The sequence below is a fragment of the Gymnogyps californianus genome, chromosome 14 (assembly GCF_018139145.2).
Source record: "Gymnogyps californianus isolate 813 chromosome 14, ASM1813914v2, whole genome shotgun sequence".
Lineage (NCBI taxonomy): Eukaryota > Metazoa > Chordata > Aves > Accipitriformes > Cathartidae > Gymnogyps > Gymnogyps californianus.
Genome location: NC_059484.1, coordinates 2,018,309 through 2,131,364, shown reverse-complemented (window position 1 = coordinate 2,131,364; position 113,056 = coordinate 2,018,309). Strand labels below are relative to the sequence as shown.

General features: G+C 49.7%; 1 protein-coding gene across 1 annotated transcript; it reads right to left on the bottom strand.

Annotated features, from left to right (window-relative positions):
* Nucleotides 1-8,349: 8,349 nt before the first annotated feature.
* SIL1 (SIL1 nucleotide exchange factor) lies at nucleotides 8,350-85,426 on the bottom strand. The gene is given in 11 exon segments (XM_050905209.1): nucleotides 8,350-8,987; nucleotides 11,317-11,481; nucleotides 13,763-13,821; nucleotides 13,824-13,858; nucleotides 45,375-45,496; nucleotides 50,223-50,414; nucleotides 53,023-53,119; nucleotides 54,380-54,500; nucleotides 81,925-82,060; nucleotides 85,323-85,396; nucleotides 85,399-85,426. Coding segments are annotated over 11 exon segments (1,380 nt in total). The 3' UTR covers nucleotides 8,350-8,636.
* Nucleotides 85,427-113,056: the final 27,630 nt, after the last annotated feature.

Below are 113,056 nucleotides of genomic sequence, written 5' to 3'. Positions count from 1 at the left end.
TACCAATAAAGTCCAGTATTCGAGAAGAAGCGCTTGCGCAGGTCAAAGTTGCGTTTGCTGTTTCTGTAAAGCATCCATTAAAATGGAAAGCGGCCTGTTCCGAAGTTAAATGTTTTAAACTGCATCTAAATTTTAGTGCCGAGCCTTGGCAGTGTTGTAATTTTATTTATCTTGATCAGCTTATAATTTACTATATGAAGGTTATTGCTGTCATGTTACCAAAATGCTGATCAGAATTAAGCTAAATAGTTCTTGGGATATTTTTGCCAACTTTATTATGTTTTCAAGCATTTTAGCCTCCTTAGTACAGAATGAATTATGAGTGCAGCTGAATTATATACTAGTTTTCATACACCTTTAACATCTAAACAGGCATCTGCCTGGAGGGTAAGCTAACGTGCTCCTCCCGCTGACATTCAAGGGTTAATGAAATAGATAAGCTGTAGATCTTGGTTTGTATCTAATTATTAACTGCTTTTATACAACATGATTTTTTTCTCTCCTGGTATTAATATAATTGTCTTAAAGGCTACATTCCCTGGGGCTGTTCAGTGGCTCTCTTCAGAATACAGACGTTACTCCCCCCACAACGCAATCTATTAATGAGCTTTTAAAAACAGCCCATATATTAAGATGTACAGACAAATTTCTATGTATTTAGCTTTTAAATATATGTTAGTTTATTTTATGCTACAAACTTTGAGCATCAGGTCGGCAACAAACTAAAATATGGTTCCGCCTGCTGAAAGCTGGTCTGAAAGCGCAGCCGGGAAGCAGGAGGCCGGGGGACGCTGGTGCCTCTTCGCTTCGAGAGGCAGCGACGGGGCACGGGGGAGGCCAGCAGCCCCAGCTCACCCCTCTCGCTGGGTTTTTTATCCAGGAATTGCTCCTCTGAGAATGGAGTTCAGGTTTGTAGCGGAGAGGCCCATCAAGGGAAATCATTAATGGCTGTAACTTAATTGCTCTGTTTGGGAACGCGTCAGCAGTGGCCGGGGGGAAAGGAAACCCCCCCGTCGCCCCAGAGCGGCGGGAGGATTCAGTGCCGTATTAAATCCAATTTTCAATTTCCATGCTGCAGTGTAAGTGGCTGGGTGCGTGGTTATCGATACTCGCGCTTCTGCTGCTCACCAGGGCGAGCCTTGTCTGCGCGCGGGTGCTGTGGCCGCTGGCGTAGCAAAGGTCTGCTCTTAAACCCAGGGTGAACTCCTGCCTTGCCTCCATGAACGGGCTCCACCAGTCACGCGGGTGAACTTCGTTACATGGATGGAGTGGCCTCCTGCGAGGAGGTTTTAATTGTGTGCATCAGAGGAGGGATGGTGCTTTTTACAGCTGTGCGTGTGAGCAGAAGAAAGCCTGACCTTGCGGGCCTGGAGGAGGGCTGGTAGGCGGCAGTGCCTTACTTCAGAGCAAACCCAAACCCCCGGTAGCTCAGGAGCCCGACACAGAGCAGCACCGGCTCTTACTCCTGTCGCCCCAAGCGAAGCAGCAACGGGGCCTCCAGCTTGTTCAGCGCCGGACCCAAGACCCTGCAAGCGGGTGGCTCAGTAGTTAAAAGAAAATGTAAATACGCTGATCCTGATGTGTCGGATAATTTCAGTCTTCATCGAAACCTCCCGTGTGAAACCGGCAGCGGCACTTCAGGGCAGTGGTGCTGCGCTGCACAGCGAGGGGGGTCCGGATGCGAGCGAAGCTGTAACTTTTATTAGAAAGCCAATTGAAAAGAATTACAGTAATTACTGCTTGATGTAATTAAGCGCTGGGGAAGGGCTTGTGCAGTTGGTCTCTGCTGCGGCTGCTGGAGGGGAACGCTCTCCTCTACCAGGAGGGAGCGAGCGTGACCGTGTCAGGTTGTAAAAGCTGTTGTGGGTACGAGGTGGGAAAGCTTTTTGGCCGCGTTCCCTGATGGTGCGCAGTGAGCGGAGCCTCTCCCTCCCTTCCCCTGCTGCTCAGCGTCGCTCTCCAATTCACAGGAGAAGAAATGACGGGGCTCCAGGGGCTGGGGACAGAGGGGACCCGCGGCGGCTTTGGGCAGGGAAGGGCTGTGGGACCTCCCTGCCCACCAGCGTGCGTGGGTGGGAGCCGGGCATGGCTGCTCCCCCGTCGCTGCGTGAAACGCACCGAAATATTTGTCGAACAGGAAGGATTTGGGGGTTTTTTTGCACTGCTGTGGGATGGTGGCACCCAGTGAGGCTGTGCCGGAGCCCACCAGCCCCGCAGCCCTCCTGCCCGCCCCGGGAGCGGGGACCTGGCTGCACAGGGACGCTCAGGAAGATGAGCCCGCATTATCTTTTAAAGTGTATTAGTGAAACCACATTAAATCCCCAGGAGATTCCTTATTCCAAATTTCAAGTGCTCTTAATTCAATTCAGCGGTGAATCAAGCCACGTTGAGTTTATGCCACTTTAATTGTGTGTGAAGGCTTCGCACCGAGGTTTAATGCCGTTTAACAAATGCCTTTTCCGTTCAGCGCTCTCCCTTCGCTCGGACCAGCTTTGCTGCTGCCCAGCTCCGAGACCAGCCCTGGGGCAGGGGCAGCCGTGGGCTGGGGGCTCTCCTGGCTGGCAGGGGGACCCTGGTGGGTAGGATGGGATGGGTGCAGAGAGGGGAGCAAAGCACCCTAACAAACAGTAGGACGGGCAGCAGCAAGCGCGGGTTCAAAACAAGCCCAGGCGGCCAAACCTCAACTATGCAATTACCCGGGAGGGCAGAGTGGGTGGTGAGGGGCGTGTGGGTTCAAAACCCCCAACAAATGGGTAAGGAAAAATCCATTAAGGCACATCGGATGCTCAGAACTTCCCTGTGCTGCGGATTTTGGAGGCTGGTGAGCATCCCAGGGAAGCACAGCCGGTGGGCTTTGCTCTGAGCCCCCTCGCTGCTCACCACGCTGGATTTGGGTTTGGCGGAGCTGAGCCAGCAGGACCCTGCTGATGCTCTTGTGGGTGCAAGGGGAAATAACGCTGTTGCTGGCGTGGCTGCGGGCGTGATGCCAGCCCAGCCAGACTGCTACTTACTGCCTTACCCACCGTGGGGATGGGGGGTGTGGAGGGACCCTGTTACCTCCAAAATCAAGGACAAAAGTGCCTATCCCACCTCCTCTCCCCCAGCCCCACAGAGGTGCATGGTCCAGTGAGCCAGACCTGGGGTCTCCATCTGCCCCAGGACCCCTCCAGCCCTGGGACCCCTCCAGTCCCTGCTTGCTCCAGGCTGGGACCATGGTCCCGGTGCAGAGGAGCTGCTGTGGAGGGCATGGCAGTGGGCGAAGGTGCGGTGCCACGCTGTGGGAGGCTGCGGGAATTTGGGTCAGTGGGACCTGAGTCACCACAGCGGGATGCGCCCACGACGCCCCGCGGTGCCACTCCCTGTGCCGCCGGCAACAGCCCCGGCAGCGCGGCTGGGCCAGCTGCACACAGCAACTGGGGCAGGATGGGCTTGTCCCTGTCCCTGTCCTGCTGACAGCCGCCGAGGGAGAGGCAGGCAGCAGGGCAGCAGCCCTGTCATTACCCTGGGGTGCGGACCGGCAACGCCATTTTGGGAACAAGCCTGTCATTAGTGGAGACACCAACCTGGGCCGGCATTTATGGATGGGGAATCAGCCCAGTGCCCAGACGCTGCTGCATCACCCTCCGGGGACACGCGGGACACACGGGGCTGTGCACACTGGGACAGGGCGGGCAGCCTGCCCCTGTTTTGAGCTGCAGCCACCAAGGCTGAACCTTGGCCGTGGCTGCCTTATGGCACAGCCCTCGGTGCCTCCGAGACTCCATGGCTGCCACCGCCTCCCCCTGCCACCGCCCTGGCAGCGCTCCCATCGCTTCCCCACGGGGACAGAGCCCAACAGCCTGGATGTGGGGGGGCCCCTAAGACCCACAGCAGCTTCAGCTGTGGGCAGAGGGGTGTTACGGCCCAGGGGGACCCCCATGGCCACCCCCTACATGGAGCAGGGCGACCTGTAGTGCCTGTCACCTCCAGCTCTGCTGCTCCTGCCCACATCATGCCCATCCCCATGGTGTCCAGGCACTGGAGGGAGGAAAGGCTTTCTCTGCCTTGACTTTGGTAAAGGGGGAGCTGCTTTGGTAAAGGGTGGGGGTGGCTCAGCAGGTCAGGCCCAAGAGGGAGAGTGTCTGGCTGCCTGGCTGGGAGGGCCCTGCCAGAGCTGAACTGCCTGGGTCATTGTCTGCGTTTTATTTAACACAGTGCTCAATATTTCCAGGTAATTTGTGTTAATTTGTTGTCTTCAACCACCGAAGGGAGCTGCACTGGGAGCAGTTAGTGCCTGGCAGCTCGGGGAGCTGCAGCGGCACAGCACGGCCCTGGGCAGCACCCCACAGCCGGGACCCCCCTGGCTGCAGGAGCTGCCCCCCCACAGCCGGGAGGAGGCAAGGGCTGGAGGCATGGAGGCGGGGAGGGCTCTCACTCCTAATAATACAACAAGCAGCCGGGGCCATGGGGGCCCTGCGCCCGGCAGCCTGGCCCCCGCCAAAAGCAACGGCTCTGGGCAAGAGCTGAAATGGCCTTTGGCAGCTACAGCCCCCGATGCAACAGTCCTGCCAGGGCTGGCTGTGGTACCCCCAGCTCTCGGGGGTGTCAGGCAGAGACACTAACCAACTAGCACTGGTAACTAACTAGCAGTGCAGCCGGGGGGGAGGAATCAAGGGCTGCAAAACCCCCCAACACTCCCCCCCCCCAAAGTGCATCTGCCTCCCCAGAACACCTCAGCCCCCAGGGTCAAGGGGCTGCTGTGCTCCGTGGGAGCTGGGGGCGGCTCCAGCAAACCCCAGCACCGTTGCGGGGGTGCCCCGGGCAGTGAGGGGCTCCCGTCCCCCCCCAGCGCAGAGCCCGGAGCCCTGTGGGCAGGGAGGACGCAGGGTTTGGGCACAGCTGCTGGATGCAAAGGTGACTGAGCAGCAGCGTTGTCCAAGGACCTCAAAAAGCTTTTGCACCGCCAGTATCTTCAGCGAGCTTCCGAATGGCTTGTGATAAGCAATGTAGGAACAACTTATACCTTTTTTTTTGCTTCCTTTTAATGTTATGCACTTCCCTGGCTGCGTTACTCTGCGAGTGTGAAGGAGATGGCCGGTGGGTGCAATGATTCCTCAGCCGCTCAGCTGGAGCCTGCCCTGGCGCAGCGCTTCGCTGCCGCAGAGCAAGACCCAGACATGCCACCCCTGCGCTCAGCGCTGCGGCCGGGCCCGAGCCAGGGAGCGCCTCACCCGCGGGCGCGTCGGGAAGCTGCACGCGGAGGGGGAATCGGAGAAGCCACCACCAGAAGCAATCGCAGGCGATTGTCCCTGCCCGCGCCAGCCCTCGCTGCGAGACCCCCGCGGCGGGTGGGAACAAAGCCGGCGGCAAAGCACGTGGTGGCCCCTGGGCAGCCGAGCCACGTCCCCAGGGCACCAGCAGCTTCGGCCAGCACAGGCGTCACAGCACCCACGCCAAAGGAGATGCTGCGCAGAAACTTTGCAGTTTTAAGACTTTTAGGATTAGGGAGTGGGGTTTTGACTTTGGGGGTTGAACAGGGAGGGTTGGTCCAGCTGGGTCGCTGCTGCCGCTGGTGTTCTCCCTGCTCAGCCCCTAAAGAGGCGTTAAACCTGCCCTACCTCATTAAATCTGGCTGTGAAACAGCGACAAGGCCAGGCAGGGCTGAAGAAATCCGTGCTGTGACATCCCGTGCACCAGCTCCGCTCCCCGGACAGAGACCTGCTTCCCCATGGCATCGCCCTGGGGGCTCAGGCTTCGCACAGAAAAGCCCCTTCCCAAGCGCGCCCTGGCCATTGCCATCAGATATGTATATTTTCTTTTTTTTTTTAACCTACAAAGCAAAACCCTGGCAGGACTGGCTGGGAAACGCATTTCAGAAAAGAAAAAAATCATTTTTAATCCCAGCAAAACAGCCTGAATCAAAACCCAAAAAGAGAAGGACCAAAAAAAAAAAATCAATATTTATAATTGGCCCTGCTACTTACCAGTAACAACTGACACGCTGTAAACTCTAGCCAGAAATATTTTAGCATCAAGACGGGCTAATAGCCTTGAAATAGCCCGATCAATGCGCCTGCCGGCCGCACTGGCTGCAGGGAGGTGCCTGGCTGGGTTAGCAGCGGCGGGGGGAATCACACAGCCCCTTGCACAGCCCTGGCGGTGTTCGCTGCGTGGGCACGTCACCGGCGGTGGCAAAGCCCCGCGAGGCTGCGCTGGCTCGGGGCCAGGGGGAACCAGCCGGGCTTTTTCTCTTAATTTATTTTTCTGCACTTGTGTTGGTAACGTTGGTGCTGCAGCCCCCAGGTCCCATTAAGCCGGCGGCAGGAGTAGCGGTGATTGAAATACCTGTTACCGCCAGAAAGCAATTCTGAAAGTGAATACAGGAATTATAACTAATCGCCGCCTCGGCGCGCCGGGAGCAGGGCGTGCTCAGCGTGAGCCGACGGCAGCCCTCGCCGGCTGGCGCAGGGGCGGCCGCAGCATCGCTCTGCGGCCGAGAGCTTTGCAGCCCGGCGCTGGGACGCCCCAACGCTCGCTCTGCCCTCGCCTCTCGTCACACTGCTGGGCAAAGCCTGCGGAGAAAAAGCTGCTGTCGTCCTCCCCCAAAAGCCGCCCTCGAAGAGGGGTCGGCAGGAAAACTGCTGGAAGCCGCCCAAGCCAGCGGCCAGCACCTGGTTGCCGCCAAATTTCAGAGCTGCGCCGGCGTCCCGCTGTAGGAAAACAATGGCTGCAGGGTGGGAGGGAGACAAGCACGACCCCCAAACCGGCATGCTGCTTGCTCCGTTTTTGCAGACCCCAAATCCCAGCGGGTTTGACCTCTGCTGCCGGCTGCCCCGAGGACGCGGGGTGTGGGGGCTTCCCCCCCATAGAGGAACGGCACCTGCAGCCCCAGCTGGGGACGGTCCCCATGCAGGGCACCGCTCACCCCGGCTGTGTGAGCCAAGAGAAGATAAAAGCCTGGTGTGAAAGGGTCCTCCCATGCACATGGCACCAGGAGAGGACAGCAGGGTGGAGCTGCTCTTTCTCTTCTCCCTTTCCTCTTCTCTTCTTCTCCTCCTCCTCCTCTTTCTCTTTCTCTTCTCTTCCTCTTGTCTTCTCTCGAATCAGTGGCCACCACCCAGCCTTTAGTGCCCATTTCTCCGCAACGCCAAAGCCCCAGCGCTGGCCCAGGTGAGCCTGTCCTTGCGGAGGGGACAGCCCCAGGCAGGGCGGCCGGGGGCCACATGCCTGTCCCCAGGCCCAGGGCAGCACCGTGGAGCTCGCTGGGCTCACCGCAGCGTCCCACCCTGCATGTTTCTCACGGGGGGACTTGTGAGAAATGGAATTGATCTCTCTTTACCCTCTCCAAAAAGGGTTCAGGACAAGGAGGGGGTTTGGACTGAAATTAAACAGACAAAATAATGAATAAATTTAGTTTTTATAATCTTCTTTGCTGATGGCGGGGGAGGTGGCAGTCATCTCCAGGCCAGGGGCTGGGCAGCCAGAGGCTTGGGCAAGACTTTGGTTTCTTCCTCGCCTGAGGAAGGATGACGTGGGGAGACAGAATCAGCCCGACGGGGGAGAGAGCAGAACATCTTCCCCAATGGACCATCCAGCGTGAGGAGGACCTCAAAGGAGGTTCATGGCGAAAGGGGACCTGAGCCTAGAGGGAAGAGAGGAGAAGCTGCAACTGGAAGAGGTGTGTGAAGGGCGATGCCCAGCCCAGCAAGGAGAGCGTGCTGTACATCACGGCTGAAAAATCCTTGGCTGGCCACCCTCAATCCCTAGAGATCGTCTTGGAAGCCATCTCCGAAGACAAGAACAATGCAAGTGGAAAAACTCAATGGTTTGTTGGAGGGCAAAGTGTGCTTCACCAGCTGGGTAGTCCCTGCAGTGGCAGGAGCGGTTCCATGGCTGTACCACACCAGGGCTTGGATAGATGTTTTGACCCCCAGACCACTGGGACGTGGCTGGCCTCCAAGCAGCGAGGGGCTGCAGGAGAGCTGCCACGGTGGAGCTACACGACCTACGCAGAGGGGGTGGTGGGGCTGGGCTTCTTGGAGGCGGTCACGGCCACGCTGACTTGACTGAGGGATAGTCCTGCTCCGAGCGAAGGCTGGATTAGAGACCTCCGGAGAGCCCCTCCAACCAACGTTTCAAGGAAATGACACTCCGTCCTCCTGTACAAGCACAAAACATTCCAGAGGCAAACGGTGCTGTCTGAGTGCCGAGGCGCATTATACAGAAGCAAATAAAAGATCACAGACACGGCGGGTCATCGCCAGGCAAGAACAAAGGCAGATCAGGGCTGCGGGAACAAACGCTTCCCTTTGTGCAGCAGAGTTGCCTAACAAGGACAGTCCCACATCCCTCAGTCCTTCCCACCCCAAAAAATCCTGCAGACGGATTGAGAACACTCATAAGGTACCATGGTTGGAGGCAACGGAAGCTGAGACTCTACCTCGTTCCCTCTAACGTATATACCTCTATTTTTCCAGCAGTACCCATGCAAAAGACGACACTCCCCCAGACGCCTGTGTTTTGATAATGCAGCTGTTGGCACACTTGCCCAGTGGTGGGATCTCATTTAGTCCAGCAGTTTATTCAAAAGTGCATTTACACTGGTGCCATCAAAACTCACTGAATTATATGGAATTGAACTGAATCTACAGCTATTTTCATCTTAATTCCTGAATGATGGTATTGACAGAGCCAAGGAGTTCCTTGAAATAGCCGTCTTTGTCACCTTCCCTCTGCTCTTCTGCCGCCAGCTCCTCGTACTCGCTGCGCAGGAGGCTGAGGGTGGTGCCGAGGGCCTGGTCCCCGCGGTAGCGCTCCTTGCAGAAGGCCATCAGCACGCCAACCATCTTGAGAACCTTCTCCCGAGTGTCGTGCTCCGGCACGGCCAGCAGATTGGAAACGACCACGCACCAGTCCTGCTCCACCACCGCCGGCACCAGCTTGACTTGCCGGTACTGCTGGATTTTCTCTTCCACTTGATCTCCGTGCTGTGAGTCCTCAAGCAGCATCTGTGGGAAGCGGTGGAACGTGGATTAACATCCCTATCAGAGAGCAACTGCTCCCAGGAGGTGACACATCACGGGAGAGGAGGATGCACGCCCCGTAACACCTGCCTTGGAAGGTGACTTGCAACAGAAAACCAAGACGAGGTTGTGTCCTGGCTCCCTGTTGCCCGTGCATGAAGTTGGCCACAGGGGCTGGTTGCCCACCCTGGAAAACTCTCAGTGACCAGGAGTTTCAGTATCACACGGCCCTGAAAGGGGACTCAAGGGGAAGGAAGTTCAGCAGAAGACCTGTAAAGTCTCTGGGTCTGCTGCTTTGGGCTGCTGGACAGGCTCCTTCAGCACCCAACAACCACCGCTTGGCTTCGTGCTGCTCTTACGAAAGAGATGGAGATCTCTGTCTCCTCCAGCCACAGCCAGACCTTCCCCTCCCAGCCTCATCCAGAAAACCCCGAATACTGAAATTCTGCAGGGACGGTGCTGAAGGCAGAAAGGTGCCCACAGGGACGGGGGCAGGCAGGGCTGCCGGCTCCCTTCTCAGCGAGGGAGACCTGCCCTGAGCAGTGCTGCGGCCGGGGGGAGAAAGGGAAACCTCCCACCACCACCCCGACACCCTTCGGGGCTTGGGTGGTGGAGCGGCTGTGGATAGCGTGAAATTCCCCAAACAGGCTCCATTCCCCCAGTGGATCCTCCTGGCTTGGCTGGTGGCCCCCTGTGATAATGACTACGTCTGCGCTTCATTAATTCGTTCTACGTAACGCAGGGCTGCTCGTCTCGGACTGCTGAAGGCAGATGAGGGCTTCTGCGAGGTTGCTGAGCAGAAATCCAGCCCTGGGGAAGGGAGAGGGCAGCCAGCGTTCCCAGGAGCTGCCGCGAGAAGCGATCGGACAACCCCATCCCCAGGGGCTGCTTGGGTCCCCCGAGGGCGCCCGTAACATTTTCTCTGACCATCAGCTTGGCAGCGGACTCCTGCCGTGCCCTGGGCGGCTGCTGCGGGGAGCTTGGTCGTGCTGTTTTATCCCACTGATTTGCGGGACATGGCGGGGACAAGGAGGGACAACGCCGAGGAGACCTCCCCTCTCCCAGTCACCCGAGAAGGGCTGCCTGCTAAACCCCCGCTGGCCACGCAGGATTTGGGGTGAAAAGGAAAGAAGGCAGCAGGAAAAGCCCTTCAGAGCCCTGGCAATTCGTGCTTCAGCGCAGAGAGCTGCCGATGGCAGTTTACGATTTTCAAACCAACCTATTCGACCGTCACCCAGCCCACCCCAAATCTGCCACCTCCGCTCGGACCAGCCCTGCTCCCCACCGGGCACCAAGGGCTCTCCCATCTCTTCCATGAAGGGGCTGGGATTGATACACAGCATTCCCAGTCCGAAGGGCAGCGAAAACTCATTGTTTTAACATAAACCCAAAGATTTGCCGGGCCTGCGGACTGCCCCCAGCCACAGCGGAGCTGGGAACAGATGGGGCTGCCGGAGGGGCGGCTGTAAAACGTGCAGCAGGAGCGAACGGGAACGGTTTGGGTAAAATGCCCCACGTACGCTCCCTTTCCATGCGAGCAGACAGACAGGATCGCTGTGCGTTAGAGCCAGCGCCTGATAAGATTTCAGACCTGCTAAAATAATTTGCACCTTTACAAAGTCTCCTGGAAAACAACTGTTTTGAAACGCAGACATTGCTCTGCGGTGCCTGAAACCCAAGTATTACAGCAGTAATAATCTGCAGGGCAAATTGGCTATAAACTGAGCGAAAGTGGATTTAATTTCCATTCTCTGGAGTAAGAGAAACACACAGACTAAACAACAAGCGATGGCAAGGAAAGACGGGTTTTAAACTGACATTTACAGCAATAATCCAAGGTATTTGAAAATAAAACACTTAACGTTGCGGGCTTAGCTCCAGCGAGGGACGTGCAGGCAGGCAAGGGCCTCTCCAGCAGGCAGGGGCACAGCAGCGGCGGCTGGTCCCCGGGCACTCGCCTGGCAGCGGGTGGCTGGACGCCGCAGCCGAGCCCGCTGCAGTCCAGCGCCTATTTTCCCTACTCAGGTCCTTGCCATTTTGTTATTTAAACGCCCTTGGGTGGAAACAGCGATGGCGATTTAATGAAAAATAAAGATTTAAGCTCGCTCTGGGCTCTCCCAGGCACTCCTCCCCCGCAGCAGTGGCCCGTGGGCTGGAGGGAATTCACCCCAACAGCACGGACCAGCACCGATGCTGGATCAGCCCCTCCTCACCCTCGTCCTGCGAGGATGATCGATGGCCCCTTTGGCTCGGTGAGGGGGTGAAGGTGGGGAGTGCCTGGCTGGGTCCCGTCCCCTCCCGCCCGGCTCCTCACCTTCTCCATGATGAGGTCGTACAGGAGCGTCACTACACGGACGTGGAGGGTCTCCATCCCCTTCTGCCTGAAGAGGCTCCTGAGGACCTGGAGGCCGCCCATCTTGAGGAACTGCTGCTGGGCGTAGGGGAAGTGTCTCAGCATGGAGGACAGCGCGAAGAGAGCCTGGCGGGGAGAGAGGTCCATCAGCACAGTGGCCACGGCCACCGCATTTGGCGCAGCCTCTCCATGGCATCCCATGGGGACAGGAGAAACACGCTCCAACCCATTTGTGCGGAGCTCCCCAGCAGATGCATTCAAACCTCTCCTTGCTGAGGTGCATCTCCAAGAGTCCCCTTTTGTCCTGATCCCAACCCTCTCCGGCACTGCGAGGCTGCCCGAACTTGGGTGACTTCCACCCAAACTCCAGCCTGGACTGTCACCGCGTTTACTAGAACGATAACCCAGAGGGACCTGAGGCCAGCACCTGAACAGACCCAATGCCATCACTTCTCCTCACAGTTCACCCCCACCGGTCCTCGGTACAGAGCCCAGCTATGGGCTAAGGACAGGGCGAAGGCGGGCCAGCACCACTCAGCAGAGCCTGATCCCCTCGAGATGATTTGGACGCCTGGGGAACGTCATCTCCCTTGCACCCACGCGGCCAGAGGACAAGACCATGATGTTTTCCCAGGACATAGCCCCAAAACAGGGTCTGTTCATGGTGCAGCACCACGCACCGCCAGCGAGAGACACCAGCACGCCCGCACTTGCCTCCTGGGCCTTGAGTGGCACAGGATTAACACCGAGGAGGCAATTAGGGGCCAACCGGCTGAATCTTACACTCGTCTGGTTTTGACAACTGCGGTTTGCAGAGGGGACGGCTGACACTGCCCGGGGCAGGGCTGCTGCCCGAGCGGGGACGGGGATGCTCATCTGGGTGCCTGCCAGTGAGCAGAGCTGGCTCCTCCACACACCGAGGTGGACCATGCATCCCCGCTCTCCACGGACAGATCCGAGCTGACAGCCACGTCTTCCCCAGTCCCATTGGTTTCTATTTTCCATCTTCCGAGTTGCCGCTGGTGAATTGGAGGATGTTTCCGTCTCCTTTTCTAACCATAGGCCAAAGGACAGGGGAGGGAAGAAATGCACTTTTGGCCTCGCTGCTGCACACCGCTGCGAGAGCCAGGGCGGAAAACCCACCGGAGCTGCTGCCCTGTGCGGAAGGGGCTGGGGCACTGACCTGTCCTTGGGATCCTGGCCTGGAGAGGGATGGGAGACCATACACAGCATGGGAACTGGAAATTAAAAGCCTCTGTCCTCCTGGAAAAGGGGGTTCAACCCTCGGAGGCTCTTGTAAGGCCGCATGTGAATGTGGACAATACTGAGCTCATCCCTCTTGTTCTTCTCCAGGGGTTGCCGGCAGGATGCGTTCAGGCTCACTGGAAAGAACTGTCCTGCACCCACCACCCAGGGGTTCAAGCAATGCTAGTGAGGGTCTCTGCACGCCCACCCCAAAATGAGCTTCGGATTGAGCCTTGGGCACTCCTGGGAGGAGTTTCTGAGAATGGAGCATCCTGTGGTGCACTTCTCCAGCCAGCATCTCCTCACACCCGGGGCCAAAAGCAAAGGGGTTCCCCAGCCTCTCCCATGCCTTTCACTCACTCGAGGACTCTTACCATGGACTAAAGGGGAACGTGTTTGTGGGAGCTTGTTAAAACACTGGCAGCACACCGCTGTTTGCACAACAGCAGGTCCGTTAAAGACGAATGAGAGAGCTGGTGGTTCCCTCACCCTGCCGAACCCCCTCTCACAGGAGGTCACCATGTTAAACGGTGGGGCTGGGTTTTCGGGAGCAGCTAGATAATTTTACGGCCCGTAAACAGAGGCGGCATCACACGCTAAAGCGAGGGTAATGAGATCTCATGCTTCAGGGAGTACGGCGAGGAGAGAGGGAGGGAGGGAGGCGGCGAGGAAGCCCCCACCCCGACAGACAGCGCTGCACATTTGGCTGGGGGCTCTCGGCGCTGCTCGGCTGGCTTCAAAGCCACTGCCAAAGGCAGGACACGGGGCTCCAGCAATTAGCTCCTTCCAAACGTCAGCTCCCATGTTTGTTAGCCTCTGATCGTTACGCCTGCCATGGGGACCCTCGCCTTTCCTCCCAGAGGAGCCGCAGCACCGAGCCCTGTCCCCGGCGTGGCTGGCAGAGCTGCCGTGCGTGCCGCTGCTGGCAGCGGGGGTGAGACCCACAGCGCCGGGAGGCCAGCGGGCACCGGCCAGCCAGGGCTGCTGGGGTGGTCTGGCACCCATGGCCACTCTCCTGCACCCCTGGGGAGCAAAGCCCACCCAGCGTGGGGAGCAGCGCAGGATCCCACACTCTCACGATGTCAGCGATGTCCCGAGAAGCGTTTACATCGAGCTCAGCACAAAAACGGCTTTACCCAGAGGTGCATCCCCACTCGCTCACCTTCTTCTTGACAGCCAGGGGTTGTTCCGTAGCCAGAATAACCAGGAGCTTCTGCAGTGCCCCCCCTCGATTGCTTCTATCTGGACTTTGGGGTTGCTGCAGGGCAAAAAGCAAAAGGCAGGTCACCAACAGAGTGGGGCATGGCAGGGTGGGACAGACTCCGGGTCTGTCTGAGGCAGCACCCTGCAGCGGACACAAACGAGGGTCAGTCGAGCCTGATGCCAGAGCAAACCCCCCCGGCTCCCACCGACTGCCGTTCGTGGTTACGGAGAAGGTGCGAAGCCCTGCAGGCCACCTCAAACACAGCACATGACCGATGCAGCCTGAAGCAATGGCAACGGGCCTGGGGAAGGGCACGCCGGGCCGTCCACATCACCCCACCATGTGCCCACATCCTAACCATCTTCCCCTGGCAAGCAGCCCTCCCCTGTGTTTCTCTCGCAGCTATTAATCCTCTCGCTTTGCATCGCATCTATTCCTTAAGAGCCTTTTATTTTGGCTCTCGCTTTCCCCCTCTCACCCACTCCTTGCTTGCTGTTAACATGCTGATTTATTTAAACACTCCTGTGCTGCAGCACCAGCCCTCCAGCTCACCTGGAGGAAGGTCCTGCTTGTCCCCAGCGCCTCTGAATCACAAATTATGCCTGGGCTCAACACCCACACACCTCTTGCTTGAAATGCTTTTCTCCAAGGACTATAAATGGCTAAATGCATCCTTCTGTCTGCAAGAGCCAGGCTAAACTTTCAGGTCTGGATGTGAACAGCTATCCTAGGTGCAGGCAGACGAAGACAAGCCTTGCCTGCCATCCGCGCTGCCCCTGTGTACTGGCTGCCCGGGCAGGGGCACCTCGGCCACGCAGACGCTTTGCAAACCCACTTCTAGTACATCTTTGAAGCTGGTGGAGAGGTTAGATGCTACAGGCTCTCTCTTTGGCAGGGCTTTCACAGTCGGAGCACGACGTACCGGCTGTCTACGTCCCTGATCCCAGGTCTCTCGCGCTCCGAGGAAGAGCTCCAGCACTTCACAGCCTTTGCTCAACTTTGAACCAGCAATTGCACTGCGGCCAGACAAAGGTCACGCGTCCCTGCTACAGCAAAACACTCACAGCTCTTACTGCTACCAGAAAGCTGCTGGAGCAGCCAGTGCCAAGCATCATCCAAGAAATAAGAGAGACAGAGGCAGACAGGGTTATAAAAAAACAAAAACAGAAGACAAATAGACTTGGGCAGGGAGCAGCTTTGAATTAAACCTATGGGTCCCAGCAATACAGCAAAACACTAAGCTCCTCTCTGTCAACCAAGGTGCCAGGCAATCTTTCCAACCCTCCCTGCTCCATCCAGGCTTTGCTTCTCACACCATTAGGAGTCATCCACGGCTCAGAGGCAGCAGATCTGGTGTGCAGGTTCCCGACTGCGATTACCAGGCTGACCTCAAGGCAGGAAAAGGGGGTTTGTTGAAAGCCACCTTTGATTTCTCCTTCCTCCCCACTTGCTGCGGCAGGCACCCAGGCAGAGCCATGGCGCAGGCACCCTGCCGAGGAGGGGGACATCTGCAACCTGCCCGCACAGGGCAGGAAGGAGAAAGAACAAACCCAGAAGCTTCAGGATCCTCCTGCAGAAGAGATTTTCGCAGCATGGTCTGCACATGTGCCCACAGACCCCCGTGTGCCAGCACTGTGGCAGCCCCAGCATCCCTGGGAGCAAACCAGCTTCTGGTAGTGCCTGGGTCCAGGTGGGACCTGATGCACCTACCAAGATGTGTTTATCCCCCATCCTCACCATGTCAACAAGCGCAACAGTCTCTCCTCCTGCAGTAACAGGGTTTTATTTTCCACCTCGACATGGTGGAAAATGACCCAAGTGGCCAACTCCCTCTTCCTGCAGAGCAGTGATGGCATCTCTGATGGCCTGGCCTGGGCTCTGATTTTGGAGAGTGAGGAGTCAACGCAAGCAAACAGCATCAGCCCCAAAACCTTCAGCTGCCCCCAGGCAAGCCCTGGACCCAAGGCAATTTTCCCCCAGACGACAACCACTGCTCTCATCTCCAGCCCTACCTGCAGTCACACGGACAGCCACGGCCCCTCCAGCACAGGGACGGTGCTGCAGCCCTGCAGCATCACGGCACCCCATCCAGCCTCAGCAACTTCTTCCAGGGCAAAGATGGGAAGAGTACAACGGTGGGATGGAGGACAAACAGCTCCCAGAGCACCCAGGGGTTGGCTGAAGACCCGTCTAACATACCTCAGCAGGAGGAAAGGTGCTAAGTGTGACCCTCGCCTGAAAAGAGCCAGAGATAAGGAACATCTACCCTACAGAAGTGAACAAATCCTGCACCTCCTTTCGGTCCAGATGGATGTATAAGCCAGACATATCCAGGGCTTGTGATTAGACTCCTTTGGGAGTCCAGAGACGCAACACCCAGAAGGCAGCAAGGAAACACAGCAGCGAGAAGCAATACGTCCCAAGGTCACTGAAGGTGCCCTCCGCAGTGAGCTGGGCACAGCCGGTGCTCAAGCTGGGATGGCTGTGCACAGCCGCGCTCACCACAACAGCACAAAACCTTCTCCTGCAGAGGCAGGCAACACGAGCAGAGCCACTGGGGCTGTGATCAGAGCCCTGCGCATCTCCAAAACCCACCCAGCCACTACAGGAGATGCAGAGCCATAGCCCTCCTGCTGTGACAAGCTCCGCTGCAAACCAGGCAGGAGGGGGAAGAAGAGTTTTTCTCTAGCTCTGTTTTTCCAGATGACAGCTTTGGTCTCTGCCTTTGTCTGTGTACAGTTGGGTTGTGCTTGTTTCTGCTTCGAGCTTTTCTGGGGGAAGTCACGGCACAGAGGTTCAGCTTTGCCTGGCACATCATCAGCCACGCTGTCAGGCATGTTTTCAATGCCGGGGCTCCGTGATCGGTGTGAATGAGAGGCAAAGAAACCCCAGCTGCATTTCCAGACCCCAAGTAGGAGCTGGCAACTCTGACACTCAGAAAATACAACTTCTGATCTGAAAACCTGACCAAACTTTACATGCAAGTCACTCTGGGCAAGGGAAACCAGAGTAAGTAAAGAACAAGCTTGCAGGCAGGCACTTTTCTGAGTATAACTGCACTGAAAGGAGAATCTCCTATGCCAGAGGCCTCTTAGTGCCATTCAAGAAAAACGTTAAGTTTGGGATATCCAAGTCCTTTTGTCACATTTATCTAAAATAAATAATAAAAACTCTGCAGCAAGGGACGCAACTGAAAAATTGGTATGCCTTTTAATGCTTGACTGGTCACCTGGCGGATTAGATGTAATTAAAATCTCTGAAGCATGGAGTTTTTGCCAAGGAGCACCTCTAGAGGTTACGAAGCCTTCCTGGATGGTAGGTGTGCTGCTCACTTCTCAATGTTTCTGTTGTTTAATGTCTCTACTATCAATAGTCTGGGCTTCACACTAACAAACAAGCTCATTTGAAGGTTTGGAAAACTCAGCACAGATCTGTACAAATTACACTGTCAAGCCCAGGGAAAAGCAGCCTGAACAAAATAAATACAATGAGACAGACTGTGGAGCGCTCGCATGGGAAATTCAACCCGTGCTAATCTGCTAATGGATAAAGGGATGGTGGCACCAGCAACGAAATTCGCTGAAATGAAACTCCGAGGCTGGGACAGGAATGGAATACAGCCTACGGTGACATCCCGTGATACTACAGTGATGGCAGAGATTTGGGTGCACTCAACGGATGAGATTAACCAGCCTCAAACCTGGGTGAGGAACAGCCACAAGGCTATGGGGACTCGACATAAGCGCTGTGCTCGGGTTCAAGCAGCTTCCCAAGAAAGACCCCCCTGTGCTAAACAGCCCCAGTTTGCCCTGGGAGGACCCACCCCAACTGCGGGGTCACACCACATCCCCTCCAGATGTGGCCCTCACCGCACTTCTGAGGTCCTCGTGCCGCCCAGCCACGTTGCCCGCGTCCATCACATCCATCTCTCTCTCATTCTGTTCCTGAAGAGTAGAAAACAAGGCTGGGTACAGGCTCATCGTGTTTGATCCATGCCAGAAACTGCCTGGGCGCTGGGACAGGTTGGGGTTAACGTGCAAGCTGCTGGTGTTCATGCTGGCCAAGATGCGTTGAGCAGGGGTGAAAAGCTTGGGGAGACCGGCAGGAATCTCTACTGCCCGCAGGTGCCCATGCTATCGTCTCTGAGGAGCTCCTGAGAAAGCTCTGTCCCTTGCAAGGTGGGCTTTGTTCTTCAGCAGAAGTTCCTGAACTTCTTGAGACCTGGGCCATCCATCCCAGATTGTGAGAGAACCTCTGAACAGCTCTGGGCACGGGCCACCAGACCCTCTCGATACAGATCCTGGAGACAATACCCTCTTTCCCAGCGTGTAGACTATGGTCTACTCTCTGTGCTTTCAAATCCCAACTCAGGCTGATCCTCCATCCAACTCAAGACGTCCCTGCTGCCTGCAGACCTCCTTGCTTCTCCCCACCTCTCCCAGGGACCTCCGCAGACGGGCTCACCTAGCAGTGATGGGGCTGCCACCCACACCGTCACAAGCACACTGCAGCACTAAAGACGCACCATTTTGACCACAAGACAAACAACATTTATGTTTCCCACTGCTGCCTCCTTCCGAAGCTCCTGGAGTTGTGACTTTGCTGAGCACAAACGTAATGTGCCGTTTCATCAGCCCAGCACGTTTCCCTTTCAGTGGCTGGAGGAGGGTGCCCATGCCGTTCGGCAGAGAGGGGAAAACACAAAAGCAGGGGAGGGAAAGCCAACAGAAAACCTCCATTTGAGCCTGCCTGCTGCAGCTCGCAACGGCAGAAAGAAACAGTCCATTTTCTGCCAGTTTATATTTCACTGCGTTGGAGTTACAACTTCCCACGAGGGGCCAGAAATTATTACAGCCAAGGCTTGTTTGCTAGAACACCACAGGCCTCAATGGCGCACGGAGAGGGGAACAAAAGTAATAAAAACAAGGGCTGACATGCTGTGATCAGTGCTATCGGAGTAAAATTGAAATGAAGTTGCCGCAGCGCGCCAGTGACCGGTGGCAGGTCCTGCCTTGGGCGGGTGGTGAAGGCAGAGATGGGACCCAGCATCTTCTACAAGCTGCCAGGTCAGGATGTTTGCGCCCTTCCTTTTTTTCCTTCCGTTAAAGCTCTTTGTGGAAGCAGCAAGACCTTAGGATGGGGATGACCGGCTAGAGAACCCACCAGCATGATGGAGGCTTCCTGGAGGAGACGTGGTCTCACAAGCTGGGATCAGAGCCCTCCAAACAGCCTCCCCACGCGCTATAGCTTGCAGTCCCCCACATGCTGCAATTCCCCCGCACCTTGCCGTTGGGCTGTTAGGGACCCACTCGTGGGACGGCTGCCGTTTCTCCCTGGACATTGTTTTGGGCATGCTAAGGAGCAGCACCGGCACAGGGGATGAAGCTGTTGCTCCTGAAAATCCAGCACGGGCTTCTCCTTTGCCATTTTCACTGACAAACTCTTTACATGGAAGCAGCTCCCATTTTGCTGAAGGGATTTTTTTTAAGAGTACTATCCATTAAGAGAGATACCCTTACCCTGTTCCTCCTAGGATGACCCCAAATACACATGCACAAATTTAGGAGAGACTTTTCAAAGTTTTTCCAGACTGCACACGCGAGGGGCGTGGGAAGACTGAAAAGCAGCAACACAGCCCTGAGGCAATAGCGGCTCTTGAGTTAGGTGGCAACTTGCAATACGGCAGCAAAATTAGATTTAAATTAAAAAAAAAAAAAAAAAAAAGGAAAGCCAAGCGGTGCGGAGGGACCTGGGGACTCGGAAGCACAGAGCAGGGCAGGCAGGCAAATGCCCTCGCGTCTACTGCTCTGGCAAGGACACACAGAGAATATTTATTTCTTCGCCTGCTTGTTGTACAAACCACATGAGATCCTAGGAAAAAAAAAAAAAAAAAGGGTCACCTCCTTACTCTGAGCACCCTGCTGAAGCCAGGTAGAGAAAGACCAAAAAGAGGTGCAAAGGGGGGAGTGCAATGGAGGGGATGCTCCTGCCTGGCAGGAGCAGGGTGCTGAGCACAGCACTTCTCCTGCCCTGGCTGGAGCGTGTCCCGCTGTGGCCGCACACCCGCTCTCGTGGTCACCGGCTGCTGAGCTACGCCAGCATCCTCCCCAGGGCACAGGGAGGTTAAGTCTGGAGAGCTCGTGCTTTGATGAAAGCCCGGCCTGACGGTGAAAAGGCATGATAATCATCGGGCTAGACAGGACTTAATGGGTCTCTTCTCTCATCAGAACCAGCGGTCTGCGATGCCGCATGGGAAATCAAAGCCAGGGATCAAAGTCTGTAAGTCTGTGAAACAGCCTAAAAAATTTAGTATAGTCTATTTAGCTTGTGCTATAACCAGAGGATCAGAAAGAGGCAGCAAGGCAGCATGGCTTACCTTGCCCTTCCCCTCCCTCCGTCCCCCTCCCCAGTTTTCACTCCAAAACCTGTTAATGAAGAAAATGAGAGTGCACCAACGCTTTGCTCGCAAGAGAGTGAATTGGCTCAGGACTGAAATGTGCCTACGATGGCATTACAGCTCCAAGCCTTGCCTGGCCTCTTGTGCCTCTCAAACCGTCACACCTAGGTAAGAATTTGAAAGGCGATGGAAAAGGTCATTTTTGTGAGTCCTGGAAACCGAAAGCAATACAAGCAGGCTCACACATGAAAAGGCCAAAGACTTTTTCAGAGGCCTCTGTATTTGGAGGATTTCTGACAGCTCTTGTAAGTATATTCATGTTAAAATTACCTGACAAATAATAGATAGAGAGATAAAACTGATCATTACGATGTCAATGTTTAAAGGTTTGACTGGAATTCAGTAATTCCAGCCCGAACTATAGCTGTAAATCTGAGACTCTGAATAAGGGCAGAAAAAAGAGGCAGGATGATCAGCAGCTCGTTAATACTTGCACGACTGAATTACAGATTGCAGGTTTAAGACAAAAAAAAAAAAAAAAGGCGTTAAAAGGTCCAAGTGAGAAGTGACACATGGGGAGAATGTGCTTTCCTATTGCATTCAAAGCACTGGCTATGGCATGAACTATCCCCATCGGAAATGCCTGCGGAGCAGCTGCAGCGAGCCCAGTCGGCTCCGAATCCGCAACTTCCCAGGTAAGCACCGCCCGGCTACGTCTCCTTCCGAACTTTGTTCTTAAGAGGAGGATAACTGAGACAACTCGATGCGAACAATTCTGCAGCCCCCTCATCCTCTGAAACGACCACCCTGGCTCTGCCGTGGGATGCCAGCAAACGACGCTTAAGTGCAGGGTTGGCGAATCTCTTACAAAAATATATATTAACACAGACGCTTTCCATTATTGCAGAGTCCCATGCTATCGAAAAGGACGTTTGCACGCACAATATGAGATGTACAGGGTAATAATAAAATAACCCCAACAAGGCTGCCTGCGACTATTTGGAGTTAGAAGCAGCAGGGATGAAGCACAGACACCCCCAAGGCACCCACCGAGGTCCGCACGCAGCAGAACTGGCCTAGAAAGCCTCTTCTCTGAGCACCAGCTCAAACCTGAGTTTATCACAGACAAAGGCTTTCAGAGCTATGACTTAAGGAGATTAAAAACCACCCAGAAAAATGGAACCCTAAGTAGTTCTGCGGATCAAAATACAGCAAAGAAGAAAGTGGGGGTGAGGGGGGGAAACCTGACAAAAGGAAAACTAGGTTTCAATAGGCAACACAATACAACAATTTCGTACGAAAGATGTGAAGCATAAAAGACATGTTAGATGTTCAAAAGCACAGAATATAGGAGAGACACAAAAAAAACCCGGAGAAGATGAAAATCTCCATTTCAATGCAATGCTGCCTTCTCACTTTCTACCAAGCCAGGCGCTCATCACAGTAGTGGGGGAGCAGCAGCATCCCTGTGAGAGCAACACGTCTCAACGTGACATAATGAATTACATAGATGCAAGTATGGTTTTTAATGAGCAATTAGGTTATTGAGTATTTGTTGCTAAGAGGAGGAATAGAACTGCAGAGAATAAGTTGGAGCGGAGTACGTGATTCTGTGATTTTGATGGGCTAATGTGATACTTAAACCGAGGGAGCATGAGTCACCCCAGAGACGCAGAAATAGTGTGGAAGGCTGCCTGGGAAAAGCTGGGGGAACCTTGGCTTGCTACCGACCATATATCTGCGTCCCAGGCACCAGCAAGAGATAGTTGAGCTTCTTATGAGCCCTGCAACGATCCTACTCAAAGCAGGAGGGCTATAATGTCCCATTACGGACAAGCCCTGAGCTCCCTGAGGACACAGTGACATCTGGTTTAACCGGGGCAAACTCTGCTCTCAGATACACGATGTAAGTGGGATTACCTACCGTGAGTTTCTGGCCCTTTGCAGTCACAATGATTTCAAGCTGGAAGCGTAGAGCAGAGCTACTTCTTGCGGCGTGGCCAGGGTCGAGAGCCGTTGGGAGCCCCACGGGGAGGGAAGCTGGCTCGCTGAAGCCCAGGGAGGGTGAGGCTAAGGCAGCTAATATTTTGGAACAGGGAAAAAAATCAGACGAGCTGCAGCGCCATAATGTAGCATAACAGATGGATAATTAGATTTATATGAAGAGCTGTAAAAGTAAGTAATTAAATAAAAATACAGAATAGCGAATCCGCTGCAGCGAGACACCTCGCAGGGGTGCAGAAAGCCCCCGCAGCCGGGACTCAGCGTCCCAGCCACAGGGGAGCGGGTGGCGGAGCCGGGGCACTCGTTTGGGCCAACCAAAACGAGTTGTCACCCAAAGCATGACTGCTCCGGAGAGGAGTGATGTGAACAGAGGGACCGAGTTGAGCTGCAGCAAAACCCCTCCTCCTCCTCACCTCTCCACGGAGCAGAGTAGAAGAGTGAATACCGACTTTGGACAATAAAATCTTAGGTGCCATAACACGATCAACCACGCCAGATTGTTCTGCTGAACGCACACAAACAACAAACTGACAGCCTGTATTCGTATCCGTAGAAAAAAAGGTACCACGATAACGGGCTGGAGACTGCACATGGTAACAAAGCAAGCCCAGGCAGGAATCCCGCCGCCCTGGCACGCGTGAGGCTCCCGAGGACACCCCCAGAGCCCCTCTCTTCTCCCGACCCTTAGCTTTGCCAGCTCTGAGATTTACTTTGGTGCCAGCACGTACCCCCCAGCTACGCAAACATCAGTGCTGATGGCTGGGTGACTCGCTGGTCTGCTTTGGAGGGGGTTGTGCACCTGAAGCTCCCACCGACGCCAGGGCAAGTGGAGGGGTGCAGCTTTCAAGAGCCTCAAATGCCAGCTCAGCTTCCACGAGTTTAATCAAAGATGCACAAAACCATTTTATGATTAAAAAGCAAAGGTTTTTGGAATCTTGGGGCTATTACTATCACACTATCAGGACGGAGCCGGAGGAGCCAGCAGAGGAAAGGGTATGAAACAGCACTGTCAAGGCTAGCCCATCTTCTCCGTTCTCCTGATGGTGATGGATGGGCCCGTGCAGTCCACTCTGGAGGGTTTGTCAACCCGCTGTGATTTAAGGGCTGGACTGGGTGACTCATGCCCCATCTGCAACGATCAAGGGAACTGCGTGAGCTCTCTCCCAGCACAACGTGTTGAATGACTGATCCTTCCAGGTAGGTGCGAGCCACTGCTCCACGGTGCATGGAGAAGGACATCACAGGAACTCTCCCTGGCGCTCAATCACCCCAACCAATGCTTTATTTTGAGGCATAAATCAACCTTAAGGCTGTATGTGCTGTGCTTACAAAACACTCCCTATGCATTTCTGAAAGCCTGTTATTTTACCGTAGGTCAAACGCGTATCGGTGCCTAAGGATAGGATCTGTTTCATCAGAGGCTGCATTAATAAAAAGCAAGCGATTCTCTATGAGTGCAAGCAGAACTCACTTATTTCCATGCCATTTTAGCCATAGCCCACAAAAATTGTGTTGATTTCTTTTCAAAAATCACAACACAGCAAGGAACAAGAACAATGTCGCAGGATTAATACCACCAGGAAAGTGAAGCGCTCCCAGAAGCATTGGCAGGAGCACCAGGGTGCAAGCGTGAGTGCTGGGCTCCTGCCTCCCCGCTCCTCCCCTTCTTCACACTCCTCCTTTTCTCTGCATGCCTCCAGCCTCCTGGCTCCAAAACTCAACTGGCCTAGGATGGTGGCAAACGCAGGAGCACCCAAGGTCCTACCTAGCTCTTTGCTGCTGCTGCAGGACCCCTGAACAAGACCCTTCTGCGACAGCAACTTGCAGCGGGGCAGCTTTGCACAGAAGCATCCCTGCAAGATCTACCATGTTGCACTGAGCATAATTCAAGGCATGCAAAGTTACTCAAATATTCCAATGAAACCTATTCACATGCCTTAGGTAACATGAAAACACTGCAAAAAGCTGTCTGAAAGCACCACAAGAAGAAAGCCTTAGTGCTAACCGCCAGGCTCCTAACACTTTGGCTTATATTCTCCAGCGGCAGCAAGTGCCTATCTAATGCATCCCACTAATAATCTTGAGAGACGTTATAAGGTGGCCCGAGGCTAAGACCTTCGATTGTTATTCGCTTTATTTGTTTGCTTCCTCATTTGAGCTGATTTTTCTTTAAGACAAATGCTAATAATATTAAAAAAAAAAAAAAAAAAAAAAGAAAGCCTTTGCCTGGCATGTCCCTGTTGGGAATGCCAGCGGAGCGCAGGCACTTTTCAGCTCTTCCACGAGACACAAAGCGAAGTGTGAGCACAGGCACTTCACTTCCCTCCCTTCCAGCAGCATCTCCGCGATGCTCTGTCCTATTTTAACCCTGCCATCTGTTTCGCAACTCTCTGCATTCCTCCCGTAACCGAGGAAGGCAGTGCACTACATCAAGCAAATCTTTCTATCATTTCCCACCCGTTTTGCTTACGGACGTGCCCTGGAGCACCCCTGGGCGTCACGACGGACCGTATTGCTCTTAAACAACCGACCCGCTCATCGCTTATGAGCCTCATCTCAATCCACCCCACTTCTCTACAGGCAAGGGAAAATGCTGGATCACAGGGAGAATCACACCCACTGCAATGTCATGTTTTAAACTCTGGCTGTTCCTAGTCCCACCGGGTTTAACAGTGCTATCAGAATCATTTTAGACTAGAAAAGTAGATTTGTTTCACTGAGTCATGATTCAAAAATGAGACTTTGCTCCATTTACAAAAAGCAAATCACCATCTTGCAAATGCCAAGCACAGATTTCAGCTCCAAAAGTGAAGCCTGGGGAACGCTTCCAGCCGGAGAGAGAATGGAAAAGCTGCATCTGCAAAAGCTGGGAAACCTTTTTTTATTTATCTGGTTTTGATAAACAGAAAGCATGACCTGTGGAACACCAGCTCCTGGAGAAATCTAATGAACTCATTCTGCATCAAGCAACTTAATCACACATTAATAAAGGGGAAAGCGACAGCAGGAGTGCCACCACGGGACCAGGGACTGCGATGCTGCAACGCAACCCACAGCCCACAGACGATTCAAGCCAGTTCCTGGGTGGGAAGCCCTCGAGGAAAACTTGGGAGTCACAGAAAGCACCAGCAATTCTTTCTGCTTTCTGATTCATGCCTACTCAAACACCCACATGCCACGGCAGAGGAGGCTGGAACTGCTACATTTAGGATGACATTTAAAAATCAAGGTTGTGCTGCTGATGGTCATTAAAAATCCAACAGCATTTTTCAGAAACAAGTGGGTACTCGCATCGGTGTCCCTGCCAAATATCAGCACAGCAGTAATTTTTCTAGCAGCTTCAGTTAAAAGATAAAGGAAAATTGCACCCACCTATAATTACTGTTATTACTGTTGTTGTTTTTTTAAACATTCACTACATACCTTTATATTTTCTAAATGCAAAATAACACGGAAACATTTCCCCAAACCTTTCTAAGTGTCTAAGTGTCAGATTCATCTCACTTAACATTAGACACCTAAAATTAAGACGAGCTCAGACAAAGCTGCCTGGGCTCCCTCGGTGACGCATTCCAACCTGTGCTCCACGCATCCCTGGAGACCCAGCCACTGTTTCTGTATTTGCACGGGGCTTGCCCGGGCTAATCCAGAAAGGCAAGTCTACAGTCCAAGGCTTTAGATTCACTCTAAAGGGGGCTGCATCTATTTTGAAAAGTGTCTGAGGAATTCCTGGCCACCAGCAGCGAGCACAAATAATGATTTGCCCCATGGGAGATGGGGCTGTCTTTGACTCCTGTCTTACGATGTGATGACTTGCCTTTTGGAGGAGTCTCTCTCCCCTGGTTGGAGATGGAGCCTCGATAGTTAGCTCAGGTGGACACTCATGTAGGAAGACTGAAGCTAGGTGACGTGGATCCCATCTTCAGAAAGGGCGAAGGAAACACCTATGAATGCCTGAATCAAGCTGTCAAGGAGTTAAAATGACCGAGCTAGCTAATAAAATATGGTAATAATGCAATGAATTAATGTGCATATATAAGAAACAAAGCTGTGGCAGGTACCACAGCTAAACTGGATGCTCAGAAAGGGCTGGAGCAAGGAGAGGAAGCACGTTCAGAAGGGACCATTTTGCATAAAAGATGCAGTGGAATGAGGTAATTATGCAAGAAGGGAATTTTAGCAGTGTGTCCTACATCACTGACGGATGGAGAGAACGGATACCTTGACAAAGAAAGCCGACATGCCAATTAAGTTTTAATGACCCTAAAGGCAAAGAGAAAAAGCCCTCATCTGCTACAGTGGAGGAGGGAGCCAACAGACAGACTTAGCCTGGCAATGAAATGATTAGGAAAAGCCAGAAAGATCTTGAGATGAACACTGTCTCTGTAATGGACAGCAGCAATACAGGCATCAGAGGTAGTTTCTGCGAGGCAGGAGATAAGGGCTTAATCACCAGGGCAGAAGAAAGCTCTGAGAGCTGAGAGTGGTTGTGGAAGATGAGATGCCTGGATTCAGAAACAGCTTGAATGTGAAGCGTGAAGGAGGAAGCGGGGTTCAATTTATTCAACGCTCTGGAACTGTGGAAAGACATACGCTACGCAAATGTTAGTTGTGATGATCACTTCCCACTGCTAGACTTTGTTAAGAGAGGACGGGAAGGTGACACAACCAGAAGTTCACACATGTGCTGCAAAAGCGCAGGAGGAGAGAAGACTTGCCAGTAATTGCCGGGATGTAAAATCCCAGTTGATCGTAGCCTAGTAAACAAATCTGGGTCTGCGTTCCCATCTGCCCTGTACCGAGGACAGAGGGAAGCCACTGCCCAATGGGTCTGCTGAGGGCACGGTGCACGCTGCCGGGTGGTCTGCCTGCCCTGGGGGTGTCAGGGTGCTGTGTCTGCCTTTGGAAGCTGTAAATGCTTAAGGACATCACTTCAGAAATCAATGGTACCTATACCAATGCTTTCTGCCTGGACGGACGCTCGTAAACCCACATGGGAGCACCCTGCGCTGAGCTGGTGTAGAGCGTCTCCTTGCCAACGTCCATCAGCTCAGCACACAGCAGTCAGAGTGATTTCAGGCCATTTACACAAAAGAGGTTGCCACGACCTCCAGCTGAGTACACAAACCCTACGAGATAGGAAGCCGCCTGCTCTGTGCTAATGACTAACGACATGAGCGCATCATCCTCCCTTGGCCATCCCCTGGAGTGTGAAACGCTGGCCTCCTTCCCAAGCAGAGCTGCTATTACCTCCCGCAGACAATATCCGCTTCTGATCTGTAACAATGAGATCAGCGTCCACAAACGTCCTGCCGCCTTCTCTCCTTACTCACATCCTTCCCCCTTTCTGCTCCCCCCAGCAGCAAGGACACCGGCTTGCCACCACTCCAAGGAGGATCAGTACAGCTCTTCATCCTCCCTCACCATATGGGGTGGCTCTTCACCTTACCCCACAGCTGATGGTATAGAGTAGTACCAGCACAGCAAGGTGAGACATTCCCCAGGCTGGGCAATGTAGAGTCCAGGTCAACATGTATCGCGGCTGACGTGACCTGTCCGAGCAGCTGTCTGGAAACCATCACCCCATGGAGAATCACACTGACCTACCTCCTTCCCACTCCTCTTCTGCCTATTGTGCAAAAGCAAGAAAAAATTCTCAGTTTGATCTCAATTGATCAATTTGAAATTCAGCAATGGATGTAATCTATTCTCCTCCCCCAGGAGGGCTCACTGGACAGTAGGAGTTGGAGACAAACTGATTATCACGTTGGGAAATAGGACTTGGACAGGCTTTGTTTAAGTCCATCTTGCAGAACCATTAAGTTTAGTTCAAATTCTCTCTCTTCTGTGTGCGTTCTCTGTAAATTCCCCAAATGCAGCACGAATCTTCTAGCATGCTTGCCATAGGATGAATCTGGGCAAACTCCCGGTCCTCAAATGCTCATCCATGTTTATGCCCTTCACGCTGCGCTGTGACAGCACGTGTCGCATAATGCTTTGGACAATCTGCATCCACATATTTATGGCAATGGACCTCCATGTTTCACAGCACAAATCTGGGGACCTACAGCTGACTGTGGACACATTACTCGTTCTTGAAATGTAGGCCACAAAGCTACTTTAGTTCTGCTTTTGCTTGTAAATCAGGGACTTACATATGTAATTGGCCTAACCGTAAGAGCAAACAACAGCAGTGGTAGCACAGTGCCAGCAATTATTCATGCCTATAATAAACGCCTGTAAAATTGAAAGCCAGCCTTTAGAAATCTGGCTCCTCACTGCACATATGAAAAAACAAAAACTCATTTGCAGGGCTTGGCCAGTGGAGTTTTTCATTTTGGGGGAGAGATTGAGGGGAGTAAGGATTTTTTTTTTTTTTTCTTTTTTCATTCTATAAAAACACCACTCATACCTACGTTTAGGTCACGGATTATTTTGGCTATGTTTCAGAGTTCTGGAATAAACCCAGTGACAGGCACGGAGGACAAATCTGCCCTGCGTATTCAGAGTGTAGGTCTCTGGGAACAAGCACAGCTGATACCCATCCCTCGGCATGCGGGAAACAGAGTAAATTGTTTACAGCCAGCCATTCTTCCCTGCCTCTGTGCTGAGCCAGCAGCAAGCCTGCAGATGAGCTGTCATTCCTGGAGATGACATACAACCACTGGCCCTGCCACTTCTGAGCAAACAACCATGCGGCGCTATTCCGTGCGAGAGCAGAGATGCTGACCCAGTGTCTTGGACAGGTCCTACCAGTTAACGATGGCATCCTCGCTGATAAATCACTCCTTCGGGTCGAGCCGCAAACAGCACGCTGCCTCTCTTTGCCCTCTTCAACCAACTACGGCTACGTCTCACTGCAACAGGGCAATGCAGCTGCTCTGGGACTTGCAGGATGAAAGGTGTCATGAGATCATTCTTTCTCCTATGCACATTTCTCACCCACAACACCAGAGCAACCCCTATAAAACTCTTCTAGAGCATTGCTGAAAATCAACATGGTCTTCCTTGATGGCAAAGACCCCACTGGCAACAGAAGCCTGCCCATTGGGTGGTCCTCACAAGCCCAGCAGACCACACTCTGCTGAGATACTATCAATTTTAGTCCTTGAATTGCTTTAACAATTAGCAAGGTTGAAAGGTGTTAACCCAGTGAGCAAACGGAGTGAGGATGGAGTGACTGTCAGGGAGCAGACCTGTAGCCTGATGTGCTGGAAGGCACCACGCAGGTGTGGGTGACTACCAGCACCCCTTCACACAGCAAACTGGCATGTCAGGCAGACCAGTGCCCTGAAAAGCAATGCATCAAGTCTTCTCCTTGGTCCCTGCTGAGTGAAACACATGGTCACCTATCACAAGATCCTACAGATGCCCTTCCACACACACCTCCTCATACACCTGTTGGCCAAGGGCTTCAGGGTCCGTGGTCCAGCAGCTTTGCTGGTCTCACGTTCCTCTGGCATCAAGTCAGCCCTTTGCTTCCTCAACGCTCACCAGGCAGCAAATTTCTCCCATTCCAGCAGCAACTTGGAGCACGACACTAGCAGGGACCTTCGACATGCTTTGGACCTCCAAGGTTAGAAGGTCTAAGGTACTGACAGACTTCCTTAACCATGAATCAACCATTTTATATTCTCCTTTGGCATTTCTGGTTGTTTTTCTCCTGTGTGAAGCGGTGGCTGAGCATGAATGGGAAGAGCTCTGTAAGGACTGCTCTCCCTCTCTTCGCTATGTAAAGCTTCCCTCTTCAGAAATTTTCTGTAACTACCAAGTTTTAGTATCTTCTGAAGGAAACCACATTCATCACAGTTCAGAAGGGACCTTTTGGCCTAATCCCCACTAGAAAAACTGCCAACCTGATCCTCCCATCTCACAATTAACAGTGACAGAGACTTCGCCATACTGGGCCATGCAGTGCTGCTATGACAACAGGAACAGGAGACTCATCAAGGGTCTCATGGAGAGGGATAACGAGCAATCACAGCCCACAAAGAAGGCAGAAATCAATGAGAGCTGTTGATATCACAACATTTTGCTGGATTGGGCCAGGTATTCGGTGAGCTTTGAAAGGTTGACTCGCATTGTTACGGCACAGTCGCCGTGAGTACAACTTCTGAGGACAGGCAGATTCCTGGGGAGTAGAGATGAATATTCATGAAGGAACTCAGTTTGGGAGAGGAAATGAATCAAGTGTGACAAATGCCGCCTATTAGGAAAAGAGGGTGGCGTCTATTTTTAGTGGAGTTAAGCAAACATTAAAGCTCACTCTCTAAGAACTCCAAATAATACCACTCGCTGGCTCTGCCTCTCCATTGCCAGATAAGAATTCAGCAGCACGTTGTCACCAGCCAAAACCTGCTCGCCTGAACAGAAGTTTTCCGATTTAGCCCCCATATGTGTTTTATAAAAATAAAAGTTTTAATCTCTAATCTGCATAGGAAGATGTGACGGTTTCCACCAGGATTTTTCCCCCCGCTCCTCTCCAGAATCATAAGGCTTGAAGGAACCTTTTTAAGACGGAAGAAAATGCTGCATTCAAATCTCCTAAAAGAGCACTCACACGGAGCTGTAATCACTTCAGATGCACAGAATTATCAGGAGGAGAAAATTCATCTCACTTAGAATCAAGACCCAATTTGAAGCAGAAAGGAAGAGGCTTGGTTTGCCGCCGTGCCAAGCACTCAGACTTTTCACTGAAGTCAAAGAAGCTACAGCTGCTCTGAGCCATTGAAAATCATGCCCAGAATCTCTAGCGAAACTTGTTTGCAGAGATGGCAGCAGGCTGATAAGGATGTTGACTATTCCAAATAGGCCCACGTTATTTTATATTTTTAGAGATACTTAGCCTGCCTATTATTAAGCAGAGGTGGAGTATTTACTGCCTCCTTCTCGGAAATCTGTAAAAATGCTGCCTTTCAGCAGGCTCCTCTTTTCTTCTGGTGAACGTTAAAGTGTTTCCTTCTTTTACTTTTCAGGCTTATAAAACATCCAATTAAATAAGACAACAGAGAGAGAATACTGCCCAATAAAAATAACACGAGCCCCACAAAGCTGTTTGAGAGGCCTTGATCGCATAACCTAAGGTGCTCCCAAGCCAAGATTAAGACCAGAGCGTTTGGAGAGGTCTTTCCAGGGTTGTCCTAACAGTGAGCACTCAGAAGACCCTTGGGAAAGGGGAGACCATGAGCCAGGGATGAAGGACCCCTGCAGCAAACTCTCTGCAGGCTCAGTCCAGGCGCCATTGGCTCAGCTGGTTTCTGCACTCTCCCCTGCCGTGCACCAAGGGCCAACTCTTCAAGTCAAATGCCCCATTTCTTACCAACTCCTCCACCTGCAACACCACGTGGCTTCTGTCACCTCTCCCGCAGAGCTTCAAACATGGTCTTAAAGATGACTTACAAAGAAGCAGCTCTGAAATTAGACCTGTCAAGTATTTATTATCGATACCTGTCTCCGGCACCAATCAGGCTGGGTGAAGATCAACAGCAGAAAGACGCAGTCTTTCCCAGAGCAGCCAAGCCCTGGGAAATCATCTGTGACTTTGGGATCAGAGGTGGTGTCTCCCCCTGAGGTTCCCTCCCTGGCCTTTCCCTCCACTCCGATCGAGTGTCCCTATGATTCCCCCTCGGCTTTCAGGTTACGAGCTCCCCTTTCATCTAGAGAGGAAGATGCCCATCATTAATGAAGAGTGACTCGTTACTGGGTGCACTGGGGCAACCTGCATCCCCAGCACAGCACATGTGGCTGGGTCCCCATCAGGACAACAGCCAGCACGCAGAGCTCACTGTACATCATCTCCTTGGCGCATTACAGCGTCATTTGTCAGTAAAGTTGGGCCCGTTGTCCTTTAGAGAGCACATCTCCGTCCCTCATTGCGCCGGCCCTCAGCAACTGTTGCCATGGTTATTACATTTGAGTGCTTTTCATCAAGAAGATGCTGCAACTGCTGAATTGTCTCTTGCAAGAGTTATTTAGGAACAACTAGTTAGTAGGAATAATGGGTTCAGACTGCCCACAGAAGCCAGCGATCCCAATTATTTTTGCTTTGATCCTGCCTTCTTTCTGGTCTCTGCCAGGTTCAGGTTTAAAGTGGGGGTTAGAGATAAGCAGAAGAGAAGGAACACTTCCTGAAGGGAAACGCACTTGGCTCTGCCAGGAGATTAAAGGTCTCTCTCTTCATACAAAGCCTCTGCTTTTCAATCAGTCGTAAATAGGCTATAACAAGGCACAGCAATCAACCAGGAAACATATATCCTCACCTGTCGGGTTCAGGGGGAGAAATGAGATGTATTTTCCAGTTCCATCATGTTAATTGTTAATCAAGATATTACGGGCACAGCCCAAAATCCGTTCATCAGCCAAGGGGAGTAACCGATGTCCCAGCGCTCTCCTCCTGCAAGGCGCGGGCTCCACCTGCCCCGGCAGCGAGCGCGGCTCTCCCGGCAGGCGCCAGCCCACGGCTCTGCCGGGGGTGCCGGTGGTTCACGTCGCGAGGCGGCCGCGTTTCAGACCCACTTTCAGCATCACAAAGTGAATGAATAAAGCCTGCTCTGGAAAGCCAAGGCCGTTTTGTTTAGCTCTCATTTAAAGCTCTGAAGAGTGACTGGGTAATGACGGAGCTGGTTTCCCCCTGCAGATCGGGTCCCACAGCGCAGTCCGTTAGGCTTTTAATGACATAAATGCCTTTTTGCTCTGTGTTATCCCTGGCACAGGTTTTGGGTCGGGAGGCGCATACCGCAAGACTTGAAGAACAGTACAGCTAAAGGAGAGGCACGTGGAGCCTGCTGCAGCCTGTGCATCCACCGGCACCAGCGTTTCCCAAATCCCAGCCTGTTACAGCGGAAGGGGCTGCCCAAGGCACTGGGACCCTCCCCACAGAGGGATCCAAAAGAGGGAGAAAGACCTCAGCTTCATTCACAGGAAGGAGCCCAAGGGCAAGAAAAACGTATTAGATGTAAGCCAAGCACATCTCACCCCTGGAGCCGAGCAAACATGCCGTGCTGTGCCGCGGAGACTCTCAGCAGAGCCGCAGCACTGCGTTTTAAAAGGATGTCTGCCCAGTAGCAACTGGTAGGGACATCTGAGTCCAGGAAACTGGAGCCACCAGCCTGGTGCAAGGCCTGCTCCCCCGGGGTTGAGTTCACCTCCTTGTACTGGCAAGGCCATACACGGCCGGCAGAGAGCTGCAGCCCCCTCCACAGCGCTCCGACGAGCACGCCACCGCACCGCTCAGCGACCACCCACGAACGATGAGCTCTTTCTTGCAAATAGACTGTACTTTCGTAACAGCCACACACTAAAGACAAAGAACTGCATTTGGATGATGTGACGCCCAGAAAGATTGCGATTCAGCCTTTTCCGAGTTACCAAAAGAGACAGAAGACGACTTCACTTATTTTAGCTGAAGTAGCTGGATTTAAAGAAATTAAATTTGTCAGTTCATTAGTGTGTAACATAAGAATGAAAAATGCATTTCTAATTCCTGATCTGCTAATCCACAATCCGCTGATCTGCAATCCCCAGAGTCCCCAGGGAAAGAAAAGAAAATCCACAGTAGCCTTATAGCATTTCTCTAAGATTTCCTGACCAGGTCCTGCAGAAAGAGCTCACACTACGGAACCTTTCTCCCTTTACAAAATACACCTCGGCAAATTTGCTGCCATGCTAGGGGGTATCAGGGATAATAACAATCAAATTGCACTTGTCAGAATAAGTGAACAATGGATGTTTTGTGAGGTGCCAGGCGTGATGCTTCACGTTTGCTGAGCTCCCTGTTGATCTGCAGTATCAGCTCATTTGCAGCAGCCCTCCCACTCGTTAGGACAATTAGCAAGAGTCACATTCTTAACTCGGAAGTGCTGCTACTGCACTGCAGGAAGGGGTGCTGGCGCCTGTGCAAAGACTGTCCTGGCTGGACCTAGATGTGTCCCTCTGTACCTTCTTCCCAGCTGATGTGCACCCGTAGACGCCGCTCCTCATCCATGTTGCCCCAGAAAGATGAGTTCAACATAGCCCTGCTCTCAGGGTACGGCAAGGGCACAGGGAGCGCAGACCTGCCAAGAACAGTCATGGTCATGGGCCCCTTGGCCGCTTTGCGTACCTTAAACCATGATCTCCATAGGCAACATCAACTTTCTACGCCAAATCCTTCTTTAAATTATTTTAAACCCCTCTGCCTCCTTCAGCTAGCTAAGGCAGAGGCATCCGCAATCCTCTCTTTGGCAAGTGTGCCCCATGTCAGCACAATCTCGTGCACAGAGGGAAGATCAGCTGTGAGCACTGAGCCGTGGGGTGGGAAATTGGGCCATCTCCTGGGGATGCCACCATTGCATACCCCCTCCAAACAGACATGCTGACATAACTCCGTAACTGACCTGGTTTTGCCTTTACTTGCTGCTTCTCCCCAACTCCATAGCTGCTCAGAACTTGCTGACCATGCAAGCATGGTCATGGTCTGAGCTGTAAAGCCAGTGTGCATGGGGAGGACTTGCTCCCAAAACACGATGGGGAGAGCTCCTTTCTGCAACATCTTTTCTTTCTCCTTTCCAGCAGGTATGTTAGAAATGCTGTAAAGGTCTGTGGCTACAGACTCCAGAAACATCCACTAGTCATAGAATCACAGAACGGTTTGGGTTGGAAGGGGCCTTAAAGATCACCTAGTTCCAACCCCCCTGCCATGGGCAGGGACACCTTCCACTGGACCAGGTTGCTCAAAGCCCCATCCAACCTGGCCTTGAACACTTCCAGGGATGGGGCATCCACAACCTCTCTGGGCAACCTGTGCCAGTGTCTTACCACCCTCACAATAAAGAACTGCTTCCTTACATCTCATCTAAATCTACCCTCTTTCAGTTTGAAGCCATTACCCCTCATCCTATCACTACATGCCCTTGTAAAAAGTCCCTCTCGGGCTTTCTTGTAGGCCCCTTTAGGTACTGGAAGGCTGCTATAAGGTCCCCTCGGAGCCTTCTCTTCTCCAGGCTGAACAACCCCAACTCTCTCAGCCTCTCTTCATAGGAGAGGTGCTCCAGCGCTCTCATCATCTCTGTGGCCCTCCTCTGGACTCGCTCCAACAGGTCCATGTCCTTCTTATGTTGGGGGCCTCAGAGCTGAATGCAGTACTCTGGGGGGGGTCTCACGAGAGCAGAGTGGAGGAATCACCTCCCTCGACCTGCTGGTCACGCTTCTTTTGATGCAGCCCAGGATACAGTTGGCTTTCTGGGCTGCAAACGCACATTGCCGGGTTGTGTTGAGCTTCTTGTCAACCAACACCTCCAAGTCCTTCTCCTCAGGGCTGCTCTCCACGCCAAAGCCAGTGCAGATAACACTGCCTGGTATTTCTCCACTACTCCCTTTCGAGGGGCAGGTCCACCCTCCATGTCTCACAGGCAAGGATGTGAAACCACAGCCCATGGTTTCACCTGTGGAGCAGGAGCCCAGAGCAGAGCCTGAACTCGCTGCCCCCCAACGCCACTTCCACACCTCCACATTCCCATTCCCAAGTTTTTTGGAGCATGCCTCAGAATATTCCCCTCCTCCCAGCTCTGCTCTCCATCACGGCAGTCACAGAAGAGCCATGGTGCACAGCTGCGGGAAGCTCGAGGCCAGAAATAGCAGCTCATTACTAAAGCACGTCATCACACGCCAAGGACCCTGATACGCCCTTCGATCCCCTCCCCGTCACCCCGACCTGCACACCGCTTTCACCGCTCCACCAGCCAGTCCTCCCCGTGCCCTCCTCCAGCAACAGGTCCCACTCGGAAAGGGACAACCCGGGGCTGACTCTTCCAAGTGACATCTGTATTTCTCCTGCTGAGCTCCTCAGCCTGTGCTTGTGGATATTCACACCAGCTGAATTGATCTCCAGACACTGATGGGGTAGGACCAAACCCTGACTCCATTCCACTCTTGAAGGTTTCAATTAATCATAAAGCCAATTCCATTTTGGGATCCATCTGTCTTTATTCCTTCAGGGACTAATAATGCCTCACCGTGTGTTTTCACACACTAGCTGAAATGAAATTAAGATAGATTTCAATATGAAGTGACTGAGAAGAAAATGCATTTTTTGAAAAGAAAATTTCAGAGTTGTTACCATTCTCAGCTTGGAAAAAGATCTTGTTAAGTAAAAGCAGCAGGGTATTAATTTCGAAAACAACTCAGGTGAATTCCTGCTCCTTGCAAGACATGCAAGCACACTAAAATCATATTTATGGGCTTTTATGACAGAGTATGTATGGAAATGTAACACAATCTGCTTCCAAAGGGAGGTGAGGAACATGCAGAGGGAGATTAGAAACGCTCATGTGTGCAGCCGCCAACCAAAGGGATTCTGGCAGCAGACACTCTGCTGCACCAGGCATGGACCAGGATCCAGAAAACCCTTTGCAACCCTCTCTGTTGCACTGCCAGAAACGGATAAAAAACCCAAGAACCCTTGTGGTTCATCACGTATGGCAGGTTTTAGCTGCTTAAGGCTTAGGGAAACCTCATTTGCATGTTACCATACCGTTACCACCCTGGGGTTTTTTTCCTACCTCTGCAATATCCAGCCACAGGGGCTTTCTGACCAGCCAGGCCTGCACGTCCACTTCAATAAGGCAATTCCTGTGTTGATCTGGTAGTTTATACAAAGCAACAGCCCTAATCATTGATCTCGGCAGATGGAGCTAAGGATTAACGACCTGTCCCTCGAAACAGCCACTGTGGGGCTGTGCCCATCGTCTCCCGGCTGTCGCTCCCGCAGCACCAACGCATTCACTCACTCCTCACCCACGCAAAGATGCGGTCCCACTTGGGTGATAGCCGAGACTGACGCAGGCAGGGATGCTCAAAGCACAGGCCAGCTCCAGGATGATTAACAGAAGGGAACAGGTATGGCTGGGCAACAGGAGAGAATAACAGAGAGAGTCATGAATGTGGAGAGAAGCAGCATGACAGGACATTTACCATGACCCACATATCGCTCGGGTTTCAGCTAACACCAGCTGACTGAGGGAAGAGTCCTTTCTCTTTCCCATCCCCTATTTTCAGGGCATTCAGGAAAAAAAAAGAAAGAGAGACAGTCTGGAAAGGATGGTTGCAAGAAATTACACGATGCATTCCACGTTAAATTCATAAGAGACAAAACCAGAGAGAATCTGTGAAAACTGAAGTGTGCTGGAGGGACAGCTAGACACTTCTGATGGAAGCGAAGACGCAATCCTTTGATGGTTGCCTTCTGGAACTGGCTGCAGTACCTTGGAAACTCATTAAATGCAGCAGAAAGGACAAGTGACGTACATCTATTGATGCTCTGAGCAGCAAATTAGTTTTCAAATCTATTCAGGGCTCATGCAGTGGCGTCAAGGGGCTAAGACTCGGTGGGAAGCGGCTGCAATAGTGTTCTCCAACTTGCGCGATGACTCCAAGCCACCCCACGGGGAGGGGGCTGCCCACCAGTGCAGCTCCCCGGAGACGTCTCGTGGCCACAGACAGCTGCCCTGACCGGCAGGGCTCAGAGGTCTGCGCGGCTTCTCAGACAGCCAAGCCAGTGAGTCATCCCCTTCCAAAACATGCCAGGCAGCTCCGAGGGCCTCTGATGGACATCTCCTTTTAAGCAGAAATAGGATCATCTACAATAAAGAGAGATCAAAATCCAGCTCACAAGAAGACACAGAATGTCAGCACCTGAGGGAACAGCAAGTAGTCAACAGTGATGATGAGTTTCTTCAGAAAGAGATCATTTCCAGGAAGCTGTTATTTTCTCTCTCTGCAGAACACTGCCCCGTTCAAACACCTGGAGAGCCTTGAAGGGGCTGAGGTTGGCAGCAATCTGGTGGAAAACCCGAGGAACTGTCTTCACGGATGAATAATCAACTGTTTCAATGAATCTTAAAGCACATGAATAGACAGATGAGGAAAAACTTATCAAAACACTGTATCAGGAGAACAGTTAGGCTGCAAGATGCCAACCTGGGAACAAGGTTGCTGGAACTTGATCCCTCTTCAATCAGGACAGGCAAGGGCCAGCCTTAGATGCCGTGAAAACCTGCGGCTGCTGGCCCGTGTTATTTTGCCTCCTATGCAAGTTCTGGGTCCAGCAGCTCTGCCTGCCTCTCCTCGGCACGAGGGGAAGAGCGGGGGAGCAACAGAGGGCCGGCGAGTAAATACGGCTAAATCCAGAAGGACGGCCCACGAGAGCTAAGGGCAGCCCCCCAAGACCCCTCCGAAAGCCCGATTCTGCCACTACCATTCAGACGGCAAACCTGGCTGGATCTGCCTTTGCATGCTGGCTGTGTACAGCCTGCCAGCAATTAAATACAACAAAAGCCGCAATCAGGAAAGGGGTAGGAGGGTGCACACAGCAGGACCTACAAAGGAAGAGATAGGATCTGGATCCTCCTATACAAGCTCAGACAATAGCCGTAATCGTAATCGCTGGGTCAGTTCTGTCCACCCCAAACCCTGCTGGGAGCAGGTACATAATTGAGGCTGGATCCTGCATTTCCTGCTCTCATTGTTCGTCTTCCTCCCATTCTTCGCTTCTTTGTTCTATTCAATGCACTTTTTCAACCTCCCTTCTGAAACACATTAACAACGGGCTGCTAGAGCCTCCTGTACGCCGTGATTAAAGACTAGACACAGATACCTCTTCTTTGTGGAGCGTTTTGCACCTATTACTTGGAGGGAATGCGGAGAACACACGACATGGGAAAGTCACAGCAGGTCAGGAAAATAATGTAGGTGGTTAGGTAGGAAAATCTTTGAAGCTTGTGAAGCCATTAGCTGAGTGCACAGGCTGTAGTAAAAAGGATAAACAGAGAACATGGATGATGAATAAATAGCGGCTGAAGAAACAGAGGAATACATGTTGCGTCCAGTGATGAAACCAGGTCTACGCTGAGAAATAGCAAGCTTGGGCTGGTTTTCTTTGCAGAAAGTGATTAGGTAACCAGTCTGAATGCATGCTTTAAATGGAAACCACCACAAAAACTCAAATGCTTTAGCAGAGAGCATTTACTAAACGAGAAGAGACAGAAACAATGTGTTTTATATAATACCTGACCTGGCTGCGGTGAGTTTTTCCTGCAGGTTGTGTCACCAACCTCCCTGCTAAAGAGAGGGTGCTGCCGAGCACTGCCGGAGCGGCTTCCCAGCGCTCCCGACCCCTGCCACGTCCCCTGGCAGCACCAGCTCTTCTGCGGGGCTGTGTTTTCAGGGCAGACCACCTCACACAGGTCTTACAACAGCGAGCAGCGGGGGACCGCTGAGACCCTGCATTGCTCTGGGAGCACTCATCTCTGTGGGAAGGACACACGAAGAAGAGACCACCTGCATTGTCAAGGCTGAGCCCCGTGATAACTGATAAAATGCAATGGTAGCCGGTGCTGGGGGACAACCGTGAGGGTTTGCTCGCTGCTGAAGTGTGATGTGAGGCCAAACGCTCCAGCAATCTGCACCCTCACTGCTTAACGTCTTTGTCCTCCTCTCTCGCACCACTAGCCCAACCCAGACCCCCTGGATGGGGTAACTCCCTCCAGAATTCCCACATTTTACAGAAGTGACAACATCCTCAGCCTAAAACCAGTCCGACAGGGTGAGGCTAAGGTGTCCATCCCACCTTATCAATTCTCCAGCAGCTGCAGGCACCTGGGGAAAACATACCTGGCACGGAACGAGCACCTGACCCTGCGCTGCTACACCCTGCCGGCTTCCAGTCGCCAGCATCTCCCCAGCGTTTAAATTACCAAAGCATTTATGAAAACAAAACCAGAAGCAAACCTTGGATTCTAGATTTTTCTTGCAGGATCTGCTCTCTCTGTCTGCCTGAGAGCATAAGGATAGCAGTTTACTATTTAATTGTTAATTACACTTTCTTGTTAGATTCCAGACGCTGAAAAATGTTTAGGGATTTATTCTTCTGTGTAATTAACCATAACAATGAAACACAGTTTTATACCGCACTGCAGTTTTTGTTAAGGTTATTCGTAATGGGGAAAGGCTAAATAGGTTGAGTTCATTATTGTTACAAAAAAAAAAAAAAAAAAAAAATGAAGTGACCCAATCAAATTAATTTGAAATTAAGTGCAGTGAGGCTGATAACTCCGCACAAGTCAGGAGTTCAAATAAAAATAGAAGAGACAATCTACAAAGCAAGAAATTACAAGCGGGCAGGGAGTCGAGCTCGAATTACTGCAACTGGGACGTGGCAAACACCCGGTGTTGGCAAACAGGACCACTGAAAAAAACAGTGAAAATGGATAAAGAGATGGGCAAAGATTGTAGGATGTAAAAGGAGAAGCTGGAGGAGGAAGGGATGAACATGAAGATGGATTTGAAATAAATGGGTAGGGACAGTGCTTGTTAAGCTAACTAGATTTATTTCTCTGCCCAGAAATTCTTATGTCCTTACAAGACAGCATCGAAGCAAGGTCTTTAATTTTACTTTTCCTGGGTTTATTGCTTGGGCTTTAATGTTATTTAACAGCAGTGAGTGTCAACTAGTCTCATTGCAAAGCTGGACTTAATTCAAAATCGTTAAATCTGGTAGAAGCTTTTTCCTCTTGACAAAGACATCCTGAAGAAGCTGGTGCTTCTCTCAGAACACATGGAAGTTGTGCACCCTAGGAGAATGGACACCACTGAAATACTGATGGATAGAGCAGGGATGGGGAGACAGCATTCCCCCATCCCGCCTCCCAAAGAAAAGAAGATGAGAAAGCAGAACCGAAACCAGCCAGACATCACGATGCTGAGCACTACTCGGACACCCCAGCACAGCGCTGCGCAGGGAGGCAATGGAGTCCATCGCTCTGGGCTCTTCTTTTAGGCTTATCTTGAAAAGCAGATACATGTTTTATGCCCCTCTCTGCTTTGCCAAAATGGTGCAAGCTCTAAACAAGCCTTAGAGCTGGGTAACGTGAAGAATGGTGATCGGGATGTTCATGATGCACATTGTCATAGTTTAAGGGGTTTAATCTCAAGGGAAATGGTTAAGACAAGCAATACCCTGACGCGAGCCATCTCTAGGAAACTCTTGAGTGCTGCTACAAGATGATGCTTGAGTTCTTACCTGTGATGAGGTTACTCCCAAGTCTTTACCAAGTCCTGTAACATTTGTTTTATCACTCACAGTCAAAAGAGGGAACAGCGAGATCCCAGTAGCGCTGGGCTTGTTGGAAGAGGCTGTGCTGGGGACTGCCCTGTGTCCTGCTAGGACATACGGCAAACGCAAGCTCAGACCATCAGGATGAAATCCTGTCCCCAGCTACCCAGTTTGAAACAGCACACCGGTTTTAAAAGGACTGGCCAAAACGCCACAAATCTCTCAATGCAGCTGCACAAGCGACTTTCCTCCTGGCTCCCCACTTTGGCCATGCCGAAATCTCACCTTTTGTGCTTTCTGCCCTCTCCCCGTGAAATACAAACTGCTTCTCTTTGCCTTGAAGGTCCCACGGCTTAGCTTCTCTCCATCCTCACCTCTAATTCACTCTTAAGCATACGGGAAGCATTTGGGATAAAGCTTCAAGAATGCATTCGACAAATTATTATTCCCCTTCTAAACGGATTACAAAAATCCTTTTATTACAAAATATTAAAATGTTCAAATTATCGGTGTGGAAGAACGTTTCCTGGAGGTAAAGTTTTTAAAAACTGAGGTTTTAATCACAAGCATAATCCTTTCTGGCTAACATTTCCAGTCTTGTGAAACCTCTAGATACAAATTGCGCAGAGGCCTGGCTGTGCTACGCACAAAGGAAGATGCTGCCTGTAAATAGCTTAGAGGACATCAGAAGACACTTCTCTCATCAGCAGTCTTTTTTAGCTTAATATAGCTCCTCTTTGCATAAAACATTGACATTTTTTGCAATGTTTGGACCCAATGGTGCGAATGCTGATTGTCATCCGAAGATACCAGAGTGCACCTTCAAAAATATGCAAGAACATTTTACAGACAGTAGTTTTACTTGCCTCCAAAATGCTATACCTTAATATTTCATACTTATATATATTTAAATGTTAGCACCACCAAATAAATGCTAACATGCTTTTATGCTAATGCAATCATTGAAAATCCAGATAATGTTGTGTATTGGCATCTACTGTTAGTGAATTATGGATACCTAAATGTACAATCCCACATGCCTAGCAATTATTTTTGTTAGTGCATTTAACTTTTATTTGCAATCAGAGCACTTGAGGATTGTTCAAATGAAGTTTACTTTTGCAAACTGCTGAATGGAAAACATTTTGTTAAAGGTTTAAAAACAGTAAGACTGTGATGAGGTTTTAGAGTTGCGATAAGGGCACCACTCAGAAGACTCTACCAGATGGAACGATGTTTGATTTGGTCACAGACTCGGCAACCAAAACCCAAATGCCTGAAATGAAGGACATATAAAAGAGACAAGAGATGAAATCTTGATTCCTTCCATATCAGGTCACCCTCTTCCATGGCAGAGGCTCACCGATAGAGGCAGATGGATGCCGGGAGGACCGCATCCATGCAGGCTGCACCCTGGCAGCTAGACTCTGGGACTCTTTGCCTTGAGGACCACACTCTGCTGTGCTAAGGCTGCTTTTCAAGTCCAGTTTAAGCCAAATAAATAGGAGCGATACCAGGAGGGAGAAATCCTGAGCTGCCCCTGCTGTGCCCTCTCCTCCTCCTCTTTCTCCTCCTACTGCCTTTGCTGATCCAACGTCTTGGCCAGCCACCTGGCCCGTTGGCTCAAGATGCTGATCCACTTGAAAACCCTTTTATCCCAAATCGGTTTTCAGCACAGCCAGACCTCTGAGCCAGGGCCCAGCCGGCCTGCGTGCAGGCACGACCTGGGTGATGCAGCTGGTTGCTCCATCCCTTCCCTGCTTCACTACCTGATCAGAGTTAAGGACAACGAAAATCTGGAGAAGACCTGGATATTTTTAAGAGTTGAAAAGTTCTGGATGTGACCCAAGCACGCCTGAGACTGCCCAGTGGTTTTCTCCTGCATAAAACAACTTGCCTACAGACAACGCCAAAACCCCTCTTCCAGATTCAGCTACACCAGGAGTTAATGACCTCCTTGGCTGGGCTGAGGAGCTGCTATGATCGTGCCTTGATTCTCCTCTGGGAAGGTTTGCCTGGCTTGAAACCACTGGCCTGAGCCAGCCTGGCTGAAGAGACCTGGGAGGTTGCCACAGACCCATTTGGTGAGCAGCAGACCGTTGCCCAGGCATGGCTCAGCATCCAGCGTAGGACCTGATACCAGCCCCAGGCACACAAGTACGGATCAGATCACATCCCTACAGCCCAGTGAGCTGTGGCACCTCTGGGCATTTACTGGAAAGCCCTACCACCTAACTGAGGCCCCTAGGAACAACCATGAGTGAAAGAAATAAACAACAACCCCTCAGAAAAACACAAGACATCAGAAAAGTCTTAGCGTGAAGTACTTGAAATGCCCGCGGCAGTTTAAATGGAGCACGGAGTAAGCTGAGAAAATGTATGAACAAACAAATTAAGCAGATAGCGCAAAGCAGATGAGTTGGCATGTAGGTGTCTATTGAGAAAGCTTAAGCACAGCAAGGGGAAAAAAGAGCAAACCCAAAAACCAGGCATAATATTCCTCACATTTTGGAACTGAGCTCTCAGACAATACATCATCCAAACCACTCAAAATTACCATCTGTCAGAATGTCCTTTAAAGAAAAAAAGGTCTCAAAGTTTCCAAAGCAGTATTTTAATATTGTCATATTAGAAAAGAGATTGTTTCCGTCCAAAGAAAGGCATTTGCAATTAATTGAGGAATACTATATAAAACCATTAGTTTCGTGGCCATTGCTACACGCTCATATCATGAGACAATGAATTTCTTGAGTCTTGATCATGTCACATTAGCTAAATCAGGAAAAAAGCTATTTAATAGCCCTTGTCATTTCGCAAGTTACCTACAAATGTTTCCAGAGCCCCTACAGGATTTTCTCTTTATGAAACATACCATTAATAGTCTACACGCTATTAAAGAACCTAAGGAAAGAATTACAATATTGCTTCAAACATTAAGATACACCAGAATATGAAGAGCGAGCCTGTGTTTCTGATGTGAAAAAGCACATCTTCTCGTGATCAGTAAGTCAAACACTGTTTCAAAATATAAGCTGGATCCTTTCCTGGTGTAAATCTGGGTACCTGCTGCTGTCCATGAGGCCGTATTACTTCACACATGCTGAGGACCAACAGCATCGCATACAAGATTGCAAAAGAAATGCAGATTTGTAGACTACATATTAGACTAAGTGATAAATAATTTACGGTGGTGGAGAAGGTGACCGTATTTTTGGGCATAGAAATATGCAGATATAAGCGTCCTGACTTTCAATCTTCACTCTGCACTTCTGACCTTGAAGTTTGGGTCCATCCAATGCATTTCTAAAGCCTCTGCCCCCATGAATGTGCAACACACACACCACAAAGCCCCAAACCCCATAAAACAAAAAGGGCACCAATAAAACCCATTGAGCCCACACGGTACCACCTGCAGCACTACACGCTACGCCCTAGCACGAGGCCGACTGGGCTCCTTCGGGCAACAGCCACCTTCCAATGAACCACAAACATCCTTCAGACCAGTGTCTTCTTGATTCAGCCTGCTGACCCCGTTCCTAACCCTGTGTCTAACTGACACCCTTTTAGTGTCAGAGGCACATGTCCGTGGGGCTAAAAACCCCCCTCCGAAGACCACGGGAGTTGCTGTATTTCTGAAATCAGGATCTCGCTATCCTAAAGCGGCCTAGGAGAAAGGAATAGGAGGGAGAAAGGCGCTCCCTGGGGCGCCCGTAACTGCACCATCCTCCAGACCTTTCCCCCAAAGAGGGCTGCCAAGGGGAGAGGAGCGGAGGCAGAATTATTCCCCTTGGACTTTGTAAAAACAAGGAGCCCAGGGAAATCAAGAAACAATCATAGCTTCCACTGAATGACTCCTGGCTAAGTCGAATGAGCAGGATGAGGACGCACTGAGGAGAAGACCAGGGTAAGTGGTGCTGCAAGGAAAGGGTAGGCAGGGGAGAAGACAATTTGGTGTGTCACAGGACGAGAGAAGCTTTCAGCTCCTGCTATTAGAAATAAATCAAGAGAGATGAAGAGAAGCACAGAGCCCGTCTGGTCTCCTGAGGTTTTCACCCTCCCACCCAAGGTGAGAGAGAGCTCACCTGGACAGCGCAGCTCCCAGGACGAAGGCAGCGTGCTCCTTCAGCACAGCCTCGGTGCTGTTCAGCCCGTCGATCACAAGCTGGAGTCCACCCATGGAGAGGAAGTCCTTAGCATTGTCCACCTGGGAGAGAGCAGGTCCCCATCAGTACAAAACCCCCAGCCAGATTCCACTCAACCACTCTTCGAGAACGCCTTGCTTCAGAAAGCACAGCATCTCCTCCCTCCCAGTCTAACCAGCACTGAGTTTTAAAAGCAATTAAAAATTAAAGCGGGAACGACTGTGGCTCGGATTTCGTACAATACTGTCTGTGGATGTCATGGTTGCAGAAGCACGGTCTACTGACAGGTGGCTATTACTACACGCAGAAGGCATCGCTGAAAACTCAAATACTTTGATTAGCTATCAAAACTATTCTTGACACGTATTTCGGTAATTCAGGTGATGTCAAAAATTCAGTAAATCCGATGATGTCAAAAAAACCCACTTCTTTGCTCTCTCACCTGAGCAGGCCTTTACTGGGAACCCAGGGAATTGTATGTTTTGCAAATGCAATTAATTAATTGATGCTCTAATTGTAGCACCGGGAGTTAGCAATGTTTAAGAGCCTGTCAGCAGCAACGATACCCGGGCAGCATCACCTCTGCTCACAGCGAGGCACACGGGCAGTTCTGGGTGTTTTTCACGAGTACCGTCAACCATTTCATACGGACGTGAAAAGCAGCAGCCAGTCCCTGCTTGGAAGGGTCAGCCAGGAGCTTCCTCTCGGGGCAGCCTGAGCAGTGATTTTTCTAAAGCAGACAATATTGGACTAACTGCCAGTAGCGAAAAGTTTAAACATTAGTGGGGATTCATCCGTCTTTGACTTTAACCAGACTTGGGGCTAACCAGGCACAAATCACAGTGGGCATCTGTGCTCGGAGAGAATTTTAGAAAAGGGCTCTGAGTGGCTTGCAAACAAAATTTAGAGAAACAACGCAAAGTGCTTCAAGAAAAGAATTCAGTCCAAAGTCAAATCGATGCATTTTGGTTTTCAAGGATTTTTTTTTTTTGCAGTTTAAAAGGGAATCTGATGAACACTCAGAATTGCATGTGCAAAAAATTCGGGTTTAGAATTTCAACATTTCTCCTCCCTGAAAGACAGGGAGACAATAGCATATGTTAATGGATATAAATAGAACATAAAAGCAAACCGACCTCCCTAGCTTCAGTGAGCAGACCCCACCGATGGGGTGGGACAGGACAAACACTGCAAGGCATGCAGGGTATGTCGGGCTCAGGCACCGTGCTCCAGCCTGAACGCTCTTTTAGTTGACAGTGACTTCATGCTCAGTGTTATTTTTATCTCAACTGTGTACCTTCACCAAAATTGGCCATAAGTCAGGTATTTTAGGTACCCAAGAGAATGAAGAAGCTACTTAGCTTTATGTCCTACAGGTATGTCTTTACCAAAGCAGGACCTGGGGAGCTACAGCTCGTCTCTTCTCCCCAACGGGACAATACCCACCACTTGCTGTCCCTCTGCAAAGCCAGCGACAGAAAGCCGATCTCTGCAGGTCTCCTGGCGCTGATTCAGGATTTGCAGCAGCCTTTGTATCCTTTCAGATCCTATTCTTTTAACTGTCCCTATAAACTGGACCTGCCAGACCTCTTATTTTTCTGCAGGCCCACCTTTGTCTACAAAGAAATCTATGCAGCAAGCCAATTTCAGCTACCAGTGGGTCCTTTTATTGCTCAGCCTCTGTAAAAACTCCGAGGCTGTTTTAACACTGGAATTGGACGTTGACTTCTGCTCAGGAGGGAATGCATAGACAGGCAGAAGTTTGCATCCAGCATCAGTCATGGTAAAACCAACCGTCGCTGTAACCTCATCAGCACTGGAGTCCTTCAGGCCAGCCCCAGCAAGACACCTCAACCACAGAATATAAATTGTGCTGTAAAGCTTATTTTGAAGATGTGTTGATTTTTTTTAACTGGAGTCTGTTGTGAGAGCTCCTTCCCTCACTCACCGTTTTAAAACCAACAAAACCCCCAAACTCAACAACTTGAAGGTATTAACCTCTCTGGGGAGCAGAGGATGCTGTGAGGCAGCAGCTCGTGCCTCACTTCAGTCCACTGAAATCAGCACAGAAGAAAGCCAAAGATCAAAAGAGCTCTTAAGTAAAGTACACAGGCAAGGTGGGCGAGGAGAGGGATGGGAGAAGAGCAAATATGACAGCAGTTATTCAGGGAGCGGCTTTGAATCGGAGGAGAAAGAAAACAGGGAAGGAAGGCGAGAGAGAAAATGTTAGAAAACGAGAGCAAGGAAAAGCAGCATGTCAGCCGTACGCAACTGAGTGGAAATTAGCAGTGAGAAATGGTGTAGCATGTCAGAGGAGGGGAGAGGGAAAGATAAGGAGAGTAAATAATTGAGAGAAAGAGCCTGCAACGCATGAGAACGGGACTTGGCTCTGCACACTGCTGTGCAAGCACCGTGAATTCTGTTTATAAATGAGTTATGCTCTGGCCTCTTCACATTTGCATTTGGTTTTTATGCTTTACAGATAACCTAGCAAGCCAAACCTTCCTGCTCTTTCTCCAAGATGGGCTCCCAAACATGCCAAGTTGAATCCTGACTGACGAGAAGCAAACCAGAGCTGGCAACCAAAAGCTGAGCAAACACAGAGCCCTTGGGCTGACTCTTCAAGAGCAGGAGAGAGCATCTCTCCCCTGGCTCGGCACCAGCCACGGCTTCCCCTCCGCTCCCTCGCGGGGAGCTCGGAGGCACACGCTGCTTCACGTCCCAGCGCTCTGGGATGCTCATGACCACGCCACGGAGCGGAGAGCATCCTTTGCTTGCAAACCCTACAGGGCATGGCATTTTCCACTCGACAGGGCATTTTGTGCCCTGGAGGCAGCAGCACGATGGCCAGGAGCTGAATGATTATCAAAAGCTGTGGCACGTTACCATTCAGATGGAGGCTGGAGGAAGAGGGAGCAGCAGAGCTGTCACTGGTCCCACACATGGGTGCGCACTGCCACCCACACCTGCAAGGATCCCCGTCCTCCAGCGGCATGGCTGTGGCTCGCCACAGAGGATTCCTCACAAGTTCAGCCCTTCCAGGGTTATGCGGCACAAGCGTATTTGGCTGGTATTCAGTAATTACATTAAGCCGGTGCTGCTAAAGTCAGTACCAAGCAGAGATAATGCTCTGGACGCATTCAACTGGCTGGAAAAAGAAAGAGGAGGAAAAGCCATGCTGGCTTAGAGACAAGTCATATTTCTTATCAGCTTCCTGCCTGATGAGAAGGTGCTGCCCAGCCATCTGCCCCGACAGCGCGGGCACAGAGCGACATTGTGATCGATGCACAAAGGAGTCCTCTGTGCTCCCTGCCAGCCTCCCTGCCATTTCCCCCTTTCTGACCTCTTTGATGCTGGATGTGGTTCCCTTTGATGCTCCAGTCCCCGCACAGGGAGCGGGGACCGCTTCCCTGCTCCTCTCCCTTTCTGAAATTCTTTGCCCCATCCTGTGCTGCAAGCAGGCGGGATTTTACGCTGGAATAGTCCAGACCATTATGCTGGAATCCAAAGCATCCCAGGGTGTTTGGGGGTTGCTTTTTAGCATGCTGGCATGATGCTCTGGCACCCTTAACCAGACAGAATTAGCCCTGAGTATAAATATGAAGCTCTTTGGGCGCCCATTGTTCACACTTATTCTCTGAGTCAGACAGATGCCGTCAGTGAAACAAAAGCATTGAGAACAAACAGCAAGGAAGCCTCTGCATGTGTATGACAGAGATTTAGTGTGGAAACTGAAGACAAAGAGCCCTGGAAATAACAATTCTATTAGCTGGTGCATGGACTCCCTCTCCCAGCAGCACATTCCTTCAGCTACCTTCCCCCAAAATACCACGTTTGGTTTTAAGTGCTGTTCCAGTGAACGGTCTTGCACTGGCATCTCCCAAGAGTTGTCCCATTCACCCTCTGAAATGATGAAGTCACTGAGAGTGACACTGGAAACTCTCCCAGTCCACTCCAAACTCTCCCAGTCACTGGGGAGGGAGAAGCCCAGTCCTTTCCCACGAGGCAGAACACAGCCTCGATGCCCAGACACCCACCCAAGCCGCTGCAGCGTGGGAAGGCGCCAAGCACGAGGGAGGAGAGCGGTGTGCCCGCAGCCTGCAACCAACGGGAAGTGAAAAAGTGCGAGCTGAAAACAGAGCAAGAGAGATCGGGGTTGGGGGGGGAAGCGTGACCATAAACCTGAGGAAGCGAGATTTCAGGAAATATATTCAGCCTCACACAGAGCCGATTAGCACAGCTCACCTGAGCCTTCAGTCATTGTCACCAGCGGCCCAGCTGTGAGAGAGGCTCTACATGCCACTTCTTACTCACACAGAGACAAAATACAGCGTTTTGGGTGGCTGTCGTCTTCCCTGGTAACGAAGATATTCTCTGCGAACTGATATAAGGGTACCTACCTGCAACCACAGAGGCTCTCCGTGGAAGGAGTGAGAAAATAATTATTTTCTTAGCAGCCACCACTCTACTTACCCAAAAATGGCAGAAAAAAACCCATTACGTAACATTAAGCATATAAAAGAAGAAAAAGAGAGGGCAAGAAAAAAAGCCTGAGAACAGACAAAAAAATCAGGCAACACTAACCCCTAGGAAACTGCTCGCTCCTGGCACGAGCGATGATTTATTCAAACTTGGATATAAACTAAGCCTGCAGTAGCCCTCTGCTATCTGTTACTGTCCCAGGATTATGATAATTAAGCAATGTATTACCTGATACTGATAAGAAAAATAATACCACATTTACGACACCTGGCTTTTACATGGTAGTTACTAATGCATTTTTGTTACCTGGTGAACATAATATTCAAGATCATAAAGCGCCGCTACTTTTTCATCCAGTGTGGAGGCAGAGCTGTTGAATTTGCTGATTAATTGAACCATAATTTCATAATCTGTTTCCATCTTCACGTTCAGCTTTTCAAACTCCTCCTTCAGCTGCTCTATGGGCCGAAACTTCTTCCTCACCTCTTCCTCGTGGGCCTTGAAAGCAGAAGGAGGAAACCAGATATGAAGGCAGGCGATAGAGCGAGCCAAGAAAGACGTAGAAAGAAACCCCAGCCCCAGATTTACAAGGGGAACCTGGCTGTCTATGCAAACGGATTTACCACTGTGCATCAGAGATGCAGGGGCAGCGTTGGAGGGTCCTTCTGAGAAGCCCAGGAACCCCGTTATCTGTAAGATACCCACCTTGGGTACCAGTAAGCACTCCCCGAGGAACTGAGCCTGTACCTAGGGCTTTGTACACCATTTCTACGTCCTATGTGCCTTCCAAAACACCGTCAAGCCCAGAGGCAGGCGGCACTGCTCTTCTCCGTTTGCCTGCAAGCGGATGTTCTGAAGACCTGACTGCAAAAAGCCCTGAGCAACCTCCCCAGTCTCACAGCTGACCCTGCTTGGAGCTGGAGACGGGGCTGGACACCTCCGGAGGTCCCTGTCCAGGGACCAATTCTCCAGCATCAGCACTGGTGGCACTGGGACAGGCGGGGACAGAGTCTGCAGGGGACGGAGGAAGCAGAGAGGCCAGACTGAAGACGGGCTGCCGCAAAAGCAGGAGAAAGCAAGAAAGCCCCTTTTGAAAGGGATTTTGTCATGAACACCAATACCAAAACATGTTTTTATACAGGAGTGAACCCCAGCTAGAGGGTTTGCACGTGCAGCGCTTCCCCCAGCAAGCACTGCCCCGCTCCCCCGTGTGTGAACAGAAGCCGAGGGCTCGAGCCATTGAAGAAAAAAAGAAAAAAAAAAAAAAGACCGATGGAAGTGAAAGCACTGTCAATCTAATGGCAGCCGTACAACCGGCGCTAATGACTACTGGCCTAATTACTCTAGGTACCACGTGGTAATGCAGAATGCCATCCTCACCCCAACCACACAGAATTGCTTTTGCAAGAGCGTAGATGGGAACACGCTTGGTGTAACTCAATTTACTTTGACACAGTTACTTCAAGGATGAATTTGCTCCCTGCAGGAGTGATTTTAAATGGAGTACTTTAGGTCCATTAGACGTAGCTGTTTTTAGCCCAGTTGCTGGGACAATAGCTATTCTAACAGGATTTTTTTAAAATATGGCTTATTTTCACATAATAGAGTATCACTAATTTTTGCATTTAAATGACATTCATTTCAAGAAGTCCTGCAATCAGTAATGCTCGCTGCTACATAAATAATTGTACAGAAAACGAAATAATGCCCTGGTGCCAGACAGGGGAAAAAAAAGACTTTCTGCGACTCCAAGACTTTAGAGCCTTGACTCTTACCTCAGTTTTCCTTTGACTGAGACAACGTCAAGGCAGCAGGAGGAGCTAGGGCCTAAGAAAATGCTGCTGAGTGGAAGAGGGGAAAAAGGCACTGATCCACCTGATGATTCAGTCACATATCATCTCACCAGTGTCATGCCAGTGGCTGGGGACCAGCTCCAAGCCTGGAGAGGGCTGAAAGCAGCACTTATATTCTATTTTACTTTGGGTTGTGGACTACTTATAACTAAATGGGAAGCTTATATAAGGAAACTTCAGCCTATGCTTCACCATGGCCACTCGGTTTTTACTACCCAAGGCATGAGATTGGAAACTTAAACCACAAGATCACTTCTGGATCCAGCTGTGCCAGTGGCAGAGGATGCTATGTCCAGTGGCTTGTCACCATCACCGAATCCAGAACAGAAGCGCCTCAGCTGCACAACCCTTTTTGTGCTTCCTCATGCTTAGGAGGATAGTGAACAGCAAAGTAACTTCCTTTACAAATACCACTATGCTGCAATCCAGTCCACTTTGGGGGTCTGCAGACATTTTTGTGAACCAAGCGGCAGTTGAACAAATAAATCCAAACAATGGATAAAAATACATCCAAACAATGGAAAGGAAACCAGCCTGTGCATGCACACAAGTGTTTGCAAGTTACTTTTCTGCATTATTAATTCAGGTCTAATCATATTGGTATCAGAAAACTTAGGGGAGCAGCATCACACTGGAGAGCTTACTGACCATACCTGCTTTGGGTTCGGGAAAGATCCCATAGCTTCACTTTAGCTTTGGTACACCAAGAATGGCAGTAAGAAATCCAGTGTCTGGGTGGCTCACGAGGACAGTTATGTGGACACTGTGTGTCTGCTTTGCTAGTTGAGATCCCGCTCGCTTGAGTAAAGACCAGAAAGCAGCAGCATGTGATGGCTGATGTATCGCTAAACTGCTGATCCCAGCCCACTCCACCACTGCAGCCCCTCTCCCCCGACAGCCCACAGGATAATTATTACTGAGAAACACCCCGAACTGTGCAAATATACTTAAGTACTTATAAGCAGCTTGCAACACAAGGCCTTTAAGTTTGAAATGAATAAAATGGATCTGAACAAAAGTCTTCCATTTTTACAGAAAACCCAGGATTAGTACAAAAAGGGGTGAGAGCTTCCCAGGGAACTATATCACTAACAAGCTAGCAGAGGTATTTTAGGTCCATATTCACCAGAAGATTAGTCTGCACAATCTTTTCCCAAGCAATTACTTTAACCATCGTATTTCTGAGACATGCAATGCAGGGCGTTCGCATCTGTGTAGCATGCATTGCTTGAGAAACAAGGAACTCGCCTTACCTTTCTTTCTGCCTTTTCACTCTCCTTCATTTTAGCCAACGCTTTTTTGAGCTCCTGGGATGTGAATGAATTTGAGTCAACATCCACCTTGCCCAGCCTTGCAGAGGAAACAGAACAAAACATTTTGAGTGAACAATTGTATCTGTAATATTTTCATTGTGATATACTAGCAATGGATAACGTCAGGAAGAAAGGAGCTAAGAGTGCTGGATTTCCATGCATCTCACTTAAAACACACAGAAAAACTCCACACTCCAGAAAAGATTAGTCCGAGCGCTACATTTTGTGTGTGGTTTGCAGACACCTCACCCTGACAATCAAAAAAGGCTCTGTAATCTGCATGCCAACTCAAAATCTCAAGTCCTAACACAATAACAAGAGCTGATTAATTTATGCCTCTGAATTTCACATAGCAATACAGAAAAGCAGGAAAGGTTTCAGAGGAAAAACAAAAAAGCACCACTGTGCCACCAGATCGTTGCTAAGGACTTGCAAGCTTTAACATGGAGATCTACAGCTGAAGTGCTCATGACGGTCACACACAAAGTTAGGGCAAGGGTAAGTCCAAGCAGAAATTCCACAGAAATGCTTAAAACCATGTTGTGTTGCTCTTTACGTTGATCTCATTGGTTCAGGGAACTTATCTGGGCCATAAACACCCTCGCACAGAAAAAAGGAAAGCCAACCTTTGAGACATCATGAAACTAAAGAGCTTCTCCATGCTCCGAACAGGAGTAACTGGGGGAGCGAGGGAAGCCGTGGCAAATCCCACGCACTTTAGGAAAGAAAGTTCCCCATAGTAACTAAACCTGTCTTTGTTAGGAGGGTGCCAAGGGGAAAGTCAGCGACAGTGAAACTTTTAAAACAAGTTTAAAAATATGGGTGCAGGGAAGGCTGTGTGATCTAAGGAGAACGTCGGCAGTAACTGATGTGTAAATGAACGCTGCAAGCCTACTGACTGCACCCAGCTAAAAACAGTGTTGTCCGGCTCAGGTCAACACAAACAAAGCCCCTCACAACTGCTCTGATGGTTCAAGCTCAGAAAGTAGTTTCAGACCGACTGCTGCAGACATTTCAAAGGAATAAGTGTCATTCAAAGAAGCCACATCACAAACTTAGTTTCAGTGTCATGGCATTAGAAGCCATGAAGGTGCCTCTGAATACGCACTCAGGGCACTTCTACCGCCATCCCGAAGGGATCACAAAGGACAAGGCTCAGTTTTCAGCACTGCTGAACTCTTAAACTAGCAATTAAGTCTTGGGAAGGACAGCAACTGAGTGCAGCAGGGAATCCAGCCTCTAGTAAAAGACATGAAACCCGCAGCCCACCCACCCCTGGTGCTTTGCATCACTGTACCTTTTTCTTCTTCTCTCTTCTCCCATGTCACTTTTTCCATTTTCGCTATCTGGGAGCTTGGCTTCTCTGTCTCCCGTCTGCAGATTTAATCGTACGTGTGACCCTGCAGGAACGGCTTGACCTACAAACAAAGGTCAGATGATTTTAGGGCACGTGCATTATTTCAGCTTTGCGCACGAAGGGCGAGCTGAAGGCGCACACTCCTACCCGAGAGAGATAAAAGCCTCATCCCGCATGGTGAACAGGAGCAGGCTATCCACCGCCAACCACCCTCCCTCCAGTAATGCCCCTTTGACCCAAGTGCCACTTCAATCTCGCACAGATGCCACCCTGACCCAATGAACACGTCCCCGTGCAGCCGGGCCGGCTCCGTGCCGCAGGGGAGGAGGGACCCCGACCCCAGCACAGCACCGGCTCCCTCCTCTCTCCCGCACCAATTCCTAAGAAAGCACTAAAACTCCCCATGAGGAGCGGATCTGGAGACTATTTGGAGAAAGGGGAATTGGTTGCTGATTGGGGTAGAGAGCATAAAATACAGCTGCCAAAGTGAAATCAAAGCATACCGCAGAGTACAGCCAGGTACGCTGAATATCAAATGTACTGAGGCGAGGCTGTGTTGGTTTGGAAATATTATATTAAAAGGAATATATGATCACTACTATCCATCAACAAAAATACAAGGAATACATTAAGCTTTGGTTTTAAATGCAGAAAAGAGGGGAAATTCAGACTTTTTTTCTTGGTCACAGTTCACCACAAACACATCACGATGGCCAGCTGTCGTCCTGGGATGGAGGGATGGCAATATTTGGTTGCTTCTTCCTGATGTTGCTTCATCTTCTTTTAATGCAAGGAATCTGCCTGCTTAGGAGAGCGGGGTCGCAGCTGAATGAATACAGAGATCTTAGCTGCACATGGACGGACAGACAGACACACAGCTGCTCATGCTCCTCTCTCTCGATGAGGTTTCCCTATTCAGCCTTTCCTTTATCTGCTTCCTTTCACCTAAAAGGATGCCTGGGGTAAAATAACACAGCATGCAGGAGACAGGTAGCATCTCCCACCAAAGGGAAGCGAAGACAAGGATAATTATTTCGTACAATAAATACATGTTCTCAAAGACAAAATCCTCTAGTCTAGGGAACGACCGGATTGATCTCTCCCTGTTCAAGACCAAAGAGACATTTCACTGATCAAAGGACCTGGTGCTTCCTACATAAGACTGGGATGTTTGTCACAATTCAGACAAAAACATTTCAAAGCCTAAAGCCATCCAGCAGGTATAAATGCATTTTGAAAAACCAGGAAAAGCCATTTTGGAGGATCTCTGTCCTGGTTTCGGCTGGGACAGAGTTAACTCTCTTCTTAGTAGCTGGTACAGTGCTGTGTTTTGGATTTAGTGTGAGAATGATGTTGATAACACTCTGATGTTTTAGCTGTTGCTAAGTAGCGCTTATCTTAAGCCAAGGATTTTTCAGTTTCCCATGCTCTGCCAGCAAGCAGGTGTGCAAGAAGCTGGGAGGGAGCAGAGCCGGGGCAGCTGACCTGAACTAGCCAAAGGGGTATTCCATACCATGGAACGTCATGCCCAGTATATAAACTGGGGGGAGCTGGTTGGGAGGCGCAGATTGCAGCTCCGGCATCGGTCAGCGGGTGGTGAGCAATTGCATTGTGCATCACTGGTTTTCTTCTCCCCCGCCTTCCTTTTTTTGTTATAGTCCTTTTCATTACTATTATTATTATTATATTTCATTATTACTATTGTTAGTATTATATTTTACTTTAGTTATTAAACTGTTCTTATCTCAACCCACGAGTTTTACTGTTTTTCCTTTCCTCCTCCTCACCCCACTGGGAGGGGGGATGGGGAAGCAGCTGCGTGGTGCTGAGTTGCTGACTGGGGTTAAACCATGACAATCTCCTACTAAAACAGAGTGCATTTCCGATAGCTCCTCTTTTTCTCCACTCTATCATGTCCATAGGAAGTTGCATTGGTCAGATATGCGAGGGGACAGATGTCATTACCTTCCCATCTTAAACTATGCAAGGACAGGCTAGATATGCCTCCTCCGCACTTGGCACGCTTCCCACTGATGGACCCAAACCTCCTCCTGCTCCTTTACTTGTGATACGTGGGAGCTTTAATCTATATGTCTATCTAGAGGAGCATCCTCCCACTTTGAAAAGGTGAGCTTTGCAGGAATTCGCTGCAGTAGCTGAGCTGTCCCCCTCGCAGGCAATCCAGCCGGGACATGCCAGTCAGAAAGGAGTTTGTAGGATCTCCACGAAAAGGACAACACCGCATCTCCTCTCCCTGTTTCAGGAGAGACCAAGGCCAGGGTCTGCCAGCAAGGTAAAAAAAATAAGTTATAAAATGGCATTGCGTGCTGAACATACAGATGCGTGAGGACGTCTTCCTCCTCCATGGGCATGAACACCGCTCAGGGGAGGAAGCGAGGGGCGAGCTGGGTTCTTCCCCTCCCAAAGCCAGCGGCTTTCCTTGCTGGGTCACAATCACTGGGACAGCCCAGGTTACAACCACAGCACCTGCTGAAGCAACTCCTGAATTGTCAGACGCAGCCAGAAATAAATGTCCCCGTTAGAAGAGTACAGTATATTCTGGCTGTCGTGCTCCCAGTGCTTCTGGCCACATTAGTTCACTCGATTGCCAGGGGAGAGGAACGAGGCTGATGGGCTTTGCTCAAAAGAAACATCAAAAGGGAAAGTAAGGGAGCGGCCTCCAGAAGGGCTGAGCGACTCCCGTGTGACCAGTCCTCCCGGCTTCTATTTTCAGCAAGCACTAAATAAAAGAAAAACGCGAACCCCGGCACGCACGAGCTCACAAACCCAGCGCAACTGAATTAAGGAGGCTGCCATCAGAGAAGACACAAACCTTTCCTGCTTCTGCTTCTTCGCACTTTCCTAAATAAGATTTGATCGAGACCATCCAAACCCCAGAGCAGAAATCTCAGCCTTGATATATTTAAGCGGCTTTCGGTGCTACAGGGATTTCTTCTCGCCACTGTGCACAGCAGCGCAGGTTCACGCTACAGCAGGACAAACATACTGCTTTATTAAATAAACCAAGAAAGATGTCTCTGTTTTCAGCAAAAAGATTGGCGTAGTCACTTTAAAATATTCCAGATGTTTGAGACAGGATGAGGTCTTCAGTCTTGTTTAGTTTGGGGTATTTTGAAGTATTATCCATAAAGTGTGTTTGAGGGTGGGTTGACTTGAATAATGTGATTAAAATTGCTGATTTAAATGAGCAAGCTGGAAATTCTGAATTTTAATCATGTTTCAATATGTAGCTTCTAGACACTTCCCTTAAAAATAGTTGATTCTCTTTGATTCCTATAATTTGATACTATTCAACAACTGGGAGCACACACTGGAGCAATACATATGTAAGCAATTACACAGCTTCACGTGCTGTTAATACAGAATCATACTCTTAATAGCTTTTTTCCTAGAGGAATTCATTTTTTACTTATTGTTTGTACTAAGTTGTATTTGGGAAATGAAACTCAATTAAAAAATATAACAACAAGTTTATATTTAAGCAATTTTCTGCCTTGTTTCTCCTTGACACCTTAGAAAAAATAAAAGATGTCTATCCAAATAGGTATGCATTGCATATATGTGTTACTGAATGAAGCTGAATGGTCTCACTTTCCAGAGATCTCCAAATCCTACAGTCGCTGGATCTCATCCTGTCCTACTCCCTTGCTACTTATAAAGGGAAAGAAGAGTTTCCATTCTAATTAACTTCCCACCTCCAAATCAACTACCCAGTGAGTAGAAATAGCTGAGAAAACCCCTCCACGAACCTGCAGAAAAGGCTATAGCTGTTGGAGGAGGAAGCCAGCAAACTCCTTCCCCCACAACCGGTTTGTATTCTTTACCACTTAAAAAATACCCCATACATGGAATTTTTTAAACCACAACTAAAATTATTTGAATACGTGTTATTGCATCAACTTGGGTTGACAGATCTAAGAGAAAGCCACGGGGTTTAAGCAGACCACCCAGCGTTCCTGACAGGGACATGCCACCCGCCTGCCCCTCAATCACTCAGCCCTTCACCTCGCAGCCAAAAAGATAGCGTCCAACAGGTAAAATCCTTCCAGAGGATAAAAAACCCCCTTGCCGCTGCACGAATGACAAGGTGTTTATTGGGAATAAATGTCAAAGTAAAGCGACAGCATTTATTTTCCAAGCAGGAGACACTGATCCTGTGGCAATGCGCTGCTAGGACGGTGTTACTCCCGTTCTCGATTTAATCCCTTTATCGGCTGCAGAAGCATCAGGACAGGCTTTGCTCTCCCACACGAGCCGGAGCACGACCGCTGTGACTTACACTGCTCACCGGACAAACTGTCCCCGCGCCTGGGTGCTGCCATGCGTCTGAGCATCCACAGCCTAAAAACACCTGGTCTTTTGAAGGTCCTTCTAGTGCATTAGCATTCGTCTTATTCGGACATGTCCTGTCTGTCCTGAAAGTTGCTTTAAGTGACGCCAAGGAAGAATTTAATTTATAGCCCTATTCTTTTAATCTTGGTCAGCCAGATTTTTTCAATCATCCATTTATTTCTTCTTATAATATATTAGATGGAGTAACAGCACCGGAGCCGGCTTCAAGGCAGCAACTCACTCGCAGGGGTTCTGCTGACATTTATAAACTGATGCTATTTCTCTCTTGTGTTTTATGTTATCAGCTAAACCTGTCGACTTAAATTATTGCCTTGTAACCAAATCACAGTTATCTGTTATTCTGTTATGTGTACGTTTCTGAAGCTCTATACCTATATCAAGCTTCGCAGAGGTTGAAAACAAGACGATAAATAAATAAACAAATGGAAAACAGAACACGCTTCCACCACGCTCACAACTAAGGCAAGGTAATCAGGCGCGTTATATACAGGATAACTAAAAGCAGAGGGCTGCTGTGCTGAACATGCATCACGTAGTAATATCCAAGTAACTCCATCTCTCTTTTTCTAGACCAACCAAATGACCAACTGTGTTTCCTCAACTAAATGAGACAGGTCTCATCCTGCCCAGCTCCTTCCAGTACATTATTCCATTTAGTGCTGGCCACAAGTGGTTTTGCATTTCTGCATGGGGACAAAGCTGAGCCCCAACTCAGTACACAGCAACAAGCAGGCATTAAAAATAACCAGGTAATTTTTACATCATACATAGACATGCAAATCTCATACCGAGATTGTGCAATAACTCACTACACTCCTGGCAGCGGCTTCCCCATCCCCTATCCACCCCTTGGACCCCCGAGCCACCACCCATTGACCTGCCCAGCAAGAGAGGCCCAAAAGGGACACCAGTCTCTCCCCCTCCAAAAACACCTTCTGGCACCACTTTGTCCCCTACGGCAGAGCAATGTCCCCCTGCGAAGGCTTCTGCAAGCAGAAAAAAGGGTGATCCAGCTCATCGAGGCAGATCCCCTGGTTTCTCCTCAACTGAGTGTCCTCGTTTGCCATTGCAAAATAAAAAAAAAAAAAAAAAAAAAAAATCTATTAACGGTGTGAAAACAAGCCACAGTTATGAGTCAGTAACTGGCTCTGCAGTTCTCAGAAATCACCTTGGTATCTGAGCAAGCGTCAGATAACATCTACCTTTCTTTAGTCTTTGTTTATCTCGGAGCAGGGGAGTGAGGGGAAAGCGACTTTCTTTCCAATACAGGCAACAAAAGAATCCGCGAATCAATACTTGAATGTTCCCAGCAAAACAAACCGGCAGTGCTGCAGTATTAAAAATAATAAGGCTGCACAAGACTGACAGAGCATCCGCAAAAAGTTATCTGATGGCACTGTACCTACTCCTTTAATAAAATAAGGATTAAAAAAAAAAAACAAAACAAAACCACAAGGAGACAAATCCTAGGAAGCAGCAGAGCTCCCCTCTACCGCATCGCTGGCACCGCCGGCTCCTGGAGCCACCAGTGCCACAGGTGGGTAAATGGGAGAGGCTGGGGCATCACGTGCTGGTCATGCACAGGGTGACACAACTGCCCTGGCACTTGCTCATGCTGCCTGCTCCTGCCACGGGCTCTGCCTGGGGAGAAGATGGGATTTCACACGAGCACAGTGCTCTGGCTGCATGAAGGTGCTGCCTGTTTCTCTCGCTGAATGCTGGGCTCAGAGGAAAACAGAGGAATCAGCCCTAATCTGATGGGGCTGGGTGTGTGCTCCGACTCCGGACTCTCTGGTTAGCGCTGTCAAGCAAGGAAGCAGCAAAGCCTGGCTTCTTTTTTTTTCTGTAAGGGTGAGTCATATCACTCTTTGGATTGCTTGCGATTTCAAAATAGAACATTTTTACATACAAAAGGAAGGGAAGATGTGTAGAAACACAGGTCAAGAAGAGACAGATTACTGATGGGAAGAGGAAGCCCAGAGCCTGAATCTCATTTTGCTACTTCCTGCCCCTTTTTCACTCATCTACAGCCTTTTGTATTAGTTCGCTTTCTGGCGCTCACCGCTCCTCCCAATTAAGTGCCACCGGAAAACGTCATTAATATGCTATGTATCACCTCTTCCAGATAGCTGGTGGAGAGGTTTAACAGCATCAGGCCTGGAAGCTCCCCTCAGAAGCCGCCCCAGCATCCCCCGGCGTTTCCCACTGTACCTCACCCGCAGCGCAGGCGGTGAGGAAGCTCAGGCACCTGCGTCCACATTTCAAGTAGAAACTCCTACGACGCTGGATGAAATGCTTTACAAAGCCACTTCATGTGCATCTCTTACTTCCGTTAGTTCTGTACTTCTGCTGGGAAACCACAGCTGCCTGTTGAGCGCAGCACATCCTTGGAGAAGCACCGTCCTGGTCTCTGCCCAGAGCTCCTGGATTTCTCAGGTCCACACCGTCAGTGACGGCAGGGGCTCTAATTACCTACTGCAATTAATTATAGAGAAAACTCTTTTACAATCACTGCATGTTTGCCATGTTCCTTAAGCATGTGCTTGCAGCATCTGTAGGGGTTGGGATGCTGGATGAACCCCTGCCGTGACTCACCGTGGCCATTCCCATCGTGCCACTTCTCCCAGGGGCTGCCTGCCTCGGGGCTGAAGGCAGCTGCGCTGCCTCTGCCTGCAAATGAAAAGTCCTGGTGGTGTCAGGCTGGTTTTATCACCATTATTTTGTCTTATCATTGCCCCTCGATAGGTACACAGATCCTCCTGTGCAGAGGACTGACAAGGATAGAGACATCCTTGCCTTCCTGGGATTACGGAGGAAACCATGAGAGAGGAGTTTTGTCCTCACAGCATGAGCAAACAACTCAAACTGCTCTTTTCTTCTGCCTCCCAGAGCACGCAGACAAATACTGAGCAGGAAGGGCCTGATCCCCAAGCCACAGATATTTAGCTCTCAGCAGCAACTCGCACCGGTGTCTTCCAGAAACGCCTGAATGTGATGAATTGTTGAGAGACTGAATGAACAGTTAAAAAAACCTCAACAAAATCAAGGATGTTTCACATAAGACACTTCAGTTGGTTAGTTTATCTGACAAATCTTTTCTATAATACTCCAAGCTATGCTAATAAATATCCTGGAATTCGACCTGTCAAAATGGTGATCTCTAAACACGACATCTTCTCCAACACCGATTTTGCTCCATGCTGCAGCAGAGCAGGGACAAAACCCACCTGAAATGCTTTCAAGCTTGCCAAGGGCAAATCTGTTCCCAGTTCAACACCCAGCACTGCTGCTGGCAGCAAAGCCAGCCCTGGGAAAACCCCGAAGTCGCCGCACTAATACATCCCAACACAAAGTGCCACCATCTCTGCTCCTGCCCACGCTCCTCATGTGTCCCAGAGAAGCAGCACTGCTTTCTGCTGCACGTGAACCCTACTCGAACAGGGTGCGGAGAAAGGGCCATTTCCATTCCAGTTTCTTATTTAGCAAGAGAGAAGCTACTTACTGGTGCTTGCTGGGCTACTGTTTTCCTATGGCCAATGCCACAGAGATCACCGTGTGGACTCAGGGTGCTAAGGGCTCCTCACAACCAGGATTACAGGGAGACACATGCCCACAGTAAACCTCGGGAGAACTTACTTTCTTGCATCTATGATTTTTAATGCCAACCGCTTGCTTGCTGCAGTAATAACCATGTCTTTAAACACCATCCATCAGGCCTACAGCTCAAACATTTGTTTATCTGAAAAGGGTTTAAGAGCCACTCTTTTGTCCTAGTACTGAGAGGTCTTCTCTGTAATTTGTTTCCCTCGGCAGATATAATGAAAACGTTTTTATAATGATGCCAGAATCAAATCCCTCCTTCCGTGATTCGATCCGCAGCTAGCGGAGAACAAAGTGTCACAAGGAAGGGGCTTTCCAGTAAGTAATACTTGGTTAGACATGCGAAAGTGTCAGTTAAATTTGGACACTCGGTTGGACAACCACTTATGACTGCCAATTTAAACTGATCCAGTGCTCTCCCACAGCACCAGTATTTATGTTCTCTCAATTGATCAGCAAGCACTGGGGGCCATGAGCCCGGTTATTCAAACCGGCGGCACGCCGCGAGCACCAGGCTCCAGCTCCTAACGCCTCTTGCCAAATCCACCTGCTGCCTGCGCTTGGCTTCGCCTCCGGCTCTGGCAGCGGGAGAGCGGAAGGGGAGGGAGAGGCAGGCGAACCCAGCGGTGACAGGCGACGGGCCCTGGTTGACGCTGTCAGAGCAGGTCTGTTTGACTCACACCTACCATCGCCAGTGGCCAGAAAGATTATTCTGCACGCAGCCCAGCCTCGTGCAGGGCATGCACAGAGCCGAGCTAGCTGCCTGCCTAAAAACTCACCAAACTCAACCCTCTCGTGGCAAGACAACCACCGTGGACGAGAGAGCCGGCTGTCACGCGCAGGGCAGAGCACGTACCTCCCGTGAGGTGTCTGCTGCTTTCCGGGATGCTCTGAGATAGTAAGCAATGGAAACAAAGGTGGATGCTAGCGAGGTGCCTGGGAAGGAAGACTCTTAGGGAAGCAGCAACAGGAACGCTCAGGAGAGGACATATGGTGCCTCTCTGACGGCAGTCGCTGCTGTAGCATCTGTTGATACATCTTCTGCTGCTGCCAATACAGAAAAGCTTCATATGGCAAAGAGCTCCTCGCAACAAGTGCTTCTGCCCTTCCACTTCCCTCTCTGCAAAGGCTTCTCTCTCACTTGCGCTGCAACAGCAGAAAATACACCAGGAAAAAAAAAATAATAGCACGGAAGGAAGAGGAAGTGTTGCCCTTTTGTAAAATTGGCAAAAACACATGTTTTCACTTTATAAGCAAACCCTTATCTCCAGCTTCGAGGCAGTCATTTCTTATGCATTACCACACACCCTTGGTTACAGCATGATGCATGTGCTTAGCGATTCAATACGAGGCACTTAATTTATTTTCTCTTCTGATATTGGGCTCGATTCTGTGAACTGTAGCAGGTTAGAGAGTTTAATCCCACGAAGGTCTGGGCAGCAGAAGAAACGCGGAGATCGAAGGTATCCAGCCACAGTCTGATTATTTCAGCTATCAAGCGGCATGCCAGGCTGCACAGACACTGCAGTGACCTTTGTCTCACCATGTCGCCAAGTCAACATCCAAGAGAAACATTATTTACAAAAGCCAGTTTTAATCCCTCTCCAACTCACTAAGTTATTTATCCCCAAGCCTACACTACTTCATAATGTCACCGCAACCTATTCAATAATTGTCATCCCACAGGTGTATTTGTTATACTAGAAAGCCCATCTGGGATGCTGAAGGCTTATCTACGTTCAGAGAAGATCAATGCAGAACGTAGGCAGAGAAGGACGAGGGGGATGACCAGGAGAATTGAGAGCCTGACAAAAGCAACTGAGGATGATATTTATCCTGCCAAATTTTAGGCATCTAATACCTTTTTGAGCCAGGCACCATTGGCTTCTTTACTATGGCAGAGATTAGCACCTCCAGAACATCATCAACCACAGCTGTCTTCCACATCTGTCACTCTCAGAGAGCCTCTCTTCCTCTCTCCAGTGACTGTTGAGGTGGCCACCACAGATGAACGTAAGGGCAGAGAAAACCAAAGAACCCGGCAATGCGGAGGGATGGAAAGGACACAACTGTTCTCTAGGGAGGGATAATCCATCAGGACCAACACCAGTGTGAGAACCAGGAGGTCTAAGTTGGCCATGGTTAATCCGTGGTTGGAAACGAGGAGCTGAAGCCTTAGATTGTGCAACAGGAGGAAAAAGGGACAAAAAAAGAAACTATTTTCAAGGGGAAGGCTGGGAAGCTCAAGAAGGGGTCTTCATGACCAGGTCTCAGCGATCTCTGTTCCTGTCCTCAGCTTCTGTGTTTATAACTCAATCAAGGCTGAAACTGAAAAGACAAGACACAACAGAGGGAAACCAAACTCCCTTCTCCCAGCTCCAGCTATCACCAGGAGTGTTTCAGGACATGCTGTACTGCTGGCAAGGCGTGCAGCTTATTGACTCAGATTGCATCTCTACTCGATGCGTGTCAGCTGGCTCATCTCACGCTTTCACACCAGCGGCCGCAGTAACATCCCGGCACCAACATTTCCCTGAGCCAAGAGCATCCCCCAGAGCCAAGAGAGCCCAGGTCCGCAGACGGCTGGACTACATTTCCCAGGCTCAACGCTGAAAGGTGCCTGATCCGAACCGCCTGGCTGCGAGACTAGCAGAACGTATTGGAGAAAACTGTCTGCCAGCAACACTGCCATGCCATAGTGAGAATGAATTTGAATAATAAAAGCTGGAATAAGAAGATGCCTTGGAGAGAGCGTTGGTATAGTGCTTTCCAAAGCTTCAATTTAAAGCCTTGTTTCTATAGCTAATGCAGTCGTAAGGGACATTAGCCTAATTTTTGTCAAGAGAACTTGTCAACACTGCAGTATTTAAGATAGACACTAAGGACTTGTTTTATCTCACAGATAGATCACTAAGAAAGAAAGTAGTTGTGCCACACTTGCTTCACAGGAAAATAAACTGACATTCTCCCTGGGCCTAATCAGGGGATGCTGTTTTATAACACCATGTGAGTGAGCAGCCTCACATTTTATCAGTGTGCACACTGCAGCTGACATAAGATCCAAATCCACTGTGGGGTTAGATACGGAAACCCATGGGGAGGTGGCTTTAGACAGGCCATCGCTGGAGATGGGCACCCAGGGACACAGAGCCTGTCACCTCCCTTCCACGGATAGCAGGTAAAACGTTTGGCCCAGCTCCTGAAGGGTCAGGTCCTTTTACTGATGGTGCTCACAGCTACTGAGATGTGGCTCACAGCTGAGCCACAAACAGCGGACAGTGATTTCAGAGCTAAGGGGACAAATTGGTGGTAGAAGCAGAGAATTGGCTTTGCCTCCTCAGGAGTACAAGCAGGAGATTGAAATTGAACTTGCCTGGCCTGATTTTTAGAGATGCTCCACAGGCGAGTCAGCAGAAAGCGAAGAAAAGAGAGGCTGTACCCTGCAGCTTTAGAAAAAAAAATTTGCACGATCCTACTCCCATCATACTCCAATGTTAAGGAATTAAAACATTCCCAAGAGCCCAGGTGCGTTAATGCCGGCACAGCTTCACGCTTCCCACGTGCCAGCCTCAGAACTGCATTTGCAACAAATCCAAGATAACAATGCCGGTGCTGTGGCATAAACATTAGTCCGAGACTTGCAGCTTCCTCAGTGAAAAGTTGAAAAATGCCCTTTTATTTGCAGTTGTCACTTGGAAGTAACAGCAGTATAACCTTGTCCCAGCTTTGGAATAGAAATCAGCTTGCAGAGGAAGCCTGCAGGAGCGCAAGCCTGGGCTGCAGACTCGAGGGCAGGAGGGTGGCTCTGCTCTGCTATGGATTCTGCACTCGCAGAAGAACTAAATCATTACAACAGCCAGAAAGGTCCCTCGGGAAGGAAATCCTCTCAAAGATAAATCAATAACTCAGTGTAATTTTAGCATGCAGCCAGGAGAATTTACATTGCCAGGAAGGCTGAGAGCTCTGCCACGGAGACAGAGCCACAGCATCATCAAACGGCCCTGCAGCATTGCTCTGCACAAGAGCTCACGCTCTGAGTATTTACTGCAAAGCCAGGAGCCTGGGCTCTGCTGTGCCGGGACCTCTACGGACCCGAAACAAAACGGCAGCAGCAGGGATGTTCTACGGCAGAATTCCCTGACGACAAACCTACCTTTCCCTGGCTGCGTCCCAGCTGCCCTCCTCCGCAGCGGCGTGGCTGCTCTCTGCAGTTGTGGCAGCGCTGGCAAATGCTCCCGGATCTTACAGGGTAAGAGGCGTTCAAATACGAAGCGTGAGCTAAAACGAGCACAGGAGTACAGGGGGAGTGCTACAGCCACAGTCTTCACCCCCTGGCCAGGGTTACAGGGGTTCCCACCAGCCAAATTGTCCGCAAAATAAGGCGAGACAGTGATATGCTGCAGCACACTGTGATTAATGAGACTGCAATTTACGTAATTATATTAATGCAAAGTACACTTGGACCAATAAGTTCAAGGAAACTAATGACACTTTACAGCGCAGTTCAACAGTGAGCAGTAACTCTAGCAAAAAGAAAAAACAACTCCCCTAATTATTCAGTAGTTGTTCTCCTCCCAGATTCTCAGGGTCAGCTTGGAGGAGAAGGTGGCCTGAATTATATTTTCACTTCCAGAACATCAACAGAATTGCTAACTAAGTTCCAGCGGCAAGGTCGAAGCCTGCCCGTAGTTATGCATGCCATCTTCTTCCCGACTGCCGGCTCCAGTGAGCAGTGGCACCGCTGGACCCAAGAAGGTCTCAGGCTGCCCGTGTCCTCTGCGAGCGTGTTTAAAACACCCATACTCTGTGCTGCTCCTCCAGAGACACGGTACCAGTGCTTCTGCCAACTTTTTGCTCTAGTCCCCAGCACGCACGGATAAACTACAACAACTCATTCCTTAGAAGCTAAAACTGGCCTCCATGAAGCACAGTGTGTTTTATGTCTAGGAGTTGAACCTTACGGAAGATAAGCCTGACAAGCAAACACCCCAATCCAGCCGGCAGTAATTTACTGCTGGTATACCCAGACCACCTCCATATTGCATATCGTTGCAACCAAAGCACCCAGCAGATGTGGAGCCTGTGCTGCCAATGCACAGAGGGCTCGGAAGCAGCCTGCCCGCAGGCATGTCAAGCAACAAACACACCCATACCTTCCCGGCGAGCCATGGAGCCGGACGGCTCAACACCCTGCTTCATGAGAGCTTGAGGCACGTGCAAACCCTCCCTACACAGAAAACTTCTCTTGCTGCTCTTTCTCCTCCATGCTTTTAGGACTTGCCATGTGCACACACACACACGGTGCTCTGTCCTCTTCAGTACGCGCTCTTCCCCTGCTGCAGCCCGCCTGGAGTAACGGATGCGTTTTGGAGCCCTGTGCTGGCCACAGCCATGGCACTCCTCACCCCCTCCTTTGGTCCCAACGAGCTCTCAAACAGATGTGCCTATGCTCCATCAATGCTGATGTGCTCCGAGAGCAAATCCAACTTTACAGCAGCTACAGATGTGCTCTGCATTTCCATATTATTTCATCCAGACTTGGACTTCGCACCCCTGAAATGCCAAGATCTGCTAGCAGAGCTGATCCGAGTGGCAATGTCACAGCTCATGCCAGCACTGATCCAAAGAGCTGAAGATGCATTATGACCACCCCAAACAACCAGGACAACCTGTTATGCTCCTATGATGCAGAACACGAAACTGCCTGAGAAGCCAGGGCAGAACAACTCTGCGAAGACAACACAAAAGAGACGACCTCACAAGTGTACCTCCATGTCTGATACAAAACCAAAATCAAAACCAAAATTAAATGAATGGTCACAAATTCAGTGTCTCAAGATTGCACTCATGGGCTACGAGCCGGCAAAGCTCTTCTGGTAGCTTCCAGGCTCAGCAGCAGCATCCTGCAAGCAAAAAGCCAACTCAGTGATGATCGGGAAGACTCATTTAAAGTAATCCGTCACGTGGCAATCTGTGTGCACCCAAATGTCCTGCAACACAATGAGAAATCAATAGCAAGACGCAGAAACCCTCAACCACACAATAAAATATAAAGAACACTTGTAATATTGATTTTAAAAGTGCCTCAGAGAAGACAGTTGTGAAGAAGCCTAAGAAAGCAAAGCAAAATGCCTGAGCTGAAGCCTTTTTTTCCTCAAAAAGATATTAATAATGGATTTTCAATGCAAGAAGAAAAACTGAAACCCACACCAGATCTCCTGGTAATAACAGCTTTCTGCAAAGCCCAACTATTAATGTAACAGGGACGTCCATCAATCAAGCACGTAGAAAGTACTTTGAGAGCTAAAAAAGGAGCAAGCAAACATCTGCTTTTGGCAACTTAAATTTTGTCCTTAAGCGCAAGGAACATAATAAATTATCAGAAGGTTGGCCTTGAACTCATTTTCTTCCATCCTGGAGAGCTAAATGCTGAGGACAGGGGTAAAAGTACACAAACATGCCACCACTGTGATTTGTGCTTGACAAAAAATGGGAGAAACGGGCACAATTTCATTTGTAGACTGAGGAACTCTTGAAAAACGCTGGTGCCATTCTCAGCACCAACAAGGTAGCGTGCTCCTGACAGCGAACAAGTGGCAACACCCGCAGCAAGATGACAGCGAACTATTCTTTGAGCCTGCAGCTTTAGCGACCACCTTTCTGTAGTTAAGGAAGTTCTTGCGAACCCTTCTCCACCTTCAGCCATCCTCAGCCTGTCCAAGACTGTCCACACGCTGGAGCGGCATAAGGGTGGGATGACAAGACACGCAAACTCGCTCCGAGATGACAGTCGCATCCCTCCTCGCTATGGCTCTGCTCTTCCCGTCGCCGCACGCTGCCCGCAGGAGGCTGCGGTGATTAAGGCAGGTTGTCAGTGCCTGCGTTTCTCAGTGCTCTCATCAAGCAACACTTCACATTTCAGGTCCGTGCACCCAGACAAGCACTGACTGGGGTGTTAGCAGCAAACCTGAGAAAAGCTGGATTTACACCAAAAAACCCAGCTGCCAAAGAAAGTAACTGGGGTGCCCCTATGCCTTCAATATTTCCTTTTTTTTAAAAACACAGTAGGTCAAAACAAGTGCTGGAGATAACGAACAGAGTTTACCGATTCAACCAGAAGAAGCTGCAGGCATCGCTGCAACTAAGTCTTTATAAATTCTGAAGAGTGACACTATAAAATGACATTATGGAAGTCTGTATTTATTGCCTCCCCATACTTTCTGTATCCAAGGTGCTGCGTTACTTAATAACAGTTTTTCTCCCCAACTGCCAGTGTTGCAAATCCTGCCTGACACCTGACAAGCTAACCGTTTGGGTTAACCCCCCCAATTACACACATCTCCAGCCGATATAAAGCTTTGGTGGCGTGAACAGGGATAAATGATTGAACCGGTGCTGCCTAGGCGATGCACAGGAGAGTACAGACTGGCTCCTCGTCTCTCAGGTGTGCTGGTTCCACAGGGCTCACTGCGATGCAGCAGGAGGGTATTTTTGTCCCCGCTCCACCAATTGAAGAGATGCAGACAAGAAGCAGTCGTTGTAGGAAGGTACCTTCCTGCACAGCGACGTTTCAGAGCAGAAGCATGCTGAGAACGGCCAAGCATCACTGTCACGCAGTCCCTGGGAGCGCTGCCGGGCTGCACTACGGCCTGCGCTGGCAGAGCAGCCCCTCCAGAAAGCTCCTGCCCAGTGTCGCGGCAAGCTCTGTGCAAGGCATCGGGAGGTCCTCATGGAGAACCAGAGGTCCTCTGGTTCCTCATGCCAGAACTGCAGGAAACCTCCCCGTTCAGGGTTCCCAGCTCCACTACCACTGCAACATGCACTTCAGTGACCCCATATCTGGCTTTTAGACTGTGGATACAATCTTTCTCGAGCGTGGTCTTCATTGAGTGTCTTGTTTTACCTGTTTGTGTAGTATTCCTAAGCCTGCAAGAAAACCACCTTTGCACTCAGACTGTACACGGGCAGTGCCTTGGGTTGTGGATGCATACTTGACAAGTATAAAGATGCTATCGTCCCAACCCTGTCTGCATCATCCGCACTGCAGAGGACACAAAAGAAATCACGTGAACCATCTCTAGGCCTCTTCAGAAAAAAAAAAAGTCAACAAAAAAACCCCACACAAATCATTTTATCAAGTATAGCAGAGAGCAAACAGTAAAAATAGCCAGTGGAGGTGATTTGACCTAATCTGAGGACATTTGCTGGAGTGAAGGAGAGCATATACATTTCCTCCTCATAAAGCAGTCACATTAACACCCCTGACTGACACAGCTTGATCTGGAAGGGCCTCAGCTCTTCCTCCTCTCCTGCTTGCCAGCAAGACCAGGCTTTCCCCGCAGGTGGCAGAGTGAGGTACAAGCTCTCCTCTATCTGCAGCCTCACTCTGCTCCTCCTTCAGGACATGTCCTTTCCACTTCAGGATGTAATCCAAAGGTTTCGAGAGCATCTGAAGAGATCAAAGTGGGTGGAAAGATGCCAAAACAGGGGTCAAGTGAAAAGCCTCTTGGCTTATTTTCCAGCAAAGGCTCTGGTCCCACAGGGTGCCTTCACTCCAGCCTCCGGCTCCTGGCTCCAGCCCTGCTGGACCCACAGTTCCCCAGCAGCTGGTCTCAGACATTACTTTCTGCTCCCTCTCTTCAGAGAAGTCTCCAGCAACTCCTCCCATGTTTGCTCCATTCAGTTTTCAGCTGATGTTAGCAAGGGGGAAGTCAGCATCACCACCAGGATTTGCAGCTCTCTGTGAAGCCCGCCATGAGATCTTCTGTCTTAAAAAAGGCACTGCCATACAGAGTCACAGATGAGTTGAGGTTGGAAGACACCTCTGGAGATCATCCCGTCCAAACCCTGCTCAAGCAGGGTCACCTCGAGCAGGTTGCCCAGGACTGCGTCCAGTTGGGTTCTGAATGTCTCCTAGGATGGAGACTCCGCAACCTCTCTGGTGGAGTTGACCTGCTCCAGTGTTCAATCACCCTACAGTAAAACAGATTTTTCTATGTTTAAAGCGAGTTTCTTCGATTTCAGTTTTTGCTGTCGAGGTCCCTCGGAAGGGCAGCACACCCCGCGGGCGCAGCAGCCGCTCCTCCCAGCTTTATATCACATAGGCTGTAAATACCTTCACAATACCTGCAAAAGCCTTCACAATTTGCCACCTCGTTACAGCTCTAGCTAATCGAGAGGCAGAGGTCTAATCATTTTTGCATATTATCAGCTACAGAACAGTGAGATAACCGTAATTAGTAGCAGCCTGGTTAGCAGGTTAAATGATAGTATAATTAATGAAGAACAGGCGGGCTTTGTTTCAAATAAGAAAAGCAGCAGATTATATCAAAATGTAAATGCATCTTAAAATACAGTCTCGGTGATAACTTAAAGGTGCTTTTAGAAACACCACCAGACAGAAGCGGAAAGGTTTTGCTTGGGCTGGATGACAAATCCTAAAAATAAAACCTGGTCTGGGGTTAAAATGTAAATTGTTGATTAGATCTATTTATTCACACCCTGCAGTGTTGGGAGAGACATGCAGCTTAATGTTTCTTCTTTTACTTTGCAGGATCATAGGCACATTCCTGTTATTGCCATTGCCGCTTGCAAGGTCTTTGCAACCCTGGGAGATCTCCAGCAGCAGAAGAGAAGAAATACCAAGTGACAGACTGCATACATTAATTCAGTATTCAGATAACATCCTGTTGCAAGTGAATGACCCAAGCAAAACTTCCTGCAGTCTTAAGGAGCAGGCAGAAAATCAGGAGAGAGGAAAAAGACTCTCTGGACTGAAGATCTTTTGAATCAGAAATGTTATCCTTAATTAGAATTTCCAATACCACCACACTTACTTCTTCCAAAATGTAAACATATAATAAAAAATTAAACTTGAATATAGTGTTGTAAGAGTTCTTGCAATAAATGGGAATTAGTTCTACAAAACATCAAGACAGACCCAAGGAGATTACCTTTCTTTCCCAAGCTTATGCTGGTAAAGCAGAGCTGGAAAAACAGAGATATATTTATTTTTTAACTCAGAAGCTTCCTTGAGATGCTAAAGCAAGCTGTTTCAGTAAAGCAGAGACATTTGTTTCAGTGTGCGTTCAAGTAAGAACAAATGCAAAACAAGCTTCTAGACCTCAAGAAACATCAAATAGCTTTTTTAATTTACTTCCCAAATTCATTGCAGATTCTTAAATGAATGGAGGGCAGAGATCAGAGAAAATGTCTCACTAAATCAGGACAGCATGATGGATATTCAGAGTTTTCCTCAGAAGAGCAAGGTGCTTTTAAGCCAGAATGGAGGAGACAGAGCACATGGCTCTGGAAAAGGTTTGTGGAAAAAGAAGATCTGTTGCTAGTGTGACCCTATAAACAAATACATGGAAAAATTAAAAAAAAAAAAAAAGCTGCAGCCCCATCTGAGTAAGAGCACTAATTTGCAGACATGAACTGTGAAGGATCAGGATGAAATATTCCTCGCAGGAGCCATCTGACTGTGTGGCGACTGCCTGAAAAAAAAAATCTGACTTTGTGCTCACCCACCTAGAATCAGTTTTGTAGAAATTTTAGTAAGCGGGGTCTTAGCCCGTGGAGGAGACTGCAGGAAGGAACGGCCAGAGCAAGACCGTGGGGAAAAATACTTTCTTCTTAATTATGAAAAAGATAACGCTGTGAAACTGTGTTTTAGTGATGTACACGATCTACACTGAATGCCAAAGAAAAGGAGAGTTTAGCTCCCGGAGTCAGGTGTTTTTGTAACAACTGTCAAACACACACCAGGGCCCCAACCCCCAAGCTCCCGGAGCATACGGCCACCTAAGTGTCTTGGGAAAAGGGTTCAGAAATGGTCATTCCAGCCACAGGATGTACAGTACTATAGGTCGGCATGGGCTAAACAGCACTTCTGCTCTGAGAAACGTTCAATCAAGGCAGGCAGTCTGGATGCAGAGCCAGTGATGCCAAAGGGACGGATGCGGAAGGAACTGGAAAGACTGTGCATCCCCTCGGGGACGGGGCAGACCACCTGCCTCCGTCACGGCCAACCTCGGCCAGCAAATGAGATAAAATACAGGAGAGCAGTCTGAAAACACAATGTCTCCATTATATCAATAGGTCAGTGATTAACTTATGAAATTACATAATAAAATAGCAAATTTAGAAAAAAAAAAAATCAACTCTGCACAAAGGCCTGATCCCCAGAGCTGCCAACCTCTCCGAGAGTGTGCGGTCAAACACATCCCGCAGCAAACCCAGCCCCATGCTCCAGGAGCAGCGCCGCTCTGCTGTCATGCCACAGCCCAGGAAATAATTCCCAAACCAGGAAAATAATTGCTTTTGGAGCCCTCTGTCACCAAAGGAGAGACAAGGACGGCTTCAGAAGGCGCTGAGCTCTGCTGGCACAAGGAGGCTTACCCTGCAGCTCAGAGCTCGCAGTGTGCAACAGCAGCTGGATGGCTCACCTCATCTCCAGCATCTGTGATGGTGCTTTGGTGGGAATTCCACACTTTCCCAGCCACAAGAGCAACCTCCAGGGTGTCATGGCGATGGAGGTCCGACCCGTGGTTAAGCAAGCTTGTCCCACAAAACAAGATCATGCATTTGAAGTGTGATGGAGTTGCTCTGATTATATTTGGTCAAACCTGCAGAACCATTTAAGTGACTCTGGAACCCAAGTCACACTTTTTGAAAAACACTTTCCCATAACACCCAATGAAAATGTTGGAGCCAAGGTCCTGGTACGGCTTGCTGGCTCTGGAAGGAGGAGGGAAGATACTCAAATCGGAAATTCAAGACAACCAAGGCTGGATGCACTCCCAAAATGTTTTCCAGGAGGGAAAACATTTTTCTTCCAAAGCACTGTTACAAGCTTGAAATAACTGCGCAGACCATTAGATAAAGACAGAGATAAAAATAGGCCCGTTATTAAATACCTCTTCTTTAATGAGGTTCATCCTTCTAAACAGTCACATGAAGGTTATTAATGTTATTGCAGAAAATATAGCATGCTTGCACATAAAAACCATAGCAAGATATTCCTCATCAGCCGGCACACATTCAAGCATCTCTCAGCAGCTCACATGCTCGCAGCATCCCTAGCTTGGCAGAAAGAAGATAAGAGAGAGGAACGAGAGATGTCTTCTCTGGGAAACAGCCTCTCTTCTTTCAAAGCACTTTTTCCCCTCCAAACAATGTAAATTTAACCATGTGAATGATTCCCACTGCTTATGTCTCCTGCTACACAGCTGATACACTTACTCCCTTCACTAATGCTACATTTATATTATAACAACACCACTCAGAGCATCATTAAAGCTAAGTTCAAAAATATTTTGAAAACCGCAGCCTAACTTCCTCCTGTTGCACAAAAAAAGCCGCTTGACTCTCAAACACCTCCATCACCTGGTTTATAACCGCTTCAAATTAACCCGTTACACACTGCGGAGCATGGAGTCATACACGCAGCTACCAGGAGTCACGGTTTGTCTCACAAAAATACATCATTACACCCTTGTTTCAGTTATGCCCAACATCCAAGCCCATGGCTATGTGTTAGAGAAGCTGCAAACTTATCTCAGCTGCTCAGAAGCGTAATTAGTTTTTTGCAGTACGTGCATCACTGCAGAAGACTTTTATAACGAGCTTGTTTAATGAAACCAGTAACACCACGGCCAGTAAGGGACAGTATTCACCCCGACACACCGAAAACCCATCTCAGCCCCACTCTGCTCCTAAACCTGAGCAATCCAAGCAGTAAATTTAGAGTTTTTTCTCACCAACACTGGTGCTGCCAGGATACTGGCAGTTCTTGAAATGACAGAAGACAACAGAAGTTTTATCTGCGTTTGGGGGGGAAAAAAAAATTGGCTGCCAGTTCACTTCACAAATACTGAATGTGGTACCCTCACGGACGTGCTGGGAAAACAACGGCTGCAAAACCTCCCAGGTCACGGAGAAGCAGACAGAAAACACAGGGAACAACCCTGTGAGTCGGACCGGTACCTGGCCATGCTGAACATGTCCCACTGAGCGGCACCTTGCTGCCCATCCCACCGCTCCGAGCAGTGCTGCACTGGGGCTGGGCACAGCCACCCACCCCTGCGATTCTGCTTAATTAAAACCTGCAAGTTAAGTGTACTGACACACAAGAGTCCATTTCTGCCCAGTTCCCAGGAATGATTTAGTACCAGGAGCTATACAGTTCCAAGGTCTCACATTATGAAAATTTAAATGTATGTATATATACTGCATATACAACATGCTACAAAATATATAATCAAAACTGCATTACTACACTTATCGAATAAGAGAAGCAGAGTGTTTTTTATAAAGTGGGAGTTGTCTTTTTTTTTTTTTTTCTTATTTTAACATGCATGTTCGGTTACTGGCCTATAAATTTCTGTTATTTGCTACGGTTTCCCATTTCTTAGTGTGAATGACAAAGGCTCTGCAGCTCTGTCCTCTCCTGGAAAAGGTCGGCTTTGTGCCTAAGGACCCAGCCCGCTAACATTCACAATTGTTTCATGAGTGCTTCAACTACACACGTCCGCTGCTACAACGCTCCCAGCATCACCTACACCGGCATCTCATCAGGATGCTGGCAGCGGCTCCCGGCAGCTCACCGTGCCGGGGACGGCCAGCCCACGCCTGCTTCACAGCCAGGAAGCCAGCCTGCTCACTGCGCAGCGCTGCGAGCCGTAGTCTGCACATTGAAGAGATGGCTTGACAAGGACCAGGTCTGCATCCCTGGTGGGTGCCCTCTGACCTCCCAGCTCAGGGAACCTGCCGGTAAAGAAAATCCAAGCGGATAACGCAGAGCAAGGCTGGAGACAGGTAACAGCACTGCCCTTATCTGCACAGCTGAGCCGGAGGGAAAGACGCTCGTACAGACAGTATCTCCATGTCCAAAAGCTGGCATCCTTCAAACACTCCCTACTCAAATAGAGGTTTGAGATACCGCCTGTCTGCACGTTGTCCGAGCGTCTCTCGAGCAGTGCCGATCATGCCCTCGTACCAACAAGAGGCAGGGAAACACTGTTATCCCTCTTACACGGATCAGGACTAAGGCACGGAGAATTTGCTTTGTTTGACATGTCTGCCCTCCAGTGCCCCACACCAGCGCCAGAAGCGGCACGCGGAGCTTCAGCCCTGGCACTTTTGCCAGAGAAGACTTTCAGTGTAAGGAGGAATTAAGCACAAGCCAGTGTTAGGGAGACCACGCATCCTGTGATGTGAAGGTGAGAAGTCAAGGAAAGCCCACGAGGATGGGGAAGGTGAGAGAGCAGAGCATGAAGGCACGTGGTAATAAAAAGGACAGGCACTAGATAAATTTAAGATATCAAAAGCCTCATATGCAAGAGGTCAGATGGAAAACAAGCAGAGGGAGAGCTACTAGTGGCCATAACTCTACCTGCAAGCACTGAACATTTTCAATTGCTCTTGAGACTGCCTGGGCTTTCCTACCTGCTGTAACCACCCTGCAGCTCTCCCTGTTGCTGGCCAGAGAAGATTATAACAACTCCACAGTCGAGATTTTTCCCCCTCTGCACATCAGTAACAGGTTATTTTCTAAAAAAAAAACCTGGAAAAGAAGCATTTCATCTGGTATAAATGAGGTTTTTAAAATCCCATTTGCCTTCCCTCTTCATGCAAATCTGTGCTGATCTGATGAGGCTCCTATTTCCTGGATTACACACCTCAAGCCGAGCATACCCTGGTAGTTTAACGCCGTATTTCACAGCCCTCTCTCAACCGTGCTGACATAAATATTTCAGAGACCTGCACACAACTGTTTGAGTTAGGTCTAGGTCACCGAGAAGCCAATGATTCGGACAGATTCATTAATTCACCAAAGCAATTAGCAGGAACCAGTGCAGCTCAGGACATACCGGTGAACAGCAGGAGCAAGATACCCACTGACAAGGTGTAAGGAAATCCTCGCCAGCCACTGCGTCACCCACACAGGCTGTGGGACAGGCCCTGGCATGGGACTTCTGAGCCAAAGGGATCCCTCCTGACTTTATCTTCTCCTCCCAGCTTTAAAAACCTTTTCTCGGCTTAGAGCAGTGCTGGCTCATTCGGCCACTGAAATCTCTTGAAAGACAAAGACTGGCAACGAAACTGGACCGAGTTATTCCCCATCCTGAGTCCTGTTCTTTCCAAAACCACAGCAAGTCCTTCACAGCAGCCTCTGAAATTACCTCCCCAACGTGAACACTTTCTTTGAGAACAGTGTTTCCATACGTGTAAAACCTTGTTTGTGCAGCAAATGAGAGAGGGGAAGACCTGAGACAAGTATGAACAGCAAAGATAGCTACCAACAGGGAAAGCAGCCCGAGGATCCTCGGAAGCTGCAGCCATGGATATTTAAATGCTAAGCAATGTATCATCAGCTCCCCGCTGAACATAAGATGGTTTCATCTTTGCAGAAGTAGCAACAAGAGCACGCTCACATCAACTTCGCTCTGGCAGTTTGATCAACAGCAGCAGTCATGGCTTCTTATTTTTTAACTGCAATATAATTAGGCACTTAGGAAAATGACTCTGAACAGTACAAATGCTATACAGTAACTGCAGGTATCAGCACAGAGCTCTGCAAGCCAGGAGTTTAACCACAGCTAAAAGTACAGGCCAGCCGAGCTCCTGTAACGTATGCTCTGCCTGGCTAGATACTGAGACATGCTATCCAAACCTGAGAGAGATGAATGCTGCAACATTTCAATCGGCAATGCAAGATTTTGCTCCATTTCTCCGGTCTGCAGGGAGCTGCTCTGGACCAAAGGAAGCCTTTCTGTGCCCCACTGTTCGCTCCTCTCAAATGGAAAGCATACAGAATAGACTGTAAATATTTTGGTATTTCGGGCAGACGAGGTTCTCACTTGGTCCATGTAGATTTGGAAACTGGACACGTTAATTCCCAACTTCAAACTGTCAGCTGAGAAACCTGCCAGCGAGTTTCTGCCGCAACAGGGAGCAGGAAAGTGCTGCTGCCACGGAGGTGGACAGAGCCCATCTGCAGAGGCACTGCGCAGCCTGGGCTCCCCGCAGCGCTGGTCGCTGCTGATGAGGAGAGGATTAACCCCTTTTTTCTTTCCCAGTTAAACCCTTGCCTCTCATATCCTTTTTCTTAATCTTCACAGCAATGTCTCCCAGAAGAGCCACTTCTGATCCTAATGTTGCATGAAAAATCTGCTGGTCAGTGGTATGACTAGATGCTCAGAGCAATCCAACTTTCAATCATCAGGAATGCTAAACAAAACAGAGGGAAGCAAGATGCCCAAATAACAAAAGTAGCTAATTCCCAGGAAATGAAGCATTCATGTGCTCTAGGATGTTGCGTGGCAGATTTGAGGTCATGTGGACATGTGGAAGAAATGCTTTGATATACAGAACCCCCAAGAAAACTGTCAAATTGATGGAGAAGACCATCAACACCATCCAATCCTTCCATTCACCTCTGCCATCCCAAACACTAAGGATCAGCCTTTGGTTGCCATAACCATCAGGCAAGATCCCCTTGAAAAGTGGCAGGGTGTTTCTGTGTGCTGACAGACTCACTTCCAGGCACTTGGCAGGGCTTAACATAACCAGCAACAAAAGCAAGTCACCTCTGCTATGTTTCTCCAGAGAGCTTCCAACTCACAAGGGTACTATCACCTGGTAAAAGTGCATTCAGAAAGGAAAAAGACATCAGAGGAAGCACAACTTCAAAAAAATTCTGTCTCTGTGGTAGAACAGTTACCTGACCATGAGAAGCGATCTGACCACAGGTGTGAAAATCCGTTCAGAGGACATTGCAATCCCACTCACTAAAACCCAAGTAGCCCGCAAGTTCCTATGGACGCCAACCAAGAACAGAACGAAAAGCCCCACGGATGTCTTCACCATTTCCTCAGACGATACCAAAAAAAGTAAAACAACAGAGGTGCTGGAAGACTTTCCAAGGCATATGTATCCTTTCTGTCTAACCCAGCTGCGCCTAGTGCATTATTTAGTGCCAAGTGAGAAAGAAGCAATGCCTAACAAAGTGTTAAAGGACTTTGTGAAGTTCCACCAACCTTTCCACAACCCATCAGCTTCCCAGCCGGCTGGCAGAAGAGACAACTGATCTCATTGCTTCCAGATTACAGGCGGCAGAGCTCTTAGGGTAACTGTCTCTCTGTGTTTGCATCCAGCTACCTCCAGCAGCTTGAAGCGTGCTCAAAGTGCAAGAAAGCACTTGATCAAAATCCAGCTCACATTGCAGGCAGCGAGGGAACAACCACACAAAGCAGCGTTACATATACAATAACAATTGAATTTGGTGAAGGGATTTGACAGGTTACAGGTTGATGACACTGCTGCAGTCTCGGTGGAAACGCGGTTTAATGCAATTAGCAACAGGGAACTAGAAAAACAGCAGAGCAAAACTAGAAATACATGTATAAAAGACAAGCAACCGCAGGACCAGAGAGAAGCATAAAAATACTGTGTTGAGCTCAGAACAGGAACAAGATGAAACAGGAGTGCGATGGGGGGAAATGTAACTCTGAACTCCCTTCCTCTATTTAAAATTGAAGATCCAGATTTTAAAAAGAAAACATTTGCTTCCCCAGGAGAGACCGGCCCCGTTTGCTGCAGGGCTACAACAGAAGATGGTGTGGGGGCATCCTGGAGAGGCGAGCAGCAGAAAGCAAACTTTTGAGCACTGTGCTGCGGTTCACTTTGGCCTGTGCTGAGCACACACCAGCCAGCCCAGCCAGGACTCTGCTCAGCTACGAGCGCGTGAAATCACATCAGAAAGCATCGAAAGATGCAGAACCACTGGATTAGACATGCTGCCAACGCGTGTGTGCCTGCTAAAGGACTGAAAGGCACATCCCTCGAGCAGCCATGCTGGCTGCTTCCCTCGTCCTGCGGGTCAACTCCCTCCCCAGCACGGACCTGTGCTAGCAAGGGGGAAATCCTCGGGGTCAGAGGCTGCAGGGATGGGCTCGTGGTGGTAGCAGGTTCCCCAGCCTTGCTTCAGGTAATAAACATGCTAAAAGTGCAAGTCACAGTCCACGCACAGGATTTCACTTCAGAGAAACCCACAGGAGACAAAAACCCAGGCTGGCAGGGGGAGACCAAGGAAGACTCCTCTTTCTGACATGTCTCTACCCAGATCTGCACGCACACCTGAAATGAGGATCCACAGCAGCTAGACAACAAGGCAGGCCACCATTTAAGCCTTTTACAAGAGTAATTGAATTTCTTCTCCTCTGTGAATGCTGACAAGCTCCCCACTTCCACCAGCCCTTCGCTGCACGTGCCCAATGTGGAATTGCTACAAAAATAAAGCGGAACAAGACACCCCAGCAATGGAGAAAGTGCTTCGGAACAAAACCAGCAACGACATTTATAACAACTGCAAGTATATACACATATTCTGCTTCAACAAGGGTGGTGGTGATCTGCCAGTCTGAATAGTGAGGAGGGACACCACACACCTTCCATACAAAATGGTACAAAAATGGAATATAAGTATATACTGCAGCTTTGTGAAACTTAGGGGCTTTTGTTAGACATTTACCTTATACAAAGATTTACATTCAGAAAAGTCGTTCTGCTATATCTGGCAGAAGTTTCAAGACAAATGGATTCCATATTTACTCATTCAATGATAATACTGAGCACAGGATAAAGCTCTTTTAAATTCAGAGCACTTTATAAAAATTAATTACTACTTAGTCCACCCTTCTGAGGTGGGAAGGTATTTATTATACCTGCATGTACACGAGGACACCAAAGCACAAATGGATTAAATACCTTGTTCAAGACCCCAGAGGCACGCTTACTGATCATCCTAATTGCTGAAATAAGCGTGCACACATGCATCTGCGCATGTGTTTAAATGCACTTATCCTCTCCAGAGCCCTTCCCAGCGCATGAGTTTTTGCAGTGAAGCCAGCCTGCTCAGTTGGTGTTTTCTCACCATACGTGTCCCATACACGTCTAATAAAAGATACCAACCCAAAAAAAGGGAAGAGATTTTTTTGTGGGATGTATGGATAGGGATAAAAGCTGGATTTCACACAGCCAAGGAACAGAAAACCCATTGTTAAAAAGCTGTGTAGTGTTACATTGACGGTTCTTAATCAGATTGCCACTGAGCAGCATTTCACCAGCCCACACTGGAGCACAGCAGACCTGGGATACCGCGTGCCAACAAACGTTATAAAATCTGTCCCTTGACAAACGTGTAAAGAGAGAAAGGGCTTCTGAGCTGGTGACAGAGACACATCACCACCAACAATGTGACTGGCGGCCCACTCGACCTGCTCCAGTGAACTGAAAGCACTTCAGCAATCGCTCCCGTTGCCAGCCGGTTTGGTGATAGTCTCCTGTCCCTGTATTGGGTCATTGGGTCTGTACCTCTTTGTCTGAACACCAACAAAAGAATACATTGTCATGGGAACAAACAGGTATTTTGAGTTTCTGCAAGGTTTCTGTCAGTGCTGTCAGGTGGGCTTTCAGAGGGATGCTATAATTAGTCATCAACATGTTACCTGGACGGATGGTTTGCCACTGATGTGTAGGGTAAAACACTTCCAGGTCTTCAGGATCAGCATCATCTTCTGTTACCGGCTCTTTCCCACTGTCATCTTTTATGTCGCTCTCTTCTATTTTTGTAAGGGCAAACTCCTTTCGGATAGAAGAGATTCAGCTCATTAGCAATTGCATCTGGGTAATTTAGTGCCAGCTAAGAATACAAAATTTTTTCCCTCACTAGCAGATTTTTTTTTTTTTTTGACATCTGAGATTCTTTCCACATGGTTAAATTTAGATTTAAAGTATATTAAAGGTTAAACATGCATAACTAGCATGACATTTGTGCTGAACAAAGCAACACAGCTTATTTCCTATTCCAGCGCAGGCTGCAGGTTTAAAACAAGCTTTCGCAGAGCCTCACCTATATTACGGTCAGAGCCAGGAGCCCTGACTATTATTAGGGTTGTGTAACATTGTAAGACCCTGTTTTCCCTTGCCTAAAAATATGTCAAACTTTTAACTTTTTCAGCTGAAATTTTCCACACAAGTGGAACGCCTCAAGCATTGGGGTTTTTTTTTCTTAAATGCACTTATTTCAGGCTTGGAGAAGATTTCAGTTAAAATAGTGCAGCTATTTCCAAAATAGGACACGGGGAAAATACACTGAATTACCCACACGATAAAGACGCGAGCATCCTTTTCTCCACCCATTCCCAGTGTCCTCCAAGTCTTTTAAAACAATGAGGCAGCGATTTAATCACCGCCTACGTTGCAAGCGCAGCACGCGAATGGCAGAGGTGTGGTAGATCAGCTAGCACGAGTGGTATGACATTACACAAAGGAAAAAACAAGGATGAAAAGCAGGAAAGAAATCCTTGCTGCGAGGGAAACCTCACTGTTCACTGGAAAGTCTCCCTAGGGAGCTGGTGGGAGTCATGTAAAACTGCAACGGATAAAATTATTGAGAGTGCATAGTAAGTAACGACCTCGTACTATCTCACACCAGGCTATTAACTGCTCGGGAAGCAGGTCTTTGCTGTTCTGGTTTTCACAGGAACAGATAAGCTGGTCCAGGCTAATCGTCCAGACAGCTCAGTTTCTGTTGCAGGGAGTATTATCAGCTTCTGATACCGCCAAGAACACCACCACCGAATAATTTCAAATAACCAGCCTATAGGGAAAGATTATTCCTAATTGTTGGCAATTAGAATAAGAGTTACAGCTCACTTGTGAAGTGTTTTGATATTAATCCTTAGAATGTTTTCACAGGGAAAAAAAAGAAGTCAATTAAGAGGTTAACTGGAAATTTTAAGCCATGTTCTGCCTTCACTTCTTCCACTTCTTGGAAAAAATGCGTGCATATTTTCTGGCAGAATCTGGGTGCTTTGCATATAAATATCCATTATCCAGCCTAGGAGAGTGTTTCTGAGCAAGAGAAATGTCAGCCTGAGCAAAACCACGTACAATTAGCAACGACAGTGGTGATACATGAAGATAGCTGACAAACCTATAGAATGTTTTTGTCTGTCCAAAGGGATTGAAATTTTGGAAATACACTGGAAAACAGAGCTTAACTCCTGCTTGTGCTTAGTGCATCAGAGGCTCGGAATTGTTAAAATTATGACAAATGGTTAAAGCTCAGTAACAATCATAAACATAAAAAGCCAGGTTCTACTGATGAAAATCAACGTTAACATTTTCTGAGCCAAGACGCAACAGGACTAAAATAAATGAGTCAGAGCAGTTATTACTTAGCTTATTTACGCTACTATATTATTATCCAAGAGGGACTTAACGATACAGGCCATTGTAAATTTACCAACAGGCCTCTGAGCGTTGTATCTGTTGAAACATAATGGAGATAGCTGATGTTTACCGGCTCTGCTCATGCTGTGGTCTAAACGTTCAGTAAGGATAAAAGGATGTGACTTCTTTCATTTAAATGTTACTGCCACTGCTTGGCCCACAACTGCTTTGCAATACCCCGTTCTCATTAGTATTTCTGGCAAAAATGCGCAACAACACACAAGCAATTCTTCATTTACGCAGAAATTAAGTAGAATCTTTTTTGGTTTGTTTTCATAACTAAAATAGTAGAAAGAAAGATGTTTTCTAAAGAATAATGGAAATTGCCTTAAAGGCAAAAAGCCTCCTTGCTTTATCAGTCTGAAATCAACTGCAATAAGCTGAAAAGCCTCAGCAGGGAGGGCTGAGACAATCTGCAGTCTGTTTACGATAAAGGAGGGACGTGGCCACCATGGAGCCGTTGTAGGGGGAGTGCAGGAAAAGGTGATGGGAGAGTTAACCACCCATTGCATTAATCCTGTCTGAACCTCGGTGTCAGGCTGCCTGCCAATTCGGGCACGTATCACTGGGTGGCTGTCCCAGTGCTTGTTCTCCAGCTGGGATGACTGTGCTCTATCTCCAGCCTCCTCCTCCCCTCACTCCCTGAAATAAAGTCAAATTATCTCATCGTTACACGACTCCAGGTGGGCCCGAGGCACTGGCCTACAGTGCTTATACTGTAATCTGTCCCTTGTATTTGCTCTGGGTAATAGCACAGCCCCCAAACAGCTGCATCACACAACCAACAGACCAGCAAGCTGCAAGGCAAAGGCAGGAGCGAGTGTCCAGGGACATGGGGGGGGGTGTCAGTGATTCCCTACGCTACTGTTGCTGGGGGATCCCCTGTTTTAAGCCACAGCATTAACTAAACTAAAAAACCACCACTCCACTGCTACAGAGCGTGTCTCAGGCAAGCTCCTCGAGGAAGCTTTCCAGATCTGCTGATCTAGGGGGGTCTGGCACACTGGGGCTCAGCAGCAGAATCCAAACCGGGGGAGTTTTGCACACTTGTACAAGTGCAAAGGGGCAGACAGCGTCCACTCACCTCAACTGCAGCTTCAGAATAACACTGCAAGTAGCAAAATCCATGCACATGGGATGCAAGGACCTGAGAGGGTGCTCTTCTAAGCCTGACTCACTTGCGATGACTCAACGGGGGCACAGCTAGGAACCTAATTGAGGCCACCTCTTCCCTTCTTCTTGCCACTAGACCGCATAATTAGCTTTGCCTCTTGCCACGGGGGCGGGGGGAAACGTGTGACAAGTCCAAATAGAAAAAGTGACATCTAGCAAACAAGAGAGCTGCCCAAGTTGCACTGTTCCTGTTGCAAACCCTCTGGATTGAGCATATTCTGGATTTCCTGAGGTGAGGCAAGCAGTCTTAAGAAAGAAGCCTTTCTGACATGTTGTTATTGAAGACCCACTGTCGAGGAGAGGTGATTCACCAACCACTGCAACACCCTCCTTGGCCCTACAGAGGTATCAGGGAAGGCTGTCACCCCACCAGAGATGCCGCTGGCTGGACAGCCCTCTGTGAGCACGACTCTCGGCCGGAGCAGCCAAAACTTACGGGAACTCTGTCACTTAGGCTTGACCGGGAAAACACTGCAGAAACCACCAAGACCAGCAGGTTGACTTTGGAGCAGTGGAGAGGAGCCCGGCCCAGTGAGACATTGCCACCAGCCTGAAACACAAAGGAAAACAAAACCACCAAGATTTTATTCCACGTTTTCACAGGTTTCAGCATTCTTTACATGACATTTTGCAACGCAGCATGGCTTCAGGGGTGCGACGCTACAGGAAACAGAACACCTTGAGGTGTTAGCGCATGGGTCTCATCGGGGGCAGCCGATAGCAAGGGGTGCCGATTTTACTGCTAATGGAGTTTATGACAGGTAATGACAAAGTAGCTTATACTGACCCCACAGGGGCTTATATTTCTCCTAGAAAATATGAAAAGACCTGCAAGTCTTGTTTAAAATCACTGTTGTTAGTGCCATGGATGACAACTACAGGGAAAAATAAAAATCAGTGCAATCCTGTGAAGGCTTTTTATGCCTGTGCCTCATTTTAAGCACAGAAGTAGCTGCGTTAATTCAAATTAAACAAAACTACCAGCCATCAAAGGATCAAGGGTTTATCTAAATCCATATGTAGGCTTTGCTTGAGGAAAACAACATTTTGCAGAGGTGAACAAGGTTTACTTGGTAGTTCCTACAGCGCAAAGCTTTCCCTGCTGCTCAGAGCACCGGCTCAGCTGAACTGTAAGCCCAGGAGCTGGCTCTGCCCGTGCCTGCAGTGGACCACAAAGCAGTCCCGTGGCATACAGCCGCCCTGACCGACCACAGACCACGTACTGAACTAGAGAGGGGGGGAAAAAGAAGGGTCCTGCTCATGTGGCTGCCAGTCACCCCGGTACAGAGCTCGTATCCTCACCGCTACATGTGTAACCATGCTCACGCACGCACGTGCCCCCACTGCCTCGCAACACAAGCCTTTAAATCCACCTACAGCGTTCAGCTCGCTGCTTCTCATGCTGGGGTAGGGAACGGAGCAGCCTGCCAGTACACAGGCTGGAGCAGTATTTCCTTTGATTGGCTCTAAATTTACACGCTGCTAAATTAAACTAAATGAGGTCTTTCAAAAGAAGATGGGACTGATTAGTTCCGTTCAAACACTCCTTCATTACTCATCCCTCCATCAAGTCTGCTCCTACTCCTATCCAGGTTTTAAAGAATTTCCTCCCATACGTGCAGTCCTAAATATCTTTCTTTCTTTCTGTCTCTGTTGTCCATCGGGATGGCACATCACATCACAGATTTCTTCCTTCCTTGAAGCAACCATCTTCTATTCCACAAAGCAGAAAATATGTTCACAGGCACACCCAACACCAACTCCTGCCACCAAAGGACCTCTCCCCGCAAAAACTTGGGGGACACAGAGGGAGTGGAGTCCTCTCCTGCCACTCCTTTACTGCTATCTTGTCTCCCCACTCCATTATGTTACTTCTTCCTCTTCCTGCTTGGTTTTTGCTTTAGCCAAAAAAAGAAAATAAAAGGCAAAACACCGCATCACACTGGTCAGTGGTAGACATCTAGGAAAAAGCAGCAGAGCAGGGAGCACAAATAGTAATACATCTCATGCACTTCTGCATCTTCCAAAAACTCCTGACCCAGGGTCTTCTTGAACAGCAGCCTCTATCTTTGAACTCAAATCCAGATCAACTGGATTTTTGTTTTTCCCATTAATTGCTTTTGGAGCGGATGTGGACTTCTGACACCCACCGCAACTCAGCAACGAGTTCCACTGCTTAATTCACACCGTGCATGAAAGTACCACCTTGTGTTTCTGACCTGGTGCTTGATACCCTCCTTCGACGCCCTCCTCTTTTCCAAAGGGTCAATGAACCACCTCAAGGACCCACAAGCCCTTAGTAAACTACAACCGGAGTAGAAGAAAAGCTCTCCATTTTCAGAAGACAAGCAAAGACAACCTGTGGCCAAAGCCTCCATCTCTCTCTCGGGGCACTGCCAAGTGCAACCAGCCTACAACTAACACCCAGGTTCCTGAGCTGGAAAACCCAGAGCAGAGTTCATGGGCTCAAACTCCATCTGCTCCCAGAAGATCGACGTACCTTTCTGGCCAATGCCACAGTCAGGACCTCAATCTCAGACTGACCGAGACATACAGTCCTCCCCTTAACTCACCTTGGAACAAACTGCTGCTTTTTACATAGGAAATGGTTTTTTGGTTTTGGGTTTTATTAGTTATAAAACAAGCGTCAAAACTGGGATAATGAAAAATAGATGTATCCCTAAAACTTTACCTGCAAGCCTGGAAATAAAAAGATAAAAGAAGAAAAAGAAATTCAACAAAGAAGCGGCTGAAAGAAAACGCGCACTCCCATAAAAATAGAGCTCACGTGTACTGAGAAGGCTGGTAGCAAATGACAGTACAGCCTCTTTAAAGCCTCATGCCTGCCTGGAAGATGACATCTGCACGACAATTAGCAGTTTGCTTAGGTCCCAGGTAGGCAGGAGGAACTAACATGTGAAACACGGGGGTTTGAAGCACCTGGAGAGAAGGCTGTACAGGCTGACATCTCGTTACAAGACAGACGTACGCAGAGGGCGTGAGAGGAGTTCCAAACCAAATGTTATGTGGATACAATGCATTTTTAGAAACGACCCTTGCAGCTTGCAAAGCAGAAAGGGTGGTAGCTGTGACCCCATCTGCATAGGGAGCATTTGCTCTCGTTTAAGGACATTATTTTGGATCCAGCAGCACCCACGTACAGCTGCAGCCGGTCAGCACCAGAACTGCTACAGGAGTACCACAAATTCCCCTTGTGCAAAGTGGAGTGTTGGGTTTCTTCCCAATAATCCTCTTATGTCAAAGAAAATCAGGTACTCCCATCAGAGCAGGCGATGTTCTCTGCTTCACAGTGCAGGGAGGTTCTGCTCCGCGGCTCCAGAAAACCCCGTCTGCACCGGTGGCCACAGAAACAATAGCATTGCCATTATGTTCTCTATTAGCAGGGACATTTTTACTGATTTTACTAGCTGCGCATCAGTAAGTGCTGCACAGCCCCATGAATGTGGCTGCTGTAGTCATAGGTGACAGTTCAAAGCAAGTCAGTACGAGGAACATATTTCATTAATGCCTTCTGCTGCTGGGAACGCACCACTCTTTCATGTCCTAACTCAAAGCCCACACTGCGTATACCGTGCCACTCCAATAAATCCATCTGAAGCCTCATCTGAATTCTGATCCACTGCTCCGGGAGAGCACACGGACATCCCAGAGAGCTCCACAGCCCCCTCGCCAGGCTCCAGTTTTACGGCCAACTGGAAGCAATAACAATAAGCTAATCCTTGTTCTCATCTAGGGATCAAGGGAGCAGTACGGGAATTATAAGTCTTGCAAAATTGTCTGCAAATTTACTAGTTCAGGCCAGTATCTGTCCAGCTACCCTTTGTTGAGATGGCTGGTGGTAACGAAAGCGCCAATGGCACGTTATGTGCCTACGAGCACAAATAATTCACAGAGCTCCCCTCACTAAGTGTAGGGCAGCACAGGAGAACAATTAAGCGATGAAAGACATCGAGGAACGCAGCCCAAGCACCCTTCAGCTGAACCGGTGGCACAAAGACCTCCAAGCACTCACAGCCTTAGGCTGAAGCCAAAGTTTGATGGGCAATAACAGTTAAGGAAACTATTTTAAAGATAGACGTGTAAATTGGGATGTCTGATGGAAGAGGTGCACTCCGGACACATACTGCAATCAGTGTCAAGATCCCCGTTCAAACACAATGTCATTTTAATGACACTGGCATCTATGGCCAAGACCAGTATGACGTGCTAAGTGATGCGCAATGCAACAGAGAAAGAGAAGGAAATTTAGCTGACCTGACCTGAAATTTTCTTCCTCTGAGCAATAGGGTCCCCAGGTCTGTAATGAGCACCCATTTTTGCTGACTTGCTACTGAAGAGCAGAGCAGTGTCAGTCAGACACCTTGGGAACGTCCCGTGGCCAACAGTCCCTCCTCCTCCTCCGATGACTGTGCAGCTACACCGACAGGAGAAAGAGGAGGTTTTAATCTGAAATTCAGCCTGTGCTTAAGAGAGGAAACAGCTGGTGGACAGAGGATTAGTAGGAGGCCACAGGACACCCTGCCCTTCCCCGTTCATTACAGTCACGTCTGCACAACCCTCTGCTTTCAAACAGATGAGCAGGACCAATCTGCAAATACAATCATCCTCTCTTCTTCCCAGAGGCACAGAGACACAAAGGCTCCTGTTAAGTACAAACCAAGCTAAGAGAAGCCAGCCTGGAAATACTCATGTTTTGGCGGACACAGACCCAGACGGCCATGTGTCCGCTTAGCAGGTCTCAATCCTGAAGACCTGCCTCAGCTCTCCCTGCCCATATGTGGACATTGCACCGTGGCTTCTGGCATGAAGCACACGATTTCTTGGATTTCCTCTGGAAACTGGAGCCATGAGAAGACAACTTGCCCATATTAAAAACCCAGTGGCTCTCATAAGAGAGAACACAGGTCCTGTCCTTCCAAACATGTTTACCTGGAGATGATTACCTGCAGCATGTTTTAATGTGGAGGATCCAGCAGGAAGATGCAAGCCAACGGGCAAGATGCTGCAAGAACCACAACGAGCTACCAAACCTTGCACAATGTGAGCATTCCCTACTGCCTTCACTCAGAACAGGACTTCTGAGTCTCTGATACCACTTTTCCCCCTTTAAAAGCCATCTTCATCTTCTTTTCATGTTTTTTCTTCCCCGAGACGAGGCCTAGCAACTAACTGCACTTGCCCGAGGTGCAGTGCCCCGGTGAGCTGCTGTGGCTCTGCACGGCTGATCGACAGGCACTTGGGAGGCACAAGGGACCTCCTGCTCCATGTGTCTGAGCTCCCTCCTGCCACAGACAGGTCCTGATCAGCAACATTTCCAAAAGGAGGCAGGAGTGAATTTTCCCCTTCATTAAAGCCAGTATTAAAACTACAAAGATCCTGGGAGAGACCTGAATACACTTGACTGATCAAAGAACTGGATCTGAATAAAAATTAATAATAAAAACAGAATAAAATAATAATAATGAACCTATCTATCACCTTATGCAAAGCAGGAGAAGAGCCCTGAATAGCAAAACCAAACATAATGAGGAGCTTCCTTCAGGGACCTGTGCAATGCTCCCGATGGAGCCCCAATTTATCTGTCCTCAATTCTCCCAGGACAAATTGGGCAGAAACAGACTTCTCTGGGTACGGACCCACCGCGCTGGGCTGACACAGGCTCTGCACAGCTTCATTTGAGGTCTGATGTTGCATCCACCTCTGCCGGACTCGGGATGCTCTCAGCAGCTCTGCTCCTCCTGGCGTCCTGCCGTTGGGAAAGCATGCTCGTGCCTCCAGCGAGTATCCCCAGATCCATACAGGAGCCCACTGCACCACGAGCCCCCAGTCCCTGCCGGAAGGTCCCACCTGGGCACGAAGCCCCACACGCATGGGTGAAAGACAGGACAGTGAGCACCACTTGTTTGCAAACACCCTCATGCTACCAAGATTTCAGCAGAGAGGGCGTAGCTGCAATACAGCCTGTCCCATTAGCACCGCTTATGAAATTGCTTAAAAAAAAAGTTTATTCTTCTTGCTTGCTCCTCATCATTTACTCCTACCAGGACTCTGCTCTGGCGCGTTAGAAACACTCCTACACAAGGGAAAAGTTGTGGGAACACCTTCCTGTATTTGGCTGCCTACGGAGAAACCACGCAGCAAGGAGGCCATGCTTTTAGGTTTACAGGAATAAATCACAGCTCGAGGTCTGCTGGTTAGGCACAGCCTGCCCCCAAGCAGCAGGTCCTGCTCTGACCTGCAGCAGAAGCACCGCTCTGAATTGGGACCAGTGCACGGGGAGAAATTTTGACACGGGGCGGTGGGGATGGGGAGGGAGGAGAAGGATAACCATGGCAGAAACACATGCTTACAGAGCCTGGCATCTACCGTGCAATCATGCAACTTTTATAACCGCCACTAACAAATAATAACAATAAATATTAATAACCCCTACAGGCTACCTGTTTAGCCATCAGCTAACATCAGCCCCTCTAACAGCAGCTCAGCTACGACACCACTTAATGTTGTTCTTCCCTACAAGCGTTGCCGGGTGCCGACGCAAGCGAGAGCAGAGCACGGATGTATCCAGCAACAGGAGACAGCACAGCAGGCGCCCGGGCACAGCGAGGGCAGCTCTCGGCACCTGGCAGCTTCACCAGCACCGGCCACAGCTCCGCACAGGGGCAGAGGAGTGGGCTGTTGCAGGTCATTTACGGATAAAGCCGGCATTGCCCTTTCTACCCAACCACAGCAATTCCAACCCTATTGTTTCTACAACCAGCCTTGCACAGTTTAACATTAAACATCGTTTAGTCTATTAATTACTCAATGAATTCCTTCAGAAAACAGTGTTCACAGAAAATGCTGCTCTCCAGAGGGCAAGAGCACAGCTTTACGCTTCGGTGGTTTGAAGTCTGAGCAAGGCTGCCATCATCCTCTCCACCCGCTCATTAGCGGCGATGGCAGAAGGGGCCACTCTCGGCCGTGGCTCAGCAAGATCCCCGATTCCAGGGGCTGCAGCTGGCGTGTCTCCGGCAGTCCTCAGACCCTCCATACCGGAGAGCCCTGCGTCCAGGATGGCGGGATCTTCTGCTCCGCTCAGGATGGAGTGTACAAAAGCAGAGCATGCCTCAGAGATCAGAGGACTGAATATATCATTTATTATTTATAAAAAAATGCATCTATCTGAATTTCTGGCAGCTGCTCTCGCAGGGCTCTGTGACTGTCTGCACACGCACGCGACACCCTCGCTCTGCAGAGCTTTGGGGCTAGCAAGCATGTTCAAGTCTGTACCACAGCACGGGGGCTGATTTGCACCAATTTAGGACTTGCCTGGAGGTAAGAAAGCTGCAATGCTGCCTGAACCTCAACCACGCGAAACAGCTTTCCCCTTCCTCATCACCTCCCCATCACCCCAAATGCCAGCTGAAAACACCTCTCCTCCTGCCCGTACCTATTCCCTTCTCCTGCTCCTTGCTGCAATTTCCCATGCACAGCACATACAACTGAGTGATATTTTTCCCCCCACATGTATCCATCATTTCCATCAGCCCCTATTCGCAAGGTGACGCCTTGGCTTGGACTAACCTGGGAGTCTGCTAGCGTCCAGCATATTTTTTTTCACCGCCCTCTGCTTTCCCAAGCTTGGAGAATCTAACAGGAAAGAAAGCACACACAGCGCTAGCCAGGTCACGGGGCACCCTGACGTCCCGCTACAGTTGGGCCCACAAAGAACCAAAGATTTAATTGGCGTACTCCCAGCCTCTCTGGAAACAGCTTTTTGTATTTTCCAAGTTCCTGCTGTTCACTCATGGCTCTCACATCGAATAACAATCTCCTTCCCCTGTCAGGTGCTGGCTTCCCTAGAAAGAGACTCAATTAAGAGGTTAAAAAAACATGCAAAATTCAGGCTCAGTATTAAAGAAATCTGATGCTGATGTATCAGGCACACAACTGCCACAGCAGCACCCGCAGCACGCTGCCTGCCCCAGTACAAGCATCTATCCCCCATGTCTGTATCTCAGCCTGTCCCCACCAAGACCCTCGCTGTCGGCTCAGCCTGGAGGTTTCCCATCGGGACTGCCATCTCTCCCGAGGCAAGGACACCCGCTGCCGCGGCCCTGCGAGCACCCGGCGCAGAGGTGCCCCAACAGTGGGCAAGCGAAGGGCTTCTCCGGCAGCCCTATCAATCTGCCAGAAACGGTGAGCTGTGAAGTTTATGAAAAATGCATTTCCTCACCTCTCTACAGTGCACTGGGCAGCGGTGACAGCTCTTACTCGACGTGACAACCCACATGGGTACAGGTCACAGCAGGGGACAGCACAACATGCGGGCAGCAAACGTGTGGCTCGCCCACTGCGTGCTCTGGCTACGCGGCCAGGATTAACGTGGCATGGCAGCCCGCGGGATTAATTGCACGGGACGCCTGGCTGGATGCCCAGCTCAGGACCTCCCTTGCAAGCGAGCTGGGCTCCCCCACACTTCCAGTTTTGTGGCAAGTTCCCAGTTGAAAAGGCGGAGGGCCACCGGGATCCACCTCATGGGCCAAACCCCTCCAGGAGCTGCCAGATCAGCCACTGGCACCAAAACCCGGAATAAAACCCTAACAAACCAGTCTTAAACCCTCCCCTGAAGGGGAATAAGGAGCTCTCTGCGGATGAACATAACCTACCACCAAGTAGGCTCCCTCAGGACCGCTCCTGGCTTTGCCCCGAATCTCTGCGTGCAACCCAGGCAAGTCGCTCCCCACGCTGGGGCTCAGTTCCTCCACTCCTAACACAGACGCCACGGTTGTAAGCAAGGGAATTGTGGGGTTCCTTCCACTAAGGTCTGCAGCGATATCTTCACGTGCTTGGATGAAAGGCATTATTCAAGTTTGCTTAATTTTTCACTGCATTAGTACTTTTAAAGTGGTCTCAGAGGATGCCTTTCTTAAGCAATTAAATAAGCCCTGGGACAGCAATGAGCACAAAGAGAGAACTGAGAGATTACCAGTACGATCATCTAGAAGCGACTCTCATGATTATTTCCATTCTTCTACTCAGGCATTTCCCACCAAGATTAAAAAGTGAGTCTTGCTCCCCGAGCCTAAGAGCCTCCCCAGTCCGAAACCAAAGCAGAACAGCCAGCCAGCAGCAGGCAGCATTCATTTAGTAGTTTTTTCCTAAGGAAATTTAAAACAGCAAAGAGCTCCAAGGGCTGCAAATGCAGAAGTAAATGCACAGACACGGGAAGCTGAAAGAGAATATAATTCCTTCCCTCTCCTGTTCTTCGTCATCTGCCACCTCTACTTTGGGGAATGGTTTTTTTGCCTTTTAGAGCTATTTTAGATGTTACTTGTAGCAACGTATGGAAAAAAAGTTTGAAATGTGACAGTGCAGCATCCTTTTAATTAAACAATCTCTCAGGCACCACAGAATCGCTCCGGCCAAGCGCAGGTGCTGGACACTGCACGGACGCTTCCTCGGGGGTAGATGCAGGCCCGAGTCCTTCAGCAGAGCAGAAGGTTTCACAGACCCCTCTGGAGGCCTGACTGCCGTTATTAGATGGCCCAGATCATCCGCAGGGGCTGTGACCTTCCTGCTGTCCTACCTTTTGCCTCATCAGCCTCTGCTAAGCAGAGCTTTGATCCCTCAAGTGACTCCCAGTTCAGAGACCTTCTTTCCTTTTGCTGCCTAGACATGAAGGACGCTGAGCTGGAGTTCCTGAGCATCTCTGTTTCAGATGGGCAGACTTTGATGTTGCACAGAGCGCCCGTCTCTGCGATTCGTCTAGTCTCTTCAAACAGCAGCAGAGCCACGGCTTGTGATCTGTGCAAAAGAGCATCTTCCTTGGGGAAGAAAAGTCACGCTGGCACTCATCTCCGCCTTGTCATGGCAGAACAGGCTGTATTGGTGCTTCAAAGAGTTCCTCAACCTTAAATCCTTATGACATGGTGACAAATGAGGGAACCTGCCTCTGTACATCTCACGAATCCCAGCGGAGGTTACGAAACAGCATTTCTGCGAATGCCTTAGCCACCACGGGACCCTGCGCCTGCCGTCAGAGTCGCACCAGCCACCGTGCTCGAGGGCTGCAAGGTCCGCACGGCTCCTCTCCGCAGGGCAGGCTCGAGCAACCGCTTCGCTACGGACATTTGAACTGTGAGTCGGGGCCATACAGGTGTGCAAAATAAGGGTCACGGATAGAGACTCAAAGAAGTAGTAAACCTTCCAAGCAGTAGGACTGCTCCCAGTCCACAGGTCCTTCCTGAGCTCCGTGACCATGCTCACTGCTCTTCAGAGCCGTGGGGAGCTCTTCACTCAGGAGCAGTACCTTAGCTCCGTCCTGCTGCTCCTCAGCCACAGCAAAGGCAGGCTCCAGCAGCCCAAAACCTAGACTGGGGAAGGAGAACCGAGATGTGACCAGAAGCGAGTGGTTTTCCTCCATGATTTTCTCTTCCAAGGGACAATGACTGTGTTTGTAACCTCAGCACCCTTCAGTCCAGAAAGACAAGACCCACTGTTTCTCATCTGGAGCTTGGACCAACAGCAGGAGACCTAGCCACTTAAAAGGAACATGCTTTTGTTAGAGAACACCCTATAAAGAGCCATTTTGTGGCCTGGCATATCTCAATAGCTGAGCAGCACCAGTCCACAAAGGGTCCTTTCTTTGGCAGTCCTGGCTGTCACTGCATCTGCTGCCTCTGCAAACACCGCACAACACACTCAAGCGTTGGGAAGCAGCAGTCAAACAATACAGTGCTTTTCGCTCTCTATTTCTTGGCCTTTGCTGTACAGCTACTTGCAAAGCCAAGGAGGACTCTCAGATCTCCCTGCCTCCTGTAAGAGCTAAGAGCAGGCTGTTAGCTACTCGTACTCTTTAAGCTCTGATGAAAAATGCATCTGCACCACCCTTCTCTCTGCTGCGAGACAGCAGAACATCCTGAGCAGCTTCCTCTACATCCTGGTGGTGCCACAGCCTCATCTTGCCACATCATGTGGGGAGACGGCAAATCCATCACAGGACTGCCAGGCCACGTTTGTACGGAGGGGGCTTCTCCCATGAAGACCACAGACTTCAGCTGTCTCCTCCTGCAAGCAGATTTTAATCACACGATGGACAAACTATTCTGCAGAGCTTCTCCATCAGCTGCCATCTAAATACAGCTGCCATGCAAATCAAGGCTGTTTCAATGACAGCCTCCGCAGTGACTTCCAGTGACCGCAGATGTCACACGTCGAGACAAGTTTTGGCACCGACCCTGATCCAGGGAGTGAGAAATCTCAGCGCACCCAGAACCAGGCAGGGACGGTTACTCACATGTAGAAGGGTTTGCAGCATCAGGGTCAGACCGCATATTTTTTCCGAGGCAAGGACCCTGTCATTTATGCATTAAATGGCACATTTATTCTGCTATTCAGGAAGAAATAATAATTACAGTGGCCTCCAGTCTCCAGCTCTTTCAGTCTGTACTTAAAGAAAGAGCAAAAAAGGACCAAAGCAAGCAGCGCTTCCACAAAAATCTCTGAACTGGCTTTTAGTTGCTGGACAAAAGAGGGCCAGCTGATGAACCGCTTCCCTTGTTGTCCTGTCTAATTTCTATTTCATAACAGCAGCCAGGCACTGCAGGCAAAGCACTTCAGGAGGCAAAGCACCACTCGGGTGGTTGAGCAGACCTGACCTTCAGCCTCCTGCCTCATCACAGTGCTCCAGGTGTGCCACGACTGCCCAGAAACGTGCTGCCTGTGGTGCTTTCTTCTTTAATCGTAGGGTAAGGAGCGCTGAGCCAGCCCAGGCATCTGGCGGGCTCTATGTGGCTAAGTGCTTTCAAACGGCACTGGAGGAGCCAGCACACACCGGTGGGTCCGTCCGCGCGCACGGCTACGAGATGCTCTCTCACAAACACATTTCTAGTGCACATAACTCTCCTTCTAATCAAGGAATCAGTCCTATTTCAGTGGAGATTTACAGAGAGGTTTTTTTTCTCAGAAGCGATAATAGATGGACAGCAGGAAAGAGAAGAAATTAATGAACATAGTAATTATTCCCAAAGTTGCAAATAGGAGTGATTCCTCACCCTGAGACAACTCTGGAAAACAAGATTAAAATGCTTAGGGGACATATTCTCGAAACTGCAGGTAATAGAACAGATAAAATGTATTTACAGTATCTCACAGGGGATGTGTACTTTTTATTCTGCTGAGGAATGTAATATTCCACTCCTCATTACAGAGTTAAAGGGGTGCCCTAAAAAAAGCAACTTAACAAAGCATCTTTAATGGCAGCTGGGTCCGGTTCCAGAAATGCAGGCTGTCTTCTACCCTGCACACCAAAGTGCAACGAGAAACACAACGAGCATCTGCAGGAACACCCAGCACATAAGCAACATTAATAATCTATGCAAATAGCACAATTTAACAACCGGCAAAAAGAAGGCTGGAATGGGAGGTGGGCTAAAACAACACTCCCTCCGCTGACACTTTCTAAGAGGAGGAGGAGGGCAGGCTTGCCTTCCCCAACTTCCCCGGTGCCTGCAAAGCCACGGCTGCCAGCTAACAGACTGTGCCTGAAGTAACCACCAGCAGAAACAATTTGTCATGTGTCAGATCAAATAAACTCTTATGAGACCACTGTACTCCCTGAAGCAGACGGCTGCCAAACTCCAAAGGAGAAATCCAAGAAACCTAGCTGGCCGGTGTCAGACCCAAGTGCTTACAAAGACCAACACACTTTTAGTTTTTAAAACACATCAATACAACGCAACCTGTTCCTGTGCAGCACTCCCATGTGAGGCAGCCATCAACAATATCCATTATTAAAAAGAATTCGGTGTTTAAATTATCACTCTGGGCTGAAGCTCCTCATAGTCCAGAAACTTCACGTTCCTCATCCAGCAGCATAGCATCTCGCTCATCCTAGGGAGGCATTACGAAGGCTAATGTTTGTCAAAGAGCCTTGGCACTGTAGCGTGCTGCAATGGATTATCATCTGTCTGAGCAAGCGCTCCTCCTCTCCCAGCCAGCCTTGCGCTCTCTCACTAGAAGTGAATTCCCCCCAAATTGAATTACAGATTACTTTTTTTTCTTTTAAATAGTCTTAGAGCCTTTTTTTTGGTTCATTCCCAAGCACTATTGCAGCTTCCCACGCCCTCGGCTTGTGTCATTCCAGATCTTGGGTCGAGGCCCCTCACAGGTCCCCCATTTGCTGCACGGTCCTGCAAGAACCATTAAAGCACAGGCCCTGGACTCTCCAGCGCTGGCTCTGCTGCAGGGCACATCGTTCTCTCTCTGTTATCCTGCTGGGCAGGAGAATGAGCCCCTAAACCTGCTCTGGGCGCATCTGCAAGATTTAATCGTGCCAGCCAGTACTATGGGGAACCAAAACCACTCACCTGCTCCTGCAAAGATGAAGCTTGCACAATTACTGGTCTGCACAGAGGGCAAATCCCTCAGCCCAGGGCTCAGCCGCCTGCTCCAGATGTTCTAGATGTCAGTTGTGCTTCATCTGGGGTCAGCCACCTGAGCCCCACCACAGCCAGGAAAACCTCTCCTTCCATAGAAGATGAATAATGGCCCCAGAAAAGCTTGTCTGCAAGAGGCCCAAGGTTCTTGGATGGGAAGCTTGACCAGCCCACAGAAGAGGTTAGCTTATCAAAGTGAGAGCGAACAGGAGAAAGCCAGGAGATCCACAGGAAGGACGTGAGAAGTAGGAGATGCTGCATCAAGTCACCAAAAAGCAACTGCCTGCCCCAAAACCCAACAACAGAGCCTCGAGCGACACTACATATCAACAAAAAGGAGTGAGAAAAGGGAAAACCTGGCAGTCGAAAGCAAGGAACAAGGGAAGAACAAGGTGGCAGGCACAGGGCATTCCCCTTGGTACTGGCAGTACCAGCGCAAGCCTCATCTGCGTGTGTTTTTTTCCAGAATGTATTTAAAGAGCATCTGATGCCTCACGACAAGTTATATTTAGACACTGCTTTATCTGTACCAGAACTCCTCTCTAGCCACAGGGACCGGCATGAAGCACAGGACACCATCTTGCCAAGCCCTACTTGGACAGGACTATTGTTTCCTATGAGGATCTCATCCAGCGCAGAAAACGCCATCAGCCGGTACGTGCACCAGGAGAGCTGTAAAGTACTCGTGGCGCTGCTTTCCAGCAAGGAGCAAAACACAGGCTGTTACCGTAACACGGGGAGTGTTAAACCGAGATCTCATGGAGGAGGAGGTTAGCAGACACAAGTCTGTCATTTACAGCGACGCTTTTCAAGCACTTACAGCTGCAGAGACACCAGTCGAGAGCCAGGTTCCCACAGCCTCTCCCAGGCTTTACATGCTCCAATTTCCACCCAACAGCTCTTTGGACAGTGACCCACCCCGGCTCAGCTGGCGGTGAGCAGAGCCAGCATCGGCACAGCCAGCCCTCGCCCCCAGCCACCCCGCTGCCCCAGCTCGGGATCCGTTTGCAGGCAGGTTAAGCAGGCAAAGCTTTAGGCATCAATCCAGGACACGGCTTGAACTCACGTCTCTGAATGGAGGACAGGGGGTCCTCCTCTGAAAAATTTACCTTTTTTTCAGCTCTCTGACTTGGAGAGATTTCAGAGAGAAATCAAATGGCTGTAGTGCTGCAGGAGTCCAGAGCACTTGCACTGATTTCCTCAGCAAATTCTGGTTATGTTTCTAAACAATGGAAAATCTCCCAAACACTAAGAGAGAACAAAGCCCACGCTAGCCACCAGAAACCAGCCAGAACTCAACAATGCTCCAGCCAGCAGTCTCACTCTGCTCCTCAAGCGATGCTCTGCACAAACCCAAACAAAGGAGCCCATTTACATCATCACCGATGAATTTCTTTACCCCTAGAAAACTTGCACAAGTGCCACACTTGTGAGTGCCATTATGATTTCCAACAGCCTCCTGCTGACGTTGAACAGACTTTCCAAGCGTCTCTGCATACATTTTGTACTTGATTACCCCACGCTTGCTGGAAGAAAAGGAACGAAATGCACTCAAGAGCCACTTGCTTATTCCCGATTTGGGTACAACAATGCCGGATGCAACAACATCGTTTTTACCTCCTGGCAACCTCCCTGCACCAGGGCTGCCACACGCCATGTCCAGCCACTGGAGACAGGCGTTTCCCACCGAAGGAACGAGCACCTCATACCCAGCCCTTCGGTTTTGTAACCCTGATGAGGGCACATCTCTACGAGCCATAATGCATTAAGCAACAACGCGATATTCAAAACTAAGTTCAGAGCGTGCAGCAGAACTTAGATCACCCAAGGCTCCTGCTGGAAATTTTCCACAGTGTAACAGTTTATTTTGTGGGCAGGAAGAGATCAAGAAAATTAATTAAGTCAGAGTAAGAAGCAAAACCTCCCCCTAAAGTGAGTAACTGCACTAAAGCAGCAGTCGTGAACCAGCCAAGTACATTTTAAGGGCTATACATTTTCACTTCCACAGTCTTGGAAAAGAAAATGGAGTGACTTTGTTCTGTATGCATATTGTCCACCATTTGTTATTGTCTGTCTATTGATGCTTACTTGAAAAACAAAATTTAATTAAACCCCACAGTACTGCATAGCCTGCCTTTGAAATATGCCCGCATTAGTGGATCATTACAGTAAATGAAATATAGCTTCATATCGTATTTTTCAAATAACGTCCCAAAACATTTACAAATTAAATAATACTCTTGCAGAGAGAAATTAAGAGACATAGCATTTAGCAAGGGCAAAGAGATGTTTACAGATGAAGTCTGAAATGAGATGTGGAGGCAACGAGGCAGAGAGGTGCCGGAGGGCTCTTCTAGACCTTGTTGAGACAGTTCTCTGTGTACCACAAACTAGACAAAGAAAGAGCGCGCCAGTGCCAGGCGAGCAGAAAGGGCAGTGTCCCCAAACCCCCAAGGAGGTTTCAGCACGAGCTCGTTCAGGGTCTGGGGTGCGCTGGCACGATCTGCCAAGCCAGGGAGGTGCCTGCGCTCCTCTGCATGCAGGAGAGCTCAATGCACCCGCGCACCCTTTGCGTCCTTTGGAAACCCGGCCAGAGCTGTACCGGTCATAGGGAAGCGAACCCTTGCAACCGACTCAGAGCAGTGAAAACCTGGACTTTTGACAGGCTGAGAAAAGAGATGCAGAAAGGCGCTCTTGTGGCAGGATGAGAAATACACTGCTAATATTTACCGGGAGCAGAAAACAAAGGGAGCTTTGGTTTCTCAGGGTAAGTAAAAGCACAAGCACGTTCGTGAGTCAGCACTGGTCATAGCAGCAATGCGTGATGTTGAGCAAAGCAAAGAAGCATGTTAAAAAGCAAGTGAATCTTACATGAGCCTTACAGCTCGGGCTTGAAGAGATCCAAGATTTGTCTTTTCCTTAATAGCATCTAGGGCAATGCCAAGTGTTCTTTGACAATTTATTTACTCCGACAAATCATATTCCCTACACAAGCGTAGCCCGTTACCACATCCTTCTTCACATGAGCCTGGAAAAGGCTATGCCCTGCAGCTCCTACGGCCCCATCTCCATGGTGATGCACTGATGGAGGTATCGACTCCAGCAAGAAGGCAAACCTCCCCAAAGAAAAGGCTGAAGATGGCAGAGCTCTCACTGGTATGAGCCCCGGGGAAAGGTGGGCTGCATGTGCTGAGCACGCGCGGCGCTGGCAGGCAGGGCTTTCGTGAGAAGCGGTGCACGTCGGCCTATGAGCAGGCTGGAAATGAAGAAGAAAACCTTACAAGGGCACCTCTGGATCCCTTTTGCAGGAAGAGGGTAAAAGATTCACAGCTGCTGCCCATGTCAGGGATCAGCAACCGACAGCCCAATTCCCGTAGGTCCTGCTGAGTTCTCATCAGCATGCTGAATCTATTATTTAAAGGAAAAACGTTCAGCCTGGCATATAATCATTAAAAGCTGTCAACTTCCAGCCTATGCAGGGCTTCCTCTGCGGAAAGGATCCTTCCCTGCAAATCAGGGACTCCTCACCAACTTCACGTCACAAAATTAAAACGAACAGCTGCGGCAAGGGGCGATCCATTATGCATCACCTTATCGGTCCTACAACAATAATGAGCACTGGGACCCCAAGACACTACACAGCACATTGCAAGGCTGGGCAAAAACCACTTGAATATAGAAAATGCAGCCCAGGATCCTTGCAAAAGGAAAAATGTGGTGGTAGAGAGGCATTGGGAGTGACATAAAAGAGCTGGCACACAGAGCATCCTTCCTGCACTGGGGAAGGAGACTCCAACAAGGCTGTGCGGGTCTAAACTGTCGAAGGCAAAGCAAGCGCAGCACTCGTGCACCGGCCAGGCAGCTGGCTCCTACCTGCTGACGTGCCCTCCTCACCTCTCACACCAAAGCCTCCATGGGGATCAACAACTCACGTCCGCTTGCCCACACACCCCCACACCCACTCTCCCATCAGCGGACAGTGTGAAAGCTGCCCAGCAGCACTCAGGCAGATTCGGGCTGGCTTTGTGCTTTCCAGGCTGTGGCAAAGCCTCCCTGACACTTAAAAGCAGCACAACCAGCTTGCATAAAAGATGAAGATTGCTGAGCCTCCTGCAGCCTTCCCGAGGTGAGAGCAATCTGTGCGCGCTGTAATCATCAGGCAGCAGGAGCGCGCCGAAACCGGGGCAGCTAGACTGCAGTGCGAGGTTAAAAATGATTGGGCTTCACATTCACAGGTATTTCAAGAAACGTGCTCATCTACAGCTCGCCAGCACTCTTCTCCGCCTCTGAACGTACCGAGAAGGAGGTCTGAACATTTAAAACAGACCAGACTGCTACTCCCAGTTTGCTGGAGGAAATAAAGGGAATGGGATGTCCGACAGGGAGGAGGGGGCGCAGCCCCGACACCTCTGAAAGTGCCCTGCTTCTGCAGTTCAAGGTTAAACATCTCCTTTGCACTGATTTCTGAGTCTGCCTCTCTCAAAGGCCACGCCAGGTAATTAGAATCATTGTAACTATTATTAGACCATAATATTATTATAGCGTTTTTGCTACACTTGACATCTGTTGGCTGATAGATTTAACTGGTACATAAGAAATAATTGTGCATAAATTTCTTGCAAATGAGCACCAACACGGAAGACATTAAAGCGTTCTGCGTTGAAAAAGTTAATTTTATGGAAGCATGCTTCAAATAAAAATTCTAAAATTAACAGCTAAACCTTTAAAAACTCTCATTAATGAAACTATTTGGGTTTAAAGTAGGCAGCCGTTAAAAAAATCCAGACTTTTCTTCAGATGCTTAAAGGCATATACCTGGCTCGGTATCTCCTTCAGATCCAGATATGCGTCTTCCTCCCACCTATTCCAGTGACCCAGAGGTTTCTAAATCATCCTTCCATCTTCCTTTTCGTCTCTCCGTAGCAGGCTTTTGAATTATTTGGGCAAAGAGTCTGACTGCGCAGAGAACCGGTATAATCAGGACTCTTACGACCTGCTCACTGAAATCCTACAGAATTATCAGCAAACACACATCTAGAATAAAATACAGCTTCTTGCATCCCACGAAGCCCAAAGGGCTTTGCAAACTGGACTCGGGATGCAATTTATCCACCGCCGAGATTCAGCTGTAATCCAGAGTGGAACACAACCTTTCTACCAGTATTTAACTACAGCATGCAGCCCCCCGGAGAGAAGTAAGGAAGAATCCAACAGAAACCACAGGAATGCTTTAGGGAGGCTGAATTTTCCCCCCTAGAACTGAAATTTGGTCAGGGCACCCACCATCAGCCATGGAGAACAAACAGGGCACAGCTTCTCCATCCCATTGATGATGTCCTTGAAGCACAGCCTGAGCGAACAGCTGTGGCCAGGTACCTCAAGTTACCAGCCTTGAGAGGTGAAGAGATGAAAACAACAGAGGAACCTTATGCTGTCCTTGAATTCAGCAGGGCTCAAATTTCACCCCGCAGTTACACTGATGTGCAACGAAAGATGGTATAGTGGGTAGAAGTGCACTTCAGAAAAGGATCAACCTCCTAAAAGTCAAAAAGCTGAACACAGCAGCTTAGTACTTACAGAACTCAGGGGCGGTTAGAGCTGGTCCTGTTTGGACTGTGATGTTTTCTCCAGTTAAATGTATTTCAGTCAAATTACTCCTCTTCCTTAAGCTTAGTTTGCGCTGAGAAGGTGACTGGCAGAGCCCTGGTAGAACGAGGAATCCTGCAACTGCTCCCACAGCGACACACTATTCAGGGATAAAAATGAGTGTAATTAACTTTTCCAGAGCAAGTAATTTTTTTTTTTTCCCCGAGCAGAGCAACCACACAAGGAACTTTGAATTGCTTGAGGAGAAAAATGTATTTTTACTACCTTAGTCACGTAACTCTCACTGAGGACAGGCCTACAGAGAAACAAAGGAGAGCAGGACACTACGGACACAAATTCCCCCCATGCATACCCCTCTGCTACCAAAGCAGAGACACCTGGGGAGCTCTCGGTGGAAAGCAGGGCTAAGCGACTGGAGGATTGCCTCTGAGCAATGCTAGTCCTAGCGAGCGCCAGCGAGAAGCTCCAGTTAAATGAGGTTCGTGAAAGCTCTTGAAAAATCACTCAAGCCTTCAGAAATGGGGCACAAATCCCCCTCTGCAGAGATCTGCCCACCACAACAGCATTAAAGCAGGCTTTTCACTCTATCCATCCGACACTTTCAGGCAAACCAGAGGAACTCGGACTAGGCGAGCTCACCCTAACGAGGCACACTGCTCATTACTAACTAAGAAAAAACCAAAACCCAAAGCCACCCCCCACACACACACACTTTAGGGGTAGCTATCAACAATTCCCTGTCACAACGCGAGAAAACCTCACGTATGGGCCCTCAGAGCTCGGTCCAGGTCTGCTTCTATTAATCCTTTTCATTAATGGCCTGAACAATGAAAAAGAAAGTACTTTTATAAAACCTGAAAGGATGCCCAGCAGTTAAGAGCCAGAAGCACTCTAGAGGTCATGATCAGAATTGATAAACTGAAGAAAAGTTCCAAAAACACCCACGAATCAATAAAAAGAAATGTAAGGAAAACAATGCAAAGAACCACACTTGGAAACAGGAAAAACAAAGATCAAGCACACAAATACAGCACAACAGAAGTCTCTCTGGACAGAGGTAACGCCGAGGAAAATCGGGGACTGGACTAAAAATGCGACGTGTGTCAGCGTTGTGATGCCACAGCTCCAGCTGCAAAGAGCTAGACATCATTCTGTGATTTAAGAACATAAAATTCCTAATTCTGGGCTGGAAGGCCGTGCTCAGTGCTGGGTATCGCCCCTAAGGAAGTCGCAGACAAACCGAAGGTCTGGCCAACAAGCAGAGCAGTCAGCGGTGTAAAACCCGCAGCCCCGTAGCAGCTGTTGAAGGGTTTCTCCATCCCCGCTCCCCTCCAGGGTTGTTATCAGCTCTCGGCATTTAACAGCTGTTTACAAGGACAACCATCCCCTGAGCTTCCCATTCTATGAAGGCAAGAATGAGTTAGCTGCAAGGGTGAGTTAGATGAGGTAGCAGGCTCTCTGAGACCGGGATTTCATCAAGTCCCAGAGGGAACTTGCCCCCGTCCAGATCTGCACTAACATCCACCACTGTCCAGTCTGGAGCTGAGTATCCCTCACCTGGCATGGGCATGGACAAGGAGGCTTTTCCTGCCCTGCATTTCATTTTAGCATCCTCCATCTGGCCACTCCTACACCGCTACAGCAGTGACATCTTAGAGCTAAATTAACAGCCTTCTCTTCCCCAAAACACAATAGAGCTCCTCATCCTGCCGAAAGGGCACCCACACAGCAACGCAGAACGAGCGCAGCCGTAACCGTTTCAATTCACATCTTCATCACCTCTCATAAACGAAGCTCTTCAGCTCAATTTGCCCCCAAGCTACTTCGGCAGTGAAGACAGCCTTCCCACGCGCTGCAGGGCGAGGGATACTGACCTGGGCTGCCTGCGGGGAAGGGCAAGGCTTCCCTCCTCCTCTCTTACCCCCAAACAGCCCCAGCGACCTGTGCAGTGGGCTGTAGCCCATAAGGGTCACCGCTCAGCCAAGCAGGCAAGCCCCCCCCACCCCAGACAGCATAATGTGAGGCAATGATTGCTGAAAGCAATTGAAATCATTGAAACAAGGTGTTTCAAAGCAGGCGAGAGCAGCTGTGCCTGCGCAGCTGATGCCATACGCACACAGCTGCACCAAACCCTGACTGAAGGCTCTGCAAGAAATCCAGCAAGGGGGCAAGATCTACAAATCTTATGCAAAAGCAGGGCTTAACTTCCAGGAACATTTAAGATTTCCCAGTGACTCGAGAGGATTTTGGGGCTTTTTGACTCAGAGCTTTAGAAGCACGCTGCCTCGTGAACCGCAGCCAGAAGAGATTTGACAAAGCCTTCGTTAGCACGCGCCGTCTCCTTTCACAGGGCTGTTTCCCAGAAGATCCCCAGTGTTGTGTCATTTTTCACTTCAGGTGCTAAGAATATCTGTGTGTTAATAAAAAATAGTAACTACCTTTATAGGGAACTTATCAACAAAGCACTCGACAAATCTTAATTAAAGCTGATTCACCTACTTCACGAGTGCAAGTTAAACATTATTTCTCAGAGGGGAAAGCTGAGTGGTAAGAGAGCTGAGGTGGGTTATAAAAGCCACAGAGGGAGTCAGTAGCAGAGAGGATTAGCACATAGAAAGGCTGAACTATTATCCCAATAATCCACTGCTTTGCAAATTCTGATGGTATAGCTGACATGCTTTCAACCACACCTGCCCAGCTTGACCACATCTGTAGTTAAGTAGTCTTCCATTTCCTTGCCAAGTAAGAGCAGAGAGAGAGAGGGTTTGGGGGTGCTGGAGAGTTTTTCAGGTGTTTTATTGCTCAGGCTAAAGAAATACTAACTGTAAAAAAGGAGAAGGTGACAGCGGTAGCACCAGCACTGGTCTTGTGCTGCTTTAGGGCACAGGGACAGCATTGCGGGTTCAAGGGCTGTTCTGACAACTCTTAAGGAACTGCCAGTTTCCAGCTTATTTCTTTAAAAGGAACATATTTGTGTCCCTTCAAATCTAGTAAATACGTGGTCACACAGAGAGCAGACCCCGGGAACTCGCAGACACTGCTCTCACCTCTGTTAGCTGCACTTCTACATTAAAGTTTCTGGGGCAAGATTTTGGATGCTTCCATCAAAGCCTTGGAGGCTGCTGAAAAATACCAATGCAGTCCAGGCTGGTCATTTTAAGGCAGGGTTGGGGGAAAGAAAAGAGAGAAGAGAAAAAAAAAAAAAGTCCATCCCTTAATAATGCTACTCCCAGAGCACAAATGAATTCAAAAGGATCACGCAGAGCAGAAACACTGCAGTAGCACGTTCGGTAAACGACAGGGTGTGTCATCGGCTTCTAACGCTGCCGTAGAGACTTATCTGCACTTAAAAGGTTTCCTACCACGGCTGTACGCTGGAGCAGCCTCCTCATGCAGACAGCTGTACCAACAGAAATGCCTGTGCAGATTATACTCCTTTGGCAAGCAAATTAAACAGTATTAGTGAAGTCATACTTTCTGCCTCTAAGCCATATTTGTACTAGGTCAGTTCTATCAGCAAAACACTGTAAAATAAATAACTTGCCCCTAAGAAATTGTGTCTACAGAACTTGTTAGTGTAAACCTAGGCCATCTTGAGAGGCGGGTAGTGTTGATTATTTGTCAAAGATTACTTCTAATGCAAGTGTTAGTCAACCACTGAAGTTAAACATTTTAAGGCAATATTCCAAACAGTGTTTATACACAAAATCCCATTTGCTCAGTTTTCACTCCCTGGCTTTGTGCAACATGTAATTTCACTAGTTCTCCGGCAAGAGAGCCATATGCAATCTTGTACCAAAATAATTAGAAGTTTCAAAATTCAGGCCTCGTGTTACCAAGTGCATACCCTGAAGAAAAATCCATTTTAATGGCCCAGAGCTACGCCAACGGTACCAGGACACTTTTATTCCACAGCTGCCCAGGTGCACAGGGGGCCTGAGGTCATCCAGCCCATCCTCATGCTTAAGGCAGAATCCAAACTGCTCCTGTTTTGTTGAATTTGTATTTAAAACCCTTCAGCATAAGCAATTCTTGTCTGCCCAGGCCTCCTGCCCCACACTTTGTGGGTAGGTGCCCACCACAGGGCCCTGATTTTCGGTCATTTCTAGAACACGACAGCCCAGGCAGCTGCCTTTACTTCCCAGCCCTGCCCAAGGCAGGCCGAACCCCCCCGGGTTTAGGACAAACGCCATTACTCCACCTCAGAAGCAGCTCTCCGGGCCCTGCGCCCTCAGAGCCCGGGCAGGGCCCCCTCTGTGGGAAAGCAGCGCAGCGGGCAGCCCCCCGCCCCGGCAAGGCCTCACCACCGGCTCCCCTCGAACGAGGGCACCGGCAAGACACGCTCCGGCGCAGGAGGCGGCGGCCCAGCCCCGCAGGGCCCGTGTGCGGCCCGGTCCCCCGGCACCGAGCAGCGGCCCGGGCCGGCGGGGGGGGGGTGCCACGGCAGCGCCCTCCCGCCTCAGCCCCGGCCGCCCCCCCACTCACCGCTCCGCACTGCGCACGCTCCGCTCAGCCCCCGCCCCCGCCCAATCCGCGCTAGACCGATGCCGCGGCCACGCCCCCGCTCTCGGCCACGCCCCCGCGGGCACCGCCCGCCCTTGCCCTGAGGCGGTGCCGCCGCCCTCGCACCGAGCGGGGTCGAGCCGTGTCCCGGGCCGGGGCCGCCGGAGCGGGAAGCAGCGGGAGGCAGCGGGCCTCACCGGGCGTTCGGGAGACGCCCTAGCTGTGGGCAGACGGCTTGGCCCGGACAGCGGACACCAGCCCGGCCGAGGCAGTGCCAGGCCCTGAAGAAATCCAGTCACCCTGAGGGACTGACTGAGTGACTGACGGTCGCCTTTCCGTGTCGGTTTTAGGGAAAAAGGATGAAATAAACGGCTTTTTCCGAATAACGCCTGCTTTCTTTCGGGGTGGCCTTACATCACAGCTGTCTGCATGCGGACTGCGAGCACCGGGACCTTCGCTTGTCGTGCATCGTCCCTCGGGCTTGCCTGGCACCGCGGGGATCGCCCTCCCCTCGATCGCCCTCCAGGCAGCCCCGGCTCTGCTCGGGGGGAGCTGGGGTGGCAGCAGGAGGGGCCCGGGAGAGCCCTGAGCCCCCCGGCACCAGTGATGCAGCCAGGGAAGGGTACCCGGTCCCGTGGGCCTTCCCTGCCAGGGCGGCCGGTCGCGGGGCAGCCTGCTCCAACCTCGACCCGCCTGTGCCGAGGCGTCCCGAGCTCACCGTCCCCCGTGCCAGATGGGTGGTGGGGAAGAAGGAGGCGATACTTGCAAGGGTCATGAGATGTTGTTGGCCTTACACATCGCATCTTCCCTGCCGCTGGCTGCTTCAGCACCCCCTTTATTTTTCACACGTTTTGAGGGAGGTAGTGAAGTTTCAGGTAAATACAAGGGTGTTAATTCACAGCCTTGGCACCTAACGTCCCCCGGGCCGCGCTGAAGAAGAGGTGAGAAAGTCAGACTGGGAGGCACAGGGACTGCCGGGCTGCTGCAGGCATGAGCCCACGGGTCCCTCCTGCCTCGTTAGCTCGCAGCACCGTGCTGATTAAAATCGGGTGCCAAAGCATTTCCCACCCCTCTCCCGGCCGGTGACTGAGTGATGGCATTGCAGAAATGACAGAAAAGCCACAGCCACGAGCTGTGCAACCCTCCTCCCCGGCAAGGGCTGGGCTGCGGCACAGCTGGTGCACGAGGATGCCCGTGGACTCCGCCACGCGCCAGGCAGCGGCCAAAAACACCCTGCCAGCCCCAAAATTAAACCTGCAATGCTTAATTACCCAGCGAAGGGCGCTCAGCGACAGCAAGTGACAGCCGACGGGATGGCACGGTGTAAGGGGACTGGCGGAAGCTGCGTGCCCACTCTGTCCCCTAGGCCGGTGTCCCCACGGCTCCGCTCACCCATGCGCCGTGCTTTGCTGCCACCGTGCTTTGCTGCCGGCACCCACAAAGATCCTGGAGGCAGGAGATTGGTTGTAAACAAATCTCAGCTTTCATTTCCAGTAAATGAAGTGTTTTCAGTCTTTCCAGGTTGGATGTAAACACCTCAAAATTGGAATCTGGAATCAAAACCCACAAAGCCCATCAGGAGTGCTCCACAGGTTTATTGAGGTTTATGATTTTTATTGGGGTTTATGATTTTTCAGGTAGCTACGTGATTTCTGGCAAGACATAACTCCGGGCCTTTGGATGTGTGAAAGTGCTGCCGTACTCCAGCCTCTTCCTTCTCCTCCCTTTGGGGCTCTGGGCCCTCTCGGCTCCTGGAGCAGCATCGCCACCAGCTCAGGACGGGGCTCAGCCATCCGTCTCTGCCCAAACCCTGCTGTGGTCTCTCCAGTGGGGCAGGCGAGCTGGATCCAGCTCTTCCCCTCGTTTCTGCCAGGTGGAACAGCACTAACAGGATGATCAGCCATCTCTCTGAAGCCGCGGTGAGTCCCCTCTTCCAGGCACAGCAGGAGCAGCAATAAAACCCCTCCACGCACCAAACCCAAGGCTGGCAGTCGGGCAGGGCTAGCCTCTGCTTGCAGCCCAAGAGCCAAACATTGCCTGGGGCACAGGGAAAAGGAGTTTCTCCCTGGTTGCAGCCTAATGGCGATGCGGCAGGGTGCCGGCACGCCAGCCTCACAGCCCTGTGACAGCCCCAGGCAGTTTGGGAAGTCTTGCTGAGATGCTTGGTCCATCATTGCAGAGAGGAACGCTGCTGCATCCTCAGGCGATACCAGCCTAATCCCGCCGTCTGAAACTGCTCACACATCAAAGAGATTAGAAAACACGCTCTGCATGTATTATCTTCTGCATTTCAAGTTCTGCTGTTTGATCTGATGGGATGGAGGTTTTTTTCCAAAGGTATTGGAGAAGATGGGTGTGAGAGAGTAATTTAGGGCTGGGAGTAATTTTTCATCAATGTACTTAAAGACAATCACAGCACTAGGAGGGACGCCTAATTGTGGAGTTGTGTAATTAGTTTTTATGTCACTGCAATTATTCTGTTGGCTACATATAAAGAACATGGCAAAATGCAGCACTTAATTTTAAATCAAGACTTGATTCTCTTTTAGTAGGTAATTGATGTTGATCACATCACTTAGCAGCAACTATAAAATGTGTTATTTAGATTGTAAAAGGATGGAGAAAAGGGCTAAGCAGATAGGTAATTGATGGATTGTGGGCTGCATTGGTGGGAGGCAGCATTAATCCACCAGACTTCAGTTGTCTTTGTTTGCAGCCACTTCTGGGCATCGTTAGTGGCCCAGAGCATTAATGAGCGCAGAGCAGCTGATCCCCGCAGCATCACACACCGCAGCAAATGGCCGCTCTGCCCCCGGAGAGCAGCGTCAACAGATGAATTTGCACTTAATGCAATTGATTCCTTGTGTTTAAATACCTTCTTTTAAGGGCAAGCTTTGCTCAAAGCAGCTCGGCTTTGAGCGTGGGGTGGGATTCGGGGCTGATCTCCCTGGGCAGAGCATCCTGCCCAGGCATGTGTCGGGTCCTGCCTGCTCCCCTCTCCCAGCAGAGACCACCAGGCACCGCTGCGCAGCTCCCACAGGCTGCTTGCAAGCTCAGAGCTGCTGGCATCCCTAAGTACCTGCCACGGGCACCTCGGTCTTCCCTTAACAATAGCGCTGAGCTGTTCAAAAGAGGAAATCGGAAAAACTGAGGATGCAGAAATGGGCTATTCCCTGCGAAACTGCACTGACATCTTCTTGGTCAACAGCTTTGCAAGTTTAACAGTGAACTAGGCTAAGGGCCTGGAAAAGTTAGGCCAGTCCTATGCCTAAGCAGCAAGGAGAGCTTGGTTCCCCCCGGGCAGGATGATACAAAACTTGCCATTGCTCAGCACAAGCCCAGATCAATAGCTTGACACCACGGTGTGATTCACTGTCACAATAAAGTCGTTAAAACCTTTCCTTTCCTTTGCTGCTTCCCAGACAGGAGCTGGAGGCGAAACGGTGCAATCGCTGCAGGGATGGTGCTGAGGGCCGCAGGGTGACTCTTGGGCCGTCAGAAATTCAGATTTTCTTCAGGAAAAGGCATGTGGGTTTGTCGCTGTGAAAGGCTGAAATCAAAGACTCAATAGTCTAGGGACTATTAAGTAGGTATTCTTTATTGTAGCGCTGGACACACAGGGGATATCTCCTCCTGTTGTGTGTGTCCGGTCAGGTTAACTGCATAGTTTATATACAAGCTTATACATACACATTCATCAGATTTCCAGGAACTCATTATCATACGCACATGTCTCTTGCACATGTCTGTATATGTCTCCGGGTGGTCGTCAGGGGTCTCTGGATGAAGGATATACTCTTCCTCTCTGTGTCCGCTGGCTGACCTCTGTTTTTGCACATACTCAGTTCTGAGATCATGTATATCATGTCCTTCAAGGGTAGTCTGTTTTGGTTGAGGCACTTGTTTTAAAATTTCTTTATCGTTACGGTTTCGCACAACTGTTTTCTCTAAGGTTGAACTGTCCTAGTGACATTATTTAGGAGCCTCTTATCTTAGAGCCTTCCTGACTTCCCCAAAACAGTAAAAATCCAATTCGGTTCAGCCACAACAATTCTAGTAAGTGGAAGATTCCACGTTTACAGGCATCAGGTTTGTGCCTGGGACCGCCACGTGCTCAGCTGGAGCCACCTCCTCTCCTCAGGGCCCTCTTCGGGACTGTCCGGCTTCTCCAGCAGTTCAGCCATGGCAATGTGTCCTGAATTTGGTCAGAAACGGAATTACCCGGCTGGTGCCAAATAGCCCCAGACACGTAATCGGACATTCAATTTAAGTCCAAAAGCAAAATCAAATAACAAGGTGCCATCGCTGTGAAGCCACACAGCACTGCCCTTCGCCAGTTAACTCTTAGTTTTTGGTGTTTTTTTCATGTTAAAGTACCCGCAAGTAGTTTTGGTTGGGGGAAGACCCAGAAGAAAGCCATGAGATGCTGTTCAATGCTGAGCGGAGCGAGGCACAGACATCCGCAGGCGGCTGACAGGCACTGGGGACCTTCCCGTCCCCCCCCGCCGGGGCTCTCCCTGGTCACCCTGCTGCCTTCACAGGGCTCCTGCGCCGACTTGCTGTCACCAGGAGGGTTTGATTGCCCTTTTCCCCCTGGGAGGACGCCAGGACCATGCGG